General features: G+C 44.9%; 7 protein-coding genes across 8 annotated transcripts; 4 read left to right on the top strand and 3 right to left on the bottom strand.

Annotated features, from left to right (window-relative positions):
- Nucleotides 1-66511: 66511 nt before the first annotated feature.
- On the bottom strand, nucleotides 66512-79675 carry chst3a (carbohydrate (chondroitin 6) sulfotransferase 3a). Of its 2 annotated transcripts, none has more exons than XM_018760884.1 (3): nucleotides 79341-79675; nucleotides 69372-69591; nucleotides 66512-69153 (listed from the first exon to the last, which is right to left on the bottom strand). In XM_018760884.1, exons 2-3 carry the CDS (start codon nucleotides 69449-69451, stop codon nucleotides 67926-67928), a joined length of 1308 nt encoding a protein of 435 aa, XP_018616400.1. In that variant the 5' UTR covers nucleotides 69452-69591; nucleotides 79341-79675; the 3' UTR covers nucleotides 66512-67925. The 2 variants fall into 2 exon arrangements, with proteins under 2 accessions (XP_018616400.1, XP_018616399.1); XM_018760883.1 differs by lacking the exon at nucleotides 79341-79675 and adding an exon at nucleotides 69755-69875.
- Nucleotides 79676-81229: 1554 nt separating this feature from the next.
- ghitm (growth hormone inducible transmembrane protein) lies at nucleotides 81230-88931 on the top strand. The gene is made up of 9 exons (XM_018760848.1): nucleotides 81230-81338; nucleotides 82846-83021; nucleotides 83313-83415; nucleotides 84272-84383; nucleotides 85318-85459; nucleotides 85729-85837; nucleotides 87001-87189; nucleotides 87535-87706; nucleotides 88318-88931. Exons 2-9 carry the CDS (start codon nucleotides 82890-82892, stop codon nucleotides 88403-88405), a joined length of 1047 nt encoding a protein of 348 aa, XP_018616364.1. The 5' UTR covers nucleotides 81230-81338; nucleotides 82846-82889; the 3' UTR covers nucleotides 88406-88931.
- A 9854-nt stretch (nucleotides 88932-98785) lies between these two features.
- On the top strand, nucleotides 98786-111512 carry cdhr1a (cadherin-related family member 1a). Its single transcript, XM_018761024.2, has 17 exons — nucleotides 98786-98942; nucleotides 99359-99454; nucleotides 100077-100222; nucleotides 100352-100402; nucleotides 100513-100602; nucleotides 100758-100844; nucleotides 101485-101601; nucleotides 101713-101856; nucleotides 102121-102199; nucleotides 102645-102745; nucleotides 103054-103257; nucleotides 104733-104885; nucleotides 105235-105399; nucleotides 106320-106387; nucleotides 107615-107843; nucleotides 108295-108549; nucleotides 110346-111512. Exons 1-17 carry the CDS (start codon nucleotides 98882-98884, stop codon nucleotides 110889-110891), a joined length of 2592 nt encoding a protein of 863 aa, XP_018616540.2. The 5' UTR covers nucleotides 98786-98881; the 3' UTR covers nucleotides 110892-111512.
- Nucleotides 111513-115203: 3691 nt separating this feature from the next.
- Nucleotides 115204-117875, bottom strand: lrit2 (leucine-rich repeat, immunoglobulin-like and transmembrane domains 2). Its single transcript, XM_018761050.1, has 3 exons — nucleotides 117820-117875; nucleotides 116644-117425; nucleotides 115204-116006 (listed from the first exon to the last, which is right to left on the bottom strand). The coding sequence occupies exons 2-3, from the start codon at nucleotides 117410-117412 to the stop codon at nucleotides 115204-115206; spliced, it is 1572 nt and encodes a 523-aa protein (XP_018616566.1). The 5' UTR covers nucleotides 117413-117425; nucleotides 117820-117875.
- Nucleotides 117876-119209: 1334 nt separating this feature from the next.
- On the bottom strand, nucleotides 119210-123105 carry lrit1b (leucine-rich repeat, immunoglobulin-like and transmembrane domains 1b). Its single transcript, XM_018761017.2, has 4 exons — nucleotides 122735-123105; nucleotides 121844-122304; nucleotides 121174-121479; nucleotides 119210-121006 (listed from the first exon to the last, which is right to left on the bottom strand). Exons 1-4 carry the CDS (start codon nucleotides 122875-122877, stop codon nucleotides 119946-119948), a joined length of 1971 nt encoding a protein of 656 aa, XP_018616533.2. The 5' UTR covers nucleotides 122878-123105; the 3' UTR covers nucleotides 119210-119945.
- A 2228-nt stretch (nucleotides 123106-125333) lies between these two features.
- Nucleotides 125334-131278, top strand: LOC114909432 (uncharacterized). Its single transcript, XM_029248583.1, has 3 exons — nucleotides 125334-125373; nucleotides 125473-126165; nucleotides 127083-131278. Exons 1-3 carry the CDS (start codon nucleotides 125334-125336, stop codon nucleotides 131114-131116), a joined length of 4767 nt encoding a protein of 1588 aa, XP_029104416.1. The 3' UTR covers nucleotides 131117-131278.
- A 4209-nt stretch (nucleotides 131279-135487) lies between these two features.
- LOC108939495 (RPE-retinal G protein-coupled receptor-like) lies at nucleotides 135488-140050 on the top strand. The gene is made up of 7 exons (XM_018760885.2): nucleotides 135488-136154; nucleotides 136293-136449; nucleotides 136811-136932; nucleotides 137229-137382; nucleotides 138011-138128; nucleotides 138561-138674; nucleotides 139460-140050. The coding sequence occupies exons 1-7, from the start codon at nucleotides 136076-136078 to the stop codon at nucleotides 139598-139600; spliced, it is 885 nt and encodes a 294-aa protein (XP_018616401.1). The 5' UTR covers nucleotides 135488-136075; the 3' UTR covers nucleotides 139601-140050.
- Nucleotides 140051-142705: the final 2655 nt, after the last annotated feature.

Genomic DNA, 142705 nt, shown 5'->3' with positions numbered 1-142705 from the left:
TTTTTTTTTCTCTTTAATTTCAGCAGGTGCTGTGAGGGTCTAAAGACGCTGTAAAGACTGCTGAGGTATAAAATCGAATGTGCTCAAACTGTCTGTTCGGGAACGTCTTGCTGGCCGGGCCCCGTTCAGCATTGAGGGAATCACAACCCCGGGCCGGGGAGCGCTGTAAATCAGCCCATGCTGTGGCTTGTTTGTTTACCCTGGTCCCTGGGAGCAGGAAGCCAGAGTATTGCCTAAGCTGTTGTATGGCTCATAAAACTATAGGATATGATGTCTTCGCAGATCCCCCTCCCTAGCTTGTTTGCTTGTGATATCATAATGGCATATGGTAGTGGTTCAGAGGCTTGAAACCGCATTGCCCTAGTGACGGGTCCTTGTGAAGTGTACTTTTCAAAGGGCAAAACTCTCAGAAATTACCATTCTTTCCACAGTGAGCCAGGGCGAGCAGGTAGCAAAGTCGTTAAAACTGAAAGTAGCTTCACCGTTATTGTTAACAGCAAAAAAAAAATCGTTATTTTTTCCTTTAATGCGCAAAAATGCCGTTTTGCGCATTATCTGAAGCAAAGCAACACCGAATAGATATAAAAGCTTCGCCTAAGCAAACAATAGATCGATGACAAATGTAAAATTGTTTGTAAAGCTGTTACGATTTTTTCTTGTTTTTCTGATGCAGCACAGTAGGCCATATTAAGAAACAATGACGCTTATCACTGGTGGCTTACTGTGGTAGTTTGCAGTAGTGTTCCAGTGTACTAAGCTACTGTAGACAAAATACCATTAGAAATAAAAAAGTAGCATTTACCATGTATTTTACTATTGTGTGCACAGTATCCCACTAAGTCGATGGTAGGGTATAATGGCTTGTAGGGTAACGGGATTGGGAAAAAATATAAACTCCTACACGTTAATATGAAAATATTAGGAAGTCAAGTCAAAAAGTCGAAGTGTCTTTATGCATAAACGTAATTGATGTCAGATTTTCTTGAAAAGTGATTGCTATTATTTTACAGATGGTTTTATTTATCTTCTACTGTATGCACCTCATTAAGAAGCATGTGTAACACCAGCAAGACAGTCTGAATTAGGAGAACTTTTGTTATTTTTGTGTTGCATTATTTTGTATGACCTTTAATGCTTAAGTTCTTAATGATAGTCCATTGAAAATTGTTTCCTGGGGGGGCAGAACGTTGTATGTTGATTCAAACGTCCATGTTGCAAGATCCCCCATCTGAATATCACATCCTGTTGTAGTACCTCTGATCGAGCTACTAACCCTGGACTGATACAGTGCTTGTCTCTATTCAATTTATTTATTTTTTATAGAGCGCTCTTCTCACGCAGTGACACAGAGCGCTCAAACACAGGCATTAGCCAAAATATACATTACACACACACACACACACACACACATATATAAATGGGTCGTTCACTGTAAATAGCTGAACTTTGGAAATTGCTTTGGAGAAAAGCATCAGCTAAATAAAGGAAAATGTTTTCTCCAAAACATGATGCCCAACCTGACCTCATTTTTTGCTCTTAATTTAAGACTATTTGCGTCAAGTTGGCATCATCGTTTTAGGTGAGATTGTGCTATGCACATTTACTCATTTACCTTTTCTGAAAAAGCAACTTGAAACGCTGAACGACCTAACATTCTTAACGACATAACATGTACAGCTGGGTCATTTTAAAGTAAGGACCTTTCGGGTACTACAGCAGCACATAGGGTTTGAACCTATGACCTTCAGACGCAGAGGCAACAGACCCAACCTCTCTGCTACCATCCGCCACACAAGGGTGTAACGCTTATTTTTTTGAGGATTTTACAGCATGTTTAGTGACACTTGGAGGGATGTTTTATTTGTTTACAGAGCTAGCTCGGTAAGGGAAAAGAGCACGGTGCAAGGGCACAGTGGTTTGTTTACACTGGTTACTTAGTAACTGGGCTGAAGTGCCAGTAACAGCAATTCGCTTCGCGTTACTTCACTGAACAGCTAAATGGCCTCAGCAGTGCTCTTGGTCGCTCATCATAGGCAGTGCGAGTTTGTAAATGTTTTAAATCTTCTTGGCTTGTGAGTTGGGTTGAGCCTGGAAATTGAAAAACCTTTTTTTGGGGTTCGGTTTCGGTTCAGACTTCATGACCGAACTGTAGCGCTCACACAGGGAAAGGACTCCAAGGTGGCGAAAACGGCTGGACTAGGCCAACACGCTTCCTGGACCAGTTGAGTCACTGTGGAAGAGGTCTTATTTATTCCTGCGTAAACACTTTTTTAATTCTCTCCAGGTCCAAGAGGCCGACTAACAGGAAGCGTGAGAGACGAGCGACCACTCGGACTTTGGGGTATGGTGACGGGACTTGGGGGATGTTGCGGACGGCTGAGTCGGATGAAGGGCCCGGAATGGTTAAATCACAGTTAAAACTGGTGAACTGAAAGGACAGGAAACAGTCTGATGTTGTCTGGCCTCATTGTACTCCATCTCCAGCGGTTCCAAAAGCGGAACACTCCAATACATGGTGTGGAAACTGTAGATATGCACGTCGTAAAATTTAACGGCGTAAAAACTTTGCACATCGTGTAAAACGATGGTGTGAGAGAGTCTACAATCCCTGGCATGTGCTTCTTCAGCTGCCGTGCGCATGTGACTGTATCGAGGCAAGTCTTAGTGCAATTGTCCCTGAAAATGGAATTGGGCTGCAGGTAGCATGGTGTTCGCTGAGATTTTTAACCTAGGGATGACTAATTTATAGGGGAAGAGCTCAAGAGAAAGAAACATATTAAATATGAGTGAAGTAAAAGTAAATATATATTTAAATTAATTAATTAATAAAATAAATAGATTAATTAAATAAATATAATTAAAGTAAATAAAATTTTAAAATATATTAAATGTATTTAATAAATATTTATTTATAAAAGTAAATGAAAGTAAAGTAAATGTCACCCATTACAAACATCTTGCAACGGACTGGAATCACCTCCGAGGTGTACCTTGCCTCACACCCCATGTTTCTGGACCAGTGCAACCCTGCAGTGCACAAGCAGTTATTGATGATAACTGAACAGATGAAATACACTTCAATTAATTGTCTTGCATCCCCTCATGATGCCCTCTTTAGCAACAGGAAGCCTAGGCCGTGTGGTACTTGCATGCTTTTTTGGTAGTCAACATACATAACTTGAAATGAGCGTGTGCTGAGCATGAAGGGAAAGGTCAGACACTGGGAAACTCATGGATATTGGAAAATATAATTGATCTTCTGGTCTGTTCTTTTCTTTCCTGTTTTCCTTCTTCCTGGATGGATGAGCAGCTATAATAGCCCAAGTTTTGCTGTCATATCTTATTGCTGCTTCATTGATCTTCTTGCCACACACCATAATGTTAATGTCATGTGAATATGCATTTTGACTTTAAGGATGGTATTACAGTGTTGGAAAATTACCAGTGGTAGAGCCTGCGTTTGTGAGTACAATGTCAAATGGGTGGATAACTACACCGGAGAGCATGACTAGGAGGGGTGATCTTTGGTGGGAATTTATGTTTGTGTCATCGTCATAAAATCAAGAGGCTAAAACCAGGTAAGTCAGTTATGGAATTACACTGAGACAGACAGACAGACAGACACACACACACACACACACACACAAGCATGGGCGCTGCAAAATATGCATACAGGTAAAGCAATTCTGTGTCAGAATTTTCTGATGTTATCTTCAGCGTATCACTTGGCATTTTAATGTAACAGAATCCAACATATCGATGTGACTCACCAGCATAGTACAAGAAGAGAAAACTTAACTCAACAGACCTATGCATTAAACATATTGTAGAATACAGTCTAACATTCATCACTGTCATGGGCAGAGTTTGTATAAATTTAAATGCAGCGAAGCATGCTGTTTTTTTTTTCTTTGTCTCAGTGTGTATGTGTGTATAATACCAATATGAAAATGTTGAAATGGCTTTTTTTGTTAGTTTTTCTGTACGTATTTTGTGTAGATTTTCTACGGCAAAATAGATACACTTGCACTTTAGGTTCGGGTTTTACATGTTGCGGCTTTCAAAATGTGAATAACTTTGGTCAAAATTTCGGTCGTGTAAATCCAAATATGGAGATGTACAGTTAATTATGCGTGTTTCTCCTAATAAAACTCGTTGCTTTTATATTTTAAGGCAGTTTTATATTTTTTAATTTTTTTTATATTTTAAGGCAGTTGTGGGTTTCCGCATTGTGTGTTTTCATATACTATGAAAACGTGTTTCGCTCAGTGAAATTCTTGTTTTGCTCTATTCATGAAATCATCAGCTGTCATCATACGTTGCCTTAACTGTCTCTTGATGTAGAGTATTTAAATGTATTTCCACCACATAGCAGAAATCAGACATCTTCTCACAAATTTCTTTAATATGGCTAAAGAATTTGTGGTGTGAATGTCTTTCAGTGTCGGTCCCAGCAGGCTTTGCGGAAATTTAGTGTACCGGTACATCTATTAAAGAGGCTTTCGCTTCCAACAAGGAAAAAAGGGCAGCACTCAGAGTAATTGGAGATGTGTTGTTAGCCAGTGACCACAGAGGCCACATCTGCTCCAACGTGAAGGCCCTAAAATACAATAAGGATGTGAATTGAAAGCGTGCGAGGTGCATGTCCTGAAATGTAGGCTGATTTAAAAAACAATCATGCCTTTAAGTGCGGAATATATCGGGGACTAGAACATGGCAATGTTCGCGCCTGACAGTTTATACATTAAAATAAATTACCTAACCTTTCCAACTTCCAGTGACAAAAACAGGAAAAATGAAAGATAATGGGTTATTATTCACTGAAGAATCCTATACATAATAATGATATCATCAATAATGGTGGTGATACACCAGAGCTCCTGCGGCTTTTAAAAAACATTTAATGGAATTACTTTTTTTGAATCATCAGTCCTAGTCCAGTCCCAAGCTAGTCAGCTGGAAAAAAGGCAGAAAAGGGAAAGAGACTAAGAGAGAGAGAGAGCGGGAGAGAGAGAGGGAGAGAGAGAGAGAGAGAGAAAAAGAAAAATGCATCATATTATATTTCTAGAAGTCTTACCAACCGGCGGTCATGAGTCAATTTACCAAATAATACAAGCAGAACTAGACAAAAAAGCCACATCAGAACCTGCTTAAAGTGCAAGACAGTAAGTGGGCAATAGACTTACAAAGTATCGCAGCCCTCGTCTGACAAATGCAATAAACAGCATTATCCTTCAGAGGTGAGGCTGCTGGTGGCAGCTGTGCCGCAGCGCCCTCTGCCCACTGCGCACCGCATGGGGTCCGGGCCCAAATGTGGGTGGCGGGCGTAGGAAGGAGCTAGCAGGAGCGCAGCTGGGCATGGTGGGGGGCTGGGGGCGTTCAGGGTGGGGGGCGATTTATACATCGAAAGGGTTTCGCTTGCCCGCCACCTTATAATTTTCTCGAGGGCAGGATGTGGAGAAGCTCTCAGGAGGCGCGAACAGCTGGGCAGCTGCGCAGCTCTGCAGCCCCTGAGTGCTGCTCAACGATAAATCTGCGCAAAAGCAACTGTGATGAGGCAAAGTGATCAAGCAAATGAAATATCTCAGCGCCGAGAGTGTATAATTCAGAGATGCGCCATGTGCTTTATTGTCCTTGCTCCGTGAGAGCCATACATTGCATGTCTAAGGCAATTTGCGGTGCTTATTGCAACGATCAGCCTTTGTTCGGTGTGCGTGCGTGTGTGTGTGCGTGTGTGTGTGTGTGTGTGTGTGTGTGTGTGTGTGTGTGTGTGTGTGTGGGACTGAGTGAGTGTATGGTCTGTACCTACATGTTTCCGTATCTGTGCGCCTTTAGAATTCCCGTAAGCAACATTTGCCTGTAAAATGGAACGGACACCTCCTCAAACAGGCGTAATAGCAACTTTTTTAACTCTTTTGTTCATAACAGACATGACCCACATCCCCCCCCCCCTCTGTGGGGCAGCTGGTAGCGTCGTGGTTAGAGCTACAGCTTTTGGATCCAAAGGTTACAGGTTTGATTCCCCCCCTCTGGCTGTGGTTGCCATGAGCAAGGTACTTACCCTAAATTGCTCCAGTAAAGAAAAAAATACCAGCCTATATAAATGAGTAAATAATTGTTAGCTTGTAATAAAAGCAACCAACGTTGTAAGTTACTTTGGAGAAAAATGTTGGATAAATGTAATCTGTGCAATTCTGAAAGTGATTCATATGAGGTCTGTATTTCATTAAGCAAAGAGTTTGTTCTGTAAAATGTTGAATTGGCCATCAGGTATTTATCTGCATACCTGCACAGCTAATTTTCATTATTAGGCAGGACTGGAATGCAGTTCTCTGACTGAAATCTTTTACTCAGAATAAGAATAAGCAGAGCCTGCAGTTGTGACTCTGATCGGTGTGGAACACCAGATGAGGCGCTACAAATTCATGATGAATACGTGTTGGCTGTGTCAGCTCGCACCCGACATGCTGCCCATCCTCACCACAGGCCACGCAGCCAACCTGATGTTCTCACCCCCGTAAGCGGATTTAATGCTCTGCTCTGGATAAGAATAGCCGTTCCCTGCATGGCTCCACTGGCGAACTTCCTGGGGCATCAGCGACCATCGCCGGACCCCCTCCCCAGTCCAGGCAGAGCGTGCGCAGGGTGTTCCTGCGAGTTGCTCTCCCCACCCGAAGAACGAGGCCAGGCTGCGTTCCCTTAACTCACGCTGCTTTTCAAGAGATCAAGGAAAATGCCAATTAAGCAGCTTTAGGATCATAAATAAGAAAGATGTTTACTTTTATGAAGTGCACCTGAGTGGCCCCTTCATGGATGGTTACTTTGGTGTCAAAATACATTAAATGTTTCCGGAAAAAAAATCTGTACCGTTGCTGCGTTATCCGTGCTCAGCACTATCGCGTGTCTTTTACCTGACCAGCGGGCACTTTTAAATAGACAGTGATGAGTGTTTGCTATTTGTGCTTATTGTTTTGCATAATTTCCCTGCATTATCTGCAACGAGTAAAATTCCCTTGTGCTTACATTCTTTTCGCACACAACTTGTGCTCACATTTTCACGTCCTTTTTTTCAGTGTCCCGTTTAAGTGTTCAGCATTTGCCCATAGTTGTGCCCCATGCAACTTCTCAACTTCTGGAAAAAGAAAAAGGAGGGAAAATACTCGCCTTCATAATCATCAAAAAAGGAGGGAAAATACTCGCCTTCATAAATTTTATGCAAGGGGTGCAATACTTTTAGAAAGGCATTAGAAATGCCCTTAAATATGGCTTTTGGCCAAAGGATAAAATGCATTTATCCAAATATTTTGTGCCCGGGGTTCTTAATGGGCTAACTACATAGGCGCGTCCAATGAGATGTGTCTTGTATTAAGTATGGAACTGGTTAATACAAAGGCTTGTCGGTAATAACAATGTCCTTTCTGTGGTGACAAAGACAAACTGCTTGCGTTTGGAGTGTACGGGCACAGGAGACAAGTGACGGCGGAAGGTAGACTTTGGAGAGCATTTGAATTTCATGTCCAAGAGGAGGCAGACCATCATTAAAAAAACCTAATTTCTGTGTCAGGTAGAGTTACAGGTAATCGATCATCTTGTCAGGCTGATTTTTTTTTCCCTTTGCCTGTTCAAAGTGAATTCTGCTTCTTTCCAATTAAACTTGTTGCTGAAAAGGAAAAATGTCTTTGGCTACTAAAGGTACATTTTTGCCACGCTGGGTTCTTTTTTTTTTTTTTTTTTTTTTTTAACTCCTGTAATTTCCAGCGTTTTGAAGGAAGATCCTTGCGGGAGGACGTGGCTGCGCACCCACGTCCGCAAAACTCACAGCGGCAGGGTCGTGACGAGGGCCACACTCCCTGTTTGGGCCAATTATTAAGGACATTTGAACAAAACCTCGGTCATTTTCAGTTTTGGAATCCGGCTTCGTAACACATTAAGAGCTCGGGCAGAATAATGCCAGTGACCGGTGTGCTGCCAATAGCGGATAAGACAAAGCCGATACTGCTATTATTAGCACAGTCATCGCAGCCACCGCTACGATCACTTCATTTTTCTGTCTAAAGCCGGTGGGATTTATATCATTTAGCACATTAATGTATATAAGACGCTCCCGGTCGAAAATTTCAAATCCTAAGTTAAGAGATTTGCTCAGCAGGCCCGAAATGTGCAAAGAATAACAGATTTCAGGTCGATGGAAAAAAAGGAAAAGGTGTTAAAATTTTTTTTTGGGGGGGAGGGGGATTTTATTCCTCTTTTAACACCTCAGGCCATGAGACACCATGGCAGCGATGAGGGCGCTTACCACCAAGGCGCAGAATATCTCAGCATAAAAGCCATTTATTGGTACATTTCTAAATGTTAACGGTTGTCAGCTCCAATTCCTTTAAAAGACCTTCTTGCACTTGGGAGATGAAACGCCTGCGCAATTCTCAGGGAATGCTCTTCCGTCCCTGACAGGCGGTGACAAAAATGCCATCGTAGCGGCCGCCGCGGGACCCTTGCGGGAGCTCACGCTCCTTTGTCCCTCAGTATAATTTATTTATGTGGCTAATCTTCGGGGGGCAGAGAGGGGATGCTCAGAGGTGTTTCATTTTACAGTGGGAGCCATCGGAAGGATCAGTGACCTTGTGAGGACTTTGCCGTAAAAATATAATTCATTTCAATTACTGCCCCAGATCCATCTTATTTTTCAATTACGGAGGGAGACAAGCAACCCGCGAGAGTATTTCTCTAAACAAAACCCACGCAACAAAGGGAAGTTATTCAAGAGCGGCGCGTCTCAAAAGTAGAAACGGTCACTTTTCCTTCCACTCCCGTCACGCTCGCCACTCTTGTAAACGGAGAAACGTGCCCGCATGTTTCCGGGGAAGTCCTTTACATTTTCAGAATGCTGCGAAGCCTCGTGTAAAAGGAATATCAGCCAGTTTTACGTTAAAGGTCATTATTTATAGATTTTTAGATCTTTTGGATATTAATGGAATAGCCGCACGCCACCATTTCAAAGCGAATTCGTGTTTGATTCCATTAAAAAAAGGATGTAATGGTAATCGCATGATGTCGACGATGTACTGCTGACACCACTGCCATCCTTACACTGCGTAACAGTTGTGGACGAGTTAAATCCACATGCGAGACACCGTGGTGCTCCGCTAGCATCGAACAGGTTGTAGAGGGTAGGGTCAGTGAAATATCACCTGGAGCATATAGCATACCTGCGTGCGGCGAATGCTTGAGAGGGCCTACATAAAAGCAAACAGCGTTAAATAGAATTTTGAACGTTAAGACCCAGCGTGAAACATCATGACGCCTCCCGACTAAAAAACAGCGCCTCGAACACACTCGCGCTTAGTCGCGTTCGCACCCTCGGCTTTGTGATTCCGAAGGCGGCCGAGTCGAAAGGAAACGCGCCTCCGCGCGTATGCGTCCGCGTGTACGCGCCTGCGTGTTGCGCAAATTGCATTTCGTCCGCGCTTGATGGATGAAACACACTGTCAGCAAGACGCGACGCCAAAGAGAGGTTAAGCGCTCGGCAAGAGTATTGTGTGTTTGTTTATGGGACGAATCAATGACCTGAGGGTGCCTCCAACCTATACTGAGCTCCACTCTTCCGTGCTTTACAGGACTCAAGGGATGCGCTTATGCATTTTCTCCACTTTCCTCATTACTTTTTATTTTTAGCGTATTCATTTGGAAAACTACTACGCTCCACCATGTTTAAAACGTGGAGTGTTCATACATGAAACGATGCTCCTTCGCATCGATAAAGCATTTCGCTGGTGTGAAATATTTCCCGTAGATATTCGACATAAATTTTGTTTATCGCTTTTGTATCCCTGGCATTTGTGACGGAAAATGGAATCGGCGCGAATGGAAACAAAGCCACGTCTCGCCCTGACGCTCATCCTTACATAACAGCGTTTATCCGGACAGGGGTGCGATGGCGGCAAAAATGGCGGAAGAGGCAGAGTTGATTAGCGGGAGCCTTCCCAGCATGCACCGCTATGACAAATGATTGACTTGGAACAATATCTAAGGCGATCAGGATAAAGTACCAACCATTTCAAGGCTCAGCAAAATTCTAATTCTAATTAGAGTTCTCACCACATTCCAAATAAAAATTGTTCCCATGGCATTTCACCCTATCAGGTGTCTCTCTCTGATCGCTGAAACAAAACGAATAAAGAAAATGATTAAAGTGATAACAAAGGCATAAAATTTAAATTATTGCGGCACCACATCTGGGATCTGTATGTCACCGCACTGCCATTTTTGCCCTTCCATTCGGCACTCCATTCTTTCTGCATGAGGGAAACCGCAGAACAGAGAGGGAAGGGAAGGAGGGAGAAAGTAGAAAAAAAAGAGTATAACATTAAAAGGTAGAAAGCGAGAACGCAAATAGGCTTTCAGCTTTAGCGTTATTAATGACTCTTCAAAAATCTCAGACTTTTCCAATCTCTCTGAGAAGCGCTTGAAGGAGCTTGCAGATGAAGCTGACCTTCAAAATGTTCTTTGGTCTTTAGTTAAGAAATTCACTCGCCATTATGGCATCATTAAGGAAACAAGGATAAAATTACTCCATGGTTAATGACCTATAGGATCCCCCACCAAAATTTGTTTCAGATCTAATAAAACTGTGCTTAACACACTCGAATGAATTATGAAGACTGTTATGCGGGGTATTAAAATGTGGAAAATAGATTTTCTGAAGCTGGGAGGACTGGACTTTTCAAATCAGATAGTAGAATGGAATTTTCTGGGCAATAAATTCTACCATGTCTCAATTTAATTTTTTTTTTTTTTTTTAAAACCCAGAAATTCTGAAGCTATGATTGAATTTCTGTGCTGGATGGGCTCAAAAAAAAAAAAAAAAAATCATTGCCAAGTGCAGTCTCTTCTGGCCCTCACCAAATAAATAAATAAACAGGTAAAACGTAAATAAATTAATTTAGCCGGGCCATTGTTTTTAAAAGGGGAACCTAGGGAATATGTTGCGTAAAAAACACATTAGAAAATTCTGGAAAAAGAGCAGTGTAATTAACAAGATATGTGTTATCTAGGGTGATAATTTACCATTAAGACCTTTATGAAATTGGATTTTGCATTTACATTTACTCAGCATGCTGCCCAGATTAACGGGTGCCAGGGTGGTAATTAGCGTAACGCGTCACAGGATAGAGAAAGCAGGCAAGAAGCTGTTAGGGAGAAAAATGAAGCTGCAGGCTATTGGGCCTCTTCGCAGACTCCCTCTCCCCGACACACACACACACACACACACACACAAAAAAAAAAACCTGCAAAGCTCCCTCAGTCACACAACTTACCGTGCTATTGTAATATCACCAACAACCCCATTGTGAAATACAGACTTATTAAAAAAAAAGTTAGCGAGAGATAGTAAGTGCCACAGAGAGGTGGTTTGTGAGGTAATGGCATTTGCTCTCTTTAAACTTTAATCTTTCCTATTAATTCCCTGCAACTGGAGAATGTATGAGAGTTAATGTTCCATGAACGTGTTTCTCACTCCACAATCTCTTCAAGCTAATTACCTTCAGGTGCTAAATGGAGGGAAATTGCAATCCATTTGGATGAGAAAAATTTCACCTCCCGGTCCCTAGTGAAGCATTTTTTTTTCTGGGTGCATTAAAAAAGGAGGGAAAAAAAGCGAGGCCCCCCTGAAAGAGAGCGTGCTCAAAGGTAAACAGTTGCCATAAAGCCACCACCGGGCCTTTCCGCCCATGCGGCTTGAAACGGGACACCGTGCCCTCGTCCCCCCCACCCACCCCCACATCCACCCCCACCGCTCCGCTTACCTACCGAGGTCACGCAGAGGTCAACAGGTGCTGCTCTTGACAAGGGGAATGCTTAACAGATGTTTGATTGGCATGAATCATTTAAATAGCCCATTAAAAACTTATGATCTGAAAGGATAGAACTTCTCTTAGCAGGAGGATTTTAATAACTCTTCTGAAGGGTAAACAGTGAGGAGATCTGAAAGGAAATGCATATTAAATTTGACCAGACGGTTGTAAAAAGATTTTTTTTTATCGTAATGCTTGAGCAAGTAGAGCCACTTTGGAAAAATATTTTTTTTTGGTCATGTTCTTGGTAGAATTGTCTAACCGTGGAAAAAATAAATTAGCGACAGTGTTTTTTGAGGTCAAATTTTAATACCGTAAATGCAAAAATTGCAAGTTGTGTGATGAACAATGTGGTTTGTCCAAACTGTGTGTTATTTAAATCATTTGCTGAACACCACGCCGTCTTATCGTAAAGTTTGAACGATTGAAACATCGCTCATAACAGGCATAATATATATTTCTTTTAAAGTCCGGGGCTAGAACTATGTTCAGACGGGTATGTGGTTATGCTGTCTACCTCATTCATTCATTCATTCATTCATTCATTCAATCAACATAGTGGTAAATGATAAAACTTCTTATTTTTTAGCAAATATTTTGAATTTTCTAAAAATGGCATTTTAGTGCACATGCAGTTCTGTATCAGATAATAATTTAACTTGTTATTTGCACAAAAAGAGTCTGAGCTATTTCTGAGCTAAGTCTGAGCTTGTCCAAATGGCCTGTTGACAATCTGGAGCCAACACACATCAGCACAGCCCTCTGAATGAATGAACGAATGAATGTTCACCCATTTTGCGCGATACTCTTGCTGTAGATGTTCCAGCGGGAAGAAGGCACACCTTCTGCATGTGACGCTAAAGTCTGAGGACTGGTCAAAACAGTCCCGTTGTGGGAAAGTAGAGGATGAATCAAATCGCAGCAAGTGTGCTGGGGAAAATCAGTGGCCAGAAACAAACTCCATTTTTTCTATTCAGAAGTCAGCCACCCCAAACTGAGCTCCAACTGGCTAAGATCTCTACACTCTACACTCTACCTCCATTACTGCACTTGCTTGATCCTTTGGTCACACCTGAGTAGGGGACAGAAGGCAGAGGCACCAGGGAGATTTATGAATTTCTTGGCAGTACTTCCTTCAACCTTTCTATTCCCCAAACTATCTCACCACCATTGCTCTCAGAAGGAGGCAACATGACACGGAGTAGAAAGCAAGCCGAAAAAGGGCAGCTGGGGTGGGCGGGCCATATTGTGATCACTCACCTTCATCCTTAATTTGTTGTCATTATCCTTACAAGCACTTCAAGATCAAAAAACATGGAGCGAGGGGGCTGATGGGTAAAGTGGGAGAGCAAAGAAAGTGCAAATCGGAAGGAGAGGAAGAGTGACGGGGTAACAAACACCTGGGTAAATGTCATTTGCCCCCCATTGAAGTCCTTGACGACGTGCATACAGGTAGGTGCATAACGCCAACGGCATCTTTAAACCAACAGCACTGTAAAGCAGCCATGAACACTGAAGTCAGGAGCAAGATGAAGTGGTCGTGTTCACGAGAGACATTACGGTATAGTAACTTCAGATTTGTCATAGGTGCTGTGCCGGCCTGGGCAGGGACAAGACAGCACGTCAAGGTTCGAACCTCTAATGGCGCTGGTACAGCGAGTGTCTAACGCCGCAGGAGCCGCTCACATGCAACCCCCCGTCAGGCAGGACCCCCTCCGTAGCCTCCATCTCAATCCCATTAGCTCCCGCACAGGCTGCTCCCCAAGTTGCCACGGCCTCACGTCTCGGGCTACAGTCACATTTTTATATTTATTTTCTCCGGGAAGGGGTCATTTGTGTGAAGGAATCACACTTTATGCAGACAAATGCTGTTTGATGCAGTTGTCTGTTGAGCTTTTAACAGAATCAGGAATAGCATGTAGTACCACCCTATAATATATGTTTTGTTTATGATGACCTATAGAAATATTGTAATTGTGAATTGTTTTCTGTTCTTACATTTTTCCTTTACATACTTCACTCCTTTATTAATAATAGTGATACCCTACTTTTCACTACAGTACTTTGATAGTTATTATTAGCAGTGTAATTATTACACTAGAATGGCCTCCACATCAGCCTAATGGGAATTTTGTGAGTTAGCGATGGGAAATGTCAGTATGGCTGAGAAAGAGGCGTACTGTACGTCGAAAACGGAACGCAGAATCTCAGCGCTTGTGACTCACCATTTGATTCGGTTAAAGTGAATGTAAAGCAATAGGCAGTTAAAAGCATGACTGAAACATGGACCAAAATTTATGCCGCATTTCATCACTGTGCCGAGCGGTAAAAGAGCAAGTCTTACACATCATCAGTCTCATGTTTGATGTCCCTTTTAAGAACGTAAAGTAGCATTTTACTGGCAAATTTCATACATTAGTGTAATGTCTTCAATGCAAAGGACAGACAGAAAATAGATGAGGAGCGGATTTACATCATATTACTGAAACAATGTATTATTATTATTATTATTGTTGTTGTCGTTGTTGTTTTGTTATATTTTCAAAGTCTAGACATGAGTTGCAAATGCTCAGCTAATTTCAGACATATTTCTCGCTAGATAATTCTAGCAAAACATCGGGAAAGTATTTTCTATTAAAAACTGCAGGTTTTGATTGTTTAAATTATTTTGTATCTCAAACAGTTTGAGGTTTGTTATGAAACACACTGACCATTTAGTAACTTGACAACTTGGTATCACTTTAATAAGTACGACCAATAAGGTAAATTCAGGTATTTACGTAGGCCGTCAGGTAGGGGGCAGTATTCTGCCCAGTTATAAACAAAGCTGCAGTCGGAAAGATTTTGCTCCAACTTTCTAACAGTGCTGCCTTGTACAGATGTCTCGTTTGACAAGACAGGCACATGTCCCCTGTGTGGAGACATGTGAACTCGCAGTACATGATGTCCATTTCGGCCCAATATGTCGGCTCAGATACGCATGGGTTCAAATCAAACTGCTCCCATCCCCGGAGTACAGTTGTCCAGTTGAGTCGGCCCTCAGCGTGCTAAAATCACCCCACCCCCCCAACTGTTTGCTAGTGAAAGCAGAGGATTTTTTTAGATTTAATTATCCTTTTTTCAGCCTTTTTCCCTGCTACCTTCAGGGATTGTCGTCCTTAGGGGGCGAAAAGAAAGGGAAGTGAAAGGAGGTTTTGTGTGCGATCGCAGTGATGGCAGGGCTGGGATGTGCAGGGTTGGGGGCCCGTGGGGGGTGGCCCGAAGCAGTGATCAGAGAGCATGAAGAGCCAGTTTGTCCTCTGTTTGATCTATCTGTTTAGATGACACAGCAGGAAATTTGAGATAAAGAGAAAGGAAACCAACTTCTGTTTAATGAACAACAAGAACAAAAATGACTATCATTCCCCTGCCTTGGAAAAGGTCATGGCAAAGGGCTTCTCTCAATTCCTGCATCTTGACATTAATTGTGGGACCACCAAAAAATGCTTTCTGTATGAAAAGTAAACTTTAGCAAAAATATAAACCTGACCTTAGAATGAATAAATACAAATATTCAGTACAAGTATGTATGAGTGTGTGCGTACATTTATATAAACACCTTTATTCGCGTTTGTATATACATATAAATTATATACAACTACAAAATCCTATCTGTTTTTGAAAATAAACTTTATTGAAACTGTGTATTTCTCATAATTGCTGGAGCGTGGGCAAATCCTTTAAATGCTTACCTAGATATATGCATTTTTTTAAAAAATATTCATAACTTAGTTTTCCATTTCACATTTTGTGCAATAAAGTATTTTTTCAGCATTTCTTGTTCACAAAATAAAAGTAATAATATTTCAGTTTAAAGAATTGGCTGCCAGAATATTTTGTACTAATTTATTGTCCTGATTGACATAATTTAAATTAAGTCTTTGGTATGATGAAAAGACACCCCAACGTGTTTTCCCCATTTCATGCGGGCAATAATAATACATGAGTTAGTGGTGAGGAGTAATACAAACATCCCTATATCTTATCCAAACACTTTGAGCGACATGACAAATCTCCTACTGCGGTCTGGAATCTCCCCCAATTAACACCCCCTGCAACATATTTTAGAAACAAGGGCAAAAAAACTGAGACACTTCAAAACAGAAGTGTCCCTCACCAGTTGAGGACTATCACTTCATTATCCTTAAATCATCTCGTAAATATTTCAAGGATTAGCAGCTGTAAATAAAACTGGCCAGGTTTGTGTTGTCTCAGTGCAGGGATGCAATATCATTCTAATCAGTGCAGAAGAATGCTGATGCTTTAATGCTTTTGGATCCTGTAAATGTTACATGTTAAGCTGTTTAGGAGTAAACTGGGGGGGAAAAGGCAAGACGAATATTGGGTTATGAGGAGTGTTGTGCAGTTGGTTATGTCCCATAAATTATTACTCCATGGTGCCATGTCCCCAGTGAAACACATGGACTATGTGCAGATTTCTCCATGACTAGACAATTCTCAGTGTCCTGGGGCAAAATCTCCACAAGATACTAAGCAAAGAAACTTTTTTATGAGTGCTTATATTTACCTCTCTGAGATGAACAACCTGAACAGCAAAAACAAAGCACATTATCGTGTTTTTTCAGAAAGTCCCTTATAATGTCACTGCTCACTGCTAAACAGACATTACATTTTCTTGAAATTCCGTGTTAACCTGATATTCCTGTGTGAGGCTGTGTTCTTTCTTACTGAAATTTGCTGGATACCAGCAAATCATATTTTATCATCAAGTAAATCAGAATCTATAGTTATAACAGAATCCTGTGTCAGATGTTAATTGCAAACAACAGTAGTTTCATTCTTTTAAAGTGGTGAAATCTGTTTTACACTCTTAGCAAAACTGGCAGCTCAGTTCCAACCAGGAATTGAAAAAAAGAAATATTTTTAAAACAGAAATTTGTCTTCATATTTCATTAAAATACGTTTTTACGTTTAAACGTGTTTAAAAATATTTTATAAATATTTTAAAATATTTCAGAATCAGGAGATACTGAACCCAGCTTCCTTTTGCATGCTTTGATAGCTACGGTATCTTTAAAGAAGTAAAATATCGCTCGTTAACAGGCCTTCTAAGAAATACTCGAACGTATGTTCCGTATACATACCCTAGACATTCATTCTTGTAATACAAGCCAATTTTTGTAATTTTATTTTACTATTTTATTCATTACTGTATTCTTTCATTATTATTTTATTTTTATTTATTTTATTTTATTACCTTATTTATTTTATAATTCTGATTCTGATTATTTTATTTATTTTTTAAATAAATAGTGCTTTGAGGATTTGAGGCTTAGGCCGGTGTCTGTGCAGCAGGACAGTACAATACAAACACAGCAGAATGATGACTCTGGCAGGTGGAGGCATCTCCTTGCCAAACCGTCACTATTTAGTCCCAGATAACGCAGGTAATTGCATTTCCAGAAGAGCAAGAGCAGATGAAACATGCCGCGGACAGATACCGCTGGCAAACTGGCCCCTTCTGTTGGAAAATTTCATTTTTCCACAAGGAAGCCATGAATGCGAAAGGCTGAATCCAAATCCGTTTTTCCGCACTTTATCGGAGTGTGGCCCACCAAGTGGGGAGATGGGGGGTAATTCATTCAGCTGAGACTCACCACCCTAATCCAATTTATAGCCTCCCCCAGCAAGAGATAATTACAAGTCTTAAACCAGTTAGGAGAAGGGGAAAAAAGGCCCTCTCTGAAACTCCGCTGCAGGCCCTGGAAATATCGACTGAGAAAGGATTTCTGCTGGGAGAACTCAAGCTAGGGCATTGTTCAAAACTAAGAAAGTGTGTTAACTAATGAGGCAAAGTGAATTGTAGGGCAAATGGAGACCGGTAGCAAAATTTAATAACACATCTCCGACCATGTCCGTACAACCGGCATGTACATGAGCAGAGGGAGTCCCCCTCCGTGTGATTGACACACACCTGTATGCGGCACACGTGTTCTTATAACGTTTTTATATCGCCGATTCTGTTCTGCACATCCCAGGTGACCCACAGTTGCTCTCTCCCGCATCCCTTCCAACTCATCGCTTTTTGGGGACCCGCTCTTATGTCATCCCGCCTGACGCTTTGAATAATACATTCGGTTTGTTTTGTTTCTCTCCGTGCCTGTTCGGCAACAGCTGAGTGTTTACACATGTACGTGCGACATATAGAGAGACGATGAATAATGAACGTTTACCTCGTTACAGTCCCCCGATACTTGGTCCTGAAGGAGACTATTATGATACCGAATGTGTCTGTCGACGCCGCATCGCGAGATTATTTATTTATGCGTTTGCATTGCACACTAAGATGTCCTCTGACATTTGTTTCTCTCGTGTTTTTTTAAACAGTCAATGCATTGTTTCGCATCCGTGTAATCTTTGTTAATTGAAAAAAGAAAGACGTACAGATTTCAATAAGTCATAGACTGCCAGTGTCTCAGTGAAGCTCCAGCAGTGTCATTGATTTTTAAAAAGATGATATGACAACACAAAAAGCAGTTATTGATTTTGGTGCTGTAGCTCTAATATAATATTTAGCCTTTTGAAAACAGTGTTAACCTGGTATCACCGGGTCATTGTGGAGAAGAAACATTTGCTCCATCACATTAATAGTAATTCAGTCAAAGTGACAGGGGAAGATACTGGGATACTGGGGTCATACATCGTCATTACGTGCTGGGAGGCACCACTCAAGCACCAGGCAATGCTTACTATGTATTTGTGAAAGTAACACAAATAAAAAAGGGAGTCACTGATTTTCAGAACTTTGCTGTATATCCCATCATTTGTTTAAGGAAAATTTGACACGTTATATACAGATCGTACTAGGAATTATTTTAGAAATAATGAGGCACTGGTCTCTGAGATGTTTTGACCTGAAAAGAAATGAACGATTAAATAAATATCTGCAAAAAAGGTAAAAGGCAACATTTCCATCGTCCTTCCATAACACCGACAAAAAATTGTAGAACCGAAATGCTAGCAATAATTTAACAATTAATGATGATTATTAAACGGAACATTTTTATACATTAAGTATATATGGTGCGCTTATCACTGACGTCTGATATTATTAAATAGTTTCTTTGTTCTGAATAATGCGATGAGTAGACTGTTTATTTCAAGTGAGCCTGGACATGGACACCTCACCAGGAAAATGCATCCTTTATATTGCTTTGATGTCACTGCACAGGCATGGGGTTAACTTGTGCAAAGGATTTTTAAAATAATAATGGCCTGGCATGGAGCGGAAGCACCGGCAAGCCCTAATTAATAGAAGCAGAAGACACGAAGACACTCCCTAAAGTCTCCCATTCAGAGGCTCACAATGGACGTGTCTGTGAAGCAGAACCTGGAAGGGTATATGAGGGGAATGAATGAAAACAGAGCAAAATCAGGGACCCTGGGCAACCCCCCCCCCCCCCCAACCCCCAGTCATTCCTCCCAAACCATTCCCGTCCACTCTCCGTCGTCTCATTGTGTTTCTGTTTCGGAGTGTCTGCTGCAAACGGCCACAACGGTCCCATTCTCCAGAAAAAAAAAAAGTTCCGAGACTCAGCTGGTCGGTTTTGCTAATACAGGGATGAGAATGTGTACAAAGACGAGGCACGTCGCCAACAAGTATCCGATTTAGCCCTGAAGAAAATGTAACTCCTGAAACTCCCATTCCTTTTGTGACGCCTCAACAGCAGCCAGGGTCAAGGCTGACAGTGTTGGTGGAGGGGGCGCGGGATGGGGGTGCTATCATGCTGATACATGTCCAGCTGCGGGGGGGGTGCTGGGGGGTGTCTGAAAGGGGCAACAGCAGAAGTGAAGACCCACCTGTCTCTGATTAAGCTCCCTGTTAGTACGGTTAGTCATAACCTTTCCACTCCAGGGCTGCCCCCCAACAGTAACCTGTTAATTAGCAGAGAAAAAAGGGGGTGTTGGGTTCAGAGGAGAGCTGGTCACTCAGGCACATGGGGGTATGTCTCATTTACAGACTTTGTACATAGCACGTAGTATTTACCGTAAGCGTCGTTATCTCGTACTGCATTTGTACTTACATCGATCTAGCATAACGCATTCTATGTATGTAAACGTGTTAAGGAATATAGAATTTATTGCTTTAAGAAATGCATCCTGAGGGGCAAGTGAAAGGGGTTTGTTCAACCAGGCAGTTAAAACGGTGGAAGACTCGAAAAGAAGTTTTTTAAAAGGTTGCAGCTACAGTGCATGAGTTTGCTCGTAGGTAAGGATCACATGGGACGATAATCACTTGAGCCACAGATTAAGACAGTAATGAGTGGAATTTCCTTTGTTGACACTTTATTGGTGGTAAAAGGCAGATGTGGAGAGAATTAGCTTTTTGCACTGAGCGGTTGTCCATTATTGTACTTTGCTTGGTTTGTGGAATTCTAACCAAAGGCAATTTGAGCATGAATTCGATGCTTTTACAAAATAAAATCATTCATATTTTTTCATGAAAGTAGCAATTTTTTGGTAAAACATATGTAATGAAATGTAAATGCTCTCAATCTCTTGGCTTTTCTACCTGCCTCTTCCAGGATGTTTTTTCTCAAATTCAGTAGCTACATATTTTAGTCGTAAGGCAGCTGGTAGTAATGCGGTTAAAGAACTTCACTTGTTGCAGCTTAGTGGTTGCTACTTCAGGATCCCTCGAGCAAAGCAAATCACATCAGTTACAGTATGTGATTTACAGTAGTGCATCAGTAGTGCACACAGAATTTTTAAAAACTTCTTGAAGCATCTTGAACACCTTCAGATCTATTGGTGGCACATGTGACACATTAGTACACTTATTGCACCCAAAATATTTCTGCAAACGACACGAAAATTATACCAGTCAGAGCTTCTGACAGAAAATTCCAAATCAAATTAAAAAAAAAACTGAGATCATCCAAAATAACAAAAAAATTATCAATGCTATAAATGCTCCTGAAAATATACATAGTAATGTATGCATACATTTTTGCATCTCTAAACTAATTGAACACACACCATAACTTTTTGATTGTATTGTATAACACTACAAAATTTTCATAAAATGGTCCGTTTTTACTGTACGGTATTATTAAATCCTGCCTGATGAAACCTACACATCAAACTATAATACTTCTAATAATATTTACTAATATAAATTTATTACAATCTAAAGGCAATTAGTATTTTAGAAGAGCAGCCAAGGAAAGATTAAAAATCGAAAGTAGCTAGATACGGTGGAAATGAACGCATCGGCCAAACACACAAATACACACTTGCACACGCAAATATTTTTACGTGAAACAATGAGAAACAAGTGTGAACACTAGAATTTTTATTTCTAGATGTTTTAGGTTTGTCCGTATAGTGTTGCTGTTGCAGTTAGCAACTGTCAGTAGAGGGAAAAAAACACATTACATTACCTTAGGATGCAATCCAATCTGGATGCATTAACTTTTGTGTTTTTTTTTTATATTCCCTCAAGTATTACCATGAACTGTCACTGTGGATCACCAGAATAACGGCACTAATCCTTCCCCTTGGTTCCTGTGATTTGAACCCTACCGTGATCTCTTGGCTTACGCTACCCTTACCCTAATCCCCATCCTATCTTTCGCAACCCAGGTGCTGAACGTTGGAAGGGAAAGAGTAGGTGCGAACGAGTCAGCGGTTACAGTGGCATTATTCTGCCAGAACACAGGGCCGAAATGCAGGTGTCGGGCCAAAGCGCAACTCAAAATCATGGGATCTGACAGTAGACCTTAAGGTTGCAATGATTTCTCTGCTGCAGCCTTTGGTTACTGACAATACTTTTGTTGAGCAGAAGAGATTCAGTTGTTACGTCGATGTTATTCAGTTGTTGCTTTCATCCAAAGCCAACTGGATTGTTCCCAATTTACACACATGGAAATTTCTACTTTGAGCATTCAGAGAAATACCTCGTTCAAAGGTACTACAGCAGGACACCTGTTAGGACTTGAACAAGAAATTTGCCGGTCATAGATTAATGTCCTTGAACACAATCCTGCAGGAACTAAAGCACAATATATGCATCCATATTGTGTTAAAATTAATATTATCCATCAGTCACCTGTTATCAACAACCACTTTTCCGATTCAGAGTCATCGTGGTCTAGAGCTTGTCCCAGCTGCACAGGGCATGAGGCAGAGTACACCCTGGATGGGACACACTTCAGCCACCGGGCAATTATACACACACTCATTCCCTCACACCGACGCTGAGAGGGCAATTGTGAATGTTTATATTAATTATTTTTATTATTATGTTAATATTTTTTCCTCCAGCAAATTACACTCCATGAGTCTAATATCAAATCTAGGTGGCGACTGCAGATGTTTAACTGTTTCTTTAATTAGTTTGTATGAAGAGTGGCAGGCGTGCAGAGTTGATTAGCTGCGTGTTTATAAGTTCCTGACATGGACTAGGACCCAGAGATGAATTCATGACCCTTAAAAGGACTGGACAACTATTATCGTAAAATATGTCCGTCAAACCGGAGAAGTAAGTAAGCAATATGATGACAAAAACCATGGCTAATTAATTATGAGTATTAATGAAGTTCTGCTTGATTACACGCTGATGACATTCAACGCCTGCTTTTTCCTTACATAATGTACAATCAGGTGTAAATGACTGAATCCTTTGTGATTAAGAGTCCAACTACATGCACTCCTTGGAAACCTAACCCAATTAATTAAGGCGATAGGTCACGATTAAACAACTATAAATGTCAATAAGGCTTCACCTGCTATTAACCCTGACCTTTAATGGTCCAAATTGTATCAAATCTATGAAACATATAGCATTTAAAACTCAAACAACTATACCGGCATTAGCATCCCTTAGGTGAAGTCCCGTAAAATGACAGCAGTGTTTCCGTAATTTGACTATTGAGGCTCAACAGTAGCTCCCAAAAATAATGCAGTTTACCATACTGTGAGCTGTGTGAATAAGCAGAACTGGTAAAAAAAAAAAAATTCATCTACACAACTCCAGATACGGAATAGTAAAGTCATGAGAACAGGTGTTTTGCATATTATTTCTTATAAAAACCTACACAAAATGTCTTTAGTGTACTATAAACAATAAAATAATGGATTTGATAGTTTTAGCTAAACATTTAATACGTGATTATATGCCTTTGTTTAAATGTTTGTTATATCTTTAATTAAAGATAATCAAAGAAGAAAGCCTAACAACATATTTTAATTATGTCCAAACCACCCTTTTTCACATCATCATTATCATAATCATGATCATCATCTCTGTCTCTGTATCCCTTCTTCCTGTTTAACTTAACTTTCCTATTTTGCTGCTCAAATGATATTCTTTAGAGTTACAAAGATAAAATACTGAATATTTAAAAATCTGAAAATTTCTGAAAAATATAAACGAAAGCCAGATTTTGATTGTCTTGAAACGGAGTCTTCCCGAATTTTTTTTTTTTTTGAATTTCTGAGCGCGAGTTCCATAAAGTCAGCGGTCAGTATATTCCTTGTGCTTTTCCAAGGACTTTGGACCCACCTTCAGGTGAACTGGTTTCGCTGTCCAAGCCTGCACATGACTACTACAGTGAGAAAAAAGCAAAAAGGGCCCATTACTCGCAGAGACAGCTTAACAAACTGTTTAGAATCTGAAGGCTTTAATTGAGCAGTACAGACTGTTTTCTCAACAAAAGGATTGACTAGAACAAATGGCATAAGCCTTTAATGAGATAGCTGATCTCACTCAAACCTACTTCCATTCAGTGCCCTATGGCTTAGAGTCATTGAGACTGGGGGAGGGGGGGGGAGCTCTCTTAGAAACCCACAGAAGCAGGACAACATGACAATACAGTTCAATTAATAGGGGGAAAAAAGTGAAAATCCAATTAATGTGCATCAAGCTGGCATTTTTGCATGATGATAGCTCATTAGGGCCTCCGTTTTGTAAGGAGTCTCCCTCCCTCATTAAAATGTTGTCTTTCTCAGTGGGGTTTTAGGGGCTGGGGAGGGATTATTTATGCAACAGGTCCTAAACAAAAAAACTCCATGCGACTCCCTTTTAATTGATTTAATGGTGCTGCATTCTAAAACGGCAAGGGAAGAGGCCCGGGGAGCCCCCGCGCAGGGGGCTCAATATACATCCCTTTGCATGAGAAATCTCAGTCCAGCGGAAAACAAAATAACACAGCCCGCTACTACCTGCCATTTTTCTAAAGTTGCAAAATATGGAATTGGACAGTACTTAAAAATATACAATAACAATAATATTAAAACATTAAAAAATACTGGATATTGGATTCCCCCCCCCCGAAAAACATGCTTTTATCTGTGTATCGTAGGTATAAGTTGTTCCAACTCACTCTGCACTTTTGACTTATCCTCTTTTAAGGGCTCTTAGAAAAGCTGTTAGGAAGGATGAAGGATGGATAGAGAAATTAACAGAAGCGAATTCAGTTCAATTCAGGTCAATTCGATGTTGTGTATTTAGTCTGAGTTTCTTGAATTATCATATGAACTTTTTGCATCATATTATGTTTATTGTTGACAAGCAACCCATGCAGCTTGATAGCAAGATATGAGCTCAGCATAAAAGTGCATAAATGTGGAATTAGAACTGGTGGTAGTGGAGTTCCATGACACAATATTAATAGAGTTTAAGTAGAGAAAAAAATAACTATATCAAAGAACCAAAGCACATTTTTCATGTGGGTCACAAAAAAAATCAATGTGAATCAATCATAAGTGAAAAGTCCTGAGTTAGATTGACCGGTACCTGACGAGAGCCTTGAAATCCAGCTGGCCGTGTATTACCTCTTCTCAGCTGAAGCACTACGGCAGAAACAATCTCTCACAAAGTTCTTCTTGAGTCGTTCTCCGCTGACCGAGATTCACTGAGAAGTTATTGCAAAATGGCTCATTAGTCAGAAATGCAAGGAATTTTATTTTTGACAAGACAGCTCATACTGTGACTTGTGTTGTTAAAAATCTGATAATAATTAAAATTATCAGATCGCAGCTTTATTTCAGTCTGTCTTTGTAAAAGTCACTTTTTCCAAGGTACATCCGTCTACATAATTTGATGATCTGAAAAAAAAATACTGATTAAAAAAAAAAAGAATAAAAAAGTTAAAAATAAAAATAAAAAAAGTCACTGCCTTTTAAAATACTTGTACTTTGCTGAAAAGAGCGGAAGGGCTGGGGAGTTTACTGGTATAACATACAAATGACAAAAGAAATATTATAAAAGCGATAAATTGTCATAATTCTTTTCACCCTTTCACTTTGGATTTATTAAGTAAATTTAGTGGTAAAGATTAGAGGCAAATGAGTGACACTCTTGTGCATACCTACACTACATATTCATATACAAGTAACAACTAAGAATGTGTAATTTCTCAAATGTTTATACAATTGGGGAAAAAAAATGTTAAAACAGCATGCCATGGCATTTTGTACATGATTCACAGAAGGACCGAATTGTTAAAATGGCATAAATCTCAGCGTGAATGGATGTGAAGGCAGCACTCGAACGCCTGCATCTACCCAAAAAAATCAAGTAATCACGCGTCCATACGTCCCACCCAGGTCCTGTTTCTTTGTAGTAGCCCATTTCTCCACGTGTTAAATTGATATCCTCATCCAGGCTTCGCAGAAATAACCCTCTTTAGTCTTGTTTGGGGCGAAATTTGAAGTGGAGTGTGTCTGCTTGTTTTAATATGACTCCATCTTTCTTCCTTTAGTTCTGCTATAGCTCCCTCTTTGTGTCCTCTGGCATTCAATGTCCCATTAACCTTCACATCCTGCAACTTTCTGCTGTTTGCGCAACGCTTTCTGAAGGAGCTGAGAGACCATCGTTGGTGCCCATCATTAGCGCTACCCCCCCCCGTCATTACTATTGTGATATATAATTCGGACAAGAGTTATGTCCTTTTCTGACTCCTGTTAGATTGTTCCAAAGTTTATGCATTCAAACAAGGCTTGGTTGGAACCAGTAAAATCTTATTACACTCAACAGCAAAACAGCCCTGCTCTGGGTAATGCCAAAATGTCCCCTTGCAATGTTCATTTATGTAACACATTAACCTGCTCTGCTGTAATGTACTGATGGAAACGTGGATGTGCCAAGCTCATACTTGATCGTTCCATAAGTGGAACAGATCCTTTCCATTAGATGTAAATTTTAACCCTTGATCTTGAGAGTACAATGTGGCCTGGAAAACACTTGGTTTTTTCCCTTTCACTGTCCTCAAATTCACCTGGAAATAGATTTTGTAATTGCCCTAAGGTTGTGCCCAGGTTTGCGTTAAGGGATGTTCAATGAGAGCATCGGGGGAATTGATTTAACCGTTGGCAAGGATTGTGTGCTGTATTTAGAACCACACACTGATCTTTGCACATCACCCAGGTCAACTAATTAATTAGAATTTTGTGTAAATTCATTCCACTTCTTTCTGTGACTCACAGCTAACATTTGTTCTGGGTCTAAAAATTGCCATTTGTACTCTAGAGCAATGTGGGCTTTTGGAGAGACAGTCTTTGAGAGAGCTGTGCAAGTGGGGTTAAAACTAAAAGTCACAGACATAATTGCTCACCATGTGACCTATGGGCGCCCGGCACTATTTTACATCAGCATGAGGAGTGTCACGGTGCAAAAAAACGCACCATTTTCTGGAACTTTTAAAGTGGTCAGGGCTTGCTCGCTGATACAATGCAGCAGCATTTAGGCAGCAGATATGTCTTTTTTCACTCATAAATTCAAGATAATCTCCTAAAAGTTATTTGGTCGTGGGACTGCATCGTGTGATTTTGTTAATGCGCTTTTAACAGCCACTTCCTTGGTGTGACTACGTGTGTGGTGGGTCCTGCAAGCAACTGTCACCACCGGTTACTTCCCTGTCCGTCCCTTGGTGGGTGGGAGGCATGCTGTGAGCAATTAAGGAGCTGCTCTCAATAGCCCCGATAACTCTGTTCCAGCTAGGAGATCGATCCCCTCCAGAGGAAAGGGGGGGCTGGTCTTGCAGTTTTCCCTGCCACTCAATGTACTACAAATCCTGAGGATTAGAACCTAAGACCCTGCTGGGGTCCTGCTTGGGGCTGTATCGTGGCAGCCGGACTCCTCTGAGTTTGCTAGCTATCTTCTAGCACGGTACCAGTACAACTTGAGCTTCTGACCAAGGCCTGGACCCAAACGCAATGTAGCACATAGGTTTCCCAACACCCATCAGGATGCAATAACTCGAGGAGACTTCTTGAATATTATGGAAGTTGTCTGACACGGCTCTGTAGGAAAGCCTATTTTGGAACATTTTTTCTATGCTCATTGAACAAAGGAGTCAAACCATAGCTGCTCCACCATGAGTGACTGTACATACTCTGGTATCTTATTCACACCCATAGTCCTCCATGCTCGGGCTTCTGCGGGATACGTTACGTCATAGCCGTCCTTTCCCGGTACGAGCAAATCCTGCTACCCTGTCAGTACTTACAAAACCAGTCCCGCATGGCTCTCTAGCCATGTCATGACCGCCAACATTACTTTTCTCACATACATGATAGATCCTCTAACTCTGTGAAGGCTATTAATGTTTTTGCAAAGCCACTCAGATCAAGCAAATGTGTACTCTAACAATTACCTGTAACTGAGCGTAAACCTCTTACACATCTCGCTTAGGGATGGAAAGGAAGGATTTTCAGCTGGATGATTACATTCGAATATACTGGCCCAGTCAAAATGTTAGCTACCTTGGCATATTTACTGTAACATGCAAACTCAATGTGCCACCTATTGTTGACCTGGTTATCCTACCTGGACTAAATAAGTTTTTAGCATAGGGTGCTTCAGAAGGCAATGAGCATCATGCCACTTATATAACCGTATTTCCTCTTCTAGGATTGAGTGGCTAGTGGTTCCATTCCGCAAAGTGCAGGTTACTAATTCTTGTCTGCTTTTAAAAGCATGCCATAGAGCCATAGTCTTCTACAGGTAACCAGGGAAGACTTAGCACCTGAAGTGCAGTCGGTGGCCAATCAGTGTTCAGCCTGCTTCCTAGTCAAAGACGGACGAAGCAGCCTTGGCTGTCTCAGTGAGGGGTTTGCTGATCCACTTGAACGCCCTCCACTTCCAGCCATCACTTGGCTCGGTCATAATTGTGTAGCATAGTCCTGCAAAGCTTGGCCCTCTGAATCTGGCATCTTTTGCTTGAGTTTCCGTGGGAGCATGTGCTTTGAGCGGTGGTCCCAATGCCATCCCAATTCCGATGATTTCTGCTAAGTAATTTCCGTTGCAGTTGATGCCTTGGCTCCTTTGCTGGGTTGAGCCATGCCATGACTTGGCGAAAGCGAGCAAAAAGGATCCGTTTCTGCTACGGATGGATGTCTGTCGATCCCTTTCCCAAGCCAGTCACCCAGAATATTCTCGATTCCTGATCACCTTCCGAGTAATCTTTTTTTTGGAGATACATATAAACATTTACGTTACATCGCAGGAGTAGCTGCGTAAAGATTTATCCGAGCATCATGTTAACGTTATAGTGAATGAACATTTACACCTTACTTGAACTTAAGAGGTCATAGGCAAAGTGACTCTGGAAGAGGTGAGTTTTAAGACCTGTTTTAAATGTGGACAGAGATTCAGCAGCTCTGAGTGAGAGGGGGATGTCGTTCCACCACAACGGAGCCAGAACAGAGAACCTCCATGCTTCAACTTTCATGCATGGGACCACCAAGTGGGCAGAGGTAGCGTAGCGGTCTGGTTGGGGTATAGCGAATGATCAAGTCTTGTAGATATCTGTGAGCAATTCTATTGCTACATCCTGTTACATCTCTCACTATATGAAGAAATACCTGAAAGCCCTTTTCTCTGAATATTTTCCCTGCAGAAAAGGTTCTGAAAAAACAAAATTATTTTAAACACATTCACTGCAAAAGCACGTTCCTCAGATACAGGTGTCGGTCACGCGCGTCTTATAAGATCAATATCATACCTTGAAAGTTTCAAGTTTCAAGGTGACTAAGTGGGTCACGGCTGCCTGGTGAGGGTACAGATGAATGGCTTCAATGTCCTATAACCACACCCACGCACTTAGCGCTCCTATGACAGGATGCCAGCACTTCAGTGTGTTTACACTGCTGTGTGTGTATTGTTTTTTTTCTTACCTGCCAGCTCATCCTCAGATGCATTTGCTTTAGTACCCTAGAGGATGGCCCTCTTTATGGCTCTGCAGAACCACAGAGAGTAAAAGATATAGTGGAGTGAGCCCACCTTTGTCCCCCTCAGCCCATATATCAGAACACTTAGTTTCAGGCTGTTGTCTAATGGGAAAATACACGTCAAACAGCTGGGAGCCAACAGTTTAGCAGCAGTCGGAGAACTGGCTTGTAAACACCAAAAAAAGAAAACTTTTTAAAGCTTTAAATTTCTCTTCATTTCCTCTTTCTTGTACTCCTTATAAGTCCTGTTGGCCGAAACGGATTTGTACGATAAAATAAAACTGCGTTTTCAGCTTCGGTTAAACAAATATACTGCATGTTCTTCTAACAGTATTTTAATTAATATCTGTTAGATCATCTAAGTTGGTGTTCAATGCATCAAAAATGTGCTTTCGTCATAGATTGCGTAGATTAAAATGTATATACGCATATAGAATTGAAACAATGAAAATTCCTTACTTGTTACATTTAGCTGATGCTTTTCTCCAAAGCAATTTACAGTGTTAAGCTACTTAAAATTATTTACCCATTTATACAGCTGGTCAGTGTTACTGGGGCAATTTTAGGGTAAGTACCTTACTCCGCGGTACTACAGTCAGACGTGGGCATTGAATCTGTAGCCTTTGAGTCCGAAGGCAGCAGCTCTAACTATTATGCTACCAGCTGCCCAATGTTACAGTTGTTATTATTATTATAGTACAGGGTATTACAGTTTTAAGTGGGATTTGAACCTGCAACCTATGGGTCAAAAGGCCACTGCTCTAACCACTACACGACCATCTCCCTCATGACAAAATGTTACCATTTTATTATGAATCACGCATTTCCTGCTATTCTAAAGGCTGGCTTGTTCTTTTTTAAATAAAATATCCTGTTCTCAAACACTGTTTTGAAAGCATTCTACCTTGGGAAGAGTTTGTAATGTGTCGCCAGAGCTCGCTCTTTGAAATTGCAGTGTGTTTTACTCTCAGCTCCCAATAATCTATTCTGTTCACTCAGGCGCATACATTGACAAATGTTTTCGGCATTAGGTATTTACCTAGCGGAATGTAATGGATGTAAAGAGTTTAAAAATGCCTGCTGCCCCAGCAGCGAGAGCGCTGGCGAAACTATTTGGGCCGAGGAGGAGAAACAAGAGCGTTGGAAAGAGGCTCCGTGCGGCCGCCCTCGTCCCTTTCAGACACTTTATTTCGGGAATTCCTATTAAAATAACACAGCTGACTTTTGTTGCTGCTGATGTCGCCGATGTTTCGGCGAATAGCTCTTTGCACCCGTGTCAGCCGGGGCTGATGCACAGATATCGGTGAAGCTGATTGAGAAGCAGAAGGCAACCGCTGGAGGATGTTTGCCGGTTAATCGCGTAGCAGAACTGACAGGCGAAGGTGTGGGAATTTCACGTTTGTGCACTTTGCTTGTCGTTTTGACATCCTCGAAATAATACGTTTGGATAAAACGTGTGCGTCGCTCACGTTCTGATTAAGCGCTGATGCACGTTAAGGAGACCCGGAACACAGCTGTCCGTGTTAGGCCTAGCGAATACAGCATAATTTGATCTGCCTTTTGCTTTGACCCACTTTTATCCGAAAGATGTTTACGGATCGAGGCCGAGGGTGTAAATGGAATTGCCAAAGCATGAAAGTTAGACCATTGAGGGTGGCGTCCAATGTCTCATAAACCGCAAGTTAAAATTGCGCTTCTCGGCAACATGTTAACGTGTATAATCGACGGGCACGTGTCGTATCTTCATCTGTGTCCGCGAAGGAGGTTTCGTTTAAATAGCTGTCCCGGGAGACGGAGGTTGGACGCGCTCGGAGGTCGGTGCCGCAGCTCCCCAATGGCAGCGAGAGGTCTGAAAGAGCGGCGCACGGATGGGCTCGGCGGGGCGAGACGGCAGCGCCGGGCCGGTTAAGAGGCCGCTCTGAAGTTCAGCTTGGATTCACAAGGCGAGCAGGCGCTGGGGCCGCAGCAGCCTCCTCGCCCGGAGGGCCCTCGTCCGCCGCTATGAGTTTCCCGTCCCGGCGCCCGTCCGGCCGCGTCCTGCGTTGCCAGGAAACTCACAGTCTCCGCGCTAGAGGGGTAAGCCTGCAGGTCCCAGAGCGTCCCCGTCGTTCTGCCCTGTTTATCGGACGCCGCTTCGGAGAAAAGGGCTTTTTCCTCCTTACGCCCGTCCGTCAACCGTAGGGAAGAAACAAACGTACGTTTTTTTCCCGAACAAAATGTGCTGAGATTAAGATGCTTTCTTGCGCACAGGCAGTTTCCTGGTTTTGCCCCATTCGCTGTGGGAATTCGCAGCGCAGTTTGTGTTGACGAGTGCCCTAAACCAGCTGGATTAAAATAGGAAAGCAAACTGCTAAAGGTGATTATAGGGAGCTGCTGAAATTGAGTCTTCAGAGCCTTGACCTGCGAAACGGTTGTGATCAGCGGAATCCGTCACCGTGCGCTTTTCGGTGTCGCGCAGCGCTGCGTCATTAGGGAGGTTAGATCTGGAATGCGATCGGAAGGAAAAAAGGCCTTCTTATCAAACATATTGTGAAATACAGTAAAGAGTTGGGCTGGTCGGCCCATAAAGGCCCCTGCTTCTCTCCCCCGTGTGATTTATAGTGATGTCGGTGTGGTCGGACGGGCTAATGAAATCTGTGACAGTGCATTAATGAGGCCGTTTGTTTCAACCCAGGTTTAGTTTCCTGCCCTCCCCTGCTTCCCGGACCTGAGTCCTGTTCCCACATCCACTCCCACTCTCCCTACACCCCCCCGAACCCCCCCGAACCCCCCCTCGCTCTCCACCCTCCACCCGCCCTCAGCCCAAAACCCCCACGTTCCCCCGTCCCGTCCCTCCCTCATCCAGCCCGGCCGTGTCACTGCCGCGTTCAACATTTAACTCGCCTTATACCTCAAACATCCCTGCTACGTTTCCGCAATTTGTTGCGACACAAGTACTGTCTCACACACATGCGTACAAAAAGATGCAAATATTTTTTACAAAACACTGAAACATTTTGTCTTATGTGTATTTCAGAATTCCGCAATTAATTTTAAACGGTATTTGTATTTTTCCAGAGGAAAAAGACGTGCGTACACTACATCGGAACTGACTTTACTTGCTGTTATTATTAAGTTTTTTTATTAGTGTTGGTTATAAATAATTTTTTCTTGCACTTTGGAAATGTAGAAGGGGAGAGGACGTCGGTCGCTGATAACGCTTGAGTTATAGTTTTATTATGGCTAGTCGTACATACAAGTGAATAAATCAAAGGGGGCTGTAAAAATAAACATATTTTTATGTCTTTGGTTCTTTATGTAGCTAAAGTTCACGTCATGTCAGCACTCACACAAAGCAGACAAAGTTGTGAGATGTTATATGGCTGCCAAAGACTCAAGGTAGTTGTAACTCAGAAGGGAATAACATTTACTCAAGGCCCTTTTCACAGTGAAAAGGGTTTTTTTTTTTTTTCGACAGAAAACTCGCCGCCTGCTTCACATTCTGCTGTTTTCGTTTGTTTAATAATTAAACGAGCCCTAAAGGCCCTTTGTAGGAAGTAATTGGAACAAAGCAAAGCAAAGCATTAAACTAAGGAACGGCGCTCCTATAAATTAAAATGCTATCAGAGGCGTCATCTGTGTTGGGAAAGCATTTCTTTACCTATGGTAAGGAAAAAAAATCACTTAAAATGTACCTTTATACACATTCCCTAATGGTGAAGAATTTCAAATTAATGTGTATGTGTGTGTACGTACTGTATATGTACATACATATTTAGTTATTTGTGTGCCATACACACACACACACACACACACACACTTATATAAGTATGTTATTAGCACAATACTTGTAATATATATATATATAGTGTATATAAAACACAGAGCACTGAAATTGGTTTGATGTTGAGTATACACACCCTGTGGCATGTATTAAAAATAGCAGTAAACGACAGCGAAACGGGGGGCTGTGGCGTAATCAAAAATTCATCACAATCTCCGAACACACATCAGCCCTCGAGTCCATCATCGGGGCAATGTCCCTGTAATTTGAGCGCATTTTTTTTTTCTTCTTTCGTTGTAAATCAGGAGCAGGTTAATAATGAAACTATGAACCTATCAGACGACCAGTCTGGGAAAGTTTTTGGGGGGAATCCTGGCCAACTCCGACAATCAGTTGCGATGTTCACATTAAAAAGTGCTGACAGCAGCGGCAGAGCGAGTTCCCACTTTCATCTCGCAGTGGACCTCCAGCTAACCTTCACGTCACCGTCTCTCCCACCACCCACCCACGTTCATTAATTGTGTTGCGTCCCGCGGCAGAGTCCGAGGCGCGGCCCGCGCCGTCGCTCACGGACGCCACTCCTGGCTTCGCCACGTTCCTCGGAGAGACCGTCCGAGAGCAGCCTTGAACTTCGCTGCTGAGAAGTTTGGCCAAACCCGCAGAGCTCCTCCTTTTTCTTGTCTGTCCACATCATCTCGTTTGCTGAAAGGAACCACGGCTGGACCTTGAGACCTGGACCTCTTTTTACCTCCCTTTTTTATATAAATTCAGTTTCATCAGTCAGCTCTCATAATGTGGCTCATTTCCTGTTCTGAAGTCATCATTTTAGTTAAAATTAGATATAATTTGCATTTATATCATTACTACAATAATGATTAGTATTTCACAATAATTATGAATACATGTAACTGATGTGTTGAAATTATTATTATTATTATTATTATTGTTATTAATAGTAGTAGTACCAGTATTAGTAGTATTTTCTTACCTATATACAGGTCTAAAATATGCAGAATTGATGTTTTCTCCTTTTTAAACATTAGAACAGATGCACTTACCAGTAACTGAAACTGAAAATTACATTCCAGGTCAAATTCTTTTTTTTGTCATCTCTACTCAGCAATATTTCTATTGATCAGTGTCCATTCGTCTTTATATATAAATCTGACAGGTTTCTTACAATAATGTTTGCGTGTATGAAATGTGAGAATTATACAAAAGCTTAATCTGTGAATCTGTGAAACTGGTAATCCAGACTAAAGAATTCAGTAGCATTGATGAAATGTATGTAATCGTAATAAACAACAATAACAATTTTAACGTGAATTTAAAATGATTAAAAAGCCACATATCTGTGATGTTACACATTATGTGCTTTTCTATATATATTTTTAAAATTAGTCAAATCAAAATTATTGGGAAACATGCTGAACAATTCTACGTGACAACTCCAAGTTTTTCTGAAACACCTAAAAACAAATAATGTGAAGCAAAAATTTGTATTATACCATTAAGACATGAATTGTGTTGTAATTAGGTGAAGGTGTACATTTGTATGTAAATTTGTCATTTCAGATCCTTTTGCATTTAACCAGTTTTAGAGAAACTTTTCCAGGAAGACCGTTCTCATGTTGTCAGTAGGAAAAGTGAAATAAAAGTACCAATTAAATGTGTTTAACTGGAATCACGCTCAGTTTGCACGAGGCATTACGACTTATTGTGGTAGTGGAAGAGCGATGCGCCGAGCGCGCTGTCGGACACACGTTCAGCTCCCCGTGACGACGTGTGATGTGTGTGAAACGTACGACTGAGCGACGAGGCCGTTTACGCACGTAAATGGTATGTGAGTCTGAAGATCACACACACTTTTCGTTTATTGGCCCAAGGACTTCCCTGGCTGAGATGGGTGTGTGTGTGTGTGCGTGCGTGTGTGCGTGTGTGCGCGTGTGTGTCAGCCAGTGCTCGTCTACTGGGCATCTCAAACCCCAGTAGAAATGTCTCGTAAAGAGCCGAAAACCGCGAGCAACGTTGCTGTAGTCAAGGCGAGGGGAACGAAAGGCCCGTCTGGGAGGGGTCGTCCGCCACCGCGGGCCCGAGGCCGCCCGGCGGGACGGGCGGCGGGCCGCGCGCCCGGGACTCGGCGGCGCGGCGCTTTGCGAAGGCTTCTGCTGCCCTCCAGGGGTTTACGGTGGAGTTCCCGCAGAGCTCGCTAATCCGGCGGCCCATGCCTCTCCCCCGGCCCATCTAATCACGTTAGTCCTGTCAGGACCGAGTATCTCTGCGTCTCTATCTGCTTCCAGCTGCCAGGACCAGAGCGGCCAGTGGGCGTGGGCCCGCTCCCTGTTCACCGCGTATACCCCGGTACCACGAGAGCGCCGCATTTCCCGTAACGTCCACATTTCCCCATAAAGTGCAAACCCCTCCAGGTACAAGAGCTCTGCTCTGCTTCTGCATGGAGCGCAGCTCATCAGAGTCCTTCGCACACTTGCTTCAGCTCAATTCCATTCATTTCGTACGGGATATGAGCTCTCCACGTAAACAACGCGTAGATTCAGCTGGAGGTTAAGGCTTCTGATGGACCGTCATCTTTCGCTCTGAGCCGAGACACCTGGTCTCATAGCGGTTGACGCTGCTGCTTTTGGACCCAAAGGTCACAGGTTCGAATCCCCTCTCCAGCTGTACAACGGGGGGCGCCACAGTGGCACAGCGGGTAGCGCTGTCGTCTCACAGAGCCTGGGTGGTGCAAGAGGACATGGGTTCGATCCCCGCTCCGCTTGTGTGGAGTTTGCATGTTCTCCCCGTGTCTCTGTGGGTTATTGCTAGGTGCTCTGGTTTCCTCCCACACTGCAAAGACATGCTGTTCAGGTTCACCCATAGTGTGTGAGTCACAGAGAGAGAGTGTGTGTGTTCCACTGATGTATGGATGAGTGACCCAGTGTCAGTAGTGTATCTAGTAGTGTAAGTCACCGCGGTGAATAAGGTGTGTAGGCTGATAACACTACACATGGTTTGTTGGAAGTCGCCGTGGAGAAAAGGGTCTGCTAATAAATGAATGTAAATGTAGTAACCCTGAGTGAGGTACTTACCCTAAAATTGCACCAGATAAAATAACCCAGCTGTATAAATAGGTAAATCACTGCAAATAGTTCATCATTCTGAGTCACTCTGAAGAAAAGTGAGAGCTGAACAAATACATGTAAAGGAGTGTGAGGTGTATGTTTACCCTACGCAGGAGGTGTTTAGATGTGGGATTATAGGTTCTTTCCCTTCTGCATCGTTCAGTTCTCTCAAGAGCCTGATCAGAAAGACACAGAAGGGTGAAGTCAGAAGACTGTCGGACACAAGGAGGCGACTATAGCTACGATATTGTGTACTGTATTCACTTTTATTGTCGCATCGAATCATTTATTGAAAGAGCGAAAGGCACAGCGTGAGGTGCAGAGGACCGAGCCGCCCCCTTGCGATCGCAGGGCCTAAGTTTGAATAACACCACCTGCTGTAGTACCCTTGAGCAAGGTAAAAACCCTGAACCGAAGGCCAGCTGCGTAAGCGGGTAAATCATTGTAAAGTAGCTGAGTATATAAACATTGCGAGTTGCTCCGGATAAACGCATCAGCGGAATTAATAAACCGTCAGAGTTAACAAATGAATGCGGTCGCAGCTAACTTCACGTAAGGATCACAATCCCGAAAGTTAGAAGGTCGGAATGGTGAAAAGTACGTGACCGGAGATCCAGGGTTTCGCTTTATGATGCGTCTTGCATCGCGATGTACGTGCCATAACCGTAAGAAGATGCTGCACGCTGGAACACACAGTTTACCGTGCAGTTTTAAGTTCAAACTGAGAAACGGAAACGAAAATGTATTCTGTGTTATTTACACACAGTTTGAGGTGCTTGTCAGTGATAAGTGTCATCGGTGGAGCAGTATGACAACAGCAGAGTAAATGGAATTTCAGGTAAATGGGTATAATTTATTATTTGCAGGTAAAATAAGACATGTTTAATGCTCCAGTGCAATTCAGACTAAAATGCTTTTAATGCGCAAGACATCAATGCCTCTGCTTTTACACATCAGTTACTCTGATTTCAGAACTTTTTGTTTTTATTCTGACAGACTGTTTAATATGTTAATGCTATTATGTTTTCATTAAAGTCCCGGGTAAAATTTGCTTTGCTTAGGGACAGATATCAAGCACCTAGTTTTCGATGCAAGAAAAAAATACACGATTTCTTCTGTCTGCTTTCGTAAACGATGTGATTATTGGAATGACAGTGTTTTAATGAATGGTACCGAATGGCTGAATATCCCTTTTGAATAATTCAGCCAGCATGAAAGCATATGTGTGTTTAATTGAAAGTGAAAGAAGCTGAAATTTGTGAAATTTAACAAGCGCACGGGCTTCTCTGCAAGCGACACGTTTGCACTTAGTGCAACTTTTAAGTGCGAGACGGCAGCGTGATACGGTTACCTTCAAAGTTCTGCTTTCTTCCCTTCCTTCCTCCTCTCGGCCCCCTTTTTAAAACCTGTCAGAACGGACAAAAAAGGAAGGAAGCTGGATATTAGGTTACCGCGGTGTTAGGTTTGTCTTTTGTTTATTTGCAGTGCCAAGGACTGAGAGATTACACTGTTTATAAGCAATACACGAGGAATCTGGTCCAACATCTCCTCGGGCAAAAGTGGCACCTCGAGTCGCCGGGAAGAGCTATCGACACTTACATTAGGAATGAAAGTTCGGGGGGAGATTTATGTGGCGTGTGGAAGTGGCTGTCATCAATCATCTTTTAAAAAAATCACACATTTCCAGACATATATAGTATGTATAGATATATACGTACATATCTATGTATCTATGCGTGCATATATATCTACGTGTAATGCAATATATACCTGTATATATTTATATATATATCTGTATATCCGTATATATGTTTATATATGTACTATATCTATTATATATCTATATATATATATCTATAGATATACTTACACATGATATATACAACGCTATACATACTGGAGTCTTGATGAGACTTAATAAATCGTTTTTGTATTCACGGCAACGATTTCAGAATGTCTCCATTTCCCTCCTTTTTGACATTATGGCTCACGGACCCTTACGATCGTCCGAAAAGCAGGTCTGAAAACCGGCCTCAGTGTGGCCTTCAGGGGACCGTACGCAGACCCCGGTTCTGCCCCACCTACCCTGTCTGACATACTAGAAATCCTGATTTTGAGTAACGATGTAATGAGTAATTTCGAGTAATTGGTTCGTATTTTTCGTCATCTTGCCCTTCTTTAGAAACACTTCTTTACAGTAAATTATAAAACCGATATTATTCCAACAGTTAGTCTACATTAGAATAGTAATCAGAACAAGCGTGTAAAAATGACGGCCTTTTTCATAAAACGGCAGCAAAAAAATCTTCTCGTTTTGAAACGGAAGCAAGCGATGCAGTAAGTTATTTTTTAACAAATACGAAACGTTTTAAAATGTAACACTCTTGAAAACGTTTTCGTTCCGAAGGCAGGCCTTAAAAAAAAAAAAAAAGAAAAAAAAAACACCTTTAAAGTATTTAGCGGTATATTGGGAGGTGCACGTGAAAGATGCCGATGTCATTAACATGATGAGGGCAATGATGTTGGGTGTATCTTTGTCACGAGTAAAAGATTGGGCACCGGCAGATAGGCACGAGAAATACGGTTGCGCCCAGCTTACACGCGCTGTAATTTGTGCCCTTTGACCGCGTTCATCCACGCTCGGCGCTTGCCACCGTTGGAAATTGCCTGTCTTTTCACCGCAAATTACACCTTCATCACCGGAGCAAAAAAAAAGGAGCATGTGAACAAGGACTTTACTTTAATTACCTTTGGCCTGTAGCAGACCCTATTATGAACCAAAAGTCACCTCGTCCCAAAAAACAGCACTGAATCACCTGAAAACTCATCATGAAATATATTTATACGCTCTATATTTATACATTTATACACCCCGAGATGTACGTCGCTTTGGAGAAAAGCATCTGCTAAATGAACAAATGTCAGTGTAAATGTGTGTGTGTGTTGCTCTGTTTGTTCATTTTCAAACTCCTCGCTCAAGTGTGGATTTTGACATTTGCAGCGTTTTCCGTCGACGAGCTGAAGAATTAACGCATTTAACGAAATTGCCCTTTCCGTTTATCGCCAAAAGTCGTACGACGACCGCCACCGCGCACACCCGGCAGCGTACGCTTCTTGCTTTTGTTTTCGTCGCACTGTTTCTAGCATCGTTACAAATAAGGCCCCGAATCAAAAATTAATGCATACAGATGAAATAAAAACAGAACGTGTTTGCTTATTCGAACAGGTATAATGTCATTGTGGCGCTCGTCTACGTTGGGTAGTTGCCTCGAGAAAATAATTGCCTTATCTGCCGCTGTCAAAATGATGAATGCCCACGAGATCTTAAGAGAATTGAATGATGCAAAAGGGAAAGAACCTAATCCCACATCTTAACACTTCCGAAAAGACATTAACTTAAAATTCCTCTTAGAAAAGCTACGATAAAATACCTTTTACTTGAAGTTTACGAATAAATCTGAAATATCTGCAAGCTTGTTACTCTGTCTTTCCCTCCTTGGCTTGTTGCCTTATGAAAACCCGGCAGGTGAAATTTATTCGGCGAATATTATTATTATTATTATTATTGGGTTTCGAAAACATTCTTTGCCTGAATGCTGAATCGGTTTTTCGGCGCACATTAGAGTCGCACTCGGACGCTCCGCGTACGTCGAGCGCGGATTTAAGGCCAGCGGTCCCTAGTGAGGCTTCAGTCTGTGATCGTTGACCTCCGGTGAAGAATCTGGAAATGACAGGAAGCTCTGGGGTGTGTTGTATCGTTCCGTAAAGGCAGCGGTGTACGGTGAATTTGAACAGAAACAACATTTTCTCGCCACTTGACGTGAACTAAGGCAGTACGGGTCTACCGGCGCCGTGATGAATCACCCCGAAATAAACATCTCTTTCTGACATATGCCTCCATTAATCTTCAACACAACACTGTAGTCTATATATAGACTGCTCGAGTGTGTGTGTGTGTGTGTGTGTGTGTGTGTGTGTGTGTGCGTGTCTCTTTCCTTCTCTCCGTCTACGTGTATACACACGCGCTAAATGTTTATTACAAAATACCAATATAGCGAAGGAATAATAAGTAGGCTTGGCAGGAATAATCCGCTGGAAACACGTGATCAATACTCTGCGAACGGCGAGGTCAATTCCGGCGCGTCCTCCTGATAACCCGAGACACCATAAACACGCGGAGAAGTTAAATCTTCTCTGTCAGTCTCGAGGAAAGAGGAGAAAGGCGGCCACTGTCTCCCTGATGGCGATAGATGGAGCTCCTTTTGTCGGACGCAGATATGGGAGATGCTATCGGCCCCTGTGAAAATATGTATGTCCGCAAATGGCTCGGCGCAGACGTGCAGGGGTCACAGGTGGTCCGCACCCATCGCTCTTGCAAACTTGATGGGTTTCAGCTTCTGTTCTGCTTTTATTCCGCTGCCGCTTCTTGACCGCTCACTTTCATACCTGTTTCCTCACTGCTCAGTTTCACGTACAATATGGTTCCAAAGAATTTTTAAAAAAAAATGAGAAAGTTATTAACTCACTTTTAAATTGATTTACATTCAGATGAATAGCATTTCAGCACTGATAATTTTTTATGAAGTCATGGTTTTGTGTTGCAATGTCTGCTGAACATCAGATTAGCCAAAGAAACGGAAACTGAGAAGAGGAAATAACAGAAAAACTAAAAATATTTCTCATTTTCTTTTCTCTGAATATAGTTGGGTGAGACACACTTTCGTGAAAAATTATTATTCAGAAAATGTTCTCGCATTGGGGGCGCGGTGGCGCAGTGGGTTGGACCACAGTCCTGCTCTCCGGTGGGTCTGGGGTTCGAGTCCTGCTTGGGGTGCCTTGCGATGGACTGGCGTCCCGTCCTGGGTGTGTCCCCTCCCCCTCTAGCCTTACGCCCTGAGTTGCCGGGTAGGCTCCGGTGCCCCGTGACCCCATGGGGGACGAGCGGTTCTGAAAATGTGTGTGTGTGTGTGTGTGTGTTCTCGCATTTTTTTGTGTGGGGGACTAAATCAAGATCAGAAACCAGGACAGTTTTCAGTACATTTGATCCCTGTAATATTAATGCACAAGAAACTTGAAATAAAGGAAAAAAAATGAAAGTTTTTTGTTAATAGTAAACTTTGCACACAATAGTCATGATAGTGGCGTTGTACAGTTATCCGTCTTTCAAATGACTGTGTAGCATCCTTGTTATTCCCAAAATTGAAAAACAACAAAATGAAGGTACCGGTGTTTTTTTTTTTGTTAAATAATTTATTTTCTTTTTCTACTATTTACTTTAAGGCTGCCTTTTATATAAAAAGAGTATTTGCCATTATGATGCTCCCTTTCTGCATTATTCAAGCACTGTTTATTACGATTATTAATTTCAAAAGCAGACATCTCAGAACAGCATTATCAGAAGCTGTTCGTTTTTTTAATTGTTTTTATTTTAAATTAGTATTACATGAAAAAAAATTCAAAGAAATTTATTTCGTTTCTGCTGTAATGTTCACAAAATCAGAAGACATTCCCTGATTTTTAGGGAGGGTGTTTATACACATGTGATGACAATGACCGACTGAAGCGAAAGCAGGTTTTTCTTTTAGAGCAAACTGAACTTCTCATTAAGTTTACAAGTCAAGTTACACTTGTCAGGGTTTATCAAATCCATGTCACTACATCATTTCTAATTGGCAACCTGCTGCATGTTTTTCACAAAAAAAAAAAAAAAAAAAAAGAAAAATACTTTGCTTATTTACTAATTTGCACTTTTTTTCTCTGTTTTACTGACAGCGATTAGTGGACTATGTCTAGGAAAAAAAAAATGACTTGTAGCAACTGTGCAACACATTACAAGCAGTAAATATACAAGGAAAAGCAGTTGCTAAGCTGAACAAATTGATACAGCTTTTTCAGATGGGTCAACGTGGGGTTTCGAGCCCCGTGCCGCCGCCGCCGCCGTCGCCTACGGGGGGGGCCCCATATGACCAGGAGAACAGAGAAACATATCCTCAACAGGCTAATGACCTCACACTTTCCACACCATTTCATTCACCGGGCCACGCGCAGGAAAGCCACGCATATTACTCCCGATCCTGCTGAATTATAGATTAGTCGAAGGTGAAACGATTAAAAATTGAACATTTTTTTACTCAGCTAATAGATAGCGTCTCGGACCGGTTCGGACGGGATTCCCTCTCCCATTAGCCGAAAAAAAAACTGTTATGATATCTATTACGGCTCTCGTAAATATTGAAAGAGGCGGACGGATAATCCAGAAACGACTAATCATCGCTCCAGGCGGCGGCGGCCACTCGGTGTGGTCAGCTTGGCTGGACGTTACAGGGAAATACAGCTACGCAGTTATACGAGCTCTACATTTTAGTGAGAATTAAAAAACTGCCATCGGCAGGTGTGTGTGGCTCTGTTATCATCTTGTCACGGGCCACTATTTTCATATTCACATCACATTTACATTTATTCACCTGGGTGACATTTAAAAAAAGCGACAGCAGGGGCAGCTGGTGGCGTAGTGGTTAGAGCTCCTGCTCTTACACCTGAAGGCTACAGGTTTGAATCCCAGCTGCACTATCCTTGAGCAAGGTACTTACCTACAGTTGCTCTAGTAAAATTACTCAGCTGTATAAGTGGGGAAGCTGCTGTAGGTGCGTAACATTGCATGTGGCTTTGGAGGAAAGTGTCAGGGAAATGGACAAAAAGGTAAATTCATAAGCAGATGAGAGTGTTAAGTAGAGGAGCAAGAAGTACAGTTAGTTTGTGACAGACACACATCTGTTGATCACACTGATCTGCTGGATGTATTTCCTACCAGACACAAACAAGCCGAAAATCACATGTCTGTACAGGACGTCAGGCTCTTTGCAGGGTAACGTAGGTCTCGGAGAGGTGTGTTTAGAGGCCCTTCCGGAACACTGTGTCACATGCAACAAGTCTTGAAGGAGAAAGAAAGTTTATTGCACAAAACATATCCTACTTGTTTATTTTAAAAAAGGGGAGATTTGTTAATGTTGTCTTAAATGTTTTCTTAATTCCCACCTTTGTCAAAACATTTTTCTGTGGGTGGCATGGCGGCACAGTGAGTAGCGCTGCTGCCTCACAGTGCCTGGGTGGTGCGAGAGGATGTGGGTTTGATCCCTACTCAGTCTGTGTGGTGTTTGCATGTACTCTGGGTGCTCTGGTTTCCTCCCACACTCCAAAGACATGCTGTTCAGGTTCCCCCATAGTGAGTGAGTGACAGAGAGAGTGTGTTCCACTAACGTATGGATGAGTGACCCAGTGTAAGTACGGTATCTAGCAGTGTAAGTCACCGTGGTGAATCAGGTGTGTGGGCTAGTAATACTACATAGTATCCACTGGAAGTCGCTTTGGAGAAAAGTGTCTGCTAAATGTGTATTAACACACTAAATAAAAGATGTATGTATGGAATATATAGAAATACGTCGTTTGTTTGTTTATTTATTTATTTCTTAAACTGATGAAGCAGTGTGTTCACCGGAGCCTAGCAGGCAGCCACATTAATTTTTAACGCCTTATTTGGGCAGCGCGGCGGTGTAATGTTGAGCGGTCGGACAAGAACAAAGCTGATGCGAAGTATTTGACGTCTGAGCGTCGAACCCAATCCCTCCTTGGCGGCGCTCGCCAGCGAGGGCCAATTTTCGGGACAAGTCTTCCCCGTGACGTTCGGCGCTCATAAAACATTTAGGGGAACAATGTGAACTTCTGTTCAAGTCACCTTTCAAACGTATGAGCTCAGAAAGAGTCTTTATGACATCCGTCCGGCGACAAGAGCTCCCGTTTCGCTGACGTTGCAGAAAAGGCACACAAGTGTCCTCGTATCGGGCCGAGTCGGGATATTTATGTGACCGCGCTAAATTAAATTCTTCCGTGACCCTTTTTTTGAGGTTAATGGTTTATCGGCGTGAATTTACACAAGCAGATTGTGTTCAACAAACCTGGCGCACAAAATCGGAGGGAAAAAAACCGGCCCGTTGTCCATTACGTCGCTGCTGTTGTCTCGAGCGGCAGTCAACGTGACGGGACGTGACACGAAATAATAACTCATCCCAACTCGTGACACTTATATAAGTGATAATGGTTTTGTCTCGGGGCTGTAAATCGGAGCTCGGCGTCGCTGACGTATGCAAGGAAACCGAAGGCAGGTCAAAAATGGCGGGTTCAAGAAGGATCGCCCGCGACGCTGGATTCCGACACCTTAGCTTAGCGGTCAGCCCCGGCGCTGCGGAAAAATTCAGTTCTTGTGGCGAGAGGCCGACTGCGCGGGCCCAGAAAACACGTGGAAGTGAGACGAGAGGAGTTCTTTTCTTCATTTGTTTCTCCTTTTCTGCGGTTTCCTGGGAAAAAAGTCCAATCCTGGAGCGGAAGTCCTCATGTCAGCCGTAAGTGTAGCGGTTATAGCTTCGGCCTCTAGATCCGAAGGTCACGGGTTCGATTCCTACCTCTGTACTGTAGTAGCCCTGAGTGAAGTACTTACCTTAAATTACTCCACTAAAAAAACTACCTAGCTCTATAAAAGGGGAAAATAACTAACTTAACATTGTGAGTACCTTTGGAGAAGAGTGTCAGCTAAAGGAGCGAATGAACTGTGTGGGACTAAATGAAGAATAAAGGATGTGATAGAAACTGTCTCCTTTATGTAAATGAGGCCTGGGGGTGGTGATCATGTTTGCAGAAGAAGCAGGGGATCCACGTATGATGACATAGCCAGTGTCACCTTTTTTGCGCGTTGTTGACCTGGAGAACGTTTCATGGATGAACGTTTCATGGTTGACCCTTCCTTTGTTTTTTTTTTTATGTGAAACTCTTGCAGTCGTGTGTGTTTCCTTCTTTCACTTGCTGGTTTATCATTAATCATAGACCTTTTGCAGTTTCACCGCAGCTGGGACAAAGCTGCTGAGGATGTGAAAGTGCATCCCATTGCCTTTTTCAAGGTTCACATACATTTACATTTATTTAGCAAACACTTTTCTCCAAAGTGACTTCTAATGAACTCGATGTAGCACTACCAGCCCACACACCTTATTCACCATGGTGACTTACACTGCTGGATACACTAATTACAATGGGTCACTCATCCATAAACCAGTGGAACACACTGTCTCACTCACTCACACACCAATATACCAGATCAGTATATCTTTGGACTGTGGGAGGAAACCAGAGCACCCCCAAGAACATGCAAACGCCACACAGACTGAGCAGGGAACAAACCCATGTCCTCTCGCACTCTCCCATTGTAGGTAGTGTATCTAGCAGTGGAAGTCACCTTGGTGAATAAGGTGTGTGGGCTCATAACACTAGATAGAGTTCATTGGAAGTTGCTTTGGAGTAAAGCGTCACTAAATAAAGAAATGTTTATATTTGAGTGTTGACCGATACGATGTGAACCCCACATGGAACCTGAAAGGTGTCACTGCACACTTTCTTTCATTTCTTCCGGTCTTAAATAACCACACGCTGTTCATTGCGGCTCGTGGCAGAACATTTCCGTAATAATGTTCCCTGTAATATAATAATTTGTTTGACTTGAGAGGCGCAATTGTGCAGCCTGCACAGGCCTAAGGTCTCGCAGAACCTCGCAAAATTAAACCTCATTTCCATAATGAAATCAGCACTGTAACAGATAATATTAATTTCAGTGCACTGGTTATTAATATTCAATCTTAATAATTGTTTTATTATTCCGCAATAGTGCGGTGGCGGATCTGGGCCGCCAAAAAAGTCTGATTTTTTTTCCTTTTTTAAACTGTTTTATGAGACCACTTGTAGAACCTTCATGGAAGGAAAAAACTGTTTTTTATAAATCACTGCAAACCTGCAACTGTGAATGGCGACTGGAAAGTGAAATATATATAAATATATAAATACATATCGCACCCTAAGGCTCGGCAGCATCTGTTATACATGTGCAGCGCGCCGCTTTTAAAGTATTAATCCCAATTAATTTCGTTTGCATTACAGCAAATATTTGAGTTAGTGGCGCCAAAGCGTCAATTTAAACGCGGTTCGCCTGCAGTGGAAATGTGCTGGGTGACAATTTTTTTGACTCAATTTCAAATGTCTTTGGAAAAACTAAGTGTGGCAGGAGAAGTGGAGTCAACAAGGTGGAGCCCCTCACACCTGCTGGTAGGGCAGTGGTTAGAGCTGCTGCTGCCTTTACAGCGCAAGGTTGCAGGTTTGAATCCCACCTCCAGCTGCTAAACTGGTGCCAGTTGTATTTCTTGAAAAGAAAATGTAGAAGTTATATGAGGGGCCAAAAAATTGAGGTAGAGGTACATTTACCTGCTGTTTTCCTCCAAAGTGACTTAGAGTGTTAATTGACCTACAATTATTTAGCCATTTATACAGCTGGGTAATTTTACTGGAGTAATTGAGGGTAAGTACCTCACAAAGGTACTCCAGCTGGAGGTGGGATTCAAACCTGTTACCTTTGGGTCTGAAGGCAGCAGTGTCAACCACTAACCCTACCAGCTTCCCTCAGCCAAGACAGTTCGTAGCCAAGGGTCCTAAAGCTGGAGGCGGGATTTAAATTTTCCCTTTAGAATGGATTAACGGACCAGTAATGGACTTGGGGGGGGGGGGGCTTCTTCTTTTTCCTGCTTTAACTGATGGCCCATGAGTGGATCACCCCTCAGCTGTCACCTCCTTCACCCCCTCTGCTCTACTTGCACCATGTGGACACCAGATGGCGCTATACCTGTCCTCTCCATTTCCTGCTTCACCTGCCAAGCTCCTCACATGGATCCCACACTTTTCCACCCTCTTTGGCTGGGCCTTAAAAACATTTAGTAAAAGTATTACTAATAAACACTATCTCCGCCTTTGGAAATAAAAGTGACGCATGCGGCCCAGTTCTTACGTGACTTTGGTTTTGTTATAAATTCCATAAATAATACAGAGATAACTGTTATGAAGGATGTACGAGCGCGGCGGAAAATATCCGCGAGAGGCTGAGGGAGAAAAGGGTACGGCTTCCTTGCGTGGGACACGTCCGGGCCCAGATCGCGGGGTCAGCGTAGCCTGACGGGCCGTGGCGCGGCAAAATAGCGAGAGCCACAATGGTTCGAGGATTATCTCAATAAAGCATCAGGAAATGGGCAGGTTTTCGGGTCACTTCTGCCTCCGTGCCATTAACAAGGGATTAGTGCTGCTGGGCTACGCTCTGCTTTGAAGGCGGAATTCCTCGCACTCCGTCGCTATAGAAAATCAGGAAGCGGCCACAATTTAGCAAGCAGCGCTTCGGGAGACGCGCCGTTGTTCTTGCTGATGGCCGTTAATTATTTCCCCTCCGTCTGAGAGTGGCCTTACATGTCGCTCTCAATTTGGCCGCGTACAGTTATTCCGTGCGTCCTGAAAGGGAGGGAGGGAGGAAGGGAGGGAGGGTGACCCGGGTGGGTCGGACGGCTCCGCTCCCGACTCCGAACCGACGGCTGGGTTTCAAGGACCGGTAGGTGCTGCGTACTGGTGGTCTTCACGTATAGTGAGGTCTTCCCCCCGCAGCATTGCCGAGGCCCGGGAGCGGCGACACACCCGCCCTCCGCCCCGTCACAGCCCGGTGGGTCAAGCTCCCCTTGGACCCAGAGGTTCCAGGTTCGAATCTCCCTCTAGCTGTGCTACCCATGAGCAAGGTACTTACCCTAAATTACTCCAGTAAAATTACCCAGTTGTATAAATGGGAAAATAATTGTAAGTTCCTTTGGATAAAAGTGTCAGTGAAATTAATACATGTAAAAGATGTTAAAACAATATTCAGGTAGATTGTCAACGAAATGAGAACCTCAGAACAGGTTGATTGATTCTGCTTTGTTTTACCTTGTTTGGTACCCAATCTGGGCAGCAGGTGGCGTAGCCGTTAGAGCTGCCGTCCTTGCTCTGGAAAGACCGGGATTTGTATCCCACCACCTGCTGTGATACTCCCCTTGATCAAGGAACTTACCATGAATTGATACGGTTAAACAAACCCATCTGTATAAAGGGGTAAATCACTGCAAATCACTTGACATTGTAAGTCACTGTGGAGAAAAAGGAAAAGGAAGGAAATAAATGTAAACATCAATTTAAACTCATGTGGGGTTGTGTGCTGGTTTAGCATTTGCTGCTCATGGTCCAAATGTGGCCCCCGGCTCTGTCTTTATAGAATTTTCATGTTCTTCTTCCACGTTCTTTGGGTCCAGGCATGAAGTCAGTGTTGTTAGGAGACTTTTTCTGTTTGTGTTTGTTTTGTTCCTTGCGATGGACATGTCGCACCTTGACACACACTGTTTGTTCGTACCCTGCCTTGACTCCAGGCTGCCGCGACCCTGTTCTCAAACGCAACCCGTGGGCTCGACCCCATACGAACGCCTTTATAATTAACTGCCCCTTCACTTATTTTGTTTAATAATGTATGTTAAATGCTATGACATTTGCTTTATGAATACCCTCTTTTTCTTTCTGAGTTGTACAGCTATACAGGTACTGCTGAGAAGCCTCAGAAAACCAAGTGTCTCCAATGGGAGGTCCAGGTTAGTAGTGTGACACTGCCCCCTGCAGGCCGAGAGCCGCTCCTGCACACTCGTTATTGTCGCCCTTATTAATAGGGAGTCCATGCAGCTTGTACTCACACACACACACACACACACACACACACACACACATATCTTCAGAACCGCTTGTCCCATACGGGGTCGTGGGGAACCGGAGCCTACCCGGTAACACAGGGCGTAAGGCCGGAGGGGGAGGGGACACACCCAGGACGGGACGCCAGGCCGCCGCAAGGCACCCCAAGCTTGTACTCTATATCGACAAATAAAAAGACACTTTTCTGTCTTCCAGATCTTGCTCAAAATGTTTTGGGTAAGGTACAACTTCATAAAAATTCAAATTTTACCAATTTAGTGATAGATATTCTAGTAGCATCCTGAAGCCCGGAGTTTAATTTTCAAGATGAAAATGACAGGGATGCAGATCTGGAGCTTTTAGTCACTAACCGTAAACCTGAAGATCAGTCAGGTCACGTGACTGGACTTAAATTTCTTTTTTTGGTTATGAATCTAGGGAGCAGGATGCCCCTCCTACTGGGCAGGGGAATCGGGGGGGGTCCGGCGATGTCCCTTCACACCTGTCCAGTTTATTCAAGGAAACAGCACAGCCCCCCAAGACGAAGATCACACTTACCTATCAATCCCCTTTATGTCGGAGGCGCTCTGCCGGGTCAGATGACAGAGCAGACTAAGTCCACATTTCCTCAACCATGTTTCTCATCACTTGTTTGCGACACGTAAATATGTACACGTTTCTGGAATGACTAGCGCCCGCGATGCTGCGCGTTGCTCTAACACACTGCGAACGAAGCTTACGGTTCGATTTCGGAAAGGAAGCGGTGGGAAACAGGGTCTCTTTGTGGAGCGCTGGGCCTTCCAAGGTGCTCCTTATCTCCGAGGCCCAGCGAGGGGGTGGTGGGCTGGGGGGGGGGGGGGGGTGGGTCACGGCTCCATGGCCCTCATTCATCCAGCCTGCGGCGCCAAATCCAGCACAGGGGTCGGCTGCCCCCGCCGAGGAGCGCCGGGGCCGCGCCGCCTTCCCACAGAAGACACATTATCGGGACGCACAAGAGCCGTCAGTGTGGCGCTCGTTCGCCTTCCCTTCGGCTCTCCGGCCGTCCGCAAACCCGCTCCTGACGCTCCGCATCGACGCGAACGGCCTTTTGACTGCGCTGCCGCTTTCTCGGTGCCTAACAGGACCAACCAAACAGCCCCTGCATCCTCAAGAGACCCAGCCATTCATTATTGTCCACTCCAGAGGACAAAAATTTCCAGATGCCAAATCTGCCACACTGTACCCGTTACGGCGCCGAGCTCTAATGCGCTTCACAGGGGACGTCGAAGGACATAATCAATATTCGGGATCATGGTTTATTTTTAGAAAGAGCTGAAACAACGTGAGTAAAGGAGTGCCAGCACATGTCCACAAAAAAGCCACTTTACTCCGAATTCACACTATTTTACTGCCGCTGCCCTGCTTATCTACAGGTTTTCTGTGTGCAAACACTATCATCACATTATTTGCCATCTGTTTTGCATTATTTATTACACGGCCAAGCTTCTAAACTCCTTACTCCTTACAGTCCAAGGGGTCTGTAAAAGAGTGAGAAGAAAGTGACACCTCCAATTTACATATTTCACAGAAGCTTTTGTCCAAAGCAACTTCCAATGAACTCTATGTAGTGTTATCGGCCCACACACCTTATTCACCGCGGTGACTTACACTGCTAGATACACTACTTCGTATGGGTCACTCATCCATACATCAGTGGAACACACACACACACACACTCTCTCTGTCACTCACACACTATGGGTGAAGCTGAACAGCATGTCTTTGGAGTGTGCGAGGAAACCAGAGCACCCCGAGAACATGCAAACTCTACACAGACTGAGTGGGGATCGGACCCATGTGCTCTCACCCCACCCAGGTGCTGTGAGACAGCAGCGCTACTCGCTGTGCCACCGTGTCACCCAGACCTTCAGACCTAACAGCACCAGCCCTGCAGACAGAGGAGTGTGGAGTTTACCGCGGTGTGGACTACACCGGTGGAGCTGGGGATCAAGAAAAACAACCATGACGGGATGTTCCACTTGTCCCAAACAGGGTCACTGTGGTCCTGAGCCTGTCCCAGAAGCACAGGGTGTGAGGCAGGACACCCCCTGGACAGGATGTCCCTCCATCACAGGGCGCACACACACACACACACACACACACTCTTAGTGACACACTAAGGGCACTTCTGAGTCCCCAGTTCATCTAAACCACATGTCTTTGGACCCGTGGGGTGAAACCCAGGTAAACACACTGGGAGAACGTACAACTCCGTACAGGCAGAGGGAAATTCGAACCCACATACATTTACATTTATTCACTTAGCAGACGCTGGGAGTGACAGGTTTACAAGAGGAATTTATTTGCCCTATTTGTCTTATTTTGCTCAATACTGAAAGTCAGATTAATATTTACTATCAGATTTCCTGAAGTAGTTGTTTATGAAATGTGACGAGATGCACCTCGGTCTGAGAGGGAGCGAACGACTAGTAAATACTGAGCGCCTTCTGTTGGAGCAGTAGAGTCCCTTTTGTGACGCGGAAACAATTCAGACGTTGTCTTGTCTTTTATTCCTTTGCCTCATAGGTGCGTTTAATCGCTCGATGGCCACGAAGGGATGTTTTATCGTTTTATGACTTTGCAGACATAATAAGTCGTTAAATTCAGTCACTCAGTTAGTTAGAGATGTCTTTGGAATCAACTGCAAAAATGAACGGAATCGGTCAAAATCGTTTCCCTCCTTTCCCGGATGACTTCAATTATCATCTTTAGAATTAATTTCGCCTTTTTAATTAAACGATTTTCTATTTTACAATAAAACTAATTCCTCTTTGAAGATAAATAGCGTGAGGTTTCCGTCCTGGTGTCGGGAGGCAAATTGCTCCACGACATGTGCAGGCCTTCCGCGGGGGGGGGGGCTCCGGGAACAGGCTGCCGTTTCCCTTCAAAGTGTACACCGCAGACCCCAAACCGACCTTGGCAGCTGATAAATCAAAAAAATTACAAAATAAAACCACCCACCCACCATAAATTACAAACGCTGAACTTTTCATTCTTTTATTTTAACACTTTCTGTAGATTTTATGCTCAATAAAAAGGGTCATAACCACTGTAGCCTGGTCTCTAATTATTAAAAAGACGGTTTTTTTCTTTTTTTAAATCACAACGTATAAGCTGACTATCAGTATTGTGTTACAATTCAGTGCAGCATGTGGTTCAATGTGTACGGTTCTCAATCTATTTTTACCTTATGGAAGTTTATGTTTTGCAGTTATGTATCTTAACAACACGAGGTGGCAGCTTTTAAATTAGTAGCCCATTGAAACCACAGCACATGAGACCTATGAATAGAATTTTTATACTGGCCTCTTGGTATTTTCTTCATCCCTGTTGCCTTTAGTGTCTGAAGGAGCGGCTCTGTACAAGAGGCATATAGTGATTATTTAAGCGAACCCCTTAATTTTCTTCTCAGCAGACCTATAATTTTTCAGCTCATGTTTGACAAGCATCGAAAAGAGGGCTGTTATATTAATAATGTGGTTTGACATTGATAGAAGTGCAGTTTGCAGCGGGTCTGAATCCAAGCACACAGCCATAGAGTTCTCCTGTACTGCGAAGACAATGCGGATCAAGGGGATCGGTGACCCAGACCCACGTTCTACATTTTTTAATCAGCAGACACTTTTGTCCAAAGCAACTTCCAGTGAACTCTATGTGGCGTTACCAGCCCACACACCTTATTCACCGTGGTGACTTACACTGCTAGATACGCTACTTACACTGGGTCACTCATTGTAACACACACACACACACACTATGGGGGAACCTGAACAGCATGTCTTTGGAGGGTGGGAGGAAACCAGAGCATCCAGAGAACATGCAAACTCCACACAGACTGAATAGAGATCAAACCCACATCCTCTCGCACCACCCAGGCACTGTGAGACAGCAGCGCTATTTGCTGTGCCACCATGCTGTTTTACACCCTACTCTTCAAAAAAGCGAGTCCAGATCAGCCTCCCCTTAACTACACCGATGGCTTGTGAAAACAGAAAGGATTTAGCATACAATGCACATATACTTTATTCACCTCACTATAAATGCACTGCATCTGATCTGACATGCTGTACACACCTGGACCCCCACACACTCAAAGCTCTGGCAATGATAGCTGAGATAAAAAGGCTTTGTTTGTGTCTAAAAGGGTTGTTTTATAAGTTTCTTCATTTTGCTCCCAGTAAAAGGCAGAATCCTTCAGCTTGGACCCGATCATCTAAAGGGTGTTCTGTGTCGGTCCTCTGATTGCACGTTGTGTGTCGCTTTCCTCCCCCTCGAGCTGGGAGGTGTCTCCAGAACCAAACAAGCGAGCGAAGGCGAACCGGGACGCGGAACGTAAACATGCGCAGGGAGGGGAACCGGTTTTGCCCACGTTCTCTGAAATCAAGGTGCGGGGTGTGGAGACCCAGATTGGCCTGTGCTGTGGAGCTGAGCCCAGAAGGTCCAAACTCGCAATCCACATCTTCCTTTTGACCGAGGTTTTGTTGCTTCCGCCAGGAAGGTGGAGATGAGATGACGTCTGCGTGGAACTGCCCCACATTGACCCCAAGCAAAAGCCTTGGGTTAAATAGTCCATGTGCGTGCGCACACACGTGCACACACAAGCACACACACACACACACACACACACACACACACACACACACACACACACAGAGCAATGCAACACAATGTTCTCACTCCGTATGGAATCCCTAATAGCTGTTGCCATGTCCACTTTCTTAAAATAATGTTGCTGCTGGAAACTCCTGGATGTATTTTTAAAGTCTATCATGAACGTCTGTGCAAACGTTATGTAGCAAAGAGGTTTATGCCAAAGACTACAATGAATCTTTGATAAGAATGGGAAAACAACATTTCCAGACTAGGGGTCCCCAAAAGGGGCAGAATAATCGGCCTCTCGCTATTGAGTGAAGCCAAAGAGCCGATAACTTCACAACGAAGGCGCGAGGACCTTCAAACAGGCTTTGGCTTCCAAGCCCCTGTGACTGACCTCTGGTTAAGTGCACAACCCCATCGGCACCGCAGTCTTCCTGCATTTTCCCGCTGCCCGGCTGGCTCTTATACACACGTCGATGACGCACCTGCGCTGTACGGCTCCCGTAGTGCCGGGTACCGTGTTCCTACCTCAATGCTCACAGGGCTCTCAGGTTTGCTCCGGAGCATGACGGCCCAAATGATCTTTTCCGATTAAATTCCTCCCAGTGCTTCCCATGTTCCCGCAACACACAATGTCAAATGAGAATTAAATGGAGAAGGGGGGGAAAAAAGCAAAAATGATACTAAGTTCAGTGTTTTTTACCTGATGCCACAGAACAGTTCTGATCACTTGTAGTATGTCCGTCCGAACCGCTTGCCCCATACGGGGTACCGGAGCCTAACCCGGCACACAGGGCATAAGGCCAGAGGACACACCCAGGACGGGACGCCAGTCCATCGCAAGGCACCCCAAGGAGGACTCGAACCCCAGACCCACCGAAGAGCAGGACCAGGACCAACCCACTGCGCCACAGCACCCCCTTCATTTGTAGTATGTACTTGTATGAAAATGCACCATGGTATTAACAGATGTTCACAATAAATATTAAAGAGGCAGCTGAGCGAGAAATACAGACACTGAACTGAAAACTAGGCTTTACCAGGGTATACATCATTTGATTAAGAGATCAGGCATAATCCACCCATGGGCTATGTGCTCTTCTTTGTTTCAGCAGGAATGCACACCTGGATTTTAAAGAGACCTGTCCTTTGTTAAAGGTACCGGCGCAGGTGTGTAATGACATAGGCATGTCGCAGCTGAAAAAAGAACAGTTATAAATCTATCGTTTCAATTTACCAGAAGCGTGTTTTTGTATACTGAGCGATGGCATGCGAGCCCTAAAGCACGAGTCAATATTTAAATGAAATAAATCACAGATTGTGGTTTTTTTGTAGCTTAAAATGCCTGCATGAAATTTAAATTGCTGGCCTCAAATTAGTTTGCTAACCTCCAGCCATGTGCTGAATTCCAGACCATGGCGCTACAGTGGAGCTTCGCATATATTTGTGCCGTGTTTAAATTTGGGGTAACGTCATTTTTTAGGAACAAATCTATTTTTGTACACTTATTGGTATAATGTAGCCCAGGCCCAAGTGTGCAGTTAAGATGGTACCGATTACTCGACAGAATGACTGTTTCTTCAATACGTCCCTTCGAGAGACCCATCGGACCAGCGGGTAAATAGAAAGGTTTTGTTTATGAGCAGCGCCTAAGAGACGACATGTGAAAAAATCCATCTGTTGCAGCACATGCGTACAGAGCGGCCCACAGAGTCTGGGGATGATGGACATGGGGAGGGGGGGCGCGTTTCCTGGCTCTAACAGCACGCCTTTTACGGGAGACCCCGGGCAGCCTCTCAGAAGGAAAAAACACTGAAAGAATAACAAGGGGGCGGTGCGTCGCTGCCTGGTTCAGCTTCGGCTGTTGTGTGCTGTGTGGTACGCTAGCGGCACGGGATCGCAGAATGGTCCCAAAACGATCACCAAATGATTACCGAAGGATAACCGAATGATCACCGAATAATCATTCAATGGTCGTTAAGTAATGATGCAGTGATCGCTGAATAATCGCCGAATGATCACTTTATTGTCATTGAATAATCCCTGAATAATCACGAATTATCACTGAACGATCCTTTAATGATCACCAAATGGTCGCTGAATCCACAGCTGCCGTCGCTGAACTTGACTGTCAGTCAGCTGCTTATTTCTTTCTTTATTTATCGTATGATCAGAAACAGATCTTTAGCAGCATAGGGCAAGCTTTAAGCTGTAAAACTGGCTTCGTGTAATCAAAGTCTAACACCTGTATCATCGATGCAGATCCACCGATGTGGGTGCGTACACGAGGCAGTGATCCTGCACACGTTTTGCACTTTGTTGCCGCTCTAGTCCCATCCTGTACACGTGTGTCCCGAATCGGCCGTGCCCGGTGCGTAGTCGGTTTAGGCGCCCCCAGCAGAGTCGGCGTAACTGGCTTCCAGGCGGTTCGGAGGATGGCACTGGGATAAATCTGTGTAGCCATGAGTCACTGGTCGTTGTCCAATGCTTTTGCCACTCAGCTTCCACCCAGGCCTTCAGCGACGTGCCACCGCTGCTGTCAAGCAGCTGCACCACGCACCGATGGAATGGCCTTCGAGATTTCGGGCGGAGTTGCTTTTGTTGGCCAGAGGTAACAGCGGTTAGGTTACTGTAAAGCGATGAGCTTCTATCGTTTAAGGAGTGTTTCGCCAGTGCTATGCATTGTGCATTTCTCCTCATATCAGGAGGAGGTATGTCGCTTACAACAGGTAGGCAATTTGTTGGTGTGGAGCGGACGAGGCCAGGTCAGCTCCTGTCGAAATACAACAACGTGAGCACTCTGCTTTTACTCTACCTTGGCTCAGTGGACCATCTGATGAACCATAGACAGACACCACTGGAAGACTGAAAAAGCAACACCTTCTCAAATAAGGTGACATTGATGAATGAGACCAGACTCCAGTGGTCACTATGAGAAGATTCAAAAATCACTTAGTTCTCAAGGTCTTGAAAAGGCCACACAAGTCACCAGTGAGGATTGACTGTCAGTATTAATGGATAAAGCTCATTCAGGCTATCGAGGCATTAACTCTTGTTGTGGGTGGTCGTCTTTATACATGTTCTGTGCTCCCATAAGCTGTGGGAGAGAATCACATCAGTTAGTCCAGATTTTTGTGGACTTTGGAGATGCACTTTGGAGTTTCCCCTGTAATGTGGCTTATTCTGGTCGTCTACTGAGTCACGATTCCTCAGGGACTCGCTGGAGGACATTTACAAGGAAGTCTGGTCTGTGTTTGTCCTTAGTCATCGGCTCGAGAAATCCCAGACCTGTTTATCCAATTGTCTCTCATGAAAATGTGCTTGTTTAACGTACCGAAGGAAACTTTCTTGAGTCTCGCACTATTTTACCGATGTTTGCTCTGTCTGCGGCCGTGCATTGCAGCCAAACTCAATGTACCTGCTGCTCTTCTCAACGTGCCTCAACCTGGGGTACGTTGAACGCCTTGGAAAAGCCGGAGGAAGCAGCTTAGGAAACGTCTCAAAGTGCAGCCCGGCACCGTTACGCATACACAAAAAGGCGACATTGAGGTGCACCGCGGTGAGGAATAAGTGAAACTTTGTGTTTTCTTACTAACACCGGCTCTGGAAAGATTTCTTAAACAAATTCCATGCCAAGACAGAAAAACACTGCAGGTCTTTTTTTTTTTTTTTTCTTTTTGGGCGGGTGGGGGAGGGATGTGACACCGGTCCTCTTTCTGTATTTTAAAGCCCCATTGTCAGTAGTTCTGACCCCAGGAGACGCATATTGAGTGAAATCATCCAAAGTATTAGCACACATTTTGGATTTTGAATCTGTTCGTTCATTAGTTACCCGACTAAGACCCTCATGTGCTGGATAGAATGTGAGAATTTTAGGAAGCACGATTCATTCCAGTCCAGATTTTTTTTTTTTGTCCAAATATTATAGATGACTGCACAAAAAAAAAAAAAGACATAAACTCAAATCAGTTCTGGGAATTACTAGCCTTTCTTTCCTTCAAATTAATAAAGCAATTTTTGGTTAATAAGTATTGCACTCAAGCTCTGGTCCATCTGTATCTCAGCAAAAAAAAGTCCAAAGGCCATGAAAACATTTCCACCAGACTATTCCCTAAAATACATCAGAGGATCCGTGTCACTAATAGAATAAATCCATGAACAGACGGGGGCCGGCGTTTTTGTCCTGTTTATAGGGCATCGGAGCAAAAGCTCTTTTGATTCAGCTCTTGAACTTCAGTGGTCACATGTGGAGGAGATGTATTGCTCCTTGTACGGCAATGTTTTACTTGCACATTTAACCTGTTTTCCCGCAAGACGATCCGCTCCATCTGCGTTTTCCTCTTCCTCCCACCGAAGACGTGTTTGTCCTGGATGCACGTGGCGGTCAAGGTGGAGCATGCGAGTGACTCATTCATTGTTTTCTTTGCCTCTGCTTGCTGGCAAAGAGCAGAGCGGCGGAGAGACGGCAGATGCCGCGTCCAGAGGCGTCTCACTCTGGGACACATGGTGCATTATGGTGTGTGGGGGGGAGCCAAAATTAGCCTGGGTTATTTGCAGGAGAGCAAATGCTCAGAGGTTCTGAACACAAAGTCCTGCTGTGTTCTCCACCCTCCCTGCCTCTTATTCAGCATGTGCTGGAAAGCGAATGTCATCATGGAGTCCATCGAGGAGAAGCGGAAGCCTTTCCCTCGTTGGCTGTATTTGTTTTGCGAGGTACCTGACTGCACAGAGGCCGGATTATTTCTAACTCGGGGAGAATTCGGCGTCTCCAGCCCGGCGGCGTCGGTCTCGACAGCACAGCGCAGCTCCGGAAACCATCCTCTTAGTGGTGGAAACCATGCAGATTGGTGTTTTCTGCACCGCTCTTGAAATCACTTTTGTCTTATTCAAGCTGCCTGTGTTTTATTTAGAATTAAAAAAAAAAAAAAAAAACATTTTCAAATCCATCTCAGCATCAGACAATAACTCCGTAACTGATCGAGGAGCATCTGTTGAACGTTCAAAAGTGCGCAAATGTGTGTGTAAAGGGGGGAAAAATAAGTCATCTCTCAAGGGGGGTCTCTCTCGCTCACAGAGAAGGACTGCCCGTCATGCCGGAGCGGACGCCACGGATGTGTACCGCGGTATGCATGCAAGGTGCAAGTCAAACCTGAGCCATGGCGACCACTCACATGCTTTTCAAGGCAAGTCAGGGAGGAGCAGCGGTCGGTTGCCAGGTCCTTCCTCTGCATGTTGGGGGGTGGCAAACTCAGGAAGAAACAAGCAACGTACCGCGGTAGTCAAAACATTTTCCCTTCCGATTTTATCTCGACGTTCCAAGAAACAACACGCCCTTGAAATGATTCACAGGCTGTGGTTTGTTCTAAACTTTCATTTCCTCCGCTGCGTTTCTGCAGACCCGCTCAGCTCCCCAACACGCGGTGTGTGTTGAGCGGTGAGGTGCAAAACGGCTGCCTTCGCATCTCACATACATGGAGGAGGCTTCTGAGTGGCACAGAGAAACGCGCCTTCATAGTTAAGTGTTCTGACATCCTTGAAGGGGTCTTAGAACAGGTCACAGGTTCGAATCCCATCTCTAGCTGTAGGACCCTTGAGCGAGGTACTCACCCTAAACTGCTCCAGTAAATGGGGAAGTAACTAGGTCACTTTAGAGAAAGCGCCAGATACGTGAATAAATGTACTTAAATTTATTCGAAAATAATTTCTAGAAGGACCCAGATTCTGCGAGTGTGTGGTCTACCTTGCACACCCTTTTTTTACTATTTCACTTCAAATAAAAAGTGCCCACCGTAAGCACGGCTCAGCCTTCAGAAGTCGCCGCAAGTAGAAAGGAAACAGTGAGCCTCAAGGCCTTGTGAAAATAATGCTGCGGTCTGCTCTGCGCCCCTTCAAACACTCAAGGGAGTTAAATAAACCAGAGAAGCGAAAAAGACGTTAGAGGCATCTAGCTTTTAATTTTCAAAATTACTCTTCATCGAAACGCATGTGTGTGCAGTATGCGGTGTGGTTAAGGCAACGGCAAGACGGTACTACTCAGAACCTGAACAATTTACACTTGACATTAATGTGCAAATCAGATCATCAAGCTGTACGGGACCTTTGCATGTAAAAAAGAAGTCCCATGTTTGTTAGGCACTTAAAACCATTTATATACAGGATCTCATAAGTGTGAATGTTTTCAGAGTATTTATTTAGTCATCTGCTGCTATAAGGATCAAATCTGTTTCTTCAGCAGATGGTATTGCAACAAAGCACATAACCAAGGAATGTTCTGGAAGCTGCAAACAAAAGTTTACAATGTCACTGCGTAATTATGCTGTATACTGTGCATGAACAGAGATATTCACACGTAGACATACGCACACTCACACACAGAAATATATATACTTTTTTCTCTTTCCCCCGCAAACAAACGCTTATTAAGGGAGACTAACAAACACTGAAACATGAGCGGTTTGACCAGAACAGAGGCGCCCATTGACTATGTGGACCTAACCGTTGCTGGCACACAGCGCTCATGGGCAAGTAATATGAAGAACGGGCTGAAACCGATAGCTGGGTCAGAAACATCCCGGCTTGGGATCTGTGCCGAGCAGCGCCGAGATGGTTTATCTAGGCCGACACAAACCCTTTGACCGCTGCGGTCAGAGCAGTTCAAACACGTCTTCTCCATTTACCAGCTTTGTGGCATTTTTGCTCTGAACGTGCGGAGCTCCCCATGCATTTGAAAGGTATTATTTTTAAATAACCCACTCTAGCTTAGAAACAGAGATGGCGACTATGAGGACACTTGGATAGGAGAGCGTGCAAGAGATGACTAGAAATGACCGGATTCTGGACGGAGAAATTCCACGTTGTCGCTTTACTCGACAAGTATTCAGGGTGGCGGCTCAACGCCCTCTCACTAGCCCGCTGTTCCAGTCGCATCAGCTCCTCTTTCCTTTCATGGTCATCTGCATTTTCACCTGAATGAGACTCAAAAGGTGTGTACAGCTGGCTTTTTGACCAGGAGTTCTGTGCTACAGGCCCGCTGGTGGGAATGGAGCATCAGCTCTGCCATCATGAAGTGTACGCGTCCTCTCCACGTCAGTCTGCTTTCCTACGAGCGGTGTAACTCTTACTTACTCTGGTACTTACTCTGGTCATTGGTGTAATTGGAGTTACTCTGGCTTCTGAAAGCACTGAAGACACATGCGGCTAGGATGCTTTAGTGAGTCTAAATCACGAGTGAGTATATCTGTGCGTTGTTTGTGCGGGTGCCACCGGTAAACTATACCGTATACACACAGTGTATGTGTGGGTATGGGTGGTAACACAGAATCCAGTCACATCCCATCTCTCTCCTTCTGCTTCTCTGTTCAGGATGACAGGAACTCAGTCCAAATAAGAAGTTAACAAAAATTAATAGGTGGAAGTCATACAGGGAGCTTGGAAATGTTCTTCTGGATGTAAAACTGCAGCTGTTGGAAGAAAATAAACTCCCCAGTTCTTTTTTTTGCTGGTACAGTGCTGCATGAAAGTGTGTGAAGCCCCTGCGTGCCTTAGTTTTACCACGAAACGGTTATTTAATGAAAATCAGCGTGTCTCATGTGACATAATAGGTGTGTGATGACCGGTTCCATATGTTGCTTTGGAGGAAATCGTGTGTGTGGTAGAAACACACAAGTAGCGCAGGTGTGAAAATAAGTGAAGCCCAAGTTGAACTGGTCACACCAAGTAGGTAAGTAGAGTTGGGGGTGTAAATCATGGTCATTTATTCATTTCATAGGTTTATTTTAAGATTTAATATTTAAATTTCACGCATTTATTTTAGTATTATAATATATATAAGATAATGACTATCCCTATAGGGTTCACATATTGTCAGGCAGCACTGTTATACACAAAATTAATTCACATACAAACTTTTTATCAGTAGGGTCAAATGCGAGACATTATTCAGTAAAGAGAAAAGGACATTTAGAAAGAAAACTTTCCTTTTTTGAGAGATTGTTGGAACATTTTTGCTTATGCAGTCTTTTTTAAATCCAAGCGCTCCGAAAATTCAAATAAATGTGTTTTATCTTCATAGTTTTGGCTCGTATTCGTCCCTGTTATCTCTGTCACAAGGCCGGAGGGAAAAGGAAAAGATCAGGAAAGGAAAACAGATGGAGACAGTCAACGTCAAACAAGAAAGTCCATTTGTTCGCTTTTAGTTCAGGAATGAACTTTGTTCAGGAGATGAAAACCACTTCAGATCATTTTGGTGTCACAAAACAGTTAATCATTCAGAACAAACATCGGGGGTGTAGAAAGAAATAACAAAAATATCCAAATTACTGTCATTGTCATTTCCTTAAAGATGCATATTGTGAAATGCAAAAACCATAAAAAATCTTTGGTATTATGTCTTCTCATGACAGTGAGTAAATATTACTGTGTTCCAATGACAGTGACCCGTTTTGTTTGGATATGAGCACTTTTTGCTTTTCAGAACTACTTCGTTGGGTGTAAGATCTGCCAGTCGAAGGAGCAAACCGCTGAAACGGTGTTCGTGTCTTTCCAAGCAACGTTGGACGCGTATTGAAATTCACTTAACCTTTTAAATGTTTTGAGGGCACTGCTTTGTTCTTGCTGGTTATAGCATTCGATGTGACCTACATTTTCACATCGTATGAAATTCCGATCCGCCGAAAGTGATGGACGGATGACAGGACCGTTTTATGGTCTGCGAGCCCGAGCACAGAGTCAAGGGTCACTGGCATATGTCATATAAACTCACTTCCTATCCAGATAATCTTTTTTTTAACAACCAATGTTTATTCAAATGTAGAACTGGAACATTTTTTTCTAAACACTAAAGTTTACCGTGATGGAAGTAGCTACTTAGGAAAAAGCTGTCGCAAACTAAACGTAACGTGTTCTGATCACGCAGGCCGGACCGCTGTCTATAGCTGTCCAACTGGGACTTCGGCACTTCCTGACCTCCCCCCGGTGTCACATGTTCAGGTAATACCAAATTATTTCGGATCCAAATTGTATTTGACCAAAGATAAAAATACCGCACAACTGCATCATGGGAAACTTTCATTGTGGTCATACATGAAAGAGCAGGGTACGTCTGGTTTCAGTCAGTCATGAGGGACATCATGGAGAGCCACACTATGGAAAAAACATTTTCATTTTTTCATATCATTAACACATCAGTGCATAGTGTCAGTATATACGTATATATACAGTAAATATATATAAAGGTTTAAAATAGCCAGTGATGATTTATCTCTTCATGCTGTGGGGAACTTCCACATTTTTGCTTATAGACCAAAATAGAGATGTCCGAAGAGTCAGATAAGAAGCAGCTGTCGGTAGGCGGACCCAGCTACTCATTTAGAAACACAGTTACTGGACCAGTTCAGATCCAAAAAGCATATGTGGTCAAGGGACTTCCTTTGGTTCAGAAGTACAAACCTTTGGCTTTGTCTCTGTCATATGTCTTATTTATGGCACCAACGATGAAGCGTAACGGTCCAATTCTGTCGCGGGACTCCTGTTGTTGTAAAACTAAACACGTGGTAAACTCGTTCCGTGTTCCTTTCTCCGTCCTGCAGTAGAATTTGTTCAACACATCATTAAGCTTTTAATATGGTGCATTTTTAACATTATACTGAACATTGGCATTGGAGGGCACACTTATTCATTGCAGGTACAAACAAGAGAACACAAAGCTCATAATTACTCACCCCCCTCCTCAAGGGTGATTCTTAATCAGAAAGACATGAATCACGGGAAATAATGCAGCCAAAGAAGGTGTTCTTATGAAACGATGATGATTTATTCATAAGAAGATTATTGCAAGGTGAGTATATAAACAGAGAAACAGTTTTAACCCGTTTCCTTTTTTCACATCGCTGTGCAGTGGTGCAGATGATGCCCGCAAGGATTACATGTTTGTACTTTTTAAATAACAAAACACAAAATAGTATGGTACCATAAAGAAACAACGGACTCAGTCGTGGCCGGTCCCAAATATCCTAGGACCCTGGGGATGATGCTTATAAAAAGAGATCTCTGAATTGCAAAGCAACATAAATGCAAAGAACAAGTATCTGTAAAGCAATGGCCTGACAAAAAAAAAGTGCAATTATCATAAAAGGTCAAATGAAACCAGAGACCAATTGCTGACCATATTTTAAAAATACATACAGTAGGGCAAATTCAACAAGCAGAACTGCAATCACATAGAATTATGCGTCACGAAAACCTCTAAGAAGGCCGTAGTTTGTGAGGGGAACTCCAACACGTGGGTCAGTAATCTCTGAAATAAACTGTGGCTGTGAGAAAAGAAGAAAATGCAAAATAAGGAAGTAGCTGGTGGCAGGAAACTAGACTGATTTTTTAATATCTTGCAGACCACAGAGAGAAGTTTTTCACCATAACAGTGATCTGATCAAGATACATACACACTTTTCTCCAAAGCAACTTGCAATTATTTACCCATTTACTCAGCTAGGTAATTTTACTGGAGTAATTCAGGGTAAGTAAGGCAGCAGCTCTAACCACTTACCCACCAGTTACCACCTTCAACCAACCCAACCTGTCTGCTGCTCTAACAGCTCTGCTATGCAACGAACAGTTTGCGCTGCTTACCGACAAACAACCTGATACTTAAGGGTTTGGACTCCTTCTCGGCTGTTCGCCGATACCGGTATGCGACCCAATGACCTTTTGTTGCGAGTGCTCTCTGGCAGCCTCTTGAATAGCTCAGTCGCTGTGCCTGTTTGCTGAATAACAGTTTGTCCTCACAGGTATTTCCCTCTGTAATCCTCAGACAAAAGCGTTCCCCAACAATGCATCCACCGTGAACAATTCACGCCCCGAAGCCCTTCATCTGTGCCGTCTTCCAACTCTTTATCTTCAACTCTGACGGTGTCCAGGCCCATCGCAAGATGTGTGATAAAAAAGAGGCTTAATGAATTGAGGTTTTACGTAATGGCGTAAGGAGGTTTAATAACGAAGAATTTGGAAGCTTGTATCCTGGGGAGGTCAGTGTGTCTCTTGGGTTCTGAGGAACTGCAGTGGGTAAGTATCATTATTTCAGTTCCATCCTTTTTGGGGTCCCTTCAAACAACATTAGATTCTCACACGAATGAGAATGAGTTTTTTGGGAAATGTTCGATTCTGGCTTCGGTTCGTATACAGGTGCTTCCTCAAAGAGGTCCTTCCACTCAGCTGGGTTTGTTCATATTTTTGGTTCACAGACCCTATGAGGACACCAGCCATTAACAGCGTACGTTTTAAGGCCGGTAAGAAGAAAGGCTTCAGCCGTCAGGCCCGATGTCAGCAGCAGACAGTAATCCACTGCAGGGTGTGAACAAATTGAACTAACGAGTGAAAGAAGAAATAATAAGTCCAGCGATACAGCTCATAATTGGACTTTGAGATCGAAAACAAAAATATTGGAGTCTTATTAATAACGCTTGGCTCAAACGTGAAGAATATCCATGTTGATCCTGCGCTATAATTGATGTAGTTTGCTCTTCGGTAGGCCTCCTCCTTCTGTCTGGAGCTCATCTAGCAGTGCCATGAGACCGAGAGCTCTGAATTTGGTCTACCAGCATAGCCGAGCTCAGCTCACACCCTAATGAGACATTCCTGGTATGATGGTGTGTCCTTAGAGTCAGGAAACAGTGAAGGAACAACAAATATACTGCTTGGTTAAATAAGACAGAAGAGGTTTGAATTCAGTTGATGTTTTTCTCCAAAGAGATCTACAATGTTAAGATACTTACAATTATTTACCCATTTATACAGCTGGGTCATTTTTACTAGAGCAATTTAGGTAAGTACTCTGCTCAAGGGTACTACAGCCAGAGGTGGGATTCGAACCTATTACCTTTGGGTCTGAAGGCAGCAGCGTCAACCAGCTGCCCCAAGTCAAAAGGGTTTGTGCGATTCGTCAAAACTGCCCATTTGGTTTCTGCCCATTTTTTACTGCGGTTCAGATGACAGAGTGCCCCTCTGGCCTCCTCCACTTTGCCGGATTATTTCGGTCCCCACAGCTTTGTGGCGGGACACAATATAATAGGGCGGCAGGGTGGAGTTTCACCCTCTTTTCTCGAAAGGGAAAATAAGGCTTTAATTCAGCAGAAAGCGGTTTCTATACTCTGTATTTGCCCGTCGCACGGCAAGACCCCACCCTCATACTTTCAACAATTTACGGCACTATTAGAGCCCTCGAACCCCCCAGTCTTAGTCTTTCAGCTTTTCTCCTCAAGGTCCTGGTTACGCTCAACTGAGAGCCTCTGTGGAACTTGGGAGCGAGATGTTTATTTGCATGTTTAAAAATGGCGCAGTACAAGCGGAACCTCTCTAAATGTGTTTGCACTCTTCGTTTCTAACATTTATAACTTCTTCATCGACCCTTTCCGCAAGCGATGTGCTCGGTCCTAAAAGGTGAAGGAACATGGTTGGATTCGGTGAGCTCCAGTCCAGTCTGGAATAGGTTCCTGCAGAAAGAGAGACCCACAGGGGGGCGCGGTCTAAGATCGAGCTCCTCGTGCATCGCGAGGAGAGGGAGGAGGCTCTAGGACGGGTCGTCCAAGTCCAAGTGTCCGGGCGAGTTCCCCTCCTGCGATTGTGTGGGAGGGTGCGGTCAGGTAGGAGAAAACCAAGCCACACCACAATTAAATGAGAAGTGGGGGAAAATTACTATGCTGCAAAGTCTTAAATAGCAAAGCCAGTACAGTAGTTAACAACACAGGGCTTGCGCAGCTGTCCCGGCACAGTTGTTCCTCCTCGAAGACAAGGACGTCGGTTTGGGATAAATACAAACACATGTTGCGGGCAGGGCATGAGAAGCCAGAATAAGAATCTCTCTGAATTCACTTCTATAAAAAAAGTTATCATTTTGTAAATGTCTGCGACAAACCCCAAACCAGAAAGTGTACAGCAGTGCTGAACCAGCCTCTCTAAAACCGTGTTTTCTTTTTATGTCTCGCGTTAAATCATGGGATTTAACAACAAATCCAGTGGACTTTGATGATCTTGTGTTGATACAGTTTTCCCTGTAGGTTTTTCCTTGTTTCTGTGGCCGCTACAGCACCGTTCTCAAACAAAACAGCTCTAAATTACTTCTTACTCAGATGTTTAAATTCGGAATTTTGCACGAACATGGTAGTTCACCGTTTCCGTCACACAACACATTACATTTCACAGTAAAGCTTCTTCAGAAAAGGAAATGTAAAATTTACATACAAAATACAATTAAATATTTTGCACCTTTGCGTACTATGAAACAAATTATTTCGCAGCAGTAAAACTTTCTTTTTAGACATCATTTATTCAGAGAAGCCCTTGGATGAGCAGAGGAGCATTAGATATTCGGTATGGAAATTGGAAAATGACATGGAATTTTTCCCCATCTCACTCGAGCTCTTAAGGCTCTCCTGAGCATGAAACAGCATGACAAAGCCATCTTTGTCCAAGAAGTCTTAATGGATTCTCAAGGAGTAATCCTCCGTGATTTTCCCCAAACTATGTAACAGAAATAAAAACACACAAAAAAATGTCCTCTTGGCAAGCGGTCAAATGATTCATCAGAAATTTCCCTCGAATCACCAGGAATTTTGCGTTTGAAATAAACAGAACACAAATCTGTGAAAGTCATCCATGGTTACAAAGCTTCGCTTATTATAATAATTATTTTTAACCATTACCCTACATGGACTGAACACACAAGCTGCATGGAATCAACAGACAGCATGTGAAACTATGGATTTTAACACCCAGCTAGATGAAAATTAAAATTGGGATAAAATCGGAACAATTCTGCAAACCAGCTGCAGACGAAATGTTATTGCGGACACACCGAATACGTTCCAGAATCGAGTGTCCCCCCGTGACCTCCAGAGCTTCCAAATCTCCATCTTGAGTTACACGCCTTCCTAAATACAAGTCTCCTTCTAAACAAGAAAGGGGCTGTTCAGTGGGGATCTCTGAAGTTCCACAAATAATTTTTCCATGATGTATAATCACAGCAGTACAGTATAATCACCTTCTAAATTCCCTTAAATAAGTTACAAAAATATGAACCACCACTTTAAACCAATAAAATGTCACACATAAAGCTAAACTTACAGTAGCTCTTGCTGATGCTTCTTAACGTTCCCTTTAAAAAAAAAGTCCCACTTACGACTGAAAAAAAAAGCAATATTATTTAGCTTTGTCTTAATTCAAGTTTAGTTTTTGGTAATCAAAAAAGCAGCGTCATCAAATATAAAATTTGTAATGATAGTGCAGCAGAGCCACATACTTTAGCAAAAACCTCTACTGGTTTTGCGATATTACCAATAAGCTCAGCATGCTTTTTCATTTGTTTATTTCTGAATTTATTTCTGTAATGCAGACAAAAATAAAATTATTCAAATAATTTTAACTTCCACTCAAATATCAAAAACTTTCAAAAATCGGCCTTCTGAAGATTCTGAAGATTTTTCATTTATTATCTCTGATAATTCAAGTTTTCCAAAAGCATTCATTTTGTGTTTTGCATGTTATGGAGGTCACTCTGATTTTGACTCCCTACATAATTTCTGCATATATTTTTCATACAGTTTATTAGTCCCTCTAGACTTGTGAATATCAAAGAATCATTCCTTTGTTCCAACTTTCTTGGTTTTGTCCTTCAAGCAAATGAAGACGTTGTGAAGAAGAGCAGTCAGTGAACTGCTATCGGAACGTGAATGTCTTTTCCTCCAGCAAACTGATGGACTTGTCCAATAGCGTCGCTTCATTGTTCACGAATCGATAGCCGAACAGCTTCATCGTGGACCCGCAGACCTTCTGCACCACTTGGGCCAACTTGAACGGGATGCTAAACCTCCACTTCTCCACCTGCTCCGAAGAGTTCTTCTGCGTTGAGTAGACGCCGCTGGCTTCCTTTGAAGCTTGCGTATTCTTAAGGATCCATTCCTTCACCTGAGAAGTGAACGGTATCCCAGTGAACCTGTACATCTCTGCTGCTTTTTGCATGGGGTACCTGGCTATGTCCTCGTAACGCACCAGCATATAACGATGCTGCAGCCATGCCGGCTGCCTCAGGCCCACCTCTGCCGACATGCGAACGTTGTCGCAGTTGCCCTTAAGCTTTTTCACCTCGTCGTCATCAACAGGCACGTCGCCATCCACAGCCCACTTCTTCCAGTTCTTATATTTGGCCGAGAAGGCCACCATTCGGGAGGCCAAGATGGCCCGTGGGTCACGCACAAGCTGGATGAACTTGATGTCGAGAAGGGGATTCTCCACAAGCGGGCGCAGCGTCTCCAGCTGGCGCACACGCACCGTCTTGATGGCCCGGTGCTCCTTCTGATGGCACGACTCTGAAGCCAGCGTGAAGTTTAGGGGCCCACAACGGCGCGTCTTGCAGTGGTACCGCTCAAAGACTTTCTTCACAAAGGGAGTGCACACAGGCTCCTCGCACAAGGAGCTGCTGGACTCCCTACGGAACAGGGCCGTGGTGATGTGGTCCACCGGAGGTGGGTCAATGAAGCTCTCCAGCAAGGAGAAGTCACACAGGAACAGCTGCTCGAGCACATCCCTGTAAGCCTTGGCCGAGACCGTGGCGTTGGTCCCCCCACTCTCCAGAGTCATGGCCCTCTCCACGTGCCAGAGAGGCTCAAAAAGGTAGAACATGTTACTACCCTGCTGGTTGAAAAACTCTCCCACAAAGGATGAGCCGGTTCTGGTGGTGGTCATCAAAAGGATGTGCTTCCTCCCACCCCGGAGGGCTTCCAGGCGTTCGGTGTAGTTCTCCAGACGCCTCTTGAGGTGCATGAAGGCCGAGTCCAGCTCGCTAAGAGATGAGTAGGAGCCGTTCTGCTTCAAGAGGGCAAGGCCTGAAACATTGGAGGGCAGAGGGGTCTGAGGAGTCTGCCATGGGGTGAGCTTATCGGAGACCCTGAAAGTAGACGTGTTGAGGTTAGAGAGAGAAAAATCGTACTGACAGCTGAGAAACACTAAGGTACTAAGGTTCAGTACCAAGCCAACAGAAGGTGGACTCATTACACAACCCAAGGGCAACTGGCACTGTGAGACATCAGATAGTTTCCAGAAACAGAGCGGCTAAAGCTAAAGGTAAAGCTAAACCAAAGTGCACAGTGGCAGTGTCAGATTTACCTGGAGATGATGTTGTTTTCCTTTTCAATGATGACGAGTGCCACGATAAACACCAAAGAGACAGTGTACTTGAACCTCATTCTTGATTGCAGTTGTGGTGAAACGTTTCGCAGAATCCAGCTTAACACTTCATTGCAGAAGAAAAGGCTTCCAAAGCTGCACGTTCAAAGCATGAATCAAGTCCTTTCTTTGAGTTTCTCGTTGCAGATTTGACGTCATCCTGCAATAAAAAAATTAAAATTTAGTAGACGTGTAGAAGAGTAAATACGAAATAACTGAACTTCTGAATCTTAGGAGTAGCGCAGATGATGCCTTTTCTTGTCCTTGTTCGGTTGTCCTGTTTCAGAATTCCCAGAGGCTGCCTTAGAAAATTCAAAACTAACCTAAGAAGACGAAGCTGAGCTGTATGTAACGGTCGCCGTACTTCAGGAGTCCGTAAGATCCACACTTTTCCTCCAGTTTCCGTGCAACCCAACTCGGCCACCACCTGCCCGTGACCTGGACTGGAGAGTTCATCCGCTCTGAATGGGAGCAACGGAGCCCTTTCTACGACCCCCTCCCCCGTACCTTTTCCATCACCCTCCCCCACGGCTGGCCGGCTGGCACTCGGGGGGGCGGCTATCACATCACGATGGCAAGAGCTGCCCAGCTGGAGCACTTTCTGCACCCTAAAAATATCCGTAGCGCAACCATTCCCTGGGGAATGTGTGTGTTATTGTGCACAACACCACCTCGAGAACACTTCCACTAACCAGACAAACACTACCACATGAAAACATCCAACTCCTGCACCAGGTTTGTGGCTTCTGTGAGAAATGGGGTAGAATTAAACATTAATCCGTTCAATTTTCCTTCCACCGAGGTTATTCCGGTAAAATCGTCCCTCGAGCAGAGAGCAAACAGGCTTAAAGCAGACGTGAAAAAAACAGCAAAACGGGAATCTCTGTCCTAACTTCATACGGGGAGGGGGGCTGCGGTCAGCTCCCCGGTTCGAAATTCGACACCCCCATCAGCACAGGACTCCTCTGTGTGCGAGGTGAAAGCTGCCATCTTCTCCTCCACGCAATCAACGAAAGGAGATGCGGCCAGAGCCGAGAATCACGCCACGTATATGACAACAGCAGATGTGTGGGGAGCTCAGAGATGCGCACAGAGCACGGAAGGCCTGCTGAGACTCCACTCCAAGGCCAAGAAGTTTCAGCCCAAAACCAAACAGCTGTTAAGAAAACGCCCAGACAAAATAATTTATAAATGGGTACATCAAACCGAGACACTACTGATAATCTCATGACCCGTTAAAGGACAGCATGTAAGATGTTATGGAACATTTTTCCACTCCAAAACAAATACCGGACGCAAGCAGAGTTGGCAGACCGTTTAAATCCGAAAACTACTTGAGTCTGGATGGTGGGACTGCTTCTTTTGGGTCGATCTGTCCAGTAGCGCTCATGTGACACTCTCTACATGAAGCCAGCGAGGTCAGACTCTGCAGATGAGCTTGCAAAACAGATCCCGCGAGGTGCACTGTGAACGGGACTGCTCTCGGGTTACTCTGTGGTGTTCCAACAAAAAGAGCCACGCGGCCCAAATTGGAGGGAATGCCGCACAATCGTAAGCGCTATGAATGTTGCACTCAACTAATGTGTGTTTTGAAACAAAAGGGTGTCATACAGCTGCTGGAACCAGCGATTTGGCTGATCCTCGCAGCTTTCATGCTGGACACCAATATTTACCGTCTGGGCTACCCGACTATGAGGGACGATGAATGGTTTGCCTGTAATTTGCCGTGCAGCACAAAGCTACCTCAAGACAGAAAGAGTATTTTAACCGTGCGGGAAGGCCACTTGTCAAAGCAGTGCTTGATATTTGCTTGATCCTGGGATAAGTTAGTAGAATTTATGGGGGAAACGTTGCATGACTTAAACTTTGTTACGAGTCGGATCAGCGTCTTCTCGTTCCACCCACTAAACCAAAGCGCTTTGACATTAACAGCACAAAACCACACTCGAAGCCCGCCAAACAAGCACCGTCACAAACTGGCCAGGCTTCAAATTTGTGATCGCATCGAACGCAAATGTCAGCAGTAAAGGGACGTGCTTATTGGTGCTGCATTTGGACCCAAAAGTCAAAGGTTTGAAAGCCACTTCTAGCTGTAGTAGCCTTCACCATGGTACTTACCCTCAGTTGTTCCAGTGAAAGTACCCCACTGTATAAATGGGTAAATAATTGTAAGCAGCTGAACATTACAAGCAGCATTGGAGAAAAGTGTCAGCTAAATGAGCAATTATAAGTATTTTTTTCTGGCAGGGCCAAATCCAAATTGCTGCTCCATGATATGGACACTCAACGTTCTGAAAGTCCACTCATTTTTCTCCAGAGATATTAACTTCTTTACCCAAATGTGGTGGACTCACACACAAGGAGTCCAAAGTCAAAACTCAAATGGTTCTTGGTCTTGGCCCAGATGTGGTGGAAAGAACTCCCCCCAGTCCCTCAAGACTTCTGCACCCCATCCAAGAGTCAGGAAAAGTTATAAAACTCAACTCTTTTGGACCCATTTCCCTCTCGAGTTGCAAACAGTTGTGCCGATTAGTCCTTCGCCATCAGTCACTTTTACCGACGTAGCACCGCTTGTTGCACTGCTATGAAGAGGTACCTGAATATGTGTGTGTTCTGATATCAATCAAACAAGCTGTGTTTCAGTAATAATGTATTTGTGCAATTCCTTCAGGTTTGAAGTTTATACCTCTCTGTCCCTCGACCCATATGAGCCCTCTGTCTCCTGTGAGACGCTCTTTTATTTACCTTGATTTCAACGTTGCTTTGGGGAAAAGCATCTGCTAAACAAATACAGTAGATGTAAACGTGAATTCAACCATCAGTCCTGTTGGTGAGCAGAACTTCAGAAAGGAGAACCATCCTTGCTGGTGGTGAACTCTTGTTCAGCTGCAGTTTCACAAGCAAAGCCCTTGGAAGTGAAAAACACTTGTAGCGCCTCGATGCCATCTGCGTGACGGGCCGACTTTAGAGCGCTCCTGCAAACAGTCTCCAGGCTAAACAGAAAGGCAACTGAATGGCATCTCTGTGAAACCCTCCGAGAGGGATTAGGTCGGGGGCCGAAACTTGGGAGGCAGGCTGAGCCCGTCTCGGTGTGAATCGGCCTGCTGTTATAGAGCCTGAACAGCAAAAACCTTGTCATGTTCCACGCAGGTTCCAGTGTGAACACACACACACACACGCCACTGTGAGCTTTGAATTTGTGTGGTTTTCCTTCATGGTAGTATATGCAGCCTTCATTTTTGCAGTAATGTTACTTACATTTATATATTTATCAGACACTTTTCTCCAAAGCAACTTCTAATGGACACTATGTAATATTATCAGCCCACACACCTTATTCACCACGGTGACTTACACTGCTAGATACCCTGCTTACACTGGGTCATTCATCCATACATCAGTGGAACACACACACACTCTCTGTCACTCACACACTATGGGTGAACCTGAACAGCATGTCTTTGGACTGTGGGAAGAAACCAGAGCACTCAGAGGAAACCCACGCAGACACGCGGAGAACATTCAAACTCCATACAGACTGAGCGGGGATCGAACCCACGTTCACTCGCACCACCCAGGTGCTGTGAGACATCAGCGCTACTCGCCGTGCCACCCCACGTAAAGTAAAGTAAAGTTATTTTGTATACTTTACCATCTGCTGAAACACACACACACACACACACACACATTTTCAGAACCGCTTGTCCCATACAGGGTCACGGGGAACCGGAGCCTACCCGGCAACACAGGGCGTAAGGCCGAAGGGGGAAGGGGACACACCCAGGACGGGACGCCAGTCCACCACAAGGCACCCCAAGGGGGATTCGAACCCCAGACCCACCAGAGAGCAGGACTGTGGTCCAACCCACTGCGCCACCGCACCCCCCTCTGCTGAAACATGAATGAGTAAATCAGATGAGAGCACAAGTGAAGAAGCCGGCATTTTTCAGACGTCTACAGTGTCCATAATCCATAATCCCTTTATGATAGCTGAGCACACAGAGGGCACCATTCAGAGTTAATTTTCAGACAAATCAATTTAAAGGCATCTCTCAGTGGTAGAACAAACTGAACATATGAATGAATATGTCCAGGACAAGAGAAGTGAAATAATGCCGTCAAAAGCGACACCTGATGTCGTCCACTGGAAATGTAATCAGGAAATACAGGTTTTAAAAGGCAACATTCCGATGAGACGTGACTGTTACCGTAAAAATTTACAGCTGATACCATACCAGCATGAAGTAATGTTCTCAGTAAATGAGGTCTAGCTTTATCCTTTATTAATGAAGGTGATTGAAACCCATGCCCTTGGTTTACTCACTTTTAATCCAAAAGCAAACTGTGGGATTCGGATGAGAGCTACACATGTCGGTTGGTAAAATAGTTAACATTAAAAAAAGGTCTTAAAGGGAACTGCGTGGCAGCGAATAATTTATTATATGTAAGATAATACAAACGAGTTTTCTGAGCTTATTATTCAGCAGCCAGCAACCTGTCAGGTAAGAGAAACACAAGCAAGGCTATTTAAATATTCAGGACTCACTGGAGCGCAAATTTGATGACGTGCCCAAGCAGGCACTGCTATCACTCTGCTTACAAATTGCTTTCATGACTGCTTTCAGGGCCCTTCGTGGCACCAGGAAGCATTAATGTGGTGTCCGAAAAACTAAATGTTTCAGCAGAGCAGAAATCTACTTGAATCTACTTGAAATGGGAATTATACTCTGCATATATAGACATATACACACACACAGACACACACACACACACTTACAAAACACTTTATTAGAATACCTGTACACCTGCAGATTCATACAATTATCTAATCAGCCAATGATGTGGCAGCAGCAAAATACATAAAAATCATAAAATCACAAAATCATGCAGATATGGGTCAGGAGCTTCAGTTAATGTTCACATCAAACAGAAGAAAGGTGAAAAAATGTGATCTCAGTCATTTTGACCGTGGCATGATTGTTGGTGCCAGATGGGCTGGTTTGAGTACAGGTGGCCCCCGATTTATGATGGTTTGACTTAACGACTTTTCGACTTTACAATGGTGAGCTGGCAATATTCAGTAGAAACTGTATTTCGAATTCTGAATTTTGATTTTTCCAGGCAAGCGATATGCGGTGCGATATCCTCTCGCATTGCTGGACAGCGGCAGCGATCCGCACCTCCCAATCTGTCGCTCAGAAGTGTGTATTAGGTGTATTAAATGCATTTCCAACTTATGATATTTTCCACTTATGATGGGTTTCGTGGAATGTAACCCCATTGCAAATTGGGGACCACCTGTATTTCTGTAAATGCTAGTCTCCTGGGGTGTTCACACACAACAATTTCTAGAGTTTACTCAGAATAATGAAAAAAACAAAAAACAGCTAGCGAGCGGCAGTTTCGTAGACGGAAATGCCTTGTTGATGGGAGATCAGAGGATAATGGCCAGACTGATTCGAGGTGACAGAAAGGCTAGTGCAACTCAGGTAACCACTCTTTACAACTGTAGTGAGCAGAAAAGCATCTTAGAATGCACAACACATCAAGCCTTGGGGTGGATAGTCTACAACAGCAGAAGACCACATTGGGTTCTATTCCTGTCAGCAAAGAGCAGAAAGCTGAGGCTGCAGACCAGGCTACATAGCCTGGTCTGATGAATCTTGATTTCTGCCAAGACACACAGATGGTAAGGTCAAAATCTGGCAACATGAATCCATGGACCCAGCCTGCCTTGTGTCAACAGTCCAGGGTGGTGGTGGTGGTGTAATGTTGTGGGGACTGTTTTCTCAGCACACTTTGGGCTCATTAATACCAATCAATAATTGCTTTAATGCCACAGCCTATCAGAGTATTGTTGCTGATCATGTGCGTCCCTTTATGGCCATGACTTACCCATCTTCTAATGGCAGCTGACAAATCTGCAGAAATTGCGGGACGCAATCATGTCAACATGGACCAGAATATCAAAGGAATGTTTCCAACATCTTGCAGAATCTGTGCCACCAAGAATTGAGGCTGTTTTGAGAGCAAAGGGAGGCCCTACCTAGTATTAGTATAGTGTTCCTAATAATGTGCTCAGTGAGTATGTGTGTGTGTATAAATTATATTGCATATAATACAATATTGCTAAAAATAATACACATATTATATCTCATTGTTAAAAATTAACATTGGTTGTTAAAATCCTCCCTTTGTTTTAATGTCAGTTTAGGACAAAAGAATTTCTTTGCTATATTATCCCTCTATTTTTTCCTACAGGACACCATGTGTTGGCTATGGCTGCAGCCTTGTACCTTGGAAGACATACAGTAGGTGCAAATCCCACCTCCGGCTGCACTACCCTTGGTCAAGGTGTTTACCCTGACATTCTACAACTGTATAATCATGGACATTATTGTACGACACTCTGCAGTAAAGTACCTACTAACTGAGTAAGTAACTAAAAAATAACAAAATGCACTTATACCTCAGTGTCTTTTAGTGATGTAGTGCATGTAATGAGTTTGCTCTCTCAATTTTCTTATAAAAAGTTCAAAATGAATTTGCTGATACTATAGGTGCAAAACAAACTGGTTCACGGAGGGGACTTGGGTTTCCCCCGGCCATGTACACTTAGAAAGTATTTCATAATAAAAATCATGTGTTTGCAGTACAATGGTATATTTGCTCACTTTCAGAAAATCCATTTCTTTAATCAGTCAATCAGAGAACCAATTTCTTCCTCCCACAAAGAGCACACTGACATGTTTGGCAGCATATATAGCACCTCCTCTCCTCCTGTGAATTTCAGATAGGAGAATTACAACCCATGTGCACACGTTTCACTGTGCCTTGATGATCAGACGACAGCTGTTTTGCTATCGAAGGGGCTGCTTTCATATAATTGTAGAGTGCAGTTTGAAGCGTTGCGTGTGCATGACACCCCCGTTCCACCACGTTGGCACTGACTGGTACGAGCTCTGCAGAGCACGGTTCCTCTTTTGCGTGCCATGTCTTGCCCCACAACAGGGTGAGGCAGTCACCCATTGTTGCCAGACAAGGTGCAGTCGCAGCCCCAGGACTCACTGAGACTTGACTAGTACTTCAGCTGCTACTGAGGATTGTAACAAAACTGCTTGCCAGCAATGAGCTTGAAAATGACTGTGAAAAAGGTTCCCAAAAACTGTACAGTTTGCCTTTAGACAGTAGGTCTAAACATCCATCCCTTCACTGTCAACAACAGCTTTTTCAGTGAAGGGTCGTGGTGGTGCGGAGCCTATCGTAGACAGATGCGCTGTGAGGCAGGGTACGCCCTGGACAGGACTCTGTCGTGGAATTCGGTTCGAATGGACACACAGTCTCATACCTCAAAGCCTTATTTCTTCCCAGTGTCTGTACAAACAGCACGTTGGGAGGCAGCTCCAAAGAGAGGTTCCCCGAACAGTGCATCTCATACATATATATGTGTTATGCTACAAGGGAGTGGACATGAATATTCATAAGTGGAAAACTACCATCAGGGAACATGAGTGGCAGGTGTACATCTATGTGAGTACTATCTACAAGACTTGACCTTCCCCTACACCCCAACCAGACCGCTACGCTCTTCCACATCTGGCCGCTTGGTGGTCCCACAAATGAAAGGTAAAGCGCAAAGGTTCTCGGTTCTGGCCCCATTGTGGTGGAACAACCTCCCCCTCTCACTCAGAACTGCTGAATTTTTATCCACATTTAAAAAGGGTCTTAAAACTCACCTCTTCCAGACTCACTTGACCCATCATCTCTTAAGTTCATGTAAGGTGTAAGAGTTCATGCACTATAACTTTAAGACGATGCCCAGATAAACCTTTACACAGCTACTAACGTAAATGTTTATATGTAACGTAACTGTAACGTAAATTTTTATATGTATCCGAACAAAAATCAGGACTTGTCGATATTCTGATAAAGTTTTATGCAGTTACTCATGTTATGAACGTTGGTTCATATGGTGGAAAGAAACAAACTAACTGCACTTAATCACACGACTGCATCTAAGTGTCTCTTCCTGCAAATGTAATGAACACACTGTATTTTCTATGAGATGTCCGTCGCTTTGGAGAAAAGCATCTCATAAATGAATATCTGTAAATGTAAATGGTTAGGGTTGAAACAGCCTGAACGAGGTACCTTGCAGGTAGCGCTGAGATATGAAGAAGAGAGGGGTCCAAGCAACAGCACCCTACCCTAACCCTTGGCTAGATAACAGCAGTCCCATGTCATGCTCAGTGTGATTCCATGAGACCAAAGTGAAAATATCTTTTTCATCATAATTTAATCTCTGAACTTCATCAAGTCCACTGCAGAGCACTGACACACACACACACACACACACACACAGAGTTACACACTGGGGGAAGTTAACCCGAAACATGTCTTTGGGAGGAATCCTAAACACGCAAACGCTATGCAAACTGCACAAGGACTGAGCAGGATTCGAACCCATGCCCAAACCCAGAGCACAGGAGCTGACACCAGCAAGAGCCACTGCGTCACCACCACGCAGCCCCGAAAATCTGAATATAGCCATGAAAAATACATAAAATTATTTACAGGACCAGAAATAGCATCACAGTGGGTATACCTGCAATGAAGTATAGTGAATTTTAATTACCCACTAAGTAGGGTAAAAATGGACCTGGATAAAAAATAAAAAAAGACCTTGGATACAGTTCTCGGTCTGACACAATCGACGTTTCAAAGCGGATGCACAGCCTCCAGTCGCCGCTGCACAAGAACCGCAAGATGCTGGTCGCACGTGGGAGGGGGATGTGAGGTCTGCACCCTTGACTGAAATAATTACCACGGAGCCGAACCACGCAAATGGTCTCAGCATGTTTTCTCTCCCCTTATAAACCGCATGGCCCAAAAAAAGCCAGGTCTGCAGGAAACGCCACCGACACAGTCTTATATGGTGGTCCTCTGTTGCACTTCCACCTTCAAAGCACAAGTTTCCGGTTTACTTGCCAGAACGAGCACCGCTCTTGTTGCACAACCAAAGTTACTTTGGTAAACATCCAATCCTATGAATGGAAAATAGGTGAAAGCTGTAAAATTCAGAAAACGTGTGTGATCTGTTTTCTGTTAAATGTGTTTCGTGCTCTTTTTTTTTTTTTCCCAGGACTTGGATAGGTGGCTTTGTGTACAGGAAAATAAGAAAGTATGTCTTAGGGTAGTCTAGTCTGGTTTAATGAGATTTAGTGTGGTTTACTGCGGTTTCTGTGGACATGACACTTGGATACCAGCACTGGCATTATGAAAATGCCAAGTACTGGTGCACCTTCCATGTGCAGAACCGGAATCGTGCAGTTGTGGGTCGGGACCTCATTTCTGCAGTGCAGTTCTTTGTGAATTTTTCTTCGAAAAGATGCTATTTGCCCCAACGGCAGGGGGTCGAGGCCCCGCTTTCATTCGAACGTCTAACGAAAACCAGCTCTCTCACTTTTTACCTCTGGACCTACAGGGTGCAACACACGGTGAGAGCGTTTAACACCCAGCGCAGTTCTTCACCATGTTTCTGGTAACCAGTCAGTCGGACATGCAGCTCAAGCCAAGTGAACGTCACATTGTCTTATTTAAATAAAACCTTTCATCCCACTGTGTAAAGTGAGGATCATACAATTTCTTACCAGCACATGTCTGAAAAGTACTTATATAGTAATATAATAGTACCTAGCAGTGGTATAACTTGTCAAGTCCTGTGGGAGGAAAGGTGGTAAAATATTTTATACCTGTGCTATACCGGCGTAATATAAGTACTAGTATAATAGGTGGTGATGTAAAATACTATAACACCCCCCCAACCCCATCCCACTCGACTGTCTAATAACCCTGATGGGATTTCTAAGTAGCCCAAGGGGCGTCAAAGGTTTTGTTCCAGAAGCTGACCTGCGTGTCCCGGCTCTTCGGGCTGCGAACCCATGACGACGTGGTGCCTCCCGCGCGCATCCTGGTCCGACTACATGTCCGCGGAGATCGCGTCCCGCCACCGGACGACAGAGAGACCCCCGGTCCGTCCCTCCCCACTCATGAGTCTCATCTTCCCGACGGGACAGGACCGGTCCACGTGTCTGGGCTGCGCTGCCACTCGCCGAGCATCGCGCACGCGGGGCTGTCCGAGTCCCAGTGCCCTTACTGCAGTAATACCGTGGTAAAACGCGCCGTTCTCCGCGGAACAGTAAACACCGGCAGCGCGGTATCAATCAGTCGCTCCAAGTGCGGAGTCTCCTGCGCGGATGTGTAACCCCCCCCCCGGCCGTACCGACTCCGTCCCCCTTGGGGGGTGTCACGTGACGTTGCACTTTTTTTTGCACAAGGAGCTCACTGTGAGGTGGAGGTGTCGCTGCGCGTGTGCTGCTCCAACTCATTTCCCTTCCCTTGCACATATATGCGTACGTGTGTGTTATACTGTATATGCGTGTGTTATATATATATAATAATATACGTCTGTGTGTGTGTTATGTATATTATTATACGTGTGTGAAAGAGAGAGAGACAGAGAAAAGACTGAACCTTTTATCTGTTTTCCCGCAGGTAACTGTATGATCTTCATTAATAATAACTGATAATAACAAGTAAACTCACACACACACACCTAACATTTTACACGTCCGTGTCTGTATCGAAGAAATGGCAGAGAGAGAAAGAGATTTTTGATGGAAGACCTATGTGAACCTGTGGGGTGTGAGCACTCTGCTGTACTCTGATGTACTCTGCTGTACTGTACTCTACTGTACTGTATTGTTATTTCATACAAGTTACATTAAATTACTAAAGACTGAAATTCTGCCACCTGGTGCTCAGCGTCAAAATGCACAGATTTAAAATGTACCTGTAACTAAATCCGTATGAATCTCGTGTTTCCGGCTTTTTTGTTACACGCACAAAGCAAAGGGGGTGAAAAATGTCGATTTCTTTTTTTTAAAACAATACATTCGCATTTATTAAAATCATGTGCCGTGGTAACCGTTACCGTACTTTGTACTAGTGGGAACTTGAAAATGATCACGTGTCGCGTCCTTTGAGGGTCGAGGGGGTCGGAGATAATGACGGATTGGCGCCCCTTCCTTCCTAGAATCTACCCTGGGGAGTCTAGCCTTGCGCCCTGCAGGTGCGTTCACGATGGGTGCCGGACCACCGCGACCCTCTATTGGACACGTGCTTCCCGTTACTGAGGGGAGCACGTCCAGCGTACGGCTATAGCGGCGTATTTTACGCTTATTAAAATATATTAGCAGAAATATATACACATTCAAATATAGTGTACCGAAGTGATTATGTTGAAGTCCGTTGCTGCGTGTTAACACTGCGCTGTGGTATAACACCGTGATGTCAGAAGCCCTGGGAGCAATACCGACAGTGGACACTAGAGGGCATCGGTTGCCTCCTCCTGAGTGAACCAGAGCACCTGGTTCCCGTTATTAAATTAGGCAATTAGGCAATCAAAATAATCGAAGAGGACTTCATTGATAGGAGATACTGCCACCTGGAAGTAGAATCTCAACCAGAGCGCCTAAGTGCTTACTCAGCCTTTCTACACTGCACTTTATACTCTTCCTCTTTTGCTCTCACAAAACCCACTTTTTCATATATCTAAGACATATACAGACTCTTTAGATTCAGTAATAGTCTCAGCAATTGTATTGCCCGGCGTTTCTTCATTCGGTCACTTTTCAGCAATAAATTATACCCGGTTAACGGGGTGAGGGAATAGCCAGCTTGTACAGAAATAACTACAAATACCACAATTCCGCATGGGTGTGGTCGTCGCTTATTGATGACGTCAGGAGGAACTTTCAGGAAGGTTATTGTACAGACGTTACATCAGAGCGCTTGTGTTGTCTTGGCTGCGAAGGTCTTGTAAAATCAAACGTTTTACAGCTTTCGGTAAGAACTTTGGCAGCTTGTTTTTAATTTTAAATATTATCCATGCAGTATGATTACCCATCCCGCTGTGTCTAATGGCAAAGTTGTTTTAGAGCTACATGCTAACTGTACTGTGTGTGTGAGTGTCTGACGTTGACTTGAGGCAACGCCGGACTCAATCCCACTGGCTGATAATCATCAACTTTCCTTATTTTCCAGCTACTAAACGCCTTTATTTGTGTTTTCCCGATGTGAAGCGTGATGTGGTGTTGTTTGTTGTTGTCCTGGCTAGTGGTACAGGCTCGCCTACTTGACTTGTAAGCCCTCGGCCTCGCTCTTTCCGCCGCGTTATTTTTAACGCACGACTTGATCATCTGACTTGATCGCTGCTTATTAGCCTAATTGCTAGTCTTACGTACTAGTAATAAATAAGTCTGTACATAACCAGCAAGCTGTGTTCACTTTAAAACACACTGACCAGGACTGGAGGTGTAAGTAAATAGTATTAAATTTAGATTATTAGTAAGAGTAAGACGCATCACATGATTAGTATGAATTTGAATTATGCGAACTCTATATCGTAGGTAACGTGTGGTTTGCCTGTCACATACATTCATTGAATCATTGTGTTAGGTTCTGTGTTATTTTTATGTAGGTGTCAAGAGGAAGCCTATCATATGAATTTTGTCCAAAAAAACCTTTCAGAACAATTTTCTTGTGTCATATTAGTACACTTGTACTTCGACAGTTAGACACAATTGAGATCAATGTCAGTCTTTTATAATAATACAACCTTAATTCATGAATTAGGTTCTATGAAAAATATCAGATAAAGCTGTAATGGCACAAAAAAATCGGTTAGACTTATTATTCTTTCTTTATCAGCAGTTCATGTAGTACAGGAGCTCAGTTGATCTGTACTTGCAACATCAGGCAGGAGACAGTACAGTGTGGATGGACAGAGTTATTTCAGCGTGAAGCAATGTTAAATTTTGTTTCCTTTTAAATGATCATTTTAAAAAGTCATATATTTTCACTGTGCTGTCTTCTGCTTTACACATGCAAGGTATTCCTGTGTTCCTTCTATGATTCAGGAGCCACAGTAGAATTAAACTGGGGTAGAGAAAGGACCGAGTTGGAAAGACATTATTTTAAAAGTGTTTCATCAGAAAATCCTGTGTTTTACTGCCCATGAGGAAGCAGCAGATTCAACACACAATCAACTGTCAGCATCATGTCACTTAATCAAAAAAATTGTAATGGAAACCTTTATGTGCTAGGAAGTTTGGGTAAGAGTTAATGTATAATAAAGTTGTGAAATAGTTTCTTAAAAAGGTGGGTGATGCAGCAGACCTCTTCTTTTTAAAATAACTTTCCCATATCAAAGAGCAGATAATGTTACAGTAACAGATGTAATGGCCTGTGTTGATCCATTGTGGTATACTTTAAAATTCCTTAAAGAATTTTCTTAAGGCAGTCTAGCTATGTTACGGTACGTTTAGTATTAATTGACTGCACTCTGCTTTAGATCACCGTGTCGCTAACCTCTGTGAAGTTCAGTACATCCCAACAATGCTGGTGGCTCGACTCGCATGCCTGCGCAGTCTGCCTGCAGCGGGGCTGCGCTCTGCATTAGTGCAGGGCCCTCCGACTGTCAGGTGCTCCATCCTCAAGTCCACTCTGCCCTTGGTAAAGCCTCACCAGGTGAGTCCTTTCTGCTTGAACACACACACGCCTTATACACTCTTTGCTGTCTTTTTTTTTTCCTCTCCTTCTCAGCCATGGATTTAACTGACAGTCTCATTCTAAAAACTCTATTAAAAGATTTGTGTCCTTTTACAAATATATAGAGGTGTTCTTAGCAAGAAACTTCTCATTTTTGCATGTAATTGATGCTACAGAGATTGTATGTGCGTTGTCTGTTTATGTGACTGAAGGGAGTGTTTCATCTTATGTACTGGACAGACTTTGTGCAACTTCTGTGTTCTTTTTCAGGGATATTCTTCCAAAGCTCGGTTTGCTCTCCGACGAGGCCGGACAACCCGGGAGCAGCTCAAAGAAGCAGCTTTTGAGCCAGCAACTGACACAGCCATAAAAAGTGAGTATTGTACATTTTTGCCTATCATTGGTTGTTGTGTGAATGACCAGTGTTATAACAGTTTGTTAAAAAAAAAAAAAATACCAGCATCTGTAATATTAATGTGTTTACAGTCAGGTGCTTTGTTATGTGTTTAATCATAAATGCAGGCAATAAAAACTGAAACTTCCAGGTACAAGTGATGCTGGGTTGTTTGCTGTGAGCAAAATTAGTCAGTTTATTCATTCTGCAAATTCTTTTCTCCAACATGACATACAACTGAGGATTAACAAATCTGTGTTGAACAGACAAGACATTTTAGACACAGATTGTTCAGCAAATAGTGGCCTCTGTTTATGGCTCTTTGGCAGTGGAGGATGGTGTTAGGATCTAGAGTACTTTGCTCTACCAGTCAGTGCCAACTCCATAAATGTGGGGTGCAGAGCCGATCCCATCCCATCCCATTCCGTGGTGGCTCTATGATGCAGCACATGTAGGCTCTCATGTCTGCTAACAGTGATCTGACAAATCTTGTGTTTTGCTGTCATCTGTTTTATTCGCTCTGTTTTGGAATACTTCCAAAATACTCATGTAACTGGCACTTACCTGCTTTGATGCCTCACCTCCGCTTCCTTATCAAATAGGATTACGCTTTCTGTAAAAGTAACAGGCATGTTCCTGCTGTAGAAAGAACAGGGCTATTAATCATCCTTTACCCTAGTCCTATATGATAAGTAGCTCTCTTCAAACAATTGCCACGTTACATGTCATACAATATAGTAGTAGGTATATAACACTGACTGCTCTTCGATCTGTATGTTTTCCCCACTCAGTTCAGTCATGACTTGACTTTATTTGGTTGTCTGCTTTCATGAAGTTGACAGCATGGGAAGGATGATCCTGGCAGGAGGAGCTGCAGTAGGCCTCGGGGCACTCTGCTATTACGGCCTTGGCATGTCCAATGAAATCGGTGCCATCGAGAAGGCAGTGTGAGTAAATGTATTGTACTCCCGTTTGACTTTTCATGCTTCGCTCATTGAAGTCAGTAATCCACAGAATATGTGCAGGTACAGGAGTGCCGCAAGAGATCGTGAGATCTATGAACGTATGCCCCCTCTGGGGATTTGGATAAGTCAGACAAAATCAGCATGTCATTGTATATCATTGCACTTTTTGTTGGGTGAATTTAGGCTTTATGTGTTTGACAATCCATCCAGCTGTAGAAAAAGAGACTGGTAACTTGTTTACTTTTCTTAGGTGTGACAGAGTGCTGTACCAATTTACTCAAAAGACCAAGTTCAGTAAAGCTTGAATGAATGCTTTGTTTTGGATTTCGTGTTGTCTGAAATATATTCAGTATGCTATTTGTTGACAGTCTGGGTATCTGCGTTGACATAATTTTGACCTTTTATTGGCACAAGGCATGAAAAAGCAGATTGTGAGCTGCTGAAAGAACAGGGATTTCCGTACCTGTTACAAGTGCTGGCAGATTGGCTTCTTGTACTTTCTAGGAGGACCTTATTTGTCATGAGACTTTGCCGGTAGTTAAGCAACATGTTTCACCAGGGATATCCTAGGGAGATTTTTAGGTAGACTGACTGTTCACATTTGCACACAACTTTTTCATTTTTCCATACGATTAATTTCCCAGGAAATTCCAGATAGTTTTAAAGTGCAGTGTGAAATGTAAGAGGTGAGACCAGCGTAAACAACTCATACTACTTCCGTGTAATGCTTTCCTTTAAATCATTGTGCACTGTTTTCTGATGTAGCTTTACTGTCTGTCCAGTTACTCTTCCTGCTTTGAGCTCTTTAAGTGCACCAAACACTGTTTGCAGGTTCTGATTCAGCAGTTCTTGTGAATTCTGCATGTTAATGTTATGCACATGAAAAAGTTTGTTGCATGTCTTCTCTCCAATCTAGTATCTGGCCCCAGTATGTGAAGGACAGGATTCACTCTACTTACGCATACTTTGCCGGCAGTGTGGGGCTCACAGCCTTATCTGCCGTGGCAGTGAGCAGGACCCCTGCCCTCTTGGGTCTCATGATGAGAGGTTCCTGGCTGGTAAGAGTCCTCCAGTGGTGTTATCAGAATGAGGTGGGCTTGCGAACACTGGGCTCAAAGTTCAAAATAATTGTCCTGGAGCAAAGTATGAAATTGCATGGTTTTCCACCCTAGGGTGAGGGTGAAGTAGCGCGTTTTCAGTAATTATAATCTAACTTGCTTTGTTCTTGGTTTACAAGTCATAACTGCTCTCTATATACTGACGTCAAGGTTGACGTTTTGCTGTGGAAACACTCCCATGTTTTTTTTTTTTTTTTTTTTTTTTTCAGGCCATTGGTGCCACATTTGCTGCCATGATCGGGGCTGGCATGTTGGTCAGATCAATTTCATATGAACACAGCCCAGTGCCCAAACACCTCGCCTGGATGCTGCACGCAGGTACACTCTTGATTTTTAAGGACAATGCAACTCCTGCCTTACTTTTTGTATGTTTTCTTGACCAATTGCTTTGTTATCCCATTAAAAGCATAGTAGTGATACAGTGTAATTGGTTGTGGTTCCTTATTTATAAATATCAAGCTCCAAAGCTTTGCAAAAACAACAAGTTCAGTTCTCTTTAGGTCCCTGCAGAACCTCTGATAAAGGGTGACTACAGGGTTTGTGGGCAGGATGTGGTTCTTTTGGGGCAATGGAGTGCTTTCTAATATGATTATCGATGCTTCATTGCAAATTGTCTAATGATGAGATGCACATAAAATCAAGCAATATTGTAATATGAGAAATTATGTATTAAACTGTAATATGGAAAAAGAATTGAATGTAAAAACTCAGATAGTTAGAACTGCTGTACTTCCCATGCACCACTAGAGGGCAGTCGAGTGACTGAATTGTCTCAGTGGACATTATTGTGTCTGAGCAATTTTGTTTATTGATGAAACAGGACTGAACTTCTGAAGCTTAGACAAGGGAAGGAATGTCTTGTAGTTATTCAGCTGTCAGATTACATTTGCAGTAAATAGTTATGCACTTTGCAACTTTTGATTCCATGTTTACTTCACATGGTTACTTTTTTGTTTTGCAATTTGAAACGCACCACGCAAAAGTGCATCGTGCACAAGTTGCTCATTTAACAAACCCAAATAGGACCAGGTGTCTGTTCATACCTTGATTTAATCGTGAATCCAGATTTACATTAACCATTAGGTTACAATTGGTAAAAGCTTGATGGAAACATTCCTTGTTTTATTCGTGAGTTTAAATTCTATAGAAATCTCAGCTAAAGATATAATAAATACTCTTGAAGCAGCATTAAAATGAATAAGACTAAAAACTAAGACGGTATGTACAGGTTGCTGACTAATCCCATAATCATGTTGTGTTTGTCAGCTTGTGGTCACTTTTGACTTTATTGTATACGCTGTCAATTAAAAAGGCTGCAGGTAAAATTTATGTTGAAGTGTTAAATATTTCTCTTGCTTCACATTCAGTTTTCCCCAAATTCTTGGATATGAATAGTGTGGTTATTTTAAAGAGCTTCAGTTTGAATACCTGAGGTGCAGTTGTTCTTTGGCCTTACACTCAGTGCTGCTTTTGTGTTTTAGGTGTGATGGGGGCAGTGGTGGCTCCCCTGACTCTCCTGGGTGGACCTCTGATGCTGAGGGCTGCCTGGTACACTGCAGGCATTGTGGGGGGCCTGTCCACAGTGGCGATGTGTGCTCCTAGCGAGAAGTTTCTCAACATGGGGGGTCCGTTGGCTGTCGGCTTCGGAGTTGTCTTTGCTTCCTCGCTTGGTGAGACTCGTGACACTCTTCAGTGGCTTGACACTTTGTTGTAGTTTTCAGTTATTTAATTTGATGGCAAAATATATATTTCCACATACTTGGCTGTAGTGGTCAAAAAGCAGGCACTGAGGTCCATCAGTCTCGTGGGATTTGTTTTTGAATCTGATTTTTAGGCTTAGATTTTAGACTTCAGGTCAGAACCTTGCTTTTTGGAGAATGTAGTCCCAGTGATGTGCAAACCCAGCTGCTTTTCCCTTTCGTGACCCCTGGACTACTGAACTTCACCTGATCCTTCCACTCTGTTTGATAGATCTTAGCGCACATGAAACTACATTGCGGCTCTTTGTCCTCTAGGCTCAATGTTCCTGCCGCCGACTTCTGCCTTCGGAGCAGGACTGTACTCGGTGGCAGTGTACGGAGGCCTCATTTTGTTCAGCATGTTCCTGCTGTACGATACACAGAAAGTGATCAAGCGTGCCGAAAGCCACCCCTTGTATGGAGTGCAGAGATATGATCCTATCAATGCGTAAGTATTTTCATTTTTGTAAATTCACTGAAATTTATCTAGTCTTTCTCTGACTGTTGTATTAATTGGAGAAGGATCTGTCTAAACATGTTAGAGGGATGATTGTTTAAAAAATTATCACAAACAGCTATTTCCTTTTTCTTACGTTTACATTTATGCTTTTCACAGATGCCTTCCTCTAATGTGATCTACACAGTAGAGAGCAGTGTGTTCCACTGAGACAAAGGGCTTAGATGGAATCTCACGGTTATTAAAGCACAGCTGCTTTGTTTTGTTCCGCCTTTTCCCATCGCACACATTCTAGAAGCTACCTGTATGTGTAACATACAAACAAACATATCTGCAAATGATATGGATAAATTAACGGATGGCGTAAGGGGTAAACTTATAAAGGTGCCCGGAGTTTCATAGGGAAATGGGTAGGTCTTGAATACTGGGTGGGAATCATCAGTTCTGAGGGACAGAGGGAGTTTCTTCCACCACACTGGGGCCAAAACTGAGACCTGGGGCCTTAGCCTCACATCCAGTGCCTCTTGCCTGGATCTTTTTGGTGTTTACCTTGGTACATTAGTAGTGTTGTGCTTAAATATCATTTCTCACCTTTTGTCCAGATGCATGGGAATCTACATGGACACTTTGAACATCTTCATGCGGATGGTCATGATTTTGGCCGGTGGTGGTGGAGGAAGAAAGAAGTGAAGGACTTCAAGTGGACAGGGTGGACTGTTGAACACAAATGGAAGAGGCTGAGCAGAAATTGATGTCTAAAAGAGTCACTGGTTTGCTTTAGGAGTTCTGTTTCAGATACATAGACACCAACCGGTGTGTTTTTATTTTTAAAAACAAGCTCATTTCTTCAAAGTAGTGCAAAATGATGAGTTCTCAAAAACATCCTGCTTCGCATTGAAATGGACAAGTATCTCTTAAGAAAAATTTCTGGAGAGATTGGGTACCTTTTCAGTCTTTACAGAGAAGTGTGTCCTCATACTGCCACTCAGGTTCTACAGTTTATTTATACTTTTCCCTGTAGTACCCAGTTGAAAGGTGGAGAAATCTGGAATACTATGTTAAAGATGTCATTGTAATTTTACTTAGCTTTCACTTTGAAATGTGTGTATATTGCCCTTCTTTCGGGTGGTAAGACTTGTATATGCTGAGAATGGAAGTGAAATGCAGTACGCACATGGAGTGGCCACCATGCAAATAAATAAAGGAATGATCATCAGTTTCTTTTTCCTGTAAGAACTTTTCTGTGGACGTCTGACACCATGACCCTCATCTGGCGTTATTAGGTGTGTCCCAGCTCTTTGTAATAAAAAGAAAGTAATTTCACCTGAGGGGTGGAACAGGACTCACCTTTACAAAACATTAATACTAGATTTCTTTTGGCACAAGACCACATGTACGCTGCAATAACAAGAGGTGAAATTTCAACACGGCTCTACAGTAGGCCAAGCCTTTCTTTTCGAAATGATCACACTGCATTCTTGGTGCTGCGAGTAATAATTACAGGGCGCTGTGTGGGAGCTCCTGTATTAACTGCAAGCTGAAAAGGCCAATTTTGATCTGTGCTGTAATGATACTAGCAGGTGTACGTATCGCTGTCGGGGTGTCAGTTTTGCTCGGACAAGGCTCCTTTTCAAAAGTCAACTCCATTTCGAAGCTTTATGATGCCAGTTAACATGCATGACGTTAGAAGACGGGCGCTTTTTGCGCAATGCAGTGTAATGGGCATTAACTGATTTTGAGCTCACTTTAGCTCCAGAGAAGCTGGTTTCCCCTGATTTTACATTTTATAAATCCTTGTAAGCAGTAAATCCTACTTTTTTACTGAACTTCTCAGATCACTTTGCAAAATCCCAAATGGTGTACTCTGTATTTGCGATTGCCTAATCTCTTAAGGTGATTTTAAGGCTGTCTTTCCTTTTGAAGTTATGAATATTTAAGGAGCTTAAAACTATTTTGAAACAGACAACTTCTGAAAAAATCTTAAAACATTAAACATTGTGTTAGCTTGTACAGAACCGTAGTATGAAATGTGGTATTACTTTTTTTTTTTTTTTTAAACCTTTTTAGGTACCAGCTTGGGTAGAAAAAGAGGCTCCAAATATTCATATTAAAAGTGAGGTTATTATGCCTGTGAATCTCAGCTCTTTTGTACCATATATTTATTAAATGTCTTGATTTTTCTAGATAAAGGCATAATTTGTTCTCTCTCTTACCTGTGTTTCATATTTACACTATGGAAATCCATGGCATCTATTACCTTGGAACAAAAATATGCTCACAGTACTGTAAATTATCGAAAACTGTTAAAGCCATATTTATTAAAAGCCATTTTTGTTAAATTTTTTGCATCCTTAAACAGTGGAAAGCATTTTGCCTGAGAGTACATGTCAAGACACTGTTAGTTCATTTTACCTGGTGTTTATGAGTAGGATTATGTTCTAGTGCATTTTTTTAGTAGTGACATACTGGCAAAATTAATTTTCCTTACTGTACAGTTACTGAAACAGGTTTTTGTTCCTAATTTAAATGGTCTGTTATTTATGTGTTGGCATGCTTTCTGAGAAGCTCTTTCATTGTAACCCAACCCTGCCTTGATGTTCTTTCAAATGGTCTTTTTTTAAGTTCTTTCCAGAAAGCACTTGTTCCTCAGGACCTTTCACATCCATTTAGACTGACTATCCATGTGAAGCTTTGGACATGCGAATGAGGTGGGCTTGTGTTCCAATAGTCACAGCAAGGATGAGGTCAATGCAAGTCGGCACGGTGGTGCAGCGGGTAGCGCTGCGGGTTCGGATGTGAGTTCCAATCTGGCTCAGTCTGCGTGGAGTTTGTGTGCTCTCTCCATGTTTGTTTGGGTTTCTGTTGGGTGCTCTGGTTTCCTCCCACAGTCTGATGATGTTTCAAGTGAATGGGGGGGGGGGGTCAGTGTTGCCTTGGGGCAGCTAGTAGTAGAGTGGTTAGAACTTGGACCCAAAAGTCATAGGTTCAAGTCTCCACTCTAGCTGTTGTACTCTTAAGCAAGGTACTTCCTCTGAATTGCTTCCAGTGAAGTTACCCAGCTGTATAAGTAGATACTTTTAACACTGTAAGGTGCTTTGGAGAAAAGCATTATGTAAATGTGTGATGGGCTGGTGTGCCCTGTCTCCTTCATACTCTCAGGACAGGCTCTGGACAACGGTGATCCTTCACCAGGAAAGTGTTTATTGATAATAGATGTATTGTTGTACGGGTGGATAGTTGAACAGATCACACGCCTCTCTGTACCGGTGTTAAACTGTTGAAGTGCTGTTCCCACCCTGCTCGCACTTCTCACGCCTCAGCGCTCCCTCTCCGGACGTGCCCCTGCATATCACAGGCCGGGTGTTTTGTTCAGCAGAAGCATTTTAAAGGAAGCTCGCAGTGATTTATAATATTAATTTGTGAAGCGTGAAATGCATTCCGGCTTTGCACGAGACGCCGTTTTCTACAGTGGCAACATTTGCTCGAGGACAATAATTACAGGCTTAGCATTACCATGGCGATTTCTTTGTTGCACGGCCTTTGTCAGTGGGTGGGAGGGCGTGTTCACGGGGGGGGTGAATGCTCATATTACTGCCCATATTACTGGAGGCACCTGCCAAGTTCACTCACTGGGCGACTGCGAGTGCAGCAACATGAGGAAGGAAGCTCTGCTGGCCTTGGGGTTCATCCTGCTGATGTGTGTGGCCGTGCTGCACACTGAAGGTAAGCGCGTGAGCCCGGCCCTGGAGGACCACTGTTACCGGGTCGTGACCCCATTCTGTGGTTCAGCTCGGGGAACTGTCATAGCTTTCTTATTTCTGCCGGGTTTATTCAATCTTTCCCTACATTCTGAGGGCATCAATATTTATTATTCTCATCAATACTGATTGTCCTGAGAAAACATGAGCAGTGAATCCGATGGAAGTCGCCGCCGGTTGATTTTCCACGCTTCGCAAGTCGACGTGGAGTTCCGTGCCGTGGCTGAGAACCAAGGAGAACGTTCGGTGACAAGTGGTGTTTTATGCACTTTTTTCAGCAAAGATGCTCAGACCTCAGCAGTGCTGCCTCAGAAGGCATCAGAAGGTGCTACTCCGAGGTACGTGGGCGGGGTGCGAGACCTGGGTGCGAGGCGCTGCGACAAGTGCGGGTTTTTTCCGCATGAACATTTGAAACGCCTATGTAAAACTACCCGACGGAAAGGGCCTCGGGTCCGACGGCTCTCCCAGAAAAACGACAGATTATTTCAGTGGGTTGAACCGGGTCCTGCTCTCTGGTGGGTCTGGGGTTCGAGTCCCTCTTGGGGTGCCTTGCAACGGACAGGCGTCCCGTCCTGGGTGTGTCCCCTCTCTCTCCTGTGTTGCCGGGTTAGGCTCCGGTTCCCCCGCGACCCTGTATGGGACAAGCAGTTCAGAAAGTGTTTGTGTGTGTATTTTTAACAGCATTTTGTGCTGCTACCAGATTTCATTTTTATGTTACAGTGAGGCACTAAGAGGTACAGCATTGCTCTTGTACACAGTATGTACAATATATCTGTGGTAAAAATGTACAACAGAGCACTTTATTATAGCAAATGTGTTCCTTCGCTGGTTTTCTAGTAACTCGTTGTTTCACAGGATCTGTGTTGATGGAAAGGATGTAGAAAGTCCGGTTTATGTTTTTGCCAAATAATCCTGATGGGCGAATCAGTAAAGATGGAGTTATGAGGAATTATGGAATTTAGTACAATATGTTTCATTAGCAATGGTGTTCAGTTCTGAGAACAAACCGGGGCACGAATCAGGGAAATAAATCACAGCTGCGGGGGGAAAAAACCGTTAAAAATCATGAAATGTTACCTCAAATATGTACTGCAGTTCCGAATGGTGCGCTGTTATATTTACATGTACTTCCAAACCTTCCAGAGCTTTCTAGCCTCACGAAAACTGTGTGCGGTCAATTATCGCTATATTCCATATGTGCTCTCATAATTTTTTTTAAAAAATTTAATTTGCTAGCTGCATGAATTTATTAAAATATGTACGATTAATTTCTGCCAAGCTCAGATAAACTCAGAAAAAGGATCAGGCATCATATTGTGGTACACAGCCTCAGTCAGAGTAAAGAGGTGGTTTTACCTGTAATGTACAGTAATATTGAATGCTTTTCCAACAGTGAACCGGAAAAACAGGAACGATAGCCATCTTTGTAGGAAATGCAGAAACGAAGAACTGATGCCGGGAATTCCGCTGCCCTGGCAGTGATGCCGATTCAGACCCCCGCCCCACCCCGCCCCACTCCGCCCACTCCGCCCCCCATCGTTACGACCCGTGTGCCGACACATTGAGACCATCCGCTTGCCCGGACCGTGACGACCGTTGACCAGGCCCGATGACAGCTGTACCGCGGTACAGCACCACCTTACACCCCTGAGAGGGCTGTCTCTTGTGGAGGGTGGAGGGTGAGGGGGCATTGTGTTAAAGCCTTTTCAATATTCTTACATTAACAATTCGCTTTTACACTTTTCTAAGTTTTACTTCACTGCATTCATAGTGTTTCACTCTACGCTGTTCATTTTTATATTGGTATAAAAATACTTTTAAAATGACTATTGTCTGCTTTTTTTAAGACAATGTGGGAGGTTAATTCCAGCTATAGGAACAATAGATGTGTAATGACCACTTCTATATGTTACTTTATAGGAAATCGTGTGTATTGTAGTAGAAACACACAAGTGGTGCAGGTGTACAAATAAGTGAAGCCCAAGTTAATGTGGTTAAAGAGAGTAGGTAAGTAGAATCAGGGGTGTAAATCATGGTAATTTGTTCATTTTATCAGTTTATTTTAAGATTTCATATTCAGATTTCATATGTTTGTTTCAATATTTTGTACTAGAATAATGAGCATCCCCTATAGGGTTCACATACTTTGAAGCAGCCCCGTAGATGTCGTTCAGACTCTTTAAGGTAACTGAACTTTCGTTTTTCCCTGTAACACCATGCGGCCGTCTGACATATTTCTGCTGAATGAGTGATGAAGGCGACGCGTCTCAGTGAATGAACCGCAGCAGTGTAACCGTTCCTTCCTTGTTCACACGTTGTGCTCTTACTGGACGACATTCACCCGAATATGTACTATTTTACCGATCCACACCTCGCGTCGTTTGTGTTTTTATCAGAGCTGCTTGTAAACGTTTCTCCTCAATGCGTCATGTATCAATGATCGACGCTGATTCTTTACAATAAACTTTTTTACAGTCCGTCTCTTGTGAAACATCCTTCAAATAAAGAAATGAAAGTAACTAATACCGGGACAGTTATTCGTTCAGCTGACACTTTTCTCCAAAGCAACTTATAATTATTTACCTATTTATACAGCTGGGTAATTTTACTGGAGCAATGTAGGGTAAGTACAGGAGCTTGCCGAAGGGTACCGCCACTAGATGTGGGATTCAAACCTTCAAAGCCAAAAGCAGCAGCACCTCTACCCACGTGCTACTAGTTGTCCCTTGGTAATTTTAATAGGATACTTTAAGTTGAGCACCTTGCTCAAGGATACTACAGGCAGCGGGAGATGGGATTTGAACCTATGAGTCTAAAGGCAGCGGCTCTCACCACTACGCTATAAACTGTCCCCCGAGTCTCCGGAGCCTGAGTTTCTATCATTTTGACAGACGTAACAAGTCGGAAACGCTGGACGACCGGCACTCGGCCTTGAAAATGTTCCCGTTCTCCAAGGCGAGGAAGACGCTTGCGAAAAGCACAAAACGTTGAACCGGTGGGAGACGGCGACGGCGCGCATCTTCCATCTTGTGTCTCCCGGCGGACTGACCCCGCGTACCGCTACACGAAGGCGGATTAGTGCATTAAGCGTCTTGTCCGCCATCTGCCCACTCGGCGAGGATTAAACCCAAAACCAGGGCACTGGCAGCAGATGTTAACATCTGCAAATTGGCTGGCTCTTTACTGGAAACGGACACACGCACCGGCGTTTCGCCTTTGTGTCCGGCTCGTACCTCCCTAAAAACAAGCCGTACACCCTACTCGTCGTATTCGCTCCTTCTCGAGCGTCTCGTGTCAAAATCCGTCAATATAAGAGAACGGAGCGCGGTGGCGATAGAAAGCGATCACGTAGCGACGGCGAATCGCTCTGGGTCTTCGGCTTCATTCCGGGCGTCTCCGAGGAGCGTCTTGGAGCCACAGCGGAGGACCGCCACTAGGGGGAGACGCCTTCGTGAACGAGCCGCGCCTTGAGCGCCTAAGGCTTATATAATGACCCGACAAAGAGTTCATCTGAAAAAGAAAAGAGCTGGAGGCAGCAGGAGGTGCGGTGATGAGACACGTCTCCTTCGACAGCACCTTCGATCGAAGTGCTCGCCCTGCACCGCTACCCCAAATACTATAGTAAACTGAGCAACCCAGCACCGGAAGTCTGGTTGCAAGAGCACGAGCTGCACCGAGAACCTCGTTTCGGAAGTCAAAGGTTAAATTCGTGGTCAAGTTTGCAGAAATAAACGAACATCTGTGGTTGTTGCCTGATAAAGTAATTTTCTTTCATTTATCACCAATACTCTGAGTTTCATTGGAAAGATGACATCAACACAGTTGCTCTGTATGAGGCCTCCATGTGCTTTAACTTCCTGGACTATAAAGATTTCTATAAAAAAATATGAAAAATGTTTATATTTTTTCTTATGTTAAAAAAACACAAATTCCCTAAATATGTAGTCTCTATTACGTTGAATTTCCGTTCCTGGGCTCATTCAGCACAGTCCTCTCCATGTGCAGTAAGGTGTGTTGATGGTGTTCGGTTCCTGTGGTTCCGGACGCATCCGGCCCTCGTACGACAGGGGAGAACGTGCTAGAAAAAGGCGAGTCGGCGTGAGTGATAAAAACACCTTTAGGGACAGCAGCCGAGCGGCGGGCATCGACGCGATCGCGTTCATCCGCTCAGTCCGGGCACCAGGCTTTCGGGGTGGTCCCTCCAGACGCCTGCCGCCCACCCGACGGAGCGATTCCTCCGGGAGAAAGTGTGGAGCAGCTGGAAAAGAGGGATCAGCTGTATTTGTCAGCGCATCTCGCACCCTTTTCGAGCGTCGCTGGAGACAGCGGCGGGGCACGGGCGGCATCGAACCCGCAGCTTCCTGCACCAGCCGGGCGCTGTGCCACCACACCGCCCACGAAACAGAGCAGCTGCTGCTGCGGTCTGGGTCGTGAAAACACCAAAGTGCAGAGGCTGCGAAACTCTAGAAACGCGGTAAAATGGTCAGGTCCACCCTGCAGCTTTAACGTAGAGCTTATGAAGCAGACAATAATGTTTCATGTACCGTAATTTTGCACATTTCCTGCTCTCTTGTCTTGTTCTTGTGTTGTTGTCTTCCGTTGTCCTGCATTATTTCCTCTTGTTTTGTTATTTCAGATTGATTTTATACTGTTCAACTACCCTCCTTTGTACCCCCCACCCCCCAGTGTACAGGGCTGCTTGAAAGTATGTGAACCCTATAGGGATGCTCATTATTCCTGTTTAAACTGTTAAAATAAACGTATTAAATCTGAATATCACATCTTAAAATAAACTAATAAAATGAATGAATTACCATGATTTACATGTCTGATTCTACTTACCTACTCGGTGTAACCAGTTCAACTTGGGCTTCGCCTATTTTTACACCCGCACTGCTTGTGTGTTTCTACCGCACACGCAATTTCCTCTAAAGCAACATATGGAACTGGTCATTACACACCTAGTAAATAACCATTTTGTGGTAAAACTAAGGGACATGTGGGGTCCACATATTCTGAAGCAGCAGTGTATATTATTGTGGGAAGAATATTGTTGTGTTTGTCCAATGCATTTATATTTAACAATATAACTGGACACTAGAAAGTCTTTGACTGTCGCTTTTGTAACTATAATGAATGTATTTGAATTTCCTACAAATGAAGCGATGCACAGCGATGGGCAGGCGATGTTCTCGTCGTTGCCACCGAGTCGCTCCATCAGCTCGGCCTCGTGATCGCTGTTTGCTGTGTTATTTGTGCCGTTACACCACTCTGCACCCTAACCCAACGTTGGGGTCAAAACAGTTGCTCTTTCTGCGTCTCATCCTGCGTCCCCGTTTTAAGCCGAGAAACGTGCCGAAGCTCGCGTGTTGCCTTTCTGCGTGTGTGTGTGTGTGTGTGCGTGTGCGGACGTCACAATGTGTCAGACGGTATTTTTAGAGACGCCAGCGAGAGAAAGACGCAGCTGCACGACGCTGTTCTTGCATCACTGCGCACTAGAATATCTTAGCGCCTCCGAATACCTGGAGATGGAGTCGCGTTGCCTGGACACCTGAGCATCTGACGATTTCCAGCCGTCGCAGTGAGTCACAGCACTTTGCGCAAAATCCCACTTTATTTCAGGGCCTTAGATGCCTTTATCAAAAGCGACTTACAAAGCTTACGGTTAATCTCTTCACGAAGCCCGGCTTTAGTGCTCAAGGGTACAACGGCAGAGCTCTGTTGGGATTTGGCTTTGGCAACGTTTCCTTTAGCCGCGGTTCCTTTACCGCAACCTCATGTCCCCCAGTCCTGCTCTCTTTTCGCTCCAGTGACCGAGGAACCGCTGCTCCTGAAGGACAGCAGGCGGCACAGTGGTTAGAGGTGTCATTTTGGAGTCAGAGGGTCCCAGGTCTGCATCCCTTCCCCTGCTGTAGGACCACTGGTTAGGATCTTTACCCTCACTTTCCCAAGTGAAAATACCCCACCGTACAAAAGGGTAGATCATTGTAGCTTAGTGTAAAAAGAGGACTTTGTTGGGCACCTTGGAGAAGCTCATGAGCAGCGGAGCGGAGCGCGGTGTGGGGTCGCATCCCAGCAGTCAGAGGAGCACCAACAAGATGGACAAAGGAATGGCTCTATGAGTCTGAAATGGAAATATTAATAAAAACAACAGTTTAAAAACATGTACATTTTCTTTTATGTTAATTCATTTTAATGAAATTTCATTTAAATTACATTTTTTATTCATTTGATTTATGATCTATTTATTGTTTATTATAATTCATTTATTATTTATTTCATTAAATTAAATTAATTTCTATGAATTTTACTACATTAATGTTATATGAATTTATGGGTTCAAAATTAATATTTACATTTTTTCCTTTGTTTAAAATTAAGAATATTAAGACAATAGTTTTAAAAAGACAAATCAATTGTTTCTTCAGACAACTGCAGTGTGGAATAAAGGTTAAAAAGCTTCCTGTCAAATTTCAAAATGTTAGTTAATTTAAAGAGACACAAAAACCCATCTGACTGCTTTTTACTTTCTAGGGTAAAATGAGAAAATATGTAAAACTTCATAGTCTTGTTTTATAGATTTAATCTTCTAATCAGAATTTATATATTCTGCTGAAAATTGCAGCACTAATGAAGCTAATTAACTAATATTGTTAATAAATGAAACAGACAGTGAGGCTGACATTCAATAAAATTAAATTTAAATCACTAAATTTAAGATTTAAATCACTAAAACACAAATTTAACACTCCAGATCCCTGCCTTAGGTTGTATTTCAAAATTACATTTGTGTTGTAATTGAGAGAAAATCTTCATGGCCGAAATAACAACTCCAGATGAAAAAATGTTTTTTTTTTTTTTTTTCGTCTTCAAACATACCGGATTTATCTCAACATATTATCAAAATTATTATTTATACATTTATACATAATTACATATAAATTATACGTGACAATGGATGGATGGATAGATATAAATATTATATTATATTATATTATATTATAAATAAAAGAGGAATTTGTTACTGATGTCACTTTTTTTTTTTTAACTTTTTTCTTCCTTCCTTTCTTCTTTGTTCTCCCCCTGTGAGCATAACTGAAATATTTTCATATGTTAATTGAGACCTCGCAGTCGCTGCTAACTACGCAGGACGAGTGCTCTTCTCATGTGACTGTCAGCGAGTTCCTCACACCCTCCGGGCCCCCGAGGGAAATGAATCGTAGCGTTTGGGGTGTAGCAGACGGCTCGAAGATGTCTGCCGAGTGAAGGTGCGTCACCGGATTAGCGTGCGAGCAGCTGCTTCAGCCTCTTGCCGTGAGCCGCGGACACCTTGAGAAGGACACTCGGCTCTCCCGCTGCCCTCCGGCAGCCTCCTGCATGAGCCAGCCCGCGACGCCCTTCTTCTACCATGAAGAATGCGAAGGAAGTGCGGATTTCCCTCTTTCTCACCCTGGTCCACGTCTGCTACGGTGAGTTTTCTCTCTCCTGTCCTCAGAGCCGGTGTCGGACGAACGTCTACGGCCGAGATCTCCCCTGCTGGATCACGGCTCTCGTTCCGACTGGAAATGTGCGCTGCTTCTCCCTTCCCGCTCTGAAGTACCTCTCTTTTTCTTCCCCTCTCCTTCCTCCCGACTTCTCACCCGTCCCGTTCTCAGCAGGTGAGTCGATGTCCTTCCGTTGAGCCCGGCGCGACCGCATGGAGGGACCGCACGTTTTATCACGAGCCGAACTGAAGTCCTGCTCAAGAGCGCGGAGGATCTAAAAATAAGCCCGTACCGCGTAGATCACGTCCTCAGCCTCGAAACGTTTGTCGTTTTGCGAACGATCATGGGCGGCGGTGCTTGTTGACCATGTTCGCCTGTGATTCATTTGTGTCGATGTGCAGCGCAAGCCGACTACGCCCCTCACTTCTTCGACAACGGGCCGAGCAGCGGTAACGGAAACATGGCTCTTTTCAGCCTGTCCGAAGACACGCCAGCAGGTGAGCGCCGGACACGGACGGCAGAGCCGCCCGCCGTTGAGCGGACGAGCCAGAACGCGGTTCGACACCTGCCTCTAGCAGTCTTTACACGGCAGTACCGTCTTTTTACTACGTGCGCGCACGTACAAGCCGTGGGCGGCGTAACCGAAACCTAACGGTCCCTCTCTGGCCGCGCGCTCGGCTAATCGGGGGCTTTAGGTTCCGTAATGCTCTCCAGAAGGATGACGTGTATCATCAGGCTTAGCGAAGGCGTTCTTTACCCCAGGCTGACCCCCCCCGAGGGGGTCAGCGACCGACCACAACACCTGGAAATGCCAAAACGCCCCTCCGCAAAACAGGCAAACGATTCCCTTGACCTCCGAGCCCCTTTGGCCGGCTGACGGAGGTGGGTTACGTCAGTTGCGCGAGGCCAGTTTGTGCACGCTGTGATTTACACAAGCGCAGGGTCGGGCCAGTCAAAACGAGGTATTAACATGGTGAAACGGAGGTCACGTCAACCTCCCCACATCTGTCGTCACAGCGGTTCATTGCAACAGCCGTATTAAATGATAAGGAGTTAAGTATCTTTTCCTCATCTGTAGTGTGTGTGTGTGTGTGTTTAATCCCCTCCGTTGTGATGCAGGAACACAGATATATGTCCTCAATGGAACTGACCCTGAGAACGACCCCGTGAGGTTTGGGATGGCCTTCGAAAAAGGCTCCAAGGAGTTCTTTAAAGTGGAGCCCAAATCTGGAAACGTGACCCTCGTTGAAGAACTTGACAGAGAAGTAAGCTCAAGTACAGCACGAGAGCTTGCGTGTGTGTGTGTGTGTGCGTGTGTGTGCTTGTGCGTGTGTGTGTGTGTGCGTGTGTGTGTTTCGGTTGCTTCTGATCGACGACCCTCTTCCGACTCTTAGAAACAAGACGAAATTGAAGTTCTCGTCAGCATTACTGACGGCCGCAATAAGGTAAGTGAAAGGGACCGTTTCGCACACCGGTGTCGTCGGCACGTCGCCGAACCCCTGCAGGTGTGTGTTTCCGGGCCACGGACGCGTTTCTCCGTCCGCTTTTACCGAAGGTCGAGGAAAAAGTGCGGGTGTTCGTGACAGACGCCAACGACGAGCGGCCCGAGTTTCAGAACCTGCCCTTCGTCGTGGACGTCCCGGAGGTATGAGAGCTAGGGGCGCCGTCATTTATTCCGAAGGATCCCTGAAGGCAGCAAGTGAAAACATAGTAAAACGCAAGGGGGGAGAGAAGGTTACATCACGTGGCGAGAAAAAGACGAGCGTACGTGAAAACCCGGTGCTTCCGGCTCGTTCCCAGGACGCGGAACCGGGGAGCAGCATCTACAGGGTGTCGGCGGTGGACAGGGACATCGGATCGGGGGGCAGCGTCACCTACTACCTCCAGGTAACGTTTCCCAGCAGAGCCCGGAGGGTTCGAGGGCCCTCGCCTCTGACGGGATGTATAACCGTCCGAAATGTCTGAAAGCCTTTTGCGGGAAATTGTCGCAAAGTCCGAGGATAAAAAGGTTAATCTGCGCGTACGGAAAATGATAATACAGAGTACGGTAAGCACATTTAATTCTGGACAAAAGCGCAGTCGGAGGGACGCTGCCGGATTAAATTTCAATTACATTTGGGTCCGGTACCGAGAGCTTACTGACAGCTTAGGTTTGCCTGCGGCTGGCGCCCAATATTAGTCAGCACTTTGCCGCTGGCAGATATGACACTTGTGCAATACACGGTGAACATCTGGACGAGAGATTGCTAACCCTCACCCCGCCTGCCCCTTAGAATGTCATCTAAATGTTCCAGAACATTCTAGACTAATTGACTGGCGCATCGCAAGGTTTGCCCTAATGCCGGCTATTCCTCCGCGTCCAGCGGGGGAAGATTTCCGTCTGTCTGAGCGGCAGATGTTGCTGCTCAACGTGGGTTACGCGGAGATGTCCTCGTGAACGACGCATTTCTCAAACTTCACATCTGTTTTCGCTGTATTTCCCTCGTTTTTCATCACATGCGTCTGTCGTCCCTGCTTTCGAATCCAGGTTAACCCCATGAACAAGTTTGCCATAGATGGACACAGCGGGGTCCTTCGAATCAAAGCCGGCGAAGCCCTGGATTACGAGACGACCCGGACCTTCTTCGTCACGGTGGCTGCCAAAGTGAGCTGACCTCCGCCGACCTCCGCAGGGGCGCTGCAAATGTTCGTCCCAACGTCTTGCACAACGCATTCTCCCACGTGCAGTAGAAGACATGGCCTCCCTGTCTTTCAGGATGGGGGTGGAAAATACAATGGGAGGTACCAGGTGATGACATCTTCAGCCACAGTGACGATCAATGTGATGGACACACAGGACACACCCCCCACCTTCATTGGCACGCCTTACTTTGGATACGTGTACGAGGTGTCAGTGCCGGTACGTATGGGCTCGTCAAGTGCCGTGATGCTGAGTGAAACACAATTTTTGCTGATGATTATATTATATTATATTATATTCACCATCATAGTCTGATTCAGTGGCTGTTTTTACTAAATTCTCTAAAATTAACTCATTATATTCCATTTTTGTTTAGATATTTAAAATGCACGTGTGTGTGTATTAAAAATGTTAAGATTTCTCTTTTTATTGCATTCCACTGAAATGTAAACTGAGAATGATTGATAAACTGTTTTTTTTCAGGGTTCTGAAATTTTTACTGTTTATGCGAAAGATGGAGATCAAACGAACCCTAATCCCATTTACTATTCGATTGTCAGTGGTAAGTTCAATATTAACCTTCAAAAGTCTTTGATGGCGGTATATCAGTGTCAAAGGGGACAAAGTATTATTCAAAATAATGTTTTCTACTTAATATGGCAGTTATGACCTTGTTTTTCAAAAAGGGACAACAATATTGCAACTGAAAGTTTTAGCCAATTACAAATCTCTGGAAGATCTACTGTTTCTGTATTTTTCCTTTTTTGTACACCTCTGTTTTCATTGTTTTTGTAATTAAGTATTTATAGAAATACATGTTTCAATAAAAAATGGCGATCCCGCATAACAGACTCAGCAAAACACAACCGTCTTTAATTCATTTTATTTGAACTTTGTTCCAGTTGTTAAACTAATAAATCCAAGGGCTACAATCATCGGTGCAGATTAAATATGCATTTTAAAAAAGATCAAATGCTGTACAGCACTTGTGTTTTATTTCCCAACAGGAAATGATGATGTTTTCAGCATAAACAGCACGAGCGGATGTGTTACTCTTCTTACTTACCCTGTCAATCTTAAGAAAGAACTGTTTGAACTCAGAATAAAGGTATGTGCCTTTATTATAAGAGTTCTTTCTTAAATTATAGGAATATTTCAATTTTCCAGCGTACGTCAGTGCAGCTTTTCATGTTTCTGATTCTGGAAAATGTATCATACATGGCACATGTTGTAACATCTTTGTACATGTGCTTTTTCACATTACCCCAATTTTATAGTGGTTATTTTGCATGTATCAACACAAAACCGTGTGTTCAGGAGTTCTTTCGTGCTTTCAACGTGACGTGTTGCTGTCACTGGAGGCACTTCTATGCGGCGGTGCCCTGTAACAGTGTGACGTCTCTCATGAAATGACAGGCGTCGGAGCTGGGCGAGGGCGGGGAGCTGATGGACTCCGCCGTCACCACGCTCGCTATCCGAGTAGAGGACCTCAACAACCACCCACCCACCTTCTACGGGGAGAACGGCCCGCAGAGCAAGTTCGAGCTCACCATGTATGAGCACCCCACCGAAGGTGAAATCCTCAGAGGCTTGAAGATAACCGTCAATGACTCAGATCAGGTGGGTGTCTCCGGCGGGGATTATCCTCAGGGTAATCCTCAGCCTAGGACGGGTGGGCAGCCCCCTGATGCTCTCACCCACAGAGGTTTATTTTTCTCCCATTTCTTTGGCTCAGGGGTTCTTTGTTTTCCTCTCCTCAGCTGCCAGAAGCCTTTTTTCGGTTTACTTCATTTTCAGCAGCCTTTGTTATTTTCCTCTAACTTTTATCCTTGTGCTAATTATTTCCCGTGTCACTCTGTTATCAGTTCCATTTGAAATATCTACAGAATTATTAAATGATTCTTTATTGCTGTCCTATACGGACTGTTGACGTTGCGAGATTGTTTTGGCGTAGACGGTCATGTTCCGGTTATCGTCCAACACAGTAAGCTTTCTTTTGGCTTGTATAAACCCACCCCCGTACAAAGATGTCAGACAAGTGAAGAATACTGTTAATATTCTTAATAATGTTAATAATAAGAACTGGGATGGGCAATGGAGAAACTGAGCTATCCAACCAGAATGGAGGTTTTCTATCCACAGGCTCCCATTCTACACTCTGAGTGGCTTGTGGGCTTTACATGATTAGAACGAAACAAATAAAGAGGGATTATATTCTTCCTCGCTCTCACTCACTTTCGGTGACAACTTGTCGAAGGCAGGGTCGTAGCGGTCCGGAGCCCATCCTGGAGGCACAGGGTGCAATGGTAATCAGGTTACGCAGTGGATTGAGCACTAGTCCACCACAGAAGATTACATAACATTCTTGTATTGTTTCCTGTCATAACAGTATGAAATATAGCTGTACTGATTATTTATTTATTTGAATTATATGTACAGTGCGATGCTTTAAATGCCCGGTGGAAGAAATAGTGACATCAGTGAACATTTCCAGCGATGTCTGCTGTACATCTGTTTATTCCATCCACATGCTTATTCACAGATTACAATCAAATATAGAAAACAAACAAAAACAAAAATAGTTCTTTAAGCTTGAAATTCCTCTGGGAATGATGCGGCCTTGTGCTTTAGTGAATACAGCGGTATCCATTACGGAAATGGGCCGTATGCACTATGTTTTCGACGGCAGATGTGACGAATTACATAAATGTCTGTCAAGAGCTGAAACAATAACTGCAGTTTTGCTTTGTTTGCATCTTACGTAATTCCAGTTACGAGCACAAAGCAATAGCATATTGACCACCAGTTTCCGATATACTGTCTTCAAACAGCGAAGTAGCACTTAGGGTAGGGCTTATGTCATTAATTAAAAATAGAAATGAGCAGGAAAAAAGGCCACATGGATACACAAAGAGATTTCCTTGGATTGGACATGAAAACATGATAAGTACATACAGCAAAAAGAAATGAAAATAAATCAGATCGCTCAAGTGCACTGCGACATTTAACCATATTCACGGGTCGAGCGCAGAATGTTTTCTGTAGACCGACGAGTAGTGCTGCGACATCTCACATGAGGGTGGATTCTTCTGCAGGGGGCGAATGCCAAATTTAACCTGAGGCTGGTGGGTCCGAGCCGTGTTCTGCGCGTGGTGCCGCAGACCGTGCTCAACGAAGCGCAGGTCACGGTCATCGTGGAGAACTCCGCTGCCATCGACTACGAAAAGCACCAGTTTTTAACATTTAAGGTATGAATGGAATCTTCTCAGTTGTCGTAGTGCACGCTGACCAAAAGCACGAAGGAATCGCTTTGTACGTCTATTGCAAGTCACCAGTGTGCCCTTGACTGCTTGGATGCTGCTAAAGCCATTCCTTGGGTGTAACTTCAGTTTATTCCCAACACTGACCCCTGAAGAGTCCATGCTGGTGCCTAGAGACTCATTCCTAGTTTTCAATGATCTCACCATAGTTGTACAGAACTGCATGTAAGCGCTAACCGGACCCCCCCAGATTGCTTGGTTTCCTCGAGGACGATCGCGATTGATCGATCGAAGACGATCGGTCCCAGTCCAACTGCATTTGAACATGGTTTCCCAGCTCCTTGCAGTCGAGATCGACACGCTCGAGCGGTTCAGCGCCACCGCCGACATCATCATTCACCTCCTGGACACCAACGACAACACTCCCAAGTTCTCGTCGGACTTCTACATCGCCAGGATCCCAGAGAACTCCCCCGGAGGATCCAACGTTGTGGCTGTAACTGTGAGTAACACCAAGTCGACTTACAAAGGTCACGTCAGGATTCGTCGTCCACTGAATCCAATCCCTTTGTTGGAGAACAAGTTTACTTGCTGGTGCTGCTATGGTTGCCGTCAACCTAAATGCGGTTCCTTCAACACCTTGAAACGGATATTTGTCATTTCCTACTTTATTTCTGCAGCTGGCAAATTCGCGATGCTGAAAACAAAAAAGCCTCTGGCTTCAACTTCCAAGTGATGTTAATATTTTGATTTCATGAATGAAAAGCACGATCCAAATCCCTTCAACACACATCGCTGAGAGAGAATTAGAAAATTACTTCTGTAGTGCAAATTTACAGGTTATTAATTTAACTGTAGAATATGCAGTCTGAGGGATCGTAATTTTTCAAATGTACATAATTTCCAATATCGAATTTCATATATTTATTCGATGCCCTTGACCGGGATGCCTCGCATTGTCGTTTTTTTTTTTTTCTTTTAACAGCTACAAGCAATTGACATTTATTTCTCCATTCATACAATATGATTTCTGCTGCAACATACAGTCTCTATATCTGCGCTGGAAGCCAATACTGTATGAGAGCTGGAAAGTAAAGCCACCCATGATGGAGCGTAAGAGGAGGATGATGACATTGGTCTGAATCGGGGCGAAGAGCAGAAATCCCCCTTTAAAGCTAAACCCTCCACATATTGTGTAAGAGCTGTTGATCATCACGGGTTATTACTGGACAATTTCAATCAGCTAAATGAACCGCAAGTGGACGACCTTGGTCTGCGGACGGATTAAAAACAGGCCCTCGTGGGGTCCTTTCGGCAGCTTTTATTTACGTTCCGGAACAGGTCCTGCGACGGAGAACGGTTCTACCCAGCAGAGCGCGATCTCCTCATGACATTCCTCTGCTCCCCCTTCCCATTTCCCAGGCAACTGATCCAGATTCCGGCCTTTGGGGGGAGGTGAAGTACTCTATCCATGGGTCAGGAGCTGATTTGTGAGTAGAATTATGTGCTATTATTGTGCTTTTCTGCCAATATCAATGATTACTGATTATGTCACGGAGGTCTGACGTATCGCAGGTCTCCCAGCTGGTACGAAGCCAGCGCATCAGAATAAATCCCGTAGAAACCATCACTTACGCAACATCAGCAGTTGTAAAGCTCCGATTATGCATCTTCGAGCGGAAAAACAGACAGTCCACCGAGCGTATTAATTATGCGTCCCCATAATGCCACTCATCACGAGGCTGGAAGCTAGCGGCCAGCGATTTGGAATTCGTCCCTTGACTTTGGCAGTGTGTTCCTTTACACTTATGAACTGTAAAGCTGTCTCGGCATTTTTTAATATGCACAGCATATTTCCTGTTTCCTTTCAGTTCGGCAACACATCGCTTGCGTCGGATTTGTGAGAAACAGCCTCTGCACTTGGAGGCGTCCTGGCCCCCCAGTCTCTACGTGTGTGTGTGTGTGTGTGTGTGTGTGTGTGTGCGTGTCTGTGCGTGTGCGTGCGTGTGCGTGTACGCACTCGTGTCTGCCGACTTCTTGTTTTCCTCGTGACGCGGACTTTCGGAGGGTCCTTGAGCGTCCCCAAGCAGCCCCTCGTCGCAGGCCGGGTCGTCCCGCTCGCTCGGCACCCTGCTGCACAAACAGCTTACCTAAAGATGGCTCTGGCTAATCTTTTAATTGGATTGGAGGAAAAAATAGACCTGGGGGGGGCGTCTCATGCAATGGGGCCAATTAGCCTGCAGTGTGACAGCTGGGGGGGGGGGGGGGGTTGGAGCAGGAAGATTCTGGAGTGTGTGAAAGCGCGGCAACATACACTCATATGCAAATTTGAACTCAGGTCGCACCTCGAAGCAGGAGTCCAATTAAGAACGTGTGAAAACTCGCAGTTACAAGGCAAAGTGTTGAATTTCGCAGGAGAAAAGTTGTTAAAAATGTGGAAAAGACACGACTCAAGTCCCGGCCACTGCGGTAAATCTAACATCCAGGAGGGTCTCTATTTTTGTCGTAAAACAAGATTTAATCGGTGTGCAAACTTATTGACCCGGCAGCTTTTTCATTTTCGCTCCAGAGCATTCGCTCCTCGTTCTGGTCCGAGCCATGCCTGCGGAGCATCACACGTCGCATCAGCCTTCTGGAAGCGGACTGTGCCGGAAATGGGCAGAAACACCACCACGGGGCCGTCCTGCTTGCGCTCACTTCTGCACTCTGCCTTTCAGGTTCATCATTCACTCCACGTCAGGCATCATTTACACGCAGCCTTGGGCGACCCTCGATGCCGAGCTCAGGTCTAAATATAACTTCTACGTGAAGGCAGAGGATATAGAGGGAAAGTACAGCCTGGCTGAGGTCTTCGTCACGGTCCTGGACCTGAACGACCACCCGCCGGAGTTCCATGAGAATTTTGTGGAGAAGACCATGGTCATTGGAGCCCCTGTGAAGATAGAGGTTGGTGTCCCTGTTACAGTGGGGTGACAAAAGAAGCGGAAGGGTTGCATCGAACGCAGACGTGTAGCCTCGTGCTAAAAAAAACTGCGTGCAAATCTGGCCCTTCATTAAGGTACTTAGTGATGGAGTAAAAATTACCCAGTTGTATAAATGGCTAAATAATGATAAGAAGCTTAGTGTCCTACCTTGTGTTTCAAAAGAGGGGGTTTTTGTCCTGGGGGGTTTGGTCTGCACCCCAGCTTTAGCGTACACACCTGATGTTGTAAGTCCGTTTGGAGAATGTCACATGCCAGGTAAATTAATTAATAATATGATATTGCACTTTGAGCTGTTTGACTCCCTGGAGAAAAGTACCTGCCCAGCACATAAGTGTAAAGTGTGTAAAGTAAAGTAAATGCATAATGTAAACTCCTCTTCTCAGTTTCACATCTGTCTGTGTCTGTACTGGTAGGCAATAGACGAGGACGCGGAGGAGCCCAATAACGTCATCGAGTACTCCATTATGAAAGCAGACCCGGACAATATCTTCGATATCAACGGGGATACGGGTGAGATCAAGCTGAAGCCCTACATCAAGTCCATGGACATCGTGCAGAACATCACCAAGCAGAAGGAGTGCACATGGTCGCTGGTGGTCCAGGCCCGGGACAGGGGATCGCCGTCCTTCAGCACCACCACGGTGGTCAAGATTGACATCACGGAAGCGGTAAGCGCATCCGATACGGTCGCGGATCTTTTCTGGTCCACTTACTATTGTCTTAGTATAGTGGTTAGAAATCAGCCATGTTATTATAGGGCAGGAAATGTAATTATCATCCAATTTTACATGAAAATGGGCCTGTCAAAAATATTTAAAATATATAAAAGTGTATAAAAAATTTTAAGTATATAAAAATATACAAACACTTACAAAGACACAAATTTTAATGACTTTCACAGCCAGTTTTGCTCGATGAGGAAAACTTTAATTCATATCATAACTTATAGTCACTGACTCAAAGCATCAGAAGAAAACATTCAAAATTCACAAAAATGTTCAGCTCAATACCATCTGTCGACACATGTAAAAACTAAATAGGTGACATGGTTCATAATAACACTGGTTAAATTGTGCGCATCCACGGAATGTATTAATACCAGTTCAGCCCATATCTTCATTGTTTATTGCACAAGAAAAGTGATCTCTTTTCATTTTTGTCCTGTCTTTTGCTTGCGCTGATTTGTTTTCGCCCTGTCCAGTTCATTGCCGATGGCTCTCTCTCAAGAAGACTTGACTTGGAGCGTAGTGTGCGCAACCCTCTACAAGTTTGTCTCTTTTGTGTTACATTGTGTTTTCAGATCAAATCCAGAATGATTTCTTACTTCTTGGGCCTCAGAAATCATCCATGGACTGTTTTTCAAATTTGCCTCAGCGTTATCATCTTTACCATTTCACTGACAGTCCTCATTTCCTCGGTCATTTACTGGAAAAGAGTGAAAAAGTCCCGAGTCCAACCACAGAGCAAGATCAGAAAGATTATTCGGAGACACAATCAGTGAAATCTGTCCATGAGCAGTTATATCCTCTTCCCAAAAAAAAAAAAAAACATCATTGCGTTAGTACATTACTGTCTGTAAAAGAGTACAGGAGCACAAATATGCGCAGTAAAAATGACACAGTTCAAACCACAGCACCTTGACCACACCTTTGGGTTCTAGGTCTCTGCGACACGATATGACTTCCACATTTTGAATTCATGCAAGCCTAGTTTTAATGCTGAGTTGGGCTGAAAACACTGCAGCAAGTGCTGCAACGGGTGCTCCTTCCAACCCTTCTGATCTTGTCTGCACATGACACTGGGTAACAACCTCAGTAGTAAATACCGCAGAGCAGTTGGAAAAAGAGCCTGTGATTTGCTCCTTGTAGAGGAGGAGCGTACCCATCACAGGGGAGCGCTGATGTTCAGGTTCAGGTTCCCCCATAGTGTGTGAGTGAGTGAAAGAGTGTGTGTGTGTGTGTGTGTGTGTGTGTGTGTGTGTGTGTGTGTGTGTGTGTTCCACCGATGTATGGATGAGTGACCCAGTGTAAGTAGTGTATCCAGCAGTGTAAGTCACCGTGGTGAATAAGGTGTGTGGGCTCATAACGCTACATAGAGTTCATTGGAAGTCCCTTTGGAGAAAAGCGTCTCATAAATAAATAAATGTAAACGTAAATGTACTCTTTGCACGGCTCGGAGACAGCACGACAAGTCCGATCACACGGCACCGCCATCAACAAGTACCGAGAGAGACAAAAGCTGTCCTTTGCTCAAACTCATCCAGACCAGGACGAGAGCTTTTGCTGGTAACTGAAAGTGCACTTCTGGATTGCTTCTTGCTTCTGTAGCCCAGGTTTCTTGGAGTGCTCTGGCAGAGGTCTGCTTACGCATGTCTTGAGCTTGCATGTTTTTGGGCAAATAGCTACAAACTGATTTTTAGTCCTATGGACATGATTAAAAGTATTCTCTTTGTGCTCTTTTACAGACTCAACTCAAGGGGCCCATGGCTGCCTTTTTAATGCAAAGTAGGGACAATCCGTTGAAAGCCCTAGGTGTGGTAGCGGGTATCATTGGTACTATGGTAGTTGTCACGGTCTTGATCTCTACGGCTATGTTCATGCGCAACACAAAGTCTAACAGGATCGTGCCGGCCCGACGCGTCATCAGGAGGAGGCCCAAAGATCGCCGACCATGGACTTTCAACATGCCCTTCAAGCGCTGGGGAAATCCATCGGATAAGTTCCTCATCGAAGATCCGTCGGGCAACGGCGATAACATGAACGAGAACAATAACGTGCGTCGGCCCCCGCCGCCACCCCCCTGTGCCCCCTCCGCACTACTGCCGCCCCCGACTAAGCCCAAGCCTGGTGAGTGGCAGCGAGAAGTGCCCACCATCTCTGGGGCGGTGGCTTCCAAGACGGCCAAAAAATCGTGTAGGAAAAAGGAGAGCGAAGTCAGTTCGGCGCTGGTCTCCGAGCTCAAAATGAGGCTGGAGCAAAAAATGATGGAGAGCAACCAGGGGTACTACTAGACCCCTTTATCGACGCTAGACCGGTGGGCAGATGGGTGGATGACTGGATCCGCACGCATCTCTGGATATCCGTGTTTTCTGGAATAAAACAACGTTATTCCTGCAGGTAATGCTGTGGCTCAATGAGAAATGTTAGCCTAAACGAGTAGTCGAGGTCCCATCTGGCAGGACTGTTTCTGCACCCACCGTCCAAACCTCTTAGGAGAGTGTCGGTTAAGCTTTCCAAAGGCTGCTCAGTTCAAGAGATTCTTGAGGTAGCTAACCCCATCTGAACCCAAGATCAACACTGTCCGCCGGTACAAGGTGTGAATGTTGTGCACTTGTAATGTCAGAGCAATGTCGGGTAGCATCACTTTGAGCGTCACTCGCCGAGTGATAACACGGCACACGGCTTAGCTATCGCTAGACTCTCTCCATCGGAGGCCACAATGAATTCGTGACGAAATGTAGTTTCACTTCTTCTCAAGCCACGGATAGAGCATTTGGTACATTCCTTCCTTCAGAATTACACTGTTCCCAAGAGAAAAACCTCACGATTTGACGCGAGAGTCTTGACAACCAGTCCACACACCGCACTGCCCTCTTCTGGAAACCACCGAGAGTCAAAAGAAAAACGAGCATACGGGGACTTAAATTCGTGTCTTAATCATCACTTTGAAAGTTTCGTTTTATCGCGTATTTGTATATATATATATTTTTATGAGACTTTTCTGAAAAATTTCCATTACAAGTTTTTTATTTCATGTTTAGGCTGGAAGGCTGCTTTAGAAAGTTAATTTCGAGTTTAGTTTCTCATCGGGTTCTGTGCGTTTCTTTTGATCTCAGTCGAATTTCAGCGACTTCACTCTAAATCGATGCTCTCTTTTACAAATTTCAAGAGCAGTGCGTTTCGGTGCGATCTGAATATTGCGTTTCTGAACACGTGAAGCTACGTTATACTCGGAATATCACGTAACATTTAAAGTGTTTGCTATGCGAAATGTGTGTTCGCGTTCCACACACAGAGTGGCTGGAGAAGGGCGTTGGGGTTCCGACTAAATATTTAATTCAATTCAATTAATTTTATAGCGCGTTCCTCTCACGCAGTGACACAGATGTAAAAAAATATACTTGGATAATAAGATCACTAGATAAGAAAATCACAAATCCGCTCCACAGATCAACTTTACGTAAGCTCAGTCATTAAACATGATAAACAGTCCAAATATTGTTACGACTATCTCTGCGACAGCTATTACAGCACATGTGACTTTCGGAGATACACCGAAGCACAATAATTTTGATCAAATAAGGCACATAATTTGACATCCACACTTATTGCCTCCAATTTGTAAATAAGGGAGCGCATCTCATTCGCACAACAAATAACCGTCGTTTTCAAACGAGGCCCACAGAGTACGGCAACGTTCCCGACCCCCGAACACAGGGGTTACAAAAGTAGCGCGGTTTCAGATGAGCGCTTCTCAACACGAGGCCAGAGCTAAGCAGACAATTACAGATCTGTGCTCAGACGACCTTCCGGACATCACACGCGACGAATGAAAAGCACCAGAGTCGCGTACCATATTTTCACTGAAATGGACTTCCTCCGGCGTGTGATGTTGACAGAGGCTCCGTTTGTCCAGCATGTTGAGACGGAACGTCCGCAACACGTTTCTGTGACGTTTCTAATACGCGAGCACTCGCGATCCTTCGGAAAGCAGTACCTTTACATGGTAGATTCTTCAGACCAATGGACACGTTTTCTGCAGCAAGGCCTTGTGTTGAAATTTGCCGGCTGACCCAGAACTCATTAGGTTCGCTGTGCTTCTTCTGTGACTGTGCGGTGTTTTCAGTCGCTTGGCGTTTCAAACGTAGCCGCTTGCTCCTTCCGCAGCCTGTAGCCAGGACACGGGGCGCAGTCCCTGCAGGCTATGGGAATGTTCCCTCAGTCTGGAACTTTCTTCCACGCGCATGAGTCGTCTCGTAACCTTCGTCTGCATTTATTACAAGCCTAGCACCAGCCGACCTCGAGGTTTTCCGTCATTTGCCGACATCTCGAAAGCACGTTCCTGCAAGGACACACGTTCGGTGTTGCACGCTGTCGCGAGAATCACGCGAACTTGAACGTTTCGGATGTTTCGGTTTGTAACGACAGCGTCGAGGTGGTGCTGAGACACTTCTTGGGGAAAATACATACTGACTTGTGCGTCAAAATAGAGGTAAAATATTATATCTCATTTGCATGCTGTATTTGTATGTCTCTGTGCTCACTTCCAATATAAATATTCAATGCTATATTTAAGGGTGGCTATATTTAGTTGCTGATAGTAATAATCGGCACATGTACAGAATGCGAGTATCACGGCATTAATATTGTTTCACGACAGCAACAGAATTTTGTGATGTGCATGTGAAGAACTTGCATGTGATTTCAGTGTTGTCTTTGTATCCATTATTTTGATAAGTAAATCGCGTCATTTTCCGTTGTCTCGTTGCTCATTCTTCCCAAACGATGTCAAGACAGCGGTGCACAACCGCATCGGTTTGTGTTCAGCCTCACGATGGTAACGTGGAACACCAGAGCCATATCGCATTACGTTTTCTTTAAGTCAATAAGGTTTCTTGATGGGAAATTTCTTGAAAATATCCCTAACCTTTGCAACAGACTGGCCCTCCTAGCTAGAGTTCGGTGCCTCGAGCATAGGCTCTGGACCACGGTGACCCTGACAAGGACATGAGGTTACTACAAATGTGTGATGTTGAGTGAGTGATACACCAAACCTTGATCAGGTCTGTTTTAGGAAGTCACAAAAAAATCTTTATTTAACTATTTATTTATTTATTGCTCCATCTATTCCAATGCACATGTTTACATGATTACATGAGTCAAAAAATGTCTACGACGGTGTTCTGACTTTTTTGACACAATAAAATCAAGTCATCTGAGCGAATGAAAAAATGTCGTGAAACGCAGTGCGGGTTTGTCCCGAGGGAGGCTCCCAACGTCAAAAAAACGCGTACAAATTTCGGACGAGAGCTCTCGTGCAACTTGCAGAGCGCACGCCGGGGGTCCTCGGTGCTCATCGTTTGAGATGAAGGAGCTCTCGGGTGTCCTTACTTGCAGAGAGGAAAAGACTCTCTGCTCGCAGCAGGACGGAAGGGCGAGAGGCACAACCCAAAGACGGAGCGTCGCTTCCTGCCCGCTGGGCCGAGGGCAGCGAGGGGCTCCGATGCCGTGGACTGACTCTGCTGAGCCTGATGGGCTTTGATCTGCAAAAAACTGGGTTGAGCTCTTTGGAAAATACAGCCATAGAGTCCTCCTAATCCAGGCTTAATTCCCCCCGTTAAAACGTCACTAAAAACCCTGAGTGAATGCAAACATTTCTGGCTCCGAGGGAATCGGCGGATGCCGGCAACCGGGGGCGGGCCGCGTCAGACAAACGCACGAACGACGACTTCGTCACTAATAGCTGTAAGTGCCGCACAGGCAGCTTATCAGACGAACTACACACACACACACACACATTTTGAGAACCGCTTGTCCCATAGGGGGTCACGGGGAACCGGAGCCAACCCGGCAACACAGTTAACACCTTTATTAATCCCAATCTTAAACAAATTATACGCTATCCATCCTAAACAACACAAATTGTTAGTATGGGAGTACATTTCACCGAATGTCACATGGAACACATTTCAGAAACTCGTACCTGTGATACTCTATTTAATAATGACCTGTTTTTTGTTACAGCTGAGTTACACTTTTTACATCGACATGTGAGAGTTTTATTACCGTTCGATGACATTTCTCGCATCGCGAAATCGCAACGTCTGCCAAGCGTCTCTTTCCAGTGACACGACCGTGCTATTACTTGGTACAAAAACGTTTTTCGTTCTTTCACAACGAATGCGTTTGACCTCACGACCTTCGCTTATATTCCTACACGCTCCTACACACCGCACACTTTTCAGATCCACAAAAAGGAAAAAACTTCACGTATATGCGTAGTTACGTTTCTACGTACGGAGACGTGGATGTATGTGTGCACGCATTTAGTTTTACAAACAAGAGAAAAGTTACGTTTTTCTTAAGATGTATCAGATTTAACAAATGTTCAAATGCGGTAAGTACATTCAGATAACGACGTGTGCTCTTCCACCACATGCGGAACGAAGGCCTTTTTAACGCGGACGACGGCTAAACGCGCACGCGTTCCCGAGGCCGTACGCACGATGCACAAGACATTTCTCAGCAACTGCGCGCTTGAACGACTGGGGCTACGACACGTTTTGCTGTTACCGGTCCATAAATAGTCGCGATTTGCCGCGATCAGTAGAGTTCAGCAGCGTTCCTTTGGTCGGTCTTGGCCCTCGTTGTCTTGTCCTCCGAGCGCCTCCTCGTCCTCCTGTCCTCGTTGGAGTCCCTGCACAGGCCTTCGTCGCTTCCGGCTTGCAGGCTGTCGAAGGTGCCCTGCCTCTCGCCCGGCTTCGGGTTCTTCTGGGTGGACCGGCGCCTCTTGCAGGCCTCGGCGCAGCGGTCCAAGCAGCGGAAGCGGGTCTCCGTGGTGCAGGCGTACATGCCGGCGGGTACGGCCAGCACCATGGCGCACACGATCACGATGATGTGGATGAGCTTCTCGCGCTGCTCCAGCTCGCTGATGTCGCTGCCGGTCATGAAGACGACGCACTGGCCGCTCCTGGGAGCCTGGTTCTTCAGCGTGACGCAGACCTCGTACTTGGTGACGGGCAGCAGGTCGGTGACCGAGTAGCTGTTGATCCCGGGGCCGATGTAGATCAGTTCCTTCCTGGCAGCTTCGAACTTGCCGAAGTGGATGGTGTACCAGGTTTCAGCCGGGTTCTCTGTCACGGCGTACCACTCCAGGGTGATGCCGTACACGGTCTGCTTGGCGATGCGGATGTCTATGTAGACGTTTTCCTCGGCCGAAGCGAGGGGGAAGCTGGGCGACAGCGGCGATGAGGAGTTGGGGGCCTTGATGTTCACCAAGATGCTGGAGGAGGAGTTTCCGATGAAGTTGTTCGCGGCGCAGGTGTAGACGCCGCGGTCGGCCAGATGGAGCGAAGGAATCACTAATTCCGACTTGAAGGTGTCTTCATCCACCTGGGTCTGTGACTCTGGGATGAACAGATCGGAAAAAAATTAATTCAGTATTCGGAAACTTACCACACACACACACACACACACACACACACACACACACACACACACACACAGAGCACAACGCGTTCACATCTAGTGAACAGCATCCCTTCTGTGATTAATTATTAATTTCGATGATACTTTTCTCTAAACCAGATTACGATGTTACGTTTTTACCCCGAGCTACTTACTGTGATTTGCCCAATTATACAGCCAAGAATTTGTACGATATGAATTACATTTATTCATTTAGGTGACACTTTTCTCCAAAGTGATTTACAGCATTAAGGTACTTACAATTACTTACCCATTTATACAGCTGGGTAATTTTTAATGCAGCAGTGGAGGGTTAGTACCCTGTTCAAGGATACTACAGAAGGAGCAGGGATTCTAACCTTGCTTCTTTAAATGGAAGGCAGTGGCTGCAACCACTACACCACCTGGTGGCCCAGTTCCCTGATTCTATGGTTAAAATTTAAGTGGAACTGCCAAGCAGTCAGATCCAACTTCTGAGAACCACATACATGACTTTTTAGGCAAGAGAGGAACTGAAGGGCTTTGCCTTCACACAGTTCGAATAGTACTTGTAAAGAAAAAACGATCGACTCTTACCAGTAAACCCTCGTATGATCTTCAAGCCGTATGTCCACTGGACCACCGGGTCGGGCCTCCCACTAATGACACACGTTAGCGTAACGTTGACCCCCAGCGGACGAGTTATGTTCGTCAGTGGCGCGGTGGCCACCGGCTTCGCGCACGTCTTTATCTCGACTTCGTGGAAAAACTTGCCGGCTCTGACTCCAGGACCCGAGCAGGTTAAGTACGAGTTCATGAGAATAATGGGAGGGCTGACAGATCTGATGAACTCGACGAAACCTTTCAGGCGGCAGTCGCACAGCCAAGGGTTGTCGTGGAGCGCCAGAACGACGTTGGCGGCACCGTCCTCCCGTTTGCCATGTCTCTCTGGCCCCTGATACAGAGGCCAGTTGAGGAAGACGTCCCTAGATATAACAGTAAGCTTATTGAAGGATAAGTCTAAGTAGGTCAGCCCTGGTAAATGTCTCAGCGCGTTTTCTGGGAGGACATCAAGACGGTTGTGTTTCAGGTCCAGAATTCTCAGATTCGGCGTGTCGTGGAACGCTGTCCATGGTACCGAACTGAGTTTGTTGCCCTGCAGCCGCAGCTCCGTCAGGTTGCTCAGGCCCTCCAGGCTCTTCATGTTCATGACGGTGATGTTGTTGAAGTTGAGCCAGAGGAACTCCAAGGCACCGACTCCGAGGAACGACCCCCGAGGCAGTTCGGTCAGGTGGGAGTTCTCGATGCGGATTTTTACGAAATCCGAAGGGATGTTTTCCGGGACTCTTCTTAGGGCGGTTTCCATACAAAGCAGGGACCTGGGAACGAACAGGGCAAATTTATCGAGACGCATTTTCTTATTCCTTACACACGAACAGAAGCGGATATAAATACGTATCTGAGATATATATCCCGCAAGAGGAGGACACGGACAGAACCGAGACTGACGACGAATCATAAGGTCACGATAATCAGAGCGGAACGATCGAGCTAATTAAACACACTCGTTCGATGAGTTAATAAACTGAAAAACAACGTAATACTGCTGAGAACTAATCTAAGACTTGATTTTAAGAGCCTCGAGCTGAATAAGATTCTCGTACATTGATGCAAACATCATAACCCACTGACACAATTGCACTTTCTCTGTACGCCAACATCTCACGAGCTTCAGTCGGGGTTCGTTTTACTGCACCTGACGGATGCACTTACCTCCCCAGTCCGTCATTTGTGCAGGAGCATCCGGACACGCAAAAGGCAGAACCTGAACTCACTTGGAAACTAATGAAATATGTAATTAAGAGGGTATAAAGGGCTCCCATACTCCTTTAAAAGGATGCATGTGAAGAAGACTGTGCTCACAGGACATGTCCACCGGTTCGGTCGACTAAAGCCTATTATCTGTAATCTTCCTTGACGCAATCCTTAAGACACCAAATAGACCGGAAGTCTGTATTTTTAGTAATAAACAAGACGCTCTGATCACCGAGTTACATTTTCATCAATGGCAACGAAAAGGGGTATTTCTGTTTTGATAGAAGAAAATAGGACTTTCTAAAATATCACACACACCCTAATTCAATGTATGGCCGTATTTAGTTTCCCATTTTTTTTTTTATTTGATTGGCCTAATTTCATTTAATAGGCACTGAAAATACTGCGTGACGATAACAGAACCCCCTAGTAGTAAGAAAACTGGGCATTAAACTATTGTGAAATGTGTGTGTGTGTGTCAAAAGCCATTAGCAATGTGTTTTTGAAAATTACATGAAACTGCTTTTTAAAATGTCCACTTATGTTGTTCTAGAAGAAAATGTAGTGGCAAATGGTAATATTAAGGAGTAAACTGAAAAATGTAATCCAACAAGCTGCTTTCCAAACAGAAAAGCGAACGGAAACAGCGTAAGTAAAGAAACTTAATTTTTTCCAATTGAAACAGAAGAGCCTACTTTTTTCCGTGATGCAAAAGATTTTCCTTGTTATTGACTTTCCCTTATTAAAGAATATAGCATAATTAATAGGTTTTGTTTGTAGGCCGGGGGGTGTGGTGGTGCGGTGGGTTGGCCCATGGTCCTGCTCTCCGGTGGGTCTGGGGTTCGAGTCCCGCTTGGGGTGCCTTGCAACGGACTGGCGTCGCGTCCCGTCCCGTCCTGGGTGTGTCCCTTCGCCCTGTGTTACCAGGTGGGCTCCGGTTCCCCGCGACCCCGTCTGGGACAAGCGGTTCTGAAAATGTGTGTGTGTTTGTGGGCCTAACAATATGTTAGCCTGAAGAAAAAAAAAAAAAAAAATTGTCGATAATTTACTCATTTGAAGGCATCTTCCCTCCACATCCCATCCTCTAACAACATGGCGAACACCGGTGCTGATCGGCATCACTCGCTGGTAATTTGTGCACGAGGTGAAACGTCAGGTTAAACATTAAAACGGAAGAAAATTTAAAAGGCGGTCATTTCTTTTAGCTAAACGTACAGTTGGCTGAAATAAAGGTCAGTCGTATATCAAAAGAAAATTTATTTCATGAATTTCAGCACCCTTACATCCCCGAAACGAAATACACAGAATATACATTATATACAGTGTTTCTTATTGGTTTGTAGCCCTGGCAAAACTGAAATGAAAGAAAAATAACATTTTATAGATTTTAACATCACATAATATAGCGCTTGCATTTTCGTAAGTTCTTAAATATCACAGACGTGAGTGCAGTTTGTTTTAACCAGGGTATTACACCTGGCACATTAACTTCAATATATACCGTTAAAAAACAATCGTACAACGTACGCTTACAAATGGTCCAAGGTGCGATTTGAAATGCCATCGAGAGCTTGTCCCACACACGCTCCTCCAAGAGCCGTTTGCGTGAAGTGCCGTCATCGGACAGCAGGTTCCCGATTTCCATTTAATTCAAGAGTGCAACCTGATGCCTAAGCGGTATAAAAATGCCAGTATGATTGTGTACACGCGCGCACACACACAGGCACACAAGCACAAATAAAAAACCTGGACACCGTTTAAAAACTTTAAATGGTGCGCAAAAACAATGTAACGAGTACAACGCAATAGGGATCCTGTATCATTTTCATTAGGACGCATCGCGCGTGCGTTTGGTACGTGGGTATCCCGCACGAAGCGGCGGCGGAGACGTCCTGCAGCTGAGCGCTAAGTCCCGAGGACACGGGTGCAGCCCGGAGCGTCTCCGAGGCGGGTCAGAACTTCATTAGTGAAGATGTCCGTCTCGTGGGCCTCTGAACTGCGACTGGGTCGTACGTCCGACCTCCCTCGCGCCGCCTGCTGTCCAGTCATCCTTTCGGCGAGATCCCCGCACGCGCCACAGTTCATCAGCAGAAGTACTCGTTGGGCTGTCCTTCGGTCCTCGCGGTCGCCTCGGAGTCCACGCTCGACCTGGCCGACAGGAGCCGGTTGGATTCGTCGGGGTTCAGCCTGGTGAGGTACTCGCCCTCCAGCCCTTTGGCCTTCGTCCCAGGGGACAGGGTCTCGAACGTGACGTACGAGTCCTGGATGTCCTTGGACTTTCGGCCCAGCAGTTTCTGCAGGCGCCGCTTCAGCGCCCCACAGCACACAATGAGAGTGAGAGGGACCGCGATAACGCACGCAACTGTGATCACGACCACATTAATCAGCTTCTGCGTCCCGCTGGCACTAGCCGCTTCGTCCGTTGAGAAGATTACACACTGCTCCTTTTTGGGGATCAGCCCTTTGACACACACGCAAGCGATGTACTTAGTCTTCGGCACCAGTCCTTCGATGGTGATGCGGTTCTTGCCCGGGCCGACGTTGATCCTGCGCATGTCCCGCTCGCCGAACACCGCGTACAGCACGCTGAAGGAGGTGGTGTTTTTGGCAGTGGGTGCCCTCCAGTTCAGGGAGACGGTGTGGTCGGTGTCGCCGATCACCTTCACCGACCTGACCACCCTCCGCTCGGGGTCCTGCTGCTGAGACGAGGCGTTGGCGGCGAGATTGCTGAGCACCGTCTTCTCCGGGTCCAACAGCGCGTCCGAATTAGTCGGGCCGGGCGTCTGCTCGTACGAGGCGCCGTCCGTGGTGCTGTAGCTTTCGATGTTCGCGTAAGGTCCGGCGAAGCCGTACGGTTCAACGCTCGGCCTCTTGTCGGTGGCCGTCGGCACTATGTAGCGCGCCACCAATTTCTCCTGATAGGCAGCCTTGCCCACGCCGTTCGTTTTCTTCCCTCTGGAGCGTTTAGAGGTGCCGGTCTGGTTGTCGGATTTCACCGCGTCCGTTATGATCAGGGAGATGATGGCATCCGCGCTTCCAACAAAGTTCGTCGCTTTGCAAATGTACTTCCCAGAGTCACGGTACGAAACAGCAGGTACGCTTAAAATGGACCAAATGATGCCCTCCTTGGAAACTTCTTGCTGAACTGCAAGGATCAACAAGCAAATAAAGAAATAAATAGAGAAACTGTACAAACCACGTGTTCAGTTGCTTTCGGTCCACCGTCTACTTGTTCTTATTTACGACGGCACGGCTACGCAAAGCAACTCGGGTGCGAAAGAGTCGCGCTGGCTGAACTTCGCCGTGACTTACTTGTGCCGTTCGTGGGCTTGCCGTCGGCCCTCCTCCAGATGAGCTCCGGGATGGGTACGCCGATGGTTCCGCAGCGCAGCAGAACGTTGTTGCCCACGGGGCTCTTGACACGGGCCACGGCAGTGTGCACCCTGGGCTCCTGGCAGCGCCTGAGCTCCGCATCGCTGAACAGCACCCCCGAGAGGCTCTCGGGCTCAGCGCACCTCAGCCTGGTGTCGATGAAGGCCACGGGCGAGGAGGGCGACTTCTGGAACTGGACCAGATCGTACAGCCGGCAGTCGCAAATCCAGGGGTTGTCATGGAGACCTACGACAACAAAAGGCACGTTCACACCACGGACACGAAAATAAAATATCCCTGAATTTCCGCACGCCCTCTTCTCGCTCTCATTTCTGTAGGATATTCGCAGCAGGATTCTGTGTTAAATTACCATTAATTTACCGACCCATTTATCCGAAGGGCATTTTTAACCAACTGATACTCGTAACGCTATTACGTATATAATTACATTATACATGAAGCCATTAGAATTGCCCATCTTTTCCAGCTCAAACTCTCAAACCGCCCTACTGGACACGTTGGCCCAGACATGACGGATCCACCGTCACTCTAAGGAGCGATGAGAGAAACGAAGCGAGCCACGTGAAGCACGTGGAGGCGAAAGCCTCACCCAAGATCATCTTGGCGTTTTCCATGTCTTGAGATGGTTTAACCACGAGCCACGTCGAGAGAACCTCGGAGGGTACGGTCAGCAGGCTGTTGCTGGAAAGGTCCAGGTAGGTGAGGTTCTTCATGTAAACGGTGGCTTCGCTGGGGATCGATGCGATTCTGTTGTTGTGTACGTCAAGGAGCCTGAGGCTCGGCGTGTCCGAGAGACACTCCCACGGGAAGGAGGCGAGCGCGTTCCCGTCCAGGCGCAGCTCCTCCAGGGCGCAGAGTCCACGGAAGGCGTCCACGCTGAGCGAGGACAAGGCGTTGAAGGACATCCAGAGGAATTCCAGAGCGCCCAGGTAGCTGAAGGTCTCACCGGGGATCTTCTTGATCGCCGTCTTCTCTATGCGAAGTTTCGACGTGTCGGCGGGAAAATTGGCGGGAATCGCCGCGATGTCCGGATCGTTGCAGATGACGCTCCTGCAAGCGCGCGAGAAACGCATCGCACGAGTCAACGTACGGCAGCAGGTGCATGACGACACATGTAAACGTGGTTAAAATAATCATGTGTAGAAGGAAGGGTCCTATCTATGGCAGATTGCACTAAATCATGTAAATGTTTACGTTCTTCATCATGCGCAATAATAATAATAATAATGATAATGACAGTACTGCTGCAGAACTGACTTTTAGTGCATGAGCTAAAGAAAAAAAAAATAAAGAAGATTAAAGAGCACTGCGAAGTTAATCCTTTACTCAGCAAAGAGCTGCAGGAAAAAAAAAAAAAAAAAAAGGAAAATAGCGGAGATGCTGAGAAATTATTATGTCTCCAGCACTATAAGAAGACGAGCGCATATCCCCGCAACATTTCTTGAGACGCAAAAGATGAGGGAGAACTTTGTCATCTTACCTGGCCTTCGATCCGTCACTGAGTTTGTGGAAAAAGCAGCTGCACTGCGATGGACAAGAGGAGCTCCACACGAGCGGCGCGCAAAGCAGCGCCACGCAAAGCGGCGCCACGCAGAGCGGCAGGGAAACAAACGTGCGGGCCATGACTTTTCCTCTCTAGTACTAGAGTAAATTTGAGGAGGAGAAAAAGGCAAAAAGGAGCGCGAGCTGAGTCTGTTCGGCTGAAGTTCAGCTAAGTTCAGGGGGCAGTACGGACCACGGCCGGGTCCTGCAGTCCCGCCCGCCGGTGTCCCATAGTGATGCGGCTGCTCCGAATCCCCAGATCATAAAGGGGATAGAAGCGGGAGGCTTGAGGCTTAGCGAAGCGCTCGGCTTTTTCCATGGACGCTCTTAGGGCTTCCCGGAACGTCATAGGCTGCGGGGGGCAGAGCCTGAGCCTGAGCCTGAGACTGAGAGCGCCGCTACGCGCAGCGAGGAGGGGCGCTTGTCCCATTGGACGAGCGAGGGGACCGCGGCGGGGGGGGGCGGACACGGACGGACACGGACGGGTCGCTTCTCCTCCTCCGCTTGCTTCGCACGAACAGCCCGTGTCGGTGACGCTTCTTGTGGCCGCTCCTCTGAGCAAAATCTGCTCCGGCGGCTGCCGAACTCATCGGAACTGATGATCGATTGAATTAACGGGGAAAAAATGTCCCATCGGTCATCGAAGGGTTCTGCGCTCATTAAAATTACGAAGTAAACTGCTGGTTGTTCGCAGCAACAATCCTCATTTTAAAAAAGGCAAAGCAGCGCGTTGCGTATTTCACTCACACACACGTCGTCTGAACCGCTCGTCCCATATGATGGGGTCGCAGGGGACCGGAGCCTAACCCGGCAACACAGGGCGTAAGGCTGGAGGGGACACACCCAGGACGGGACGCCAGTCCATCGCAAGGCACCCCAAGCGGGACTCGAACCCCAGGCCCACCGGAGAGCAGGACCCGGTCCATCCGGCTGCGCCACCCTGCCCCCCCGCTTGCCTGTTTCAGGAAAATAATAATAATAAGAGGAGGAATACAGGGAAAGTATGTGTGACTATTCCACAGCTGTACACAAACTACACATGAGACCATAAGGTGAATGTGAGAAACAGGGACATGATGAAGGTACAAGAGCAGCATCCTGTCGTGTTTCGTCGTAACACTTTTCTACAACATTCAGTATTTCTACATTCAAACCCGTTTCCACAGGAAGAGCTCCAGAACGTGCAGCTTTGTCTGTCTGAACGTCACAACACTGTGTTTTACTGTGGTTACACACTGACTTATGAACAGACGCAGCTCCCCATTTTCGCACCATATTATTAGTCTTTTACTTCATCGCTGAAAAGTATTTTTACCATGAACTTACGGTGAATACCGGTTTTTGAAGTCCAAGTCACAGGTAAACATGGTGTTAAGAGAAAGTCACGTGTCAAGTACAAAGGTTTTATATTTGTAGCCCCTACGCAACTTGTTCTCGTGTAGTTGGATGTTTGGGGGCGGGATGTTCCGGGGGAAAAAGGGGAGTTGTTTTTTTTTGGGGGAGACCGGGCGAGGAGAACGAGCAGTTTTGGGTTCGTTCTCGCGCGAAGGGGGTTTTGTGAAAAAAAAACCGGCGCGAGCGACAACCAGCCCGGGAGGATTGGGGAGTGGAGGATTAGGGTTTGGCCAGCGCGACTGGCCCCGGAGAGAAGGTCGCCAGGACTCGCCATCATCGTCCCGCCATCCTCACTGGAGAGAGAGTGGCTGTGAGGACAGGTCGCTGTCGGTTTCCTGCCCTGCACGAAAACCGTGAGTAACGGCGGGAATTTCCCTCGGTGGTGGATAAGGAGCTCCAGACTAAAGCGCGCCAACGAGACGACGCCGGCACCAGAGACTGAGTCGCATAAAAGGGAAAAAAACGTGTTCGTTTTGGTGGTGTGAATTATTTGTGTGGACGTTTTATATTAAATGTTTGTTGGGCTTATTTCACCTGAATGTTGTAACCGTCCCTGTGTAGGTGTGAATGTTCTTTTTTACGGCAAAGGAAGGCGGGGCTGGGTCGCTGTGTGTGAAGTATGGGAGGTTTATACGACTGTAATATAACAGTATAGCTGTACTACGCTAACTGGGCCTCTCCTCACCCTAGCAAGAGCCATACCCCGAAGTTGGGGGGGCGACAGTACACGCATCCCAAAGTTGTGCTGTAGACACCACCGATTCACCTCCCATGCTAGAGAAAAAAACATCAGAATCGAGTGGGTGGGCTACACTTGGGGGCTCGTCCGGGATATGATTACTGTTTTCTGTATTTGTGAGTATATTTTTGTATGATTTGATGTCTCTTTGATATGATTTGTGGTTTGATGTCTGGAAAGTTGTTGTAACATGGAGTCAAAGCAGATAGTCCAATGGTGTAACGACAAGGGTATTGATATAAGAAAAGCTGTTGTGCTTAGTGGGGTTTCTGTTGACATTACTGATGAGACTGTGTACAAGGTGCTGGATGGGGTGGGAGTATTTGGTCATTGTAAGGTAAGGGGACGGTGTTTAGAACCGGCTGGAGACAACCAACTTGTGTTAGTTGAAACCACAAATGATATGACTAAGGCTACCATACCTGAACAGTTAGCCTTTGGAGGTGAGTCGGGGCCCTGGGTGGTTAATGTCAGCGAGACCCGAGAATGTCCAATACTTGGTGAAAGAGGCAGTTTCCAGGCAAAATTCCTGTCATTCCTAGCAAGTGAAGGGAAGACTCTAGCTGATGTCTCAGGCTGGTTTGGGCCTACTCCAGCGCCACCTGTCGCTCCAGACTTGAACACCAAACTCGTGGATGCCATCTCTTCACTTGTGGAGAAATGCCAAGCCACGCCTATGGACGGACTCGGCTATCGTAAACTTCGCTTGTTCTCCGGTGTGAAACCAACTCCACCGGGAGAGGAAGAGTATGATGCCTGGGCTGAGCAGACCACTCACATGTTGGATGAATGGCAGTGTTCAGATATTGTCAAGAAGCAGAGGATAGCTGAGAGTCTCAAAGGGCCAGCAGCAGACATTGTCCGGTGCTTAAGGGTTAGTAACCCCTCTGTCACTGCCGATGATTACCTCAAAGCCCTGGAGGCAGCTTTTGGGACCACAGACAGTGCGGCTGATCTCATGGTAAGGTTCCGTGGTACATTCCAGCAGGAAGGTGAGAAACTATCAGCATACTTGTTCCGTCTAGACAAACTGTTGCATGCAGTTCATCGTAAAGGTGGGGCTGAGGTGGCCGACCTGGACCAAATTCGCATTGAGCAGGTTGCACGAGGAGCTCTGTCCCATGATCTTGTTGCCATGCGCATTCGAACGATGTATAAGCTTAAACCTCCTCCAAGTTTCACAGAGTTGCTCCGTGATGTCCGAGAAGAAGAGGAAATGATCCTGGCAAGGCAAAGTGTGGGGAACGCTGCTCTTCCAGCAATGGTTAGGTGTGTGGGGTGCGCTACACCCTCCCCCGTACCAGTGCAGCCTGAAAATGTTGCAGTACCTGTGGTAGCGGGGAATGGTCAGGAAATAGAACGGCTCAGGGAAGAGTTCAGAGGGCTAAAGACGGAGGTTGCCCGGCTGTTTTCTGCCTCGATAGCTGCCTCCGATGGCATACCACAGCAGACCATGCAGAATCTCAATCCGAAGGGTACAGGGACCTTGTATGCCTGCGGAAGGGAGGGTGCTCCCAGACCCCAGTATCGTGCTGGTGTTTTTTGCTATCGATGTGGTGAAGATGGGCATTTCCAGCGAGAGTGTCCTAATCCAGAGAACCTTCGAAAGGTGACGAACCGACTATTGAAATTAAGGCAGCCGCCGGGAAACTTCCCAGGGGCCCAGTGAAGGAACGGCCTGCCGCCCCGGAGAAGACACGTTCCACCAGGTGTGATATGCTACGGCAAAGGGAGGCTATATTGCCAGAGGGTTTAGTTGGACCCAGTGCTATTGTCTCGGTACAAATTGAGGGCATTTACGCTAAAGCTTTGCTCGATAGCGGTTCCCAGATTACTCTACTGTATCGCTCCTTCTATGACCAGTATTTGAAGCACTTGCCTTTGACCCCTATCGAGTGCCTAGAGATTTGGGGCCTTAGTGTGGAGCAATATCCATATGATGGCTATCTGTGCGTGAAACTGGAGTTCACTGGAGACGTAGTTGGAGTAGTGGAGACCATAGAAACGCTTGTGCTTGTGTGTCCAGACCCGGTTGTGAAAGGGGAGGTTTCTGGGGTGATTGGTACAAACACCTCCATAGTTAGGAGGCTCTTCCAGTCTTGCATAAATCAAAAGGGGGGAAATTTCTTAGCTACCCTTGCTGTCCACCCAGTAATAAAAGAAGCGTATGAGAAGTTCCAGGAAGCTTCTGACGGCCTGGCCGAGGAAAGGCGAGGGACCGTCTGGTTCACGAGGAGCAAGCCTTTCACTCTGGCCCCAGGGGGTGTTGCTACAGTGATTGGCACTCCAAAGTTTCCTGGGCACCTGAATAGTCAGGCCGTGGTTGTAGATCACCCAGAGGAGGGCCCTTTCCCGGAAGGGCTGCTGGTAATGCCTGTTGTAGAGGAGCCAGGAACTGTCCAGTGCCGTCACCTCGCAGTCACTTTGAGGAATGTGTCTCAGCAGCCGGTGACATTAAAACGTGGAATGCCTATTGCGCACCTATTCCCAGTGGATGTGATGAATAAGGGGCTAGGTAGGGAGGAGACGATGCCACATATGTCTCAACTATCCCCCTCCTCTTTCAACTTTGGGGACTCTCCTGTGTCTATTGAGTGGAAGGATAGACTGTGTTGGAAAATGATGGAGAGGAAAGAGGTCTTTTCTTGCAGTGAATTTGATGTAGGGTGTGCTAAGAGTACGCAGCACCACATTCGAGTGACGAATGAAACGCCTTTCAGAGAGCGTTCTAGACGTTTACCGCCAGGGGATCTAGAGGATGTGAGGAAACATCTCCATGATCTAAAGGAGGCTGGAATCATCTCAGAATCTCGGAGTCCTTACGCTTCTCCGATAGTGGTGGTTCGGAAGAAAAACGGAACCATACGTATGTGTGTGGACTACAGAACCCTGAACAGGAGAACAATTCCTGATCAGTACACAGTCCCTCGGGTGGAGGATGCTTTGGCTTGCCTGAGTGGTAGCCAGTGGTTCAGTGTGCTGGACCTCAGAAGTGGTTATTATCAGATCCCTCTGAGCGCGGCAGACAAGGAAAAGACCACATTCATCTGTCCCGCAGGATTTTACCAGTTTGAGCGGATGCCCCAAGGGATATGTGGGGCCCCAGCAACCTTCCAACGGGTCATGGAGCGGACTGTAGGAGATATGAATCTTCTGGAATGCCTGGTGTATCTTGATGACATCATTGTATTTGGGCGAACATTGGAAGAGCATGAGCAGCGCCTTCTAAAGGTGCTGGACAGACTAAAGGAGGAGGGACTGAAGTTGTCTTTGGACAAGTGCCAGTTCTGCTGCCCTTCGGTGACTTACCTTGGTCATGTTGTGTCCAGAGATGGCATTGCTACAGATCCCTCGAAGGTTGACGCAGTGAAGTCGTGGCCACGCCCAGAGAGCATTACTGCTCTTCGCTCTTTTCTCGGGTTTTGTGGGTACTACAGACGGTTTGTGAAAGATTTCTCCAAGGTCTGTTATCCTTTAAATCAGCTGCTGCAGGGCTGCATCGTAGCTAGAGGACCAAGAAGAGTGGCAGGGGCTAAGACTGCCTCTCAGCATGGAAGGAAACCAACATCAGGTCTGTGTCCAAAGGAGTGGCACCACCCTTCAGAGCCGTTTGGTCCTAGGTGGGATGAGGACTGCGAGAAAGCTTTTGAAACGCTAAAAAGGAGTCTCACAGAGGCCCCAGTTTTGGCCATCGCCAATCCAGGACTGCCTTATGTGCTACATGTTGATGCTAGTAGAGAAGGTTTGGGGGGTGTCCTCTATCAGGATCAGGGAGCAGGCCTGCGCCCTGTGGCTTTTGTCAGCAGAAGCCTTACCCCAGCAGAGAAAAATTACCCCACCCATAAGCTAGAGTTTTTGGCATTAAAGTGGGCGATTACCGACAAGCTGCATGATTACCTCTATGGAGCTAAGTTTGAGGTGCACACAGACAATAACCCATTGACTTATGTCCTGACCACAGCCAAGTTGGATGCAGCAGGGCATCGATGGCTGGCAGAACTGGCCACATATGATTTCAGCCTGAAGTACCGCCCCGGGAAGCAGAATGTTGAGGCAGACGCCTTGTCACGGCGCTCACATGTCCCTCCTGAGGCATCTCAGGGGAGAGGGGCCATGCCAGCTGACTCAGTCCAAGCTATCTGCCAGATGTCCTCAGTCAGACCACCTCGCTATCGTCACTGCAGAGCGATTGATCTCATGGGCTCATCAAAAGGGGCGGTACCCAAAGCCTATTGCAACTTGTCTTTCCTGAATATTCAGCAGCTGCCCCAACTGACTCCAACAGACCTCTCATATTCACAGCAGAAAGACCCCTGCATTGGCGAAGTGTGGCATGCGGTTAATCAGAAGAATGCCGAGCGTGCCAACAAAGTGAGACATCCTGATGTGTCTTTGCTGCTGAAAGAGTGGGATAAGTTACAGGTTGTGAATTCCGTATTGTACAGGATGAGTAAGCCACCCAACAAGCCGCCTCGCCAGCAACTGTTGCTTCCCCAAGAGTTCCGAGAGACAGTACTCCAGTCTCTACATGACCAGTCGGGCCATCTTGGGTTTGAGAAGACCTATGGGCTGCTACGGGAGAGGTTTTATTGGCCTCGCATGAAGACACAGGTTGAAAGGTACTGTAAAAGCTGTCTCAGGTGTATTCAGAGGAAAACACTGCCCAAGAGAACTGCTGAGTTGTCGCATCTTCGCAGTGATGGACCGATGGATCTCGTTTGCATGGATTTCTTGACGATTGAGCCTGATTCCAGCAACCTCTTCAACGTGCTTGTGATTACAGATCACTACACCCGCTATGCTCAAGCTTTTGCAACTAGGGATCAGAAGGCGGAAACTGTCGCTAAGGTTCTGTGGGAGAAATACTTCATCCACTATGGGCTGCCCAAGAGGGTGCACTCTGATCAAGGCAGGGATTTTGAGAGTCGGCTCATCCATGAGTTGTTGGGCATGCTCGGCATAAAGAAATCAAGAACTACACCTTACCATCCTCAGGGCGATCCCCAGCCGGAGCGGTTTAACCGAACTCTGCTTGATATGCTCGGGACCCTTGACGCGCCAGACAAAAGGAAATGGGGTAAGCACATTGGCTATCTCGTACATGCGTACAACTGCACGCTGAATGAGTCAACCGGCTACTCGCCGTATTTCCTAATGTTTGGTCGAGAGGCTAGGTTGCCAGTAGATGTGGCATTTGGAGCATCGGGTGACGGTACCTCCAACAAATCCTATACAAGATACGTCAAAAACATGAAGCGTGAGCTTCAAGCTGCATATCAGTTGGCTGAGAGTGTGTCGAAAAAGAGGAATGAAGGGAACAAGCGACAGTACGATCAGAGGGTCCGTTACTGCCCTTTAGCTCCTGGTGACCGCGTCTTGATTCGAAATCTTGGACTGCAGGGGAAGGCCAAGCTTGCTGACCGCTGGAAGGACACCCCTTATGTTGTGGAGGATCAACTTCCTGGGTTGCCTGTGTTCAGATTGAAGCCAGAGGGTGAATTGGGCCCTGGGAAAGTACTGCACCGCAATCACATTCTGCCTATTGGGCAGGAGGTACGGTGGCGGTCTGAAAAGACTACAGAGGCATCCAAATTTAAAAGGAGGGCTAGTAAGCGGCTCCAAACGAGAGATGAGAGTTGTGGTCGCTCATGCTTGCCAGCGGTTGAACTGGAATGTGCAAGGGAGCCTGAGTCTGATTCAGAAGAAGAAGAAACGGGGGTCTGGTATGACTGTTATCCTCAGAGGAGGTCACCGGAGCCAGAGCCTTTAAGCAGTGGATCTGTTGAACTCGTTGACCTGGATTTGGGTCTGGATGTTCTCACGAATGGCTCAGGGCTGGAAATGACTGCGGTTGAGGGGCCGGCAGTGATGGACGTGGATGGACCCACTGCAACTTGTAGGACGGATGTTCCGGGAGATGAAGTCGAGTGTGGTGCTGGGGTACGGACAGCAGAAGAAGTGAGTGAGGGACGGGATAATGTCGCAGAGAACTCGGCGGGGTCTGCGCGGCCTCAGCGACTGAGAAGGGCCCCTACCCGACTCACCTATGATAAGCTGGGGAGCCCCACTACAGTAGCTGTTAGCACACATAGAGCTATTTCAGTTAAGGTTGGGGAAGGTTTCGCTAGTTTCTCTTCACCTCCTATCCGGAGATACACCAGCACTTTGTACAAGTGGATAGGTTGAAGGGAATGTATATATTCTGTTCTAATATGATGTTGAAAGGATGGGACGTGATGTGGGTTGCTTGTCATGAGGACATGACAAATTTTGGTGGGGGAAGAGTGTAGCCCCTACGCAACTTGTTCTCGTGTAGTTGGATGTTTGGGGGCGGGATGTTCCGGGGGAAAAAGGGGAGTTGTTTTTTTTTGGGGGAGACCGGGCGAGGAGAACGAGCAGTTTTGGGTTCGTTCTCGCGCGAAGGGGGTTTTGTGAAAAAAAAAACCGGCGCGAGCGACAACCAGCCCGGGAGGATTGGGGAGTGGAGGATTAGGGTTTGGCCAGCGCGACTGGCCCCGGAGAGAAGGTCGCCAGGACTCGCCATCATCGTCCCGCCATCCTCACTGGAGAGAGAGTGGCTGTGAGGACAGGTCGCTGTCGGTTTCCTGCCCTGCACGAAAACCGTGAGTAACGGCGGGAATTTCCCTCGGTGGTGGATAAGGAGCTCCAGACTAAAGCGCGCCAACGAGACGACGCCGGCACCAGAGACTGAGTCGCATAAAAGGGAAAAAAACGTGTTCGTTTTGGTGGTGTGAATTATTTGTGTGGACGTTTTATATTAAATGTTTGTTGGGCTTATTTCACCTGAATGTTGTAACCGTCCCTGTGTAGGTGTGAATGTTCTTTTTTACGGCAAAGGAAGGCGGGGCTGGGTCGCTGTGTGTGAAGTATGGGAGGTTTATACGACTGTAATATAACAGTATAGCTGTACTACGCTAACTGGGCCTCTCCTCACCCTAGCAAGAGCCATACCCCGAAGTTGGGGGGGCGACAGTACACGCATCCCAAAGTTGTGCTGTAGACACCACCGATTCACCTCCCATGCTAGAGAAAAAAACATCAGAATCGAGTGGGTGGGCTACATATTAAGTAAAAAAATTCATGGTTCAGATCATAAACTTTGTGATGAATTATATTCTATTATACAAATTAATAGATCAAACTGTTTCATGTAGTTTGACATCAGTGTCTCAAGACTTCTAGTAACATAAATGAAATTCAAATGTAAATTATGAGATACCTCAAGGAAATGTAGACCACGCAAATGAAATGGAATTCAGATGTCAATCATCATGTAACATTAGGCCTACTGTATATTATACCGGGGTATTTCCAGAGAGAGGCTCTCAGTGAGGACGACATCATGTATGTTTCATGTGCAGGGAAATGTGATCATAAACACCTTCAACGGTCTAAAAGCAGCAAGGCCAGTATAGCTGTACCATCTGGACCCACAAAGTGCAGTGACCCCAAGTGCAGAGTGTAAATACAAGTGCACAGTGCCAACCAGGGATTAATGTGTACGGGTGACACGCTGGGTGTTACAGAATAAGTGAACTAGTGTTGGATGAATGGAACTAATACAAGGATGTGTGTTGAAGAGGCTCTGGATATAGGCTCACTCAAGAACCCACACACTAGTGCAGTGCCTTCAGCCCCTTTATAGGGCTGGGAACTGATCAGGTTAATTGACAGCCACAGGTGTGTTGGCTTAATTATATGGATCTCAGGTGGTTCCTCTGGTGGACCTTGGGGTTTTAACCGCCTGACAATAGCAGCATCAGTCGATTTTCTATATTCCATTGAGCTACTGTTATTTACCAATTGATTTTCATAATCCAAAAAAAAAATAAAAAAATGCCTCTATGCTTGCTTCAGAAGTAATCATCACATTTCTTCTATTTTTTATTTATTTAACAATACTGATAATATTTAACAATGTTTTCTTACAGGTTTTTATTTAATTGCTGGAACTTTTTAATTAGCTCGAATTTGCAGCGTGTTATTATTTTATATGTACAGTGTCTTTTGGTAGCAGTAGTCCTGACTGTAACCCCATCATTTCTTTTCAGGAATTATACACAACCTGTTCAAATATATTTTCACTTTCCTGAAAGCATAATGTTCTGCCAAGCAGTGTAGATGTTTCCACTTACTGTACCTGGTACCAGGGTATAACACGGACACATTTACCCTTCTCTTGTAATGTCTTCGAACGTCTTCTCTCCACAAGACTCCCAACACAGCATCTACAGTGACTGACTTCTTGTATCCAGATCTGTCTAATAATCACGTACACTGTTCACATCTGCATGTGCTCGGCGTGCTGAAGGGAATACGGTCCAAAGTTCCGATTAGTTAAATTGTTCAAAAAAGAAGGGTATTAAGATTAGAGGGTAACCTGTAATAGGGGTAAAACTCCACACCAGTTTCGTACAGCTACATTTACCTGGAGCAACTTACGGTTATTTACTCATTTATACAGCTGGGCGAGTACCTTGCTTGAAGGTACAAGAGGCGGAGGTGAGACTTGAACTTACAACCTTAGGACCCAAAGGGCACGGCCCTAGCCACCACACTGTACTCTCAGCTCTCCCGCCTCTTCGCCATCCATTCGGAGAGACCGCGCGAGGCAACGACGGGCTGGTCGTCCAGGCCCATCTTCTCAAGCGGGCCGGGAAAGACACAGGAATGTGTGACGGCAAAATCCTTCTATTAAGGAGTTTCTGCATTCGGTCACACACTTGTGAATAGGCTTGTTTCATTGTGTGCTGCCATATGACTGGGGTCTCTTAACCCGCTTCATTGATTTTTACTGAAATCTTTCGTAATCTTCCATCCAAAGCCTCCCAACAGTGAAGGCCTTGTTCCATTTTGAAATCTTCGAAGGGAAATAGTGCCTCTGTTGAAACTTTACTACGTGGCCCCAGATACCCTTGATTTTTCAATAATTTTACTGTGTTCCAAGGTCCTGTAAATTTTTATACTACACATACAGTCTATACGCGATCATTTTCTTTTTTCAGTGGACCGTTAAATTCAGCTCTGATGGATCATGGGGGGGGGGGCATAGCGGCACGGTGGGTTTGCCCAGCGCCTGCTGCGCGGTGGGCCTGGGGCTCGAGCCCCGCTCGGGGTGCCCCGCAACGGACCGGCACCCCACCCCGGGTGCGTCCCCCCCCACCTCGGCACTGCGCCGCGCGCTGCCAGGTAGGCTCCGGCTCGCCGCGGCCCTGCTTGGGACGTGCGGCTGCGTGCGTGCATCGTTCGGTGAGTGTTTCGTGAGTATTGCATTAACAAATTTGTCTGCTGTTCAAAAACTGTTCGGTGAAGCAAGTAACCAAAGCCAAGAAAATGATTCTTTTGCAGGGACAGAAGGTACATTTACATTTATTCACTTAGCAGATGCTTTTGTCCAAAGCGACTTACGACGGATACTATGTAGTGTTACTAGTCCGCACACCTTATTCACCGCGGTGACTTACACCGCTAGATACACTACTTACAAGGGGCCACTCATCCATGCGTCAGCGAAACACACTCGCTCCGTGACACTCGCACACTACGGGGGAACCTGAACAGCATGTCTTTGGACTGTGGGAGAGACGTACTGGAAGACGGAGAACTTGCACAGTCCACGTTGACTGAGCAAGATTTGAAGTCAGAGCGCAGGAGACGTGTGTTGACCTGGTCACCACACAACGAACAAATGTTGTTAGCTGCAACAAGTGATAGATGATTTGTTGCAAAGTCACCGTCATTTTTACCAGTATAGCCAGTTCCCCTCAAATACAAATGGAGGAAGAGGGACGGAGCTCAGCGCACCTCCCAGAACAAACCTATTAGGGAGGAGGACCCTTCTGGGGAATCACCTGTCAGTCCAGAAAAACACAAGTGAGAGTTCAGACGCAGCTTCTGTTAGTGAAACAGCATCTGAAATGTCACCATAGTTTGGATGAAAGAGGAAACTTTGTGGTTTAAATATATATATAAGAGTACATTATATTACACCTTGAAATAAGAAATGTAAAAAAAAAGTCCAAAGCTTTTTTTTTTTACATCAGTCTCAATCACAGCATTAGACAACAGTTAGTCTCACGTTTAAGTATTTAACTCGGTGGCACAATGGCAGGGTCCATCCATCCGGCTGCAAATTGAGGTGTCGGCCTTTGTCTTACACCCTCTGCATAATCACACACGCTGTCCGATGCCACGGTGAACCGGAACCTAACCCGGCAGCGCAGGGCGAGGGGTTGGAGGGGGAGGGGACGCACCCGGGACGGGACGCCAGTCCATCGCAAGGTACCCCAAGTGGGACTCAAACCCTAGACCCGCTGGAAAGCAGGACCTGGCCAAACCCGCTGCACCACCGTGCCCCCTCACCTTTCATAATGTCTAGAAAAATAAGCTGCCACAAATGACAAATTCAGCAGAAGCTCCCTGCAGATAAAAAAAAAAAAAAAAAATTGAAAAAAAACACAAAAGAAATAAAAAAAACTGTTTGATGTGGCGCCATTCATGTCAAAGGATGCCTCAGATCTGGCGCCTCGGGCACCGGGAGTTGTGCTGAACGAATCGGCTCGCGGTTAAAAATCAATAGCACGAGTCGCACGTGTAACTCTGTCCACTGAGTTAAAAGATGATACAAAACACACCGGATACCGAGTGACCGCCAACAGGAAGACGGCACAAGTCCGGACGCCCAGAGAGCTCTGTCCTACACTCACGTGCAGCTGCTGTGCATAAATGTAAAAATGACATCATACGCCCGGTACGCATCACAGCAAGCGTACTCCGCCTAAAGTGTATTCTTTTCATATACTGTATGTGCGAGCTTCGCTTTCGTGTGCTTATGGATTTCGTCAGCTCTTACAAATTTGGCTGCGGAGGAATGTTTTGAGGTTTCAGTTTGTCGGGCCACATGTGCTGGGTTGCGCAAAAAGGTCTTATGAAAGAGCCTTCTGTACCGCCGTTCTGAGACATTCCTCCAAGGATTACGTCAGGAGCAGAGAGGGCTTTACATAATTAGTTACGTGATTTTTTTCCGCAAAGAAGAGGCTTTTAAAAAGGGGCAACTCTTAGAAATTCAGGGTGTTTCAGAGACGGGGGGGACAAGCGCGGTGCCGTAGCAGAACGAAAGGCAGAATGGAGACTTCGTACACGTTGCCAGAAGGTTTCACTGATTTCGATATGTTTGCTTTTGGCTCCGTTCTCCTTGTGGAAGGTGAGGATCTGCAAAGCGCCTCAACGGCCCGGCGAATGAGCCCGTTAAAGTCGGCGGTCGGTGACGTTCTTAGTTCCTCGCCGATTTTTAACGCTTTCTCTCGTTCCGCTTTTCTCAATTTTCTGTCTTGTCTCAAAGGTCTCCTTGGATTCTTCCTCAACGCTATGGCGATCATCGCTTACCTTTCCGTGAAGGAATTACGCACTCCAAACAATTTCTTTGTCTTTAACCTCGCTGTGGCTGATATTGGCCTCAATATAAATGGACTTGTTGCTGCATATGCATGCTACCTTAGGTAAGAACTGCATTCTTATTATGTAACGATATTGAGCTTGAACAAAATGTTCTTTCATTATAGAAATTAAATCAATTCCCGGAGCTGTAGACTAATATCATTATGGGCCGAAATGTCACTCAGTATAACGTAGACTTTTAGACCATTGTATGCTTTAGCTTTTCTGCAAAGAGAAGCCAGAAATTACAACCAGAGTGATGTAAGCTATTGACGTGGTAGCAAAAATACGATTTTACATGCATCTGTAAAAAATGTGATTTTTTTTAAAAAAAGGTCTGCTAATACGAGTTTGGTGTCAACACAAATCATATGTGATTTTATACTACGACCATTCAGGCACCCTTTTGCCTATGACCCTCAGGCACTGGCCCTACGGCCCTGAAGGATGTCAGATCCACGCTTTCCAAGGCATGGTGGCAGCTCTCGCCAGCATCACACTCCTCGGTGCCATTGCCTGGGACAGATACCACCTGTACTGCACCAGTAAGTGGAATGCTACTGGGAATAAAGAGTCAAAGGGAATAAAACCCATCTTGAAAAATAAACTGAACCCTCCCACGAATAATCCATCTTTAACTGTACAACAATACCATGACATATTGTCAGCGACCCATTCTGGCAAATTCTACACGTGATCTCTTTGGTCATTGTTACAACGCTGCAGTTCTCCTGTATGTACGGGGTGTTTTACTACGATAATAAAACAATAATGTAATACGTCCGTTCCTACCAACGACACCCCCAGTACGAATTAATAGTTTTTTACTCTTCGTTTCCAGAACAGGAGCTTCCTTGGCCGACCGCCGTAACTATGGTTGTCATTGTATGGGTGCTTGCCGTCTTCTGGTCGTCCCTTCCCCTCAAAGGATGGGGTGTCTATGATTTTGAGCCCCTGGGAACCTGTTGTACGCTCGACTACAGCAAGGGTGACAGGTAACCTTACGCCTGGTGCAAAAGACTGTAGAAACACACATTACATGGGTAGGCTGTGGGTAGGGAGCTAGAAGTCACTTACTTCTGGTGTCTCCAAGGTTTGCGCGAAAGGGAAAATTTTACACTCGGCCTCCTTCTTTGGCATTGCCTTCGATTTTCAAGTTTTGCAACTGAGGACTCGTAGCTTCTCAGCACTTTAGCACCTGAAACAGACCTTAGGACTGCCTATAGAGCTTGAAAGTTCCTGTTACGACAGGAGCCATGCTCACGATTGGAGCCATGCTTGCGATCAGAATCAAATGTACATATTTACCATGTATTTCATGGCTCGATCAGCAAAATCTGCCTTGGGTGAAAGGCATGCTGGTTACTGATTAAATGACCGACTTGGATGTTTTACTCTAGCTTATTGCTTCACCTGAATTTTGCCTGTGATGTTTCGTCCAAATGGCCCCATAACTTGCTGAGTATAAAAGGAGGTCGGTACAATCAAATGAGGGGAAGTCGTAGGGAAAATTCATATAAAAATACCCGGGGTAAAAAAAAATCAAACGTGATGTTGCGAAACATTCACAATTTTTTGTTTTACAATAATGTTTTTGTTCAATATTTACTCTGCACATTGCAGGAACTATACAACCTACATGCTGAGTTTGGTGTTCTTCTTTCTACTCATCCCAGCCCTCACCATGCAGTCCTCTTATGAGTGCATTTACCGGTACTTCAAAAAGACCAGGAAATACAAGGTAAACATCACAATTCTCTACACACAAAGACCGCCAAAGAGCAGAGCTCTTTCTCAGTGTGCACATCTCTCTACTGAGTGAAGATCTCCGATAACTGGGTCTTCCATCAAGAGCCATAGCTATTTGAATTAATGCATTAACTGTATAACACGGCAAATTTAAGTCATTAATGGAATGATGGAACTCATTATTCTTCTAGGCTGGTGAAAATTTTACTGGGACAAATTTTGCATTTCCATGTAGTTCTCATAAAGGCTATAAGTGTGACGTTCTTGCTTTTCAAGGAAGTTGAGTAAATTTATGTAAAACGTGCTTAAACAATGTAATGGTACCATCTGCTATTCGGTTATCAGAAGCAACATGCAGATTTTTGGACTTCTTATTCTTATGAAGTGTCATGAAAGCATGGAAATAGCCATGAATGTTTCTCAGTTCAACACTAGCTTGCCGTTGTTGACGCTGATGTTCTGCTGGGGACCCTACATCCTTCTCTGCCTCTACTCTACCGTCAAGGACGTCACAGTTGTGTCTCCTAAACTGAGGATGGTAAGATTTAACACTAAAGACCTTTGCTCATGCTGAGTGATGAAAAGAATGAAAAAAGGCTTTACAGAATAGTATGAGCTCCCTGAGTGCACAAGGGCGACACGAAGATGACATCAAGGCTAGTGAGGGACCTCATCATCTTTAGAGGACGTTGGAGGTGCCACCACCTGAATGGACGCTACAGTCCATTAACATAGAATTAGAATGGCGACTTAAGTCCCTCAGATGGGAGTTTAAAGGGTGCATTCAGGCTGAGCCCACCTCAGTCACAGATTAGTGGACGTGGAACCGGTGCGATGTCTTCGCCGTCTCGTGCAGGGTGGACACGCAGTGAAGACCTTGAAGCAGGGCCTTAATCGCTAACGGAGAAGTGAATCTACAGTGTCGACTCTTTCCTGCGACTGAGGAACGGGCCAGCTGAGCATGAATCACACAGTATAATATAGTAATGGGACAGCTGGTAGCATAGTGGTTAGTGCTAGTGCCTTTGGACCCAAAGGTAGCAGATTCAAGCCCCACTTCTGGCTGCAGTACTCTTGAGCAAGGTACTTACCCTACATTGCTCCAGTAGATAATTGTAGCCTCAAACGTTGCTTTGGAGAAAAGTGCCAGCTAACTGAATAAGTGTAATGTGAAGACCATGCGGACTCTATGCGGTGTGAGCAGGATTCAAACCCAGAGCACAGGAACTGTAAAGCACCAGTACACTCTGCTGCACCACTGTGCTTCTCTCAAAAATACAATAATGATAAAAGCAAGGTGTTTTTCTTTTCTTTTTCCCATAGATGCTGCCTGTTCTGGCGAAAAGCTCTCCAGCGTTCCACTCCATGCTGTATGCGTTTGGAAGCGAAAGCTACAGGGCAGGAATATGGCAGTTTCTCACTGGCCAGAGGGTCTCGGGGCCCGAAAGTAACAAGAAGAAGTAAACATCCGCAGTTTTGTACCCAACATCCCGCGTCCGGTGAGGAAGGAAACATTCTGGCGGTACAGCTGTTCTCCTGGGTCACGTACGGTCTTCGTCGGGTGTCTCGCAGCAACGAGGAGTTTGCTGCATGATTGGTTTAATTCTTTAACAGTTTCAGTAGCTTCCGCAAAATATGGAAATATAAGCGTGAGACTTCTGCATGTGCCATTTCTGCTCTGGGGTGCGTGCCGGCTTTTCATCTGGTGCCATTTTTCGTCAATTTCGCTGTACAGATGAGATGCTTCGGCTGCAGTAACCGCTGTAAATAAAGAAGTTTCTGTTTCGTCACTTCATTTTCACTGTTAGATCACTTTTCAGCGCAACACTTCAAATTCAGCAGCTTATCCCAGAACAAGCTTTGGCCCAAAAATTGTCAACATTTAATCTATCGATGTAATTTTGTTGGGTAAAATACTACTGGGGGAGCGCGGTGGCGCTGTGGGTTGGACCGAGTCCTGCTCTCCGGTGGGTCTGGGGTTCGAATCCCACTGGGGGTGCCTTGCGACGGACTGGCATCCCGTCCCGGGTGTGTCCCCTCCCCCTCCGGCCTTATGCCCTGTGTTGCCGGGTTAGGCTCCGGCTCTCCGTGACCCCGTATGGGACAAGCGCACGGTCGCAGTCCTCTGGAGCCCGTCTTAGAACCATAGGGTGCGAAGCAGGGTACAGCCTTGGTGAGACGGCTGGCAGGCAATCGCAGGACAGTCACACACAAACACGAGCTCCATTAAAAACCAAAAACACAGTGCAAAAATACACACACACATTGTCTCAAACCACTTGTCCCAAGCAGGGCTGCAGCAAACTGGAGCCTAACCTGACACCGCAGGGCACAAGGCCAGAGGGGGAGGGGACACACCCAGGATGGGACACCGGTCCATCGCAAGGCACCCCACGAGAGACTCGAACCCCAGCCCCACCAGAGAGCAAGACCCAGTCAAACCCCCTCCCCCCCCCAAAAATACATTCCTTGCTAAATATTGCTGAAGGTATGAATACACTGACAATGCAGTGATACATTTTTTTTTAAAACGTAATTTTTCTAAGTGGAATGTCTTAAAGCTTAGCATCCAGAAAGTACTTTGCGATTTTTGCAGTTTGCTGCCCCGTTACCTATTGGACAGCATCCGTAACAGAAGACGCTGCCATTTCCTAAACGGTTCAAGAGAAGACGGTCGTATCCGTCTTTGCCTCCCGTGCTTCGAGTTGTCATTAAGAAGATTAAGAGTCTCCCACTTAGCGTGAAGTGTGCTTAAGACTTACGTAATCTCCAGAGCAGAGAATGCGGCACATTTTCAGCAATGGGGTCCGCTGAACGTGGGGTCGTCCCACAGGAACATCTCACTTGAGCTGGGGAACAGGATCACATAATAACGTGGACACAATGGACCGGGGACTCTTTTTATGCCGCTCTTCAGGGATTAAATTGACGGGACCGTGAAAGCTTTGCCTAAAGCCCAAGATTTAAATACGCTTCGTCTTAGTCTTAAACGACAATCGACCGAGTGTAAAACGCACACGGCGTTTTTTCGTAGCTACCTGCCGCTTTGAGAATCACTCATTTACATTTACGTTCATTCGTTCAGCAGATAGTTTTCTCCAAAGCGACGCACATCTCCGAGATCAATATGAACAGTACAAGAGCCCGACAGACAGACAGATCTGGATACAGATACAGACACGTGATTCCTGAGCGCTGTCAATTTCACTTGCGCCACCATAGAAAGCAGTGTACATCACGCAGCTAGAGCTGCACATACTGTTTTCTCTCTAAGTAACTTACTTACAGATAATGTAGCGTATGTTTGTGGAGCACATAGCAGATCAGGAGAGAAGCGAGTTTTTCGAGACCCTTCTTGAACGTTAAGAGAGATTCAGCAGTTCTGAGTGAAAGGGGGAGGTCAGCTCACCACATTGGCTCCAGAACTGGAAAGCTTTGTGCTTTTGATTTTGGACCTCTTGTGGACAGGGCCACCAAGTACCCCTCGGGCTGTCCTACACAGGTCCTACCCTCCTTAAACCCCCCTTGCGGGTGGGTCGGCCCTCGTCTTTAACTCTTGCGCAGCAAAAATGAGTAAATGACTAATCTCGTCTCCAACGCAATGTATAAAATTATGCTTGTGATTGTAATTGTTTAACTGTCTTTGATTTAGTATTTTTTAAACCCATTGAAATGTTCTTTCATTCGAGCATCTCAGGATCTACCTTAACAAGACCATTTGCTTTGAAAGCATTTCAAGACAGATGACAAATTCCCTTAAACCTTAATAAAAAGCTGTGACTGAATTTCAAAATAGCAATGTGCGTTTGCTTTTAATGGCACAGAAGATGTGCGTGTTTGAAAATATTTTTCACACATACAGTAGCATCAGGAACCAATGAAAATGTTTCTCGTCGTTCATCTTTGAGTATCGAGTTTCCTGAACAGAGGAAAGTGACAAAAAGTATTTTAATTAATAATTTTTTTACAAAGCCAGAATTACTCAGAGAACTTTTAGTCCTCGGTGCTGCCCCATTATTTCCCGGGCCGTAGCGTACATTGTGCGTGTGTTGGAAAACATCACGCTGGATTTATTACGATCAAACAATGACGTCTTTTGATTTACAAGGACTGAACATTGACACGTCGTTGGGAGGCAAACTTTTTGACAAAATGCCACTTTAGCCACAAACTGAGGGAACCGCGAGGATCAGGGCGCAGGGCTATTTGGGACGAATCCGGTGACAGAAAGCATTAGGAGCCGAGCGCTGTGATTGGCTCAGGGAGCCGACGCGCCTAAAGCCCCTTGCAGAGACTCCTGATTGACAATGTGGACGAGCGCCAGGACGAGGACAGCAGGTGAGCCTCAGGGACTCGGGACCTCGGACCTTTATCCTCCCCCGCAAGTTGCCGTCACGCCACTGCAATCAGTGCGAGTTCAACGCGGCGTAACCTGTGCTTTTGAACCAACCTTCCAAACGGTAGTAGTAGAAATAAATTTCCCATTTCTCAGCCTTACCTTTTGCTCGCTTAGCCGGCGTTAATATAATATTATTAAAGTGTATTATTAATGTAATATCCCACGCTTCT

Source organism: Scleropages formosus, chromosome 24 (assembly GCF_900964775.1).
Source record: "Scleropages formosus chromosome 24, fSclFor1.1, whole genome shotgun sequence".
Taxonomy (NCBI): domain Eukaryota; kingdom Metazoa; phylum Chordata; class Actinopteri; order Osteoglossiformes; family Osteoglossidae; genus Scleropages; species Scleropages formosus.
Note: the sequence above shows the minus strand (reverse complement) of the source record. Positions and strands in the feature narration are given on the sequence as shown.

What these genes read in the sequence shown, in the direction of transcription:
- LOC114909432 (XM_029248583.1), top strand. Translation starts at nt 125,334, where the DNA reads ATGACTAAGGCTACCATACCTGAACAGTTAGCCTTTGGAG. An exon ending in TGAACAGTTAGCCTTTGGAG is followed by an intron (nt 125,374 to 125,472) that starts GTGAGTCGGGGC and finishes TGTCATTCCTAG; the next exon opens with CAAGTGAAGGGAAGACTCTA. An exon ending in AATGATCCTGGCAAGGCAAA is followed by an intron (nt 126,166 to 127,082) that starts GTGTGGGGAACG and finishes CTGTCCACCCAG; the next exon opens with TAATAAAAGAAGCGTATGAG.
- LOC108939495 (XM_018760885.2), top strand. Translation starts at nt 136,076, where the DNA reads ATGGAGACTTCGTACACGTTGCCAGAAGGTTTCACTGATTTCGATATG. An exon ending in CTCCGTTCTCCTTGTGGAAG is followed by an intron (nt 136,155 to 136,292) that starts GTGAGGATCTGC and finishes CTTGTCTCAAAG; the next exon opens with GTCTCCTTGGATTCTTCCTC. An exon ending in GACTACAGCAAGGGTGACAG is followed by an intron (nt 137,383 to 138,010) that starts GTAACCTTACGC and finishes TGCACATTGCAG; the next exon opens with GAACTATACAACCTACATGC.
- chst3a (XM_018760884.1), bottom strand. Translation starts at nt 69,451, where the DNA reads ATGAGGTTCAAGTACACTGTCTCTTTGGTGTTTATCGTGGCACTCGTC. An exon ending in GAAAACAACATCATCTCCAG is followed by an intron (nt 69,154 to 69,371) that starts GTAAATCTGACA and finishes GTCTACTTTCAG; the next exon opens with GGTCTCCGATAAGCTCACCC.
- lrit1b (XM_018761017.2), bottom strand. Translation starts at nt 122,877, where the DNA reads ATGGCCCGCACGTTTGTTTCCCTGCCGCTCTGCGTGGCGCCGCTTTGC. An exon ending in AGTGACGGATCGAAGGCCAG is followed by an intron (nt 122,305 to 122,734) that starts GTAAGATGACAA and finishes GCGCGCTTGCAG; the next exon opens with GAGCGTCATCTGCAACGATC. An exon ending in CAAGCCCACGAACGGCACAA is followed by an intron (nt 121,007 to 121,173) that starts GTAAGTCACGGC and finishes TGATCCTTGCAG; the next exon opens with TTCAGCAAGAAGTTTCCAAG.
- lrit2 (XM_018761050.1), bottom strand. Translation starts at nt 117,412, where the DNA reads ATGGAAACCGCCCTAAGAAGAGTCCCGGAAAACATCCCTTCGGATTTC. An exon ending in GATCATACGAGGGTTTACTG is followed by an intron (nt 116,007 to 116,643) that starts GTAAGAGTCGAT and finishes TGTTCATCCCAG; the next exon opens with AGTCACAGACCCAGGTGGAT.
- ghitm (XM_018760848.1), top strand. Translation starts at nt 82,890, where the DNA reads ATGCTGGTGGCTCGACTCGCATGCCTGCGCAGTCTGCCTGCAGCGGGG. An exon ending in GGTGCCATCGAGAAGGCAGT is followed by an intron (nt 84,384 to 85,317) that starts GTGAGTAAATGT and finishes TCTCCAATCTAG; the next exon opens with TATCTGGCCCCAGTATGTGA. An exon ending in TGATGAGAGGTTCCTGGCTG is followed by an intron (nt 85,460 to 85,728) that starts GTAAGAGTCCTC and finishes TTTTTTTTTCAG; the next exon opens with GCCATTGGTGCCACATTTGC.
- cdhr1a (XM_018761024.2), top strand. Translation starts at nt 98,882, where the DNA reads ATGAAGAATGCGAAGGAAGTGCGGATTTCCCTCTTTCTCACCCTGGTC. An exon ending in TTGAAGAACTTGACAGAGAA is followed by an intron (nt 100,223 to 100,351) that starts GTAAGCTCAAGT and finishes TCCGACTCTTAG; the next exon opens with AAACAAGACGAAATTGAAGT. An exon ending in CATGGGTCAGGAGCTGATTT is followed by an intron (nt 106,388 to 107,614) that starts GTGAGTAGAATT and finishes TCTGCCTTTCAG; the next exon opens with GTTCATCATTCACTCCACGT.